Source organism: Lipophrys pholis (assembly GCF_963383615.2).
Source record: "Lipophrys pholis genome assembly, chromosome: 11".
Lineage (NCBI taxonomy): Eukaryota > Metazoa > Chordata > Actinopteri > Blenniiformes > Blenniidae > Lipophrys > Lipophrys pholis.
In genome coordinates this window covers 9,055,809-9,176,183 of record NC_137631.1, presented here as the reverse complement: position 1 = coordinate 9,176,183, position 120,375 = coordinate 9,055,809, and the positions used below count along the sequence as shown (strand labels likewise).

At 41.7% G+C, this 120,375-nt stretch overlaps 8 protein-coding genes across 16 annotated transcripts; 1 reads left to right on the top strand and 7 right to left on the bottom strand.

The window, feature by feature from the left end:
- Nucleotides 1-3,173: 3,173 nt before the first annotated feature.
- Nucleotides 3,174-9,614, bottom strand: hapln3 (hyaluronan and proteoglycan link protein 3). Of its 2 annotated transcripts, XM_080476016.1 has the most exons (6): nucleotides 9,559-9,614; nucleotides 9,396-9,460; nucleotides 8,230-8,384; nucleotides 6,530-6,943; nucleotides 4,297-4,599; nucleotides 3,174-4,219 (listed from the first exon to the last, which is right to left on the bottom strand). In XM_080476016.1, the coding sequence occupies exons 3-6, from the start codon at nucleotides 8,378-8,380 to the stop codon at nucleotides 3,942-3,944; spliced, it is 1,146 nt and encodes a 381-aa protein (XP_080332142.1). In that variant the 5' UTR covers nucleotides 8,381-8,384; nucleotides 9,396-9,460; nucleotides 9,559-9,614; the 3' UTR covers nucleotides 3,174-3,941. The 2 variants fall into 2 exon arrangements, with proteins under 2 accessions (XP_080332142.1, XP_080332143.1); XM_080476017.1 differs by lacking the exon at nucleotides 9,396-9,460 and having other exon boundaries at nucleotides 9,559-9,613.
- Nucleotides 9,615-19,146: 9,532 nt separating this feature from the next.
- On the bottom strand, nucleotides 19,147-44,494 carry mfge8b (milk fat globule EGF and factor V/VIII domain containing b). Of its 4 annotated transcripts, none has more exons than XM_080475782.1 (11): nucleotides 44,232-44,428; nucleotides 35,830-35,952; nucleotides 35,535-35,666; nucleotides 34,909-34,941; nucleotides 28,120-28,233; nucleotides 27,060-27,241; nucleotides 25,475-25,630; nucleotides 25,069-25,213; nucleotides 22,861-23,063; nucleotides 22,623-22,778; nucleotides 19,148-21,122 (listed from the first exon to the last, which is right to left on the bottom strand). In XM_080475782.1, the coding sequence occupies exons 1-11, from the start codon at nucleotides 44,299-44,301 to the stop codon at nucleotides 20,979-20,981; spliced, it is 1,458 nt and encodes a 485-aa protein (XP_080331908.1). In that variant the 5' UTR covers nucleotides 44,302-44,428; the 3' UTR covers nucleotides 19,148-20,978. The 4 variants fall into 4 exon arrangements, with proteins under 4 accessions (XP_080331911.1, XP_080331908.1, XP_080331909.1 ...); XM_080475783.1 differs by having other exon boundaries at nucleotides 22,861-23,045; XM_080475785.1 differs by lacking the exon at nucleotides 34,909-34,941 and having other exon boundaries at nucleotides 19,147-21,122; nucleotides 22,861-23,045.
- A 5,723-nt stretch (nucleotides 44,495-50,217) lies between these two features.
- Nucleotides 50,218-61,699, top strand: abhd2b (abhydrolase domain containing 2, acylglycerol lipase b). 2 transcript variants are annotated; one of them, XM_080476158.1, is made up of 11 exons: nucleotides 50,218-50,327; nucleotides 52,091-52,324; nucleotides 53,819-53,997; nucleotides 54,581-54,748; nucleotides 55,601-55,784; nucleotides 55,934-56,026; nucleotides 56,209-56,310; nucleotides 56,419-56,488; nucleotides 57,087-57,171; nucleotides 58,952-59,108; nucleotides 59,478-61,699. In XM_080476158.1, the coding sequence occupies exons 2-11, from the start codon at nucleotides 52,113-52,115 to the stop codon at nucleotides 59,485-59,487; spliced, it is 1,260 nt and encodes a 419-aa protein (XP_080332284.1). In that variant the 5' UTR covers nucleotides 50,218-50,327; nucleotides 52,091-52,112; the 3' UTR covers nucleotides 59,488-61,699. The 2 variants fall into 2 exon arrangements, with proteins under 2 accessions (XP_080332284.1, XP_080332283.1); XM_080476157.1 differs by lacking the exon at nucleotides 59,478-61,699 and having other exon boundaries at nucleotides 58,952-59,321.
- On the bottom strand, nucleotides 60,944-69,254 carry rlbp1b (retinaldehyde binding protein 1b). 4 transcript variants are annotated; one of them, XM_080476159.1, is made up of 10 exons: nucleotides 68,844-69,254; nucleotides 67,282-67,335; nucleotides 66,977-67,100; nucleotides 66,188-66,232; nucleotides 64,529-64,657; nucleotides 63,585-63,789; nucleotides 63,261-63,439; nucleotides 63,001-63,159; nucleotides 62,796-62,906; nucleotides 60,944-62,701 (listed from the first exon to the last, which is right to left on the bottom strand). In XM_080476159.1, the coding sequence occupies exons 3-10, from the start codon at nucleotides 67,091-67,093 to the stop codon at nucleotides 62,573-62,575; spliced, it is 1,074 nt and encodes a 357-aa protein (XP_080332285.1). In that variant the 5' UTR covers nucleotides 67,094-67,100; nucleotides 67,282-67,335; nucleotides 68,844-69,254; the 3' UTR covers nucleotides 60,944-62,572. The 4 variants fall into 4 exon arrangements, with proteins under 4 accessions (XP_080332285.1, XP_080332288.1, XP_080332286.1 ...); XM_080476162.1 differs by having other exon boundaries at nucleotides 66,977-67,045; nucleotides 68,844-68,955; XM_080476160.1 differs by lacking the exon at nucleotides 68,844-69,254 and adding an exon at nucleotides 68,514-68,600.
- A 945-nt stretch (nucleotides 69,255-70,199) lies between these two features.
- On the bottom strand, nucleotides 70,200-74,507 carry isg20 (interferon stimulated exonuclease gene). The gene is made up of 4 exons (XM_080475870.1): nucleotides 74,437-74,507; nucleotides 72,169-72,843; nucleotides 71,690-71,890; nucleotides 70,200-71,578 (listed from the first exon to the last, which is right to left on the bottom strand). The coding sequence occupies exons 2-4, from the start codon at nucleotides 72,808-72,810 to the stop codon at nucleotides 71,381-71,383; spliced, it is 1,041 nt and encodes a 346-aa protein (XP_080331996.1). The 5' UTR covers nucleotides 72,811-72,843; nucleotides 74,437-74,507; the 3' UTR covers nucleotides 70,200-71,380.
- Nucleotides 74,508-76,828: 2,321 nt separating this feature from the next.
- On the bottom strand, nucleotides 76,829-82,513 carry pdia3 (protein disulfide isomerase family A, member 3). Its single transcript, XM_080476084.1, has 13 exons — nucleotides 82,210-82,513; nucleotides 81,212-81,290; nucleotides 80,991-81,108; nucleotides 80,785-80,892; nucleotides 80,512-80,641; nucleotides 80,292-80,408; nucleotides 78,818-78,943; nucleotides 78,552-78,734; nucleotides 78,244-78,352; nucleotides 77,788-77,916; nucleotides 77,477-77,556; nucleotides 77,068-77,125; nucleotides 76,829-76,979 (listed from the first exon to the last, which is right to left on the bottom strand). The coding sequence occupies exons 1-13, from the start codon at nucleotides 82,341-82,343 to the stop codon at nucleotides 76,884-76,886; spliced, it is 1,467 nt and encodes a 488-aa protein (XP_080332210.1). The 5' UTR covers nucleotides 82,344-82,513; the 3' UTR covers nucleotides 76,829-76,883.
- Nucleotides 82,514-89,353: 6,840 nt separating this feature from the next.
- On the bottom strand, nucleotides 89,354-100,777 carry LOC308117336 (creatine kinase U-type, mitochondrial-like). The gene is made up of 9 exons (XM_080476150.1): nucleotides 100,520-100,777; nucleotides 97,910-98,108; nucleotides 96,568-96,663; nucleotides 96,192-96,413; nucleotides 95,788-95,873; nucleotides 93,259-93,382; nucleotides 92,467-92,601; nucleotides 92,033-92,158; nucleotides 89,354-90,201 (listed from the first exon to the last, which is right to left on the bottom strand). Exons 1-9 carry the CDS (start codon nucleotides 100,663-100,665, stop codon nucleotides 90,088-90,090), a joined length of 1,248 nt encoding a protein of 415 aa, XP_080332276.1. The 5' UTR covers nucleotides 100,666-100,777; the 3' UTR covers nucleotides 89,354-90,087.
- Nucleotides 100,778-106,050: 5,273 nt separating this feature from the next.
- Nucleotides 106,051-118,794, bottom strand: ticrr (TopBP1-interacting, checkpoint, and replication regulator). The gene is made up of 21 exons (XM_080474774.1): nucleotides 118,059-118,794; nucleotides 117,591-117,828; nucleotides 116,499-116,731; nucleotides 114,898-115,132; nucleotides 114,630-114,768; nucleotides 114,388-114,512; nucleotides 114,027-114,230; nucleotides 113,732-113,877; nucleotides 113,421-113,521; nucleotides 113,214-113,307; nucleotides 112,962-113,044; nucleotides 112,480-112,710; nucleotides 112,292-112,379; nucleotides 111,981-112,047; nucleotides 111,531-111,662; nucleotides 111,326-111,416; nucleotides 111,139-111,197; nucleotides 110,683-110,960; nucleotides 108,267-110,370; nucleotides 107,903-108,031; nucleotides 106,051-106,270 (listed from the first exon to the last, which is right to left on the bottom strand). The coding sequence occupies exons 1-21, from the start codon at nucleotides 118,731-118,733 to the stop codon at nucleotides 106,182-106,184; spliced, it is 5,541 nt and encodes a 1,846-aa protein (XP_080330900.1). The 5' UTR covers nucleotides 118,734-118,794; the 3' UTR covers nucleotides 106,051-106,181.
- Between the last annotated feature and the right edge of the window lie 1,581 nt (nucleotides 118,795-120,375).

The window sequence follows — 120,375 nt, the reverse complement described above, 5'->3', positions numbered from 1 at the left end:
TTTTACCTTCCTGTGGAACCCAACTGTGAAAAAAAAACACACAATAAATAGCTCCTTCATCAGCCTCCATGGCTACGGAGGCGGATGAAGTGACTGCAGTGACCTTCCCCACTGCGGCAAACAGAGTGGACAGTGTGTGTGTGTGTGTGTGTGTGTGTGTGTGTGTGTGTGTGTGTGTGTGTGTGTGTGTGTGTGTGTGTGTGTGTGTGTGTGTGTGTGTGTGTGTGCATTAGGTTGTGAGTGGCCCCGTGTTTCTTTGCATCTGTGTGCTGCATTTGGTGCACACGCGTCGCGTGTACATGCATGTGCAGCATTCTGAGGTGTACGTAGTCTTTGCAGGCACGTAATGTGCACGTGTGTCCACTCATGTTTGGCTTGCAGGTGTAAATAGGACGTGTTTATAAAAGCAGCGGCCCATAAGATCACTAGGACTCCTCTGTTCACACCCGCATGCAGGCGGGCGTAACGGCTAGTTCGACTGCACTCATCTAAATGTGCATCGTGTCCAGACAGAGTGGCGCGTGTATGTTTTACATACAGTGGCTGTTTTGTACGGGTCAGTAGCCCACTTCACCTCTCCAGGCTGATATTTCTGTTTGAACATAAACATGGCCAGCTCGCAAACATACCCACCACCAGCGGTTTACGGCCCACTGAAAATAAGGAATTTTACTTAAAAGGATCAGAGAAAGTACTTCAAGGGTGAAAATCCAGAAATTAGAAGGCACCGAGGAGGTTTCTTAACATGTCACTCAATGAACTGAGCGTCATTCATCCAAGTCTCCCGCCGTTTGAAATTAGTTTTGGTCAGTGCTGCCGCTCTCTACCGTTCACATGATGAATCTACTATAAAGCTTGACAATAAAATCCCCCTGTAATCATGATGAGTAATCTGATCCTGTTTCCAGAATCACTTTCATTCACAAATCATTAAAGAGGATCTTTAAGTTCCCCGGGGGGCTTCTACTCTGGATGGTCGCTCTCTGTTCAGTGTGTGAGGTGTGTTTTTGACTCCACATTAAGCTTGTTAAAAGTAGATGTCTGGTCTCACAAAAGCTTCATCTTCCTCCAGTGTGATTTTCTCTGGCAGGGTGTCGACGGCGAGTCCTCGGGGTGTCAGACAGAGGGAGAGGTTGAGTCCCGCTGACACCTTCACACATCAAACCCTGAAAAAGACTCAATCTGAGGAAAAGCAGTTCAGCTCCTTCAAACTGGATTGATTAAAAAAATTGTGTTTTGGTCCAGTGTTACTTCGCAACCCTTCAGAATGGTGTGCATTTTCAGAAGTTGACTAATTTTATTCATCCTCACCTGAAATCATGATTCATGACAACACATAAATCCATCCATCCATTTTCTTCCGTTTATCCGTTTCCGGGTAGCGGGCACCGATTCAAGAACCTTCCTGCAGGTGGTGAGCCCATGGGAAGGTGGGGCCCAGCGTGGGACACGACCCCACTACCTGAGATTGTGAGTCTCATGCTCTACCAACTGAGCGAGCCGGGGGTCAACACATAAATCCGGAAGTGAATTTCAGTCCAGGAAAACCTTTTAATCAATTTCCTTAAAGGTCCCATATTATGCAGTTTTTTAATCATTTCGGATAGATGTAAGAGGCCCAACAACATTCTATTCAAAGTGTATTGCACCAAATCCAGCCTTGGTCCTAAATTTCAACAAGTCTAAAAGTCCCTCTTGTGAGCTCTACTGAGAACAGGCTGCTACTTTCTGTAATGAGCTGTGTCTATCCATGTCTACTCCACACCACTCAGGGAGAAGATGGAGCTTTCCGGTAGTGTGGAGCAAGCAAGTGAAAGAGATGACAGACTTTTCTCACTCCTGCGGCCTCATACACAGCCTATGGGGACAAATATTACTGTTAGAAAACCATTATAATGTGAATTTTGCTCGATATGGGACCTTTAACTTAGTCCATAGTTTCATCGAGGGCTTAAAGATGCTTGTTCAAACGATGTCCTGCAGCAGGTGCTTCAGAGACTGTCCACTCATATTGTGGAGCTCTACAACCCTACAGAAGGTTTACTCCTGTTTGTGACGATAACGGAGTCCTGAGAAACAGCTGTGGGCTACAGAAGAGAGTGTGTGGAAGGTAGTAAGTGCACATGTTGTCCTTGTGGGGTCACAATGAGTACTTCCATCACGCACTGGAACAGATCGATTCAAAATATAAAGTTTGTTTCTGATCTCATAATTCATAATGAATGATGAGAGATCATGAAGTTAACCAGAGGCTGGAACAAGTTGTAGCTGTTATGTGGCGGATATATTAAAGCTTTTTTGTGGAAGAAGAAGCTCCCCTGCTGGGCATGACAAAGGGACACATGATGGAGGACGACTGTCAGTCAAAACACTCTTCAGACACACCGACACACAGAAACGGTCTCAGTCTCCTGAGAATCATTGAAGTGTCTCTGTTTTCACATGTTGGAGGAGCCACAGTGCTCAGCTCAGTCCTGCTCATCTAAAGGTTCAGTGCTGCATCGAGTTTTATTCCCAAAGGATCTAGAACGAAATATTGAAGGAAGAACCTGTTGATGGTCTAATACACAAAATAACACAACAATTTTTTTTAAGGGAACATTATTGTGCTCATGTATGTTTGCTGGTGATTATTTTATCTCCTTGTTTCTCTCATATGTAGATGAAATTAGGCAGACTTGTATTTAGAATCGAGACCCGAGGATTTCTGAAGTGTTTTTCCAAGAATTGTATCATGTGATGTTTGTTTTGTTTTTTTACAGAGGTGTTTTTATTAATTTGTAGGGGAAAAAAGTACAAAAGTGTAAGCATAATGAAAAACAAAAAAGGTACATGTGTGTAGCGCGACCCGGGATTGTTCTTCAAAAATGTTCATAAACAAGTTTAGAATATGAGCACAATGTAGAGCTTCTGCTTCCTCCAACACAGACCACTACTCTTAATCCTCCTCATACACATAAAAAGAGACACGTTACAATTTAAAAACAGGGGATACAAATTTCACATTATTAGAAGGAAATAATCTGCCAGGGTGTAATCTCAGACTGGAGCATCGTAAAGCGCACCCCAGCAACCCTCCTGGTGCCCTTCGGCTTTAGTATGAAGCTCTCAGATTCTATGTGAATGTTTCACTGCAGTGTTCATTGCAAGACGTGTGTTTTATTGAATAAATATGATTATGATTAGTTTTAGAGTCTCAACACCTTCCTCAGCTTAAAGCATGAGGACAAAGACATGTCCACATACTGTATAATCTCACTCACAACATCTTCCTGAATGAGTTTTTTTTTTCTTTAATCAAAAATCTTCTGTTTTGTCTTTACTTTACAACTGAGTGTGGTTGTTTCAAAATGTAGGTTTCCCCCTCTGATGAAGAAAACACTTTAATGCAACAGTGAAGACACTGTTCCACCAACTTCAGTGTTTGGTTCCAATTCCTGTTAAATGATCATAGAGATTGATTTTTTGGGAAAGTTTTCTTTCCTCGTGATTATTTCAACACAACCCGCGAGCAGACATACGGTATAGCCTGTAATATTGTTGTGAATGAATCGATAAGAGATCCTGCAGAAAGCTTCACAGAAGAGTGACGTTGCTCTTGAGCAGCATCATAATGCCCGCTGAATGAAACACTGAATTGGAAGTTCAATATTGACATATGGAGGAAATGTTCCAGTGTCCACATACTCCTGGGTGTGTGGTGTAGAGTGTTTGTCAAGTATTAGAAGTATCATAGCTTAGCAGTAGTTGACTGGTAGTTAACTTCAGAGATGTTGGTGTTAAAAAGGTGGAGAGAGCTCGACCCCCACAGCATCACTTTAAAATAGCTCAGAAAGGGACAAACTGGTCATTTGCATTCAGGCTACAGCTAATGCTAACCTCCCGAGCTGAGCTTATCAACCAGTTTGAAGAGTATTTGTCTCGAGCTCGAGGCAAATCATCTACCGATAGCAGTAGACGCCAAATTTCAGGTGCAGAGGGGGAAACCCGAAATTACGAACACCTGGTTCTGGTGGGCCGCAGTGAGCCCGGGACTTTGTGATTGGATAACGGACGCTCCCATCGGCGAGCCAGCCCGCGTCGCAGCGGTCCAATCCCATCAGCCTCCAGGCGGCGTGCAGCTGTCCCACTTTGGCCATCTGACTTCCGTCGCGTTCACACGCCCGGAGCGCCTCGGTGAAGTTGAGTTTGGTCGGGTGCTTCAGGAAGTACACAGAGCCTGAGGCAGGAGAGAGAAATCAATGAGGAGGGCGTGACGAACCGATACTTTCTCGTCCGACCAGCACTGGCACCGACCTTTGATGGAGGCCGAGAAGCAGAAAGCATCGTAGTGGTGGAGATGACGATGTCGCGGCCCATAACTGCGCAGGCCGGGAGCTAAGTCCTCCCCGCCGCAGCCGTCCCGTGGGACCGTGATGGGATACTGCACGGTGCCGTCAGCCAGCCAGCCGGCGTTACACCAGTCCAGCCCTTCTTCCCACGCCGTGAACAGCTGCTCGAAGGTGGCCAGAGTGGCGTCCTGATCCTGGCACGCTTCTTGGGCACCGAAGAAGTTATAACGATAACGTCCTTCTTTGGAGAAGTAGGGAAACACCACACCTAAACATCACAGAGGTAATTGAGAAACATGAGCCTCCAATATTGCAAGAAAATTGAGAACACACTGGATGTCATAACTAGAAAGACTGATTCAATTATCACTTCTTATGATCGTGACTAAATGGAGCTTTTTTTTGGGTAAGCATGCAGCTGTTTTGTTACGTAACAGCAAATGTTGATTCGGAGTTGTATTTCTAGTCCTGGTGCTGTATAATTCGGATATTATATTACTTCTTGGTGTGTTTTCGGCCTCACATTGTGCCTGATGATCCAGCTTTTCAAAGATAAATACGAGCAGACACAAACTCTGTCTGTTCCCTTTTTTTTAGTGATAAGTCAGGAATGTGCAGTGGGATTTATTCAAGGTTTTACGCAAAAACGACTGGGACGTGGCAGACCAAACTATGACTTTATGAGAGCGATGAGGTTAAACCAGGACACAAATGCAATCTGCAAAACATAACTAGACCCTCTGCAAACTGCACTCAGCCATGAAGAACTTTCTTTCACGTCGCTCATAAACGTCACCACCTTGTTGTGATTCAAAAATATTACTTTTACCAAAACATAATGAAAGCGAGTCAAAGTTTTGGATGAGATTTCAACCACTAAGGCTGCATTCTTTAGCTGCCTAGTGACAGTCTGGCTACAAGAGGGAGAACTCCAAAACAAAAGACGGGCCGATCCACACAAATACAGCTGGTCGATCAGGTCAAACTGCTGAAGTGGAAAAAGTTTTGAGGGTTTATTGTTGTTTTTTTTCGTATTTTATTGAAATATTTAAGCAGTAAATAATGTTAAATTTACCCTAAATAACCCTGCTAGTTGCAGTTGACATGCAAAGCAGATGCAGGTTGCACACAGATTATAATTGGATGCAGAATAAGAAAAAGCAGGATTGACTCACCAGCTATTTGACTTCCTGTTACAGGAAGATGATCTTTTGGCGCAGATCAAGAGAAAATTGTCTGATTCTTTAGTTCAGTTGTTCTAAATGTTTTCAGATGTGCCACCGCTCACAAACGTTTGAGCATTCGATCCTGCCTCCATCGGTCTGACGCCGGTGGATTTATACCTGATTGTTTGTTGCTCTCTGTCTCTGCCCCCTAATCCTAACTCCACCGTCTCTTATGCTGGCTCAAATTAAAGTTTAAGTTGAAAGGTTATTGTGTCTCTATTTTACTAGTTCGGCCCACACAAGATGAAATTGGGCAGCATTCTAAGATTATTTTATTTGTTTTTTAATTCGTTGACTGGTCTCGCCCTGCCTTCGCTCTCTGAGCTGCTTCACCTCTACACTCCGGCCTCAGGTCAGCTGTCCAGCTGCTCCTGGAGGTCCTGAGGTCCAAACAGAAGCTCTGAGGGGACGGAGCCTTTTCTGTCGCTGCGCCTACATTTTGGAGTTACCACTGCACATCAGACAAGCTCCTTCACGGTCTATTTTTAAACTTAATAATCTTAGAACCCATTTTTTATTCCTTGGCTGTTGATTCAGCTTGAAATCCTAATCCTGTTTTATTATCACTTTTTATTTTACTTTATTATTGGGTGTTTATTCCAATTTTGCAATGCAATTTGTTTCAGATGTGATTCTTTTTAAAGTGCTCTATAGATAAAGTTGAGTTGAGTTGAGTTGAGTTGAGTTGAGTCATACGTGACCCCTGAATTAAAATGAGCCCTGCTGTAAGGAGCTTGTTTTTGGGATTAATAATCTATTTGTAATCTATGCGCATGTACATTCCGAAGTTCTAATCCCAGACTTCTCGGCCTACGTCCAGGGCTGCAGCTGCACTCTGACTTACTCTGTTTCCAGAGCATTTGTCGTCACAAATGAAGGCAATTTCAGATTCCTGTGTGTCAGACACCTCAGACTCTTTCAAATCCATCACGACCATCTAGTCCGGCTCATGAATTTCCTCGCACGTCTCACCTCGCAGCTCCAGCTCCACCGTCACACTCTCATCCTCCAGCCCGTCGATCACCTCGCAGCGATATCTCCCCGTGTCGTTGAGCTGCAGCTCATTGATCACCAGCGACATGTCCCCGGGCGCCGAGCGTCGCAGGCGCACGCGGCCCCGGAAGGTGCCGTAGCTGCGGTGACGGTTCCCCATGGCGACCATGACCTCTGTTTCCCTGGCGAACCTTTGATGGGAAACGGGGGCTGGGGCGGTGGCGGGGGCGGCGGCGGCTGCGGGCAGCCAGGACCATTTGACTCGGGTCCGGCGAGGTGAGGTCAGCTCAGGCTCGTAGTGGAAGTGGCAGGGAAGAGTGACGCTGCTTCCTCTGGTGGCCGACACCGAGGGCTCGGGGGATTCCACGTGGAGACGAACTCCATTAAAATAGACTGGAAAAGGGAACAAAGCATCAGAAATGTTACGTCCTGAAGAACAAGATTAAAACATTGTTATCATCATTGAAAACTAATAAGATTTCCTAATATATTATCATATATTATTATTATTTCCATTTGGGTAAAGCAACAAATGTGACAAAACATTTGCAATGATCAAGAGTTAAACGTGTGCTTTCTTTACTATTGTGTTTAAGAATCTTTGAGAGGATGTCTGACTACATTTTCTGTATATTTACATATTTCCAGTGTATATTCCCAAGAAGAAAAGGCATATTGGTGATTTAAATAACATTTTCTATATCCAATGAATATTTGCTGCACATCGATGAGATGCTGCTGTTGGTGGAAATCCTGCATGAGTCTTTGTATTGATCTAGATTCAGGAAAAGCCCTCGAGTGCAGGGCGGATCAATACACATTTGACACTGTTTGGAAGAGAACTTGAGGGAATTTGATGTAAAAAAAAAAAAAAAAAAAAGAAGTATTTGCGACTAATTGTCAGAGATTGAGAGATCAATGAAGTCCAACACGGGATCAAACCTGTGGAATAATGTTATTGACCCCATGAGGGCTTTGACCAAGCTATTGGAATGATTCTGTCTTGATATTTTTTCTGCGGTGCCATAATTACAATATGAGTTTTGTTGTCTGATGATTCAATAAATATGTGTCACATGCCGTTCATTAAATCTGGCTGTTATAGATACGGAAACACAATTACTGTGCAACTTTACTTCTGATTGACCATCTAATCAGTCATAAATTAAACCAGTTTAATTCACTTCCAACTGTACATTCCCTCTTCCAATAAAAAATTTAAATAACACTTGTAATATGAAACATAACATTCCTGGAAGTCCTTTCATGGTGACTGTAAATTTTTAACCACAGCTGCAAAATCTACTCAAAAGAGTCACAGAAACACAGATCTGTTTACAGATGTGGAGGACAACACACACACACACACACACACACACACACACACACACACACACACACACACACACACACACACACATTACGTATAGCAGAAACCCACATCAGTCACTAGTGGAGTTTGTTTTGGTAACTGTGGCTGACAGCCGGAGCTCTGTGAATTATGGCTGTCTTCCCACTTCCAGGTCACGTCCAGCCAGCTGTGTTATGATGTACACACACACACACACACACACACACACACACGCGCACACACACACACACACACACACACACACACACACACACACACACACACGCGCGCAAAACCCCTTCCTTCTCACGCACACACACGCACATACTCTCTCCGTTGCCGTTCCCGTTGTTGATGTCCTGGTAATGAAAGCCGTTGTTGTAGCGGAGGATCCTGCAGAGAGCACCGGGCAGCGGCAGCAGCAGGTGCAGATACAGGCAGGCGGCCAGCAGGGGGCGCAGCAGACTGAGCATGGTCATGTATCTGACGTGCAAAGAAAAGAAAAAGAACTTCCAATATATTGAAATACTGGGAAATGGCAACCTCCTGAGGGTTGTGAAGACTATTTCAAGATTTATTTTAGGTTGTTCACACCCAAATAAACATTTTTCTATATAATGTATATACAATATTCCACCAGCTTTACCTTTTGGAATCTTTCACTGGATTTCTATTTAACACAATGTGTTTTATCAATAAAAGCAGGATGCAGACAAAGACAAAGAAAAGATGCATTAAAGTGAAACTAAATAACGCATATATACTATGACTTGCATTATTATTTGGTCATGGCAAAGAGGATAAAACATGAAGCAGAAATATTTCTTTCTCACGAATAAAAAAAAAAAATCACACAATAATGATACATAAAAAAGCACCTGTCCCACTTTGTAGCACAAATATTCAATAATGGCATTAATCTACTATTTATCATTTGAAAGAACAAGTCACTGAATATGGTCTCAAGCTAAATAAATGACGTGAAATACATAAACAATGGTGCCAGAATTAAATTATAACTTTGATTGACGCTGATAATCATTTGTCAACAATAAAGCAGCGGTTAAAAGTTAAACCCAATCATCGAAAGTGTTCAGAAAAAAACATATTAACACGTAGCTTTATAAAACATACTCGTGGCAGTCATGCAGTCCACTATTATATAATACTTAACTCAATGTTTTGTCTTTATGGCGAAAAGCATTATCCTCTGTGACGAATACAAGGAATTAACACATATTTCTGCTCAAATAAATAACCAATATTTACACACATGCTCCGAGTTACATCACAATACGTTTGACAGTCCAGTAAATATTCATTTCCCGCATAAAGAAAAACTTTTCTCACAGTTCAGTCGCTGGACAAATATTGAATTTGTCAACTGTATGTATCCCAGTGAACTTTACTAACTTAAATCATCTCAGCATTGTGCGAAAAGGCTTCTTTTTTCTTTTTTTAATCGATAATATCCACATTTATTGTATTCCATACCCAGAGAGAGCTGTAGTAGTATTTAATCCTCCACTTCACTGAAGTCAATCCACAGGAGCTCCCACCTTCATGTCAAACAGACAATAAGACAGAGGAATGTCTGCCGGGTTGGATGAATCGGATAAATAAGTCGGTAGAATGTGGAGAAGAAGCAGTCACTCACAGAGAGGCGGCTGTCCGTCCTTCGCCTGTCTTCAGCTCTTCTCCTCCTCATCCTCCGCAGCCTCGGGCTGGGACCGTCCTGCAGGAGCGCGCGCGCACGTCACGAGCCGCGCGGCATCCCATCTGAGGTGAACGCGTGTGACATCATCGCTCACGAGCCAGCAGCTCACACCGCGCGTGTATCGGTAACAACACAGCAATGTGAAGATCCTGCACATTAAACTTAACATGATTTCAAAATAAAAAACTAAGAATTCTCCATATCAGCAATAAATACCAAAACTAACTACAATTTAAGCCCTTTTTAATGGTAAATGGAGTTCACTTATATAATACTTTCCCACCGCTTGAGCAGAAGAAAGTGCTTTACATTGTTAATCACATTGACCCAATCATACACCAATGGAGGAGGCTGACCGGGGCTCTCCATCCACTCATTGGGAGCAATTTGGGGTTCAGTGTCTCACTTCCAGGGCACTTTGACAATGGACAGATAGGGAATCAAACCTGTGACCTCCTACTGAGAGACAACAGACCAGCCGAGCCACAGCCGCCTCACAAAATGTATATATTTTCACAAAAACAAATACGTACAAAAATTTGAACAATTTCAAGATAAAGCTCATCTTAATGAAACCTTCTGGTGCAAAATTTAGTGAAATGTCCAAAAATCTTCTCTTGTAGCTGTTGAATTATGCTTGTTTTTACCAACTCACCCTGACAACATGGCTTTGAGGCCATCGCCAGTTTGTTATCTTTCTTGGCAGCATCACTGATATCTCAGCTCGGGTCTCAGCGTTGTGTTGTGTCTGCTACACTTAAGAAATCTGTTTGGGGGGTTTTGTTAATCAATGTTTCCTCAGAAATACATGTGTTTGGTGGTTTGGTGGATTGGAGCATCTTGGCGACTGGTTTTGGCTCACAGGCCTCATGTTTGACACCCCTCCTCTATTTCATCTACATATGCAATACATTAAAAGGCTGAAAGGGGAAATGTGTTTTGAAAAATTGCGGCCATTGGTTTTACGTCTATAAATTTCACAGCAGTGCCACAGTGAGACGGTGACACTGGCACTATTGTTCCCAATGTGGGCTGTGAGCAGTGGAACATGAACTAATTGCAATTACTGTACTCAAGTATGTTTTGAAGGCTCTCCGCATGGTGTCTCCATTCATACTTTTTCATTTGCATCTCATCTTTATGTTTTTAATAGTTTTATCACGATTCTTTACAGACTGTAATAAGTAACATAGAATATGTGACCGATGAAAACTGACAGGAAAGTGTTAAACTGATACCATCCTGCATCCAGGTGAAGTCTGCTATTCAAATCACTTATTTTATCAGGTCAATGCAGGTGACCCCTGGCCTCGTATCCCTCCCAGTCTGTACAATCAAATCAAAGGAATGATCTTGTCAAAGGACAAAATGTTGTTGTACAACAATCCATCATAACTGCCCTGCTATAAGGTCACATTGCCACAGAGTGCAAGCAGGTCCAGTGTACTGTGGGTTGACGTTTACTTTAATCACAAACAATATGAGTCAATTTTACGAGGTTGAGGTCGGTTTAAAAGCAGAGGAAAATCCTCATTAATGGTTAACAATGCAGGTGTATTTTAGTGTCTTTTCCATAGCGGCTGCATCCCCGAACGATCTGACCTCAGAAAACAATTTTTTAAAAAACGCCTGAATTGTCCATTGGATTGTTTTATTCATGATTCATGTCGTTTGCAAAACACAAGCAAAAGTGCAATAACCTTCACTGTAAGCTTTTCCAAAGGCTGGCAGCTTCTGTCCTCCTGGTATGCGGAGGCTGACCGAGTTCATTCCTTGCCTCTGTTTTGACACGGCCTCAAGTAACACAGCAAATATTGCCACATGAACTCATATTTCAGTCGTTAACTGCAATAATAGCAGACACAGTGAAAAACAGGAGCAATTCCAGTTCTCCACTGGGGCCCCTTGAAAATGTGCCGCTGCTGTGGCGTCGCCTGAATATCTGAGCGGGGGCGGGTTATCACGGTGCAGATGGACGCTGCCCTCCTGACACGGGCACTGCGCTGCATGTTATTGGCACCACACAGCCGTCCTCCACAAGAGCCACTGCTCAGAGGCCTGAACACTAAAGTTTTGCACTCTTGCACGCAAAGTGTTCCTCTGTGGTCAGCCCTCTGCAGCCACCATGAGGTTTGGGTTTTTTTTTCTGTGACTTGACTGACACTCAACCAGCACAACAGAAATCCAAACCTACCACTAGTTCAGCCCAGGGGGTGTATTTCTGGATTTGGGAATGACAAAAGAAAAGGCAGCTCGCTTCCTTGGAAGACAATCAGGATGTTCAGGATTCCTTTAAAATCTCCTTTAGGTTTAAAAAGAAATACCATAGCACTTGTTTATATACCACATGTCCATGTTTTTGCTCCCGAGCTCAGAACTACTTATAATTTCTTTATCATGCTCCAGTTTAGAAAGAATATTGGTAACACAAGTTAAATTCACCAACTAGAATATCATGGGAGGAGTACAGGGAGACACGGGGGTGAACATGCAATGCCTGGTTGGAGGGAACAACAAAAAATAAAACTTTTTAAAAAGTGAATTTTGTAGCTTTTTTCATAATAACGGTTGAAATTAACTTGATCCAAACACTTTTATGCTGCAATAGTATGCATAAACATTGGCATAGCTTTTGTTTCTATTGATTTTTATGTTTATAATTATAGTTTCTTCACATTACATATAGATGAGGCATTCATCTGTTATTTCGGGGGGGGGGGGGGGGGTTACACTGTTTGGACTTTGTAATGAAACTGGAGTACCAGTAGAAAATGTGGCACTAATTACTACACCTCGACGTGATCCTCGTATTATTTACCATAGATAATGTTGGTTTATTGGCATTGACAGATTACCTTCAATCGTTTCAAAGAGATTTACTCAAACATGGATGGAGTTAGTTTACTTTAAACCATGCGGAGGTCAGGGGGATCATCCTGTTCCCCTCCGCACAAATGTTTATCTAGTGGGTCCTGAAGGAGCATAAATCTTCATCAAAGCAGAACAACACTTTGACTTTCTGATTGACTAAAGGGCTTTTGAGGTTAGGGAACTCTGCAAACAGTCAAGCTACATTAATGTCACAGTCACGGCTAAAAGGCAGTAATCATCTAATGGCATGAATCCCAGACCGAGATCATTGGCACTGTCACCCCGGCTGCGGTTTGCCCGGAGCTGAACTTCTCGTGCCAGGTTACCCTCAGTGTCTTCCTGTTGTGTTCCTCCTCCTCCTTTCATCCTTCCTCGCTGTTTTTTTTTTCTATCCACAAACCAAACTGCTACTTATCGTATTTCTGTCTACAAACCTACATGGTGTGGAAACTCAGCTGTTGTCTTGGGTCACACCAGACTCACATAGTTTGACAGTGACATGGAATAAAAACATTGTTTACACGTTCGCCACAGAAGGAACTACAGTTTTATGACACAAAACGTTTCTTGGCTCAGGCTCAGATAGAAGTTTTGTATATCTCTCCTACAATCATGGACACTGAATACAGTGTTTGGGTTTTCTTTGTGAGATCTTCTTGCTCCTTCTCTTTCTTTCCTCCACTTCTTCCCTGTGCCGTCTTCATCTCTACTAAAACGAGGTGCTTTGAAAGGAAATGTTTATGCTGGGTTCAAACAGGACTCACCCTTCAGGTTCCTCTCACCCCGAGCAACAGCGAGACTCGCAGCTCGTCCCGCCGTCAGGCTGCATTTGGAGACAGCTCTGCTGATGTTAAACAGGCTTTGTTGTTCACACTCACATGATACTGGTGTAACATAGTTTCAGATGTATAGAAAAACCATCAAAAGAAGAAAGTCACAGATACAAGAACCCATAAGAGACGGAGAGTTTCTCAGTCACTGACAGAGTGACAGGTTCAGCATCACAGGAGAGGTGGATGGATGGATGGATGGATGGATGGATGGATGGATGGATGGATGTTCCACATTGTCATGGTTAAATAAACCATTCAACTCACATAGTAAAATACAAAAACAAGGAATTCTAATCATCTTCTGTTCTGCTTTACATAAGGTATGGACTCAGGGGACTGGAGCCAACCCCAGCAGGGCAAACACAGAGAAACACTCACACACACTCACATTAATTAATTTAGAGCCTCCATTTAACACGTTTTTCTTTTTCTTTGTTTTTACTGTGGGAAGAAACCCATATTGCAGAAAGAGCATGCTCCCTAATTCAGACTAACCACAGTATCACCGCTAGACTTTTAATACAGCCTTAATATCATTGCAGTTCCATCTGTGGGACTGAATGAAGTCCAGGCCAAACATGCTGGTCATGCTCTCACCACCTGTTAGTTAAAAGCTGCAGCCCCTGCAGCAGGTGACGCGACTCCAGGCTTCCTCATCACGAGTTCTGGGCTGCACTCCTGGAACCAGGAGTTCCCTGCGCAGCCAAACTTCTTTTTTTTTTTTTTTTTTTTTTGAAAAGCTCTTGACCTGGTTCTGTGATGTGTACTGGAAGGACAGCTGCTAGACATCTGGCTTTATGAGAGGAAACCCCCTCTCTGCTATGATCCTTAACAATTCAGCCGGCTCCTTCAGTGCTGCTCAAGGAGGAACTTTTCTACTTCCGAACCATGGTCAATATTCAGTTCAGTCCAGTCCAGTTCAGTTGAATTCATATGTTTTAGTTTCTTTTCTTTTTTTTTTACCAACAAATGAAGCAGGATGTTTTTTCCTTGCCGACATGTTTCGGCTGCAGTCTTCCTCAGATCATCATCCGACGTGTGATGACGTGTCGGTCTTTACCAGGTTCACTTGTCGGTATAAAAAAAATAAAAATATATACATTGATAATTCGTCAATTTAATTCAGTTGAATTATATTTATATAGCCAAACACAACACAGTCATCTCAAGGCACCTTTACAGAGAAAGAGTCAACGATTCCACATGAGCAAACAAACTTGAGCCTCACCTTAAAAGTAGAGAGTGTGTCAGCCTCCCTTTAAGATATGATGGAGTCTTGTTAAGAGCTTTATAGGTTAAAAAACAAAAAAAATGCTGTTTTAGATTTAACAGGAAGCCAATGAAGGGGAGCTAATATTGGAGTGATGCGATCTCTCCTGCTGGTTCCTGTCAGGACTCTCGCTGCAGCATTTTGAATCAGTTGAAGACTTCTTAGGCAGTCATTGAGTCACCCTGATAATGGGAAGTTACAATTCTGGACCTAACCAATGCATTGTCAGTATCCTTGTCATCCACCCATCTTTGTAACATGATTCGCCTGCATAGGGTTTTTATTTTTATCTTTTAGGTACCCACTGTAAAAACAAAACCAACAGCAACCTGGGATCATCTCCTGAAAAGACGCTAAAATGGAAAAAGCAGTATATAAGATGGATGGATGGATGGCAAGTTGCCTTTGGCAACAGATCATATCACGTTTAGATTCATTCCAAATGTGGAGCTTCTAATGGAAATCAGACAAGGTCAAAGTATTTGTGAGAATTGCAGCGACGTTGTCGAGTAACAGATCTGTTCTTCGTATCAGCAGTTGGAAATACTTGTAGTCAGTGGATGAAAAAAATGGTATCAGCACATGCGTATTACTATTATCGATGTGTAACCCAATAGTTTCGTCTCACAATGGGCCTTAGACTAAAATCTGGCCCAAAGGATGTATAATTAAATCACCCGGTCTTAACCCGGACGTAAATTTACTATAAACCCCCCAAATTTTAGGAAGTGGCTTGATTACTCGTCAGTAAACCAGCTTTGGCCTGAAAGCATCCCACAGTGTCTGTGAGCGTCCACAGCCCCCCCCCCCCCCCCCCCCCCCCCCGCTCTCAGCCTTTTCCCCTCCCTGTGCGTCTCCAAAAGCCATTATCTCCCCAGTGTGTTTGAAAAGCGCTTGCTCTTCCCAAAGTCCCAGATGAAAGGTTTTAGCCCGGGGCCCCAAATACCAGCAGCTTCTGTGAACTGCTGGGCGACTGCGGCTTCAGAGGGGTGTAATTTCTGCAAGGCAGTCACATTCAAGGCCCCGAGAAGGTGGGCAGACCCTGGAACCGGAGAATGTGGTGAGGACACGAAAGAGGAGAAGGGATGACTCTTTGTGTGTGTTTGAGGAGGCGAGGAGGTGATCGTGTTAGTACGAGCAGCCGCACGCTGTCATTAGCGGAGACTTCTCACCAGGAAGGGCCGCTCAGTCGCACAAAGGTGTGCGAGTGCGGTTTCAGAAGGACTGCGGTGATTAGAGAGGAAGACGTCCATAAAAGAGGGACAGCAGACTGAAGTACTGGTCGGGGTGACAGTTCCCAGCTTGATTAAAAGATAGGGAGTCAAAATGAACTGTAATACCAAACAAACAAAATAACACCACAGTTCTGTTTTTATGACTCTCGAGTGCAAGTTTTGCACCAGCTGAAACTCACAAACGCCAAAGTAGGAGGTGTAGTTATGAACATCGCCCTGTAAGAGCCCCTCATCTCCCATCAAGTCAACACTCACAGAGAAATAACATATTTTTCCTCTGGTTTGGACGACGTCCCCGGAGAAGCCGTCTGTGTGCATACCTGACTTAAAATAGAGGCTGTTTTCCAGGAGAGGATCCTTCCTGTTCAGACCCGATCGCGGTGCCTCCAGTTTCCTGCCTGCTTTGCCCCGATGCCTCCGTCCATCCAGCTCACACCAGGAAACGAAAACAAGAGGGAGAAGCTGCACAGCGGAGATGGAAGTGCAGCCGCTCAGATTCAATTTCACTCCATTTCTGACACAACCTGAAGAAATATGGTGCAAACACCCTTATACCCCATTAGGAAAAGCACTTTGACAAATCTCAACATGTCTGATAAAACATTTTGGCACTATGTGTTACAATGGTCAAACTTTCACAGATGGCACTGAATGATGTGTCTAAGAGAGTATTTTTGAAAAAAAAAAAAATAGAAGAAAGAGACCGAGTGCACATGACTGGATTTTAGATGATTTAATCCACTGCAAAAAAAAACCATGAAAGTGGAGTTCTGTATGTTCACTCATGATTGTGTACACAGAGCATTTTTCCACACAAAGGTATACGATGTTACCACTCCAGACCTACTTGCGAATGACTCTGCCCCCTGGGGTCGGGTTTGCTGGGGCGGTCCACCCTGCGCAGATCAGCACATGTTTGAAATCTACACAGACTGAAGATAATGTTCCTGAAAGGGAATAATTTATTCAAAAGCATTTGAAGGTCTTTTTTTTTTATCCTAGGTGAGGCTCAAGGACATCCAGAGGCTTTCTTCTGAAGGTCCGAAGAAGCTCTTTAAATGTCTGTAGAAAGACAACAGCACAGTCTCCATGTGTTTTATTGCTCCTTTACTTTGAATTCTGGGTTATGTTTCTTTGAGTGATATTTTGTCATTTACTCGACAAGGTGTATTTTATTAAAGGCCGCCATTTCAAAAAGGATTGAATGTTTCATGATCCGAACAGCTACACAAACCCGCTTCATTTTCCTCGATTCACATTAGTTTTGCACATGGCTGGTTAATTCAGTATCCATCTTAAGATGAAGAGGTTTCACATTCCATCACCTTGTTAATACCCAGAGGAGCTCTATTGTCAATATGATCCAAATTAGTGTCCAACTTGGGAGGCCAACCCAGCCGCACGCGTGTGAAAAGCACGATACACCATCAGAGGACAAACACACACAAAGACAGACCATCTTACACACACACACACACACACACCTAAATGTAATTTAGAATTACCAAGTAATAGTAAAATGTTCCATTGACTTCATAACTTGCCTCAATACTTATTAGCTTTATCAAATAGTTTCAATTCATCCTTAACCTTTTATTTACTGTGTCAGTTTATATTCATAATGTTTTCTATGAGATTCTCATTTTATCGTCAATTCAGACAGAGCGACACGACATAATAACCAAACATGATGTAAAAATGAAGACTTCCACTCATAAAAGTAAGAATTCAGCCATTAAGCAGACCAGCAACTGTTCTGAAAGAAAAAGATATTTGGAGGATTTAAAAAATTAAAACCAGGAGTTGATGGCGTCGTGTCTTTAGGTGGGATAGTTTTCTGATGGTCGATTACCATTTTAGACATGTTTTGTATGTTTTTACATTATCTTGGGAATTTATCCTCCCATGGGGGGGGGGGGGGGGACAAAAGTCAGAAAGAAGAACTTCACAAAAGGCACCATCTTTTGTTAAATGAGAGCTTTTCTCTCTTTGGGGATTGTGTTGTTAGATAAACACACCAGATTTTTACCCTTCACAGTGTAATTGAATGTTTCTTTCTATTACTGAGCACCTTCAACCTTCCAGAGGGATTTCCCTGTTTGGTTGTGACCTTCACGGACTGCAGCGAGACGAGAAGATGGCATCTCGGGTGAAGGAACCTTTAAAAAGGCTGCAGAGTGCTACAAAGAGATTAGGCCCCTGGAGGGGGTTTAAATGCTAAACAGGCAAAACGACCCTCAGTACTCGGGGTCTTTTGATCTCCCACCTTTTTAAATGGAAAACAGCTCTAATTAATTCAGCTTTATGATTATTAATAAAGCCTCAATATATTTTATCCAGTAACACACACAGATTAGGTTATTCAAGCAAATCACACTCCAGTTTTGTTTTTTTCCAGGTTTATTTAGTAGTTTTCTTTTTCTTAAGATACAAAGGACAAACATGAGGTCCTCTCAGAAACACAATACTGGAATAAAAAAAAACCACAAAGCTTCAAAACCAGTCAAAAATTCTATGAACAGTCAGTATAGCAAGAAATGAATTTATAATACCATAAAAAAAACACATTTATTTTTGATCATAGAAAACCAGAACAGGAGGGGAACAACATACCCATATCAACCTAGAGAAGCTATGTCACCATTAAAGTCAAATTAGTTGATTTTAACAGACATTAGTTAATAAAACGCATGCGGACGTACGTGTAGAACGAGGACGGCCACTTCCTGAAACGCCTGCAACAATCATAAATATTGTACAGTGTTTGAGAGCGGCATCTAACTGCGACCTCTCAGCGGCACTGCTACACCCTCATGCATTTTTAAAGGATCTCAAATTATTATTCATTGTTATCAAAACTAAACACGGTATAATATTGCACAAGCCCATAATTCATAATTCATGGGGTGGGAAGGTTTGGAATACGGTGCCGGGGTGGAGCAGATGATACGGCAGGTCGTGTCACGTCGTGTCCAGTAGAAGCGTAAAAATCCATTTTAATTTGATTTCTCTCTTGCAGGCTTATCAGCCGGGCTGCAGCTTTCAACTGGAGGCATGGGACAACATTGGACCCCAGCAAAAAAAAAAAAAACAGATCTGCAGCAAACATTAAGAGCTACGAATGTGGACAAGCGTACTATGCATATGCAAGTCACATATTAATACAATTCCCCCAGACATTCAAAACTCTGTATAATCTAACAAAGACACCGAACTGCTAATCTGTTTTTCTCATTTTTCTATGACGTAAAATAATGATTATGCTTGTTCTTCACTGTACAATACATATTTGTTTTTTTTGTTTGGTTGGGTTTTTTTTGGGGGGGGGGGTATCAATAATTCAAATATCAAAACACAAAAACATCAAAGTGCCTTAAAAAAGTGAAACACTGTGTGAACACGACTAGAAGCAGAGGTGAGTGGCGTTCAGTAACATTTACTGTACATCAGGAGCAGATCTGCTCTGACCTGAGAAAACAACATCCATCGTTACAGTTCTTCTCTACATTTGGGAGGCGAACCAAGCATTTGCACAGACCATTCCTTAACTATTACTGATTTAATACTATCACCGTAGCAAAACACTGTTGAAAGGTATAATACATCAAAGGCTGTTAGCTATTCCAGGAATCCTGAAAGATTTTTTATTTATTTAATTTTTTTTAAAGGTTTGAAGTCATCGAGAAAAGCCAGGATCTTGAGTGGTTCTGAAACTCGGAGAAAAATCACACGACGTCCTATAAACATGCCACCTCATCTGTTGGCGATGAGATTACTGAACTATAAACTCACCACACACTATTTCTTCAAACACAGCATTTTGAGACATTTGATACACATGTGCTGTAGTAAATAACTGTCATATAGAGAAAAACATGTGGTGAAGTGACTCAAACAACCGCAGATTAAAAGAAAGATGTTTTTTTTGAAAACAGGAAAACTCCCAAACTCGAGAACAAATGCTTTTTTTTTTTTTTTTTTTTTTTAAATCTGAACACAGTAATTTGAAGGCAGCAGAGTATGTAAATCTCACTGGTTAGTTCCTGAAATGCTATAAAATGTTTCTTTTACTGCTCACACAACAGTGACCTTAGACTCTTTTAGTCCTTTGTTTATAACATCCTGTCCGTCAATGAAGGTGTTGCCTCTGGCCTTTAAGATCACATCTGTTTGGCTTCTAAGCTCACTAATTGTGACGGTTCATTGACTGATTATGTCCCACAAAGACTCAAGACTTAAGATGTTCGATTCCCCTTTTGTTCTCTCCGTGTCTGCGCCAGTGCACCACTTTCAGGATTTCGCCAAATAAACCCGCCGACACGACAACTGGAGGGTGTGTTGTCGGCAAATGACTTAAAAGTTCAAAACAAACAAATAGTCAATAAGCTCTTCCACGCAGGTCTTCTGAATGCTTTTGGCTGCTGTAAGTATGTGGTTGCACTTCAGATGTGAAATCTCTTAAAGTAGCTCAAATAAATGGACGCAAGAACAGAAAGTGAGGATTTTAAAGTGTAAATCACAGCAGAGAAACACTGGGAATACTGCATCACACTGTGAGACAACCTGAGATGTTTGGCATCCTAGTTTTGCTTCATGAGGAAGATTTTGCTTCCCTTGCATTTATTCTAGATTTTCCTTCAACCTAAATCCTAACCAACATGCGCAGATACGAGCTGATAAAGTTCAGATTGGTTGCTTTATGTAAAGTTAACAAAGAAAAATAATGAACCATCCATCTCAGTGTACCATCTAAAGATCATAACTCGTTGTGTGTATCGACAGGACATTAAGTGTTTAGTTAAAGGACGCGTGCAAGCCGTTTTGTGGAGAATATGTACATCACCAGCTGTGGGTCTTGGAGGTTGAATGTTCCAGGTAGAACTGATTGAAGATCAGAGTCCAGGCAGCACCGACTGATACAGCTGTAGTGTTGTTACCTCTGACCTCTGGCGCTGGAATGGCGGCGTCGCCGTCTTTAATCCGTCAAAGGTAACAGCACTCACTGCCCAGCCAGGGTTCTGGTGGTGGGAGTGCTACTCTGGTGTTTGCTGCCCCCTAGGGCTGAGAGCAAGGCAGTGCAGGTGTGGCTCAAGAGGAAGGGAGGGGGGGGGGGCGCGGGAGAGGAAGAGGAGGTAGCGGGAGATGGCTGCGTTACTCATCACAGCCCAGGAGCTCCATCCGCAGGGTGATGCGCTCGTGCCAGTCCCAGGGCAGGATGCGGAGGTATCGGCTGTAGAACGCCGGCTCGAAGATGTTCTTCTTGTGGACGTTGTTGTCACTGTTGCCAGCAAAGATCTAGACAGAAATGGAACAATTAGTTAGTATGATTTAGACGTCAGGACAACTCGATTGCAACTGAAAAATGATCTGCTCTACCCAACTGAGACAAAGTTTGAACGCTATTCTCCTCTTGAGCATATATTAAAGGGCAATATCTCAACTCTCCAGTAAACCTTTTTATTTTTTAACAGATAACATTATAAAGTCATACTGTAGTGCTCAATCACTTAAACGAGGCCATAACTTGTTAAAAAAGTTACATTTACACTTCAGTTAATTTAATCTATAATACTTCTAAAACTGAAAAAAGGGGCAAATATCTTTCAATATCCTGTTTGCTACAGAATATACTCCCAGGGATTTGTGTCTGTTGAATTTCACAATGTGAGCAAAAAGCAAGCTGTCCCAAATTGTGATTTTATCCTTGCAAATTTGTTTTCCTTAATATAACCATGACATTACATTTCTAAAATACTTGAATCAATTAGAAACCACTGAAGCTTCAAGATTATCACTTTTTTTATTCTGGGGAAGCCATTTTCCAGATTAAAAAAAAAAAAAAACTCTACCGAGTGGACACTAAAAGCAGACATGGAGAATTGCAAACCTCAACAAATAGCACAGCTTTATATCCCACTGCCAACATTACCACATCAAATATCGATTCAGGCCAAAAACTGATGTTCATTCAAATGTTTTTTGGTGCAAGTCAAAGCCACTGTCAACGCGCCATGTCCCTGATTAAATGACTTCATTTGGCTCTGTGCGACTCACATCTGGCACATAAATTGATCTGTGAATGTATTGTGGAGTAAAAACTAATCACTCCCAGGAAGCATGACTGGTTCCAGGTCTATGGATGAAGAGGAAAATTAAAAAAAAAAATAAAATACTACAACTTTATACAAGATACATGGGTTCTTTGTATTTAAAAAAAAATTCTGAATGCATTATTATTCTCATTATTTACATTTAATCTAGTGCGGTCAAACGCTTAACATTTTTAATCAGATTAATGGCAGGGTTGCTGTGGATCAATTTAGATAAATCACATTATAATATTGTGTTAGTCGACTGTTCTGGGTTGTGTTGTACTCAGATTTCCCCATCGAGAGGGACAACATACTGTTAAGCGTCTTCCATATCGACTTGGTTCTGTTGCTACTGGATCAACGGCCCATTTGGGCATGCATGGCGTCCGCGACTGCAAGTCTCCTTGGACAGACTGTCCGAAATGCGCTGGCAGAGACTTTTCAGGGATTTTGACTCATTCTGCGCTGTAGATGAGTCAACTGCATTCCAACTGCGTCCGATTAATCATGATGATGGATTTATCCACGTTGATGCATCAATTTTGACGACTCCAATTCAAACCATTGTATATACTGCAATTTCTTAAATTTCAGATGTGTTTTAATCATCTCATTAACCTATTGAACATTCTGTTGAATTGGAGGAGGAGATACTCCTCCATCTCGTCACAAGAAGAAAGAACTTTTTATTGTGCAGACTGACCTTGTCCGTCTTGGTGGTCTCATCCTTCACCACAGTCCAGGACTGTCCGTCATCACTGTGGGCCACTTTGAAGGAGGTGACAAACTGGATAGAACCGAAGTCCTTGGCCCCCTGTGTGATGATCCCTGTGATCCTCTTGGGAGACTGCAAGTCCACCTGAGGATGGAGAAGGAACTTTAGACAGGCCGCATGAAGCAGAAAAGCAGCATGCGGGCTTCGTCCGGTCCTCCTGGCCTACCTGCAACCACTCAGAGCGGTTGTTGGTGGCGGCTGTCCAGGCATTGGTCTTGCCCTGTTTGTCCAGCCTGGCGTAGTGGGGGTACCAGGTGAAGGCCTCAATGCCCCAGGTGCGGAAGGTGCTGGACGCCGTTATCTGACGGTCCGTCACCAATCGGGACTTCATACCCATCGGCTCTGAGCAACCTGAAGTGTTTGAATATACTGTGGAGGTGAGACGAGGCATAGAAGAAGAGACAGAAAAAGAAAAAAGGAGAGAGAGAGAGAGAAAGCATGATAGGCGGGGGACGAGCAGGAAGCAGCCAGTGATGTGAAGCAGCAAACACATGGAGGCGATGATGATGATGATAAGACGAAGGACACAACCAGCCAATGCAGCCGACAGAAATATGGCATGCAGGTGAAGAGCAGCTGGAAATGTGCAGGTTAGTTTCTCCTGAGGGATTCAAACCCTTTCCACCATCTGTGGCTCAAGCTTTACAGCAATTCAATACAAGTTTCCAGTTTTTTTCAGTCTCTGTTTCATTCCAGATGTTCTGTACGAAGAGAATGGGAACCCTGAAGCTGGTCAAATCCATATAACCCCTAAAAGCCATAAGTCTTTTATCGCGCTTGGGTTAGAGGAACAGTGGCGCATGGAGGCCACATAAAAGGCCAAAAATTATTCAGCTGTTTTAGTGTAGTCTGACACAATATTTGGACTGAGGGACTAAACATTACCTGTAAAATATCTAGAATAAGCTACATGACCAAAATCTTCTATTTAGATCCAGACTCCAAAGCACTCAACGACTTGTAAAATGTCTAAAAACAAACCACCTTTGTTGTGTTTTATTTATTAGCAATTGCTGCAAGCAAACAGTACTTCTGAAGCCATCACATCCTGACCTTTCTTCTGAGGAGCTTTAGTTTGAGCTCTATTCAGACTTTCATTGAACTACACTTGTGTTGATCCAGACGTTTACCGAACTGTGCTGTTTTGGTGCGTCACATTCATGCTTCCAGAAATGGATTACAAAAACACTGCACTCAATCCAGGAGCCACCTGATCGGACTAAACAGTAACACATTCTTAAGCCACGACAGCAGTGGATTTTGCAGTCTAAATTTCCCAGTTTTAAAAATACGATTACAGTCATTGTGCTTAAAAACCATGGGTGACCCACGTTCACTCCATCCACTGTAACTATGCTAAAGGACTACTTGTTGCAGCTCCTGTGCTAAACATACAGCTCACATTAAATTACACAGAAATTCTCTGCATGGAGGCCTCGCTTTTAGTTCAGTTAACTTTGGGATAGGGACCTTTACTAAATAAAACTGACTGTCCAGCCTATGTAGTGGAAAGAATGGAGCTTTTCCTAAACAGGAGAGACACCCACTGACGCCTAACCATGCAGTTTGAGAAAATCGGTTACAGTAACTTCTTTGAAAAATGCCTATAAAAAGGCAAATTTAATGAAGTCACAAATCCTTTGGCTCGTCCTTGAGGTGGTTTCAGCGAGTATCGCGATCCATCCTTACATATATACTTTTATGTGGTCAAGCTTTGTCACACCGCAGTGTGATCAGCCAAACGATGTTTGGTACAAATAGGGTCTTCAAATAAACCAGCGACAAATACAGCAATTTCGGGATGATGCATACACTGGAAAACACACTGAAGGAAGAACAAACAGATCTGATGAACGCGAGACAAACATCTGACGGCGTAATGAGGCCAGCGAGTTGGAGAAAACATGCTGGCTTAAGATGAAAAGAAAGCAACATGAAAAGAAATCCAATGCAATACAATAGACTTAAAAGACTTGAGTATTACATTTGCCTGGTGACTGAAGGTGTTTATTGTAAATATGGATAAATCATTTAAAGCCGTGACAAAATCTTGGAATCATTAGCATTTGAAGACTTGTAGTAAATAGAATCATACGATTTAAATACAGTCTGTGGGGATCGTCTTAGAAAAGTAATCAAACAGCACACAGCTGTGTTCAAAGACGGCGCGCAGCGTTATCCTCTGAGAAACATCTCTTTGAAATGTGATGAGCCACTGAGTTGAGGACTGAAAATAATTAGTGAGGTAACATAGCAGCTAAATATTGAAGAAAAAAAAAAAAGGTTCCTGGAAATACTTCTTCCCCACCTGCAATCTGAATACTGAAAACCGATTGTTTATGCGTGTACAATTGTGTTGCACGTTCATATTTACCGTTGAGTTCACAGCCAACCAGTTCCATGCGCATCGTGCAAGCCTTGCGACACACAACGGGAATAATACGGATGTACTGGGCAATGATCGGGGGGTCAAACAGGTTGGTCTTGGTGCCATCGTTGTCGACATTTCCTACAAACACCTAAGAAAAAACAAAGCAAAACTGCACTGTGATTTCTTTTTTAATAACCGATATAGTTTTCAAACGGAAGTGTTTGACAGGGAGTTTATATCTTTGTGCCCTATGTGTAGGAAAGTAATGCTCCCTCTCGTGGGTCATTCAAAGCTTAACACAATAATTTGAAATCCTAACTAAAACAAAAAAAACATCAAAAAAGACAGGAAACCAGCTTCGTGCATACTCCAAGACTAGAGCAGTGTGTTTGTGCTTGTGTCCCCTCACATTGTCCTTTCTCTGTCCGTCTGTTCTGTACATGGTGTACGTCTTGCCATCCAAGCTGGAGGCCACCTTGTAGGCCTTGATGAACTCAGCTGAGCCTATGCGGCTGGCGCCCTGTGTCACGATGCCTGTGAAGCGCATCTTTCTTTGCAGGTTGATCTGGAAATACATGAGAGGAATTGGTATTATATTTTTCAAGCAAAATTGTTTCATTTGTTTGCTAAACACCATAATGACTTACAGCTCACAGGCCTAAATAACTTAAAGGGGACATATCATGCTAAATCCACTTTTTTAGCCATTAAATGCATTTTGTTGTATATTTAGAGTGTTTAGAAGTACAGAAAAGTTCAAAGTAGTCTCTTCAGGTGCTCCGTTGATATCTTTATATTCTGTTTTGGTCATATTTTGCGATCGGTTTCGATTTTTCTATTCTCTATTACGTTTTTTGAACAATGACGTCACAGTATTCTCAGCGGAACTGCCAAATTAGGACATCGACATTTCGAGCAATCCGCCATTTTTGTTTCTCGCTGCGATTTTGTAGTCCAACCGAAGTTACGAGAGGATAAGTCGAAATGTTCGGTTGTTGGATGTAGTAACCCACAAGCTTCGTTACACCGTCTCCCAGCATCAGAACCTTTTCGAAGTGCCTGGTTGAGTTTTATTTTTCACAGAAATGTACCCACATCTGTGGGTAAGGTCATTTTTGTGTGCGCGAAGCACTTTAAGGACGACTGCTTCAGCAACCTCCGCCAGTATAAAGAAGGATTTGCCGAAAGACTTGGTCTGATTGAGCGGTCAGTTCCTTCTATCTATGGAGACGACGAACAGAGCACTTCGGTAAGCTGTATATAACGCTAAAAAGTGTGATGATAAGACGTCCCTGTCATTGTTTTGTTAGCATTAGCAGTTGCACCGTCTTCATATGTTAGCGCTGTGTGCTCGTTTTAGATTATAATGTAACTTCTGTGTTAAATAGTCGTTGTAATACAGGCAGTATTGTAGTAGTGGGCATGGATGGAGAAGTTAGTGTAAATATAGTAACACACCATTGCGTTACATCCATATGAAGACGTTGTTCTGTAGGTGCATCATCGTCATTTTCATCTCGCTCCGCCGGGTCCGACTCTGGCTCCAACATGTATGGCTGGATGGACAAATCTTCCGTTGTTGACATTTTGTAAATAATGTGTGAATATAAAGTTTCTGCGCCGCTAGATAATTGTATCTGTTCTATCAAACTACAAAGATGGCCGAACAGGGTGGCGTTGAACCGAGTATCACCTCTGCAACCTGGAGAGGAGGAGGGGTATGAAGTGTCTCATTTGCATTTGAAGAGACCGCCCCAAAACGAGTTGCTCTCAGAAGCACATCAGAAAAGGGGTTGAAAAGGGGCCTGTGGAGCTCTAATAATGAGGAATTCAGACCCAAGCATTGCAGTTCCGCGTTGTATAGACCACAACTGTATGATTTATATGTAAAAAGGAAGGATTTAAAAGCATGATATATCTCCTTTAATGTGTCCGCCTGTATAGCTTTAATTATTGTTCTTTTTTTCCCTCAAATACTATACGAGTGAACTGACCTCTATCCAGGGGTTCTTGTCGTGTGCAGCCGAGCTCCAGGCATTGACCAGACCTTTGTTGTTGAGGCGAGCGAGTTCAGGCCCCCAGCGCTGCAGGCCCAGCAGGCTATAGCGCACCGATGACGCCGAGATCTGGGATTCAGCAATGCCACCTCCCTCCATGCCGAGCAGCGAAATACAGCCTGCAAAGGACAGATAGTGGGGCACATCAGAGAGTGAGGTTCTCAAACTCACACTACAAATGTTCCCTAAAACAGCCCTTTCAAAATGGATTCAAAGTTTGTAGGTGTATTCAGATTTCTTCAATTAGTTTTTTAGCTGAATCTAAAATTCTGAGTGTGAATTGAGAAGCAGGAAAACCTTTTTACTATGTTTCAGTACAGTTTTCATTGACAGACATGATAAAAATTTAAATATGAAATCATAACCCCACAGGAACAACAGACAAAAAGGGATGAGGAAGTCACTTTTCACATTTGAAAGTGAACAAACAATCATCAGAGGAGAAAGTCTTACTCCACTGTTGATGTGCATTTCAGCAACAGTACTATTCAATACAAGCACTAACACTTCAACTCAAAGAATGTGTGTATGATTCTGAACTTGGGCAGTCTGGAACTTCACAAAGAGCATTGAAATAATACTCCCAAAAATAAGAATAGACATATGCACCATGAAACATAAAATAATACACGTTCAGCCAAAACCGTGTGTGTGTGTGTGTGTGTGTGTGTGTGTGTGTGTGTGTGTGTGTGTGTGTGTGTGTGTGGTCAAGGATGCAGAGGACTTAATCAGCTGAATTGAATGAAGTATTGATTCCTCATTTGGAACAGGCTATATCTGTGCTGCATATTGATCATCCTAAAACCCTAAAGCTTGGCTGCCATCCCAACACTATTGTTGGCAGTGACTTCCACCAATACTTCAAAAACAAAGCAGCAGTAATATATTATACCACATGCATATATTAGGAGAGACAAACTTTTGGTTCTCTATCACATTATGAATCATTTAGCTTGTATGAGAGCTTTTTGGGTTTAATGAAGCTTGTCACACTCACGCAGCTGGCATTTTTTGCCAACATAGGGTGAAGGGCAATGGCATTTGAAGTCTCCCTCCAGGTCTCTGCAGACGCCATTGTTCTCACATGGCTGGGCGGCACAGTCGTTCACATCTGCGGAGACACAAATCGCAATGTTACCCGGTGGAAGAAAGCATGAGGCAAAGGTCTGATCCAATCAGGGCCAGTTTGAAAGCCGATTCCAGTTAGAAGTGTGAGTGAATTACACGTCATGCAAACTGAGGCCAACAGGTCAGGAGCTGTGGCAGAGAGAGGGTTGGAAAGAGGAGCTCCTTTCTTGGTATTAGAGAGTTTATGTTACCTTGATCAATGTATGGATATATGTATGACAAGCACAAAAAAGAAAAGAAAAGATAGAACTACATCTGGTGTTCACATTGAATAGTCTGTAATTCTTCATACCACCTCTTGGTGGTGCTCTCACCAACACTGTCTGTCCCAATCTGTCCCAAAATGAGTCAGAGGAAAAGGAATCAGCAGAATGAAATGAGTATAAACTCCTTTTCATCGCTCACCCACATCAACTGTCAGGGTGACTAAACCAGCTTTGCATGTGCTCACTGGTGACCACATTTGCAAGGAACCAGGCAAAAATATAGCTGATTATACAGACGAATGTAGACCAAAAAGGCCATTTCAACCTATCTCTAAAGCTTTAACCCTCAGTGGTTATTATGGAAATAAATGCATGCAAAGCAACAAAATGTTTCTAAACCAACAAACACACAAATGGCAGTATCTCACTGCCCACATGCTCTACCTATAAATAGCAGCGTGTCCAAACGTTCATCTTCACACGTCACAGGAAGAATATAGTAATTCTGAAAAGCGTATCACACAAACACTAGAAAATCAGGTCATGACAACTCCAGCTTCGGGAGCCCATATCTGATGTCATTAAGCGAGCGATTTCAAGCCACAGCATATTTCAAACATCAAGCTTTCCAGAGGCACAAAAACCATTAGAATCAAGTTCACTGTTGTGGTGAAGCAGGTGTGAGACAGCAGCTACCTTCTGTACATGTTGAAATGGGTTCATAGATCTTAATGTCAGCACATCAAGCAGTCGTCTACCAAAATCTAACTTTGAAAGTATTAAACATGACCGAACCATGAAAAAGCAAGTGATGTAAAAACGTATTAAAATCTAATATATTTGTCTTGGATCGGGAGAAATAAGAGATATGACATAGCATGAAGTACTTTGAAGACTTGTGTAACAAAAAGAAAAATAGCATACAGTTACACTGCTTTAATGAATGCAATTCAGAATACGGTCATAGAGTGCTTGAATTATACAAGTTATAAATTCTCAGGCTTTATAAAGTATTTTTCTATCTCAATCCATTTATAATTTTAAAAAAAATGGAAAATACTTGTTAAAAGGAGGTTGTTGGACTAAAGAAAGGAGAAAGTATTGGATAAAGTCAATAGAATGTTTTCACGAACGTAGTCTTTCATGTAATTTTTGAGAATTGGTGGCAGTGCATGGATGGCAGAAAAAGTATTTACTTTACTTTCCAAAATAGGAGTACAAAGCAAAGGTGATGGGGCCAAATTATTTAAGTATCTTATAGGCAATACAGACAAACAAACAATTATTTTCATATTGGAAGCATAGCCTCACTTTTGATGGAAAATCCTTAAATTAGTCGAAACAGCTTATTTGATTGTTAAACACCAAATGTAGCCAATAACTGCAGATTTGTCTGAGAAAAGATGTTTGGCGTGGGAACATGAGTTTAAAAGGCAGATGCATGAATCTCACCCTCAATGTATCAGCAACTAAGAAGATAATTTGGGACTCTGCAAGATCACTTATCTTACGGATTACAGCAGCCTTGAAGGACTGTTGTTTCTACAAGGTTTCTGGCTATCTAATGGCTTCTACATCACATCATTGCATTCTTTTTGTAATCTTTTCATTTGGAAGGCTTTTGAAACCACATTTTAACAAACAATATCTGACTTCTACAGGAATGTGAGTTTTGTATGAATAGTTTTCTGCATAAATGAATGATATAGCATTTGGTTCCTACAATCTTAGAATTATAACCCTCAACGCAAGCCGAGCAGAAAATCAAAGTTAGAAAAGGTGACCTTCCAAACTAGTAGCACAACCTGCACACCACCCATCTCGTCCGCCCCAGACACCTATATCAGTAATTAATGTCAGTCTGAGCAAAAGCTGATCGACTTCTGGGATGCGTCAGCTGGTGGACGTCTCTAAGAGGATTGGGCGCAAAGAATACCACAAAGCCTGGTCCGCTCCCGGCTCTAATCCATTTATCTGAACAAGGGGGGAGCCCACGACATCACTGCACTGGTGGGGCAGGTTACAGATCAGGCGGACGTGCTACCTCCCTTATAGATAAACTGTGGACAGCACATTTCCTCTGGTCAACTACAAACACTGAATAGTCCTCACGATGAATCGCCCAGCGCTGTTCCCATTCGCACACTGTTTGCATACATGTATAGCTCCTGGGCAGCTCAGCATGTGCTAGTTAGACCGATGAGCAGTCCGTGGCCTGTGTCCAACAAACCTTATTGCTTTTGAAGGAAACTGCACACCACAACAATATTTACACTGTCAATATCTGCCTCAGCATGAAGAGAAAACCGATGGAATTCTCACGTGGCTTGTTTGAAACCAGACTCTGATCAATGTAAGGCCAAGGTCAGTGGGTAGTGCATGTGATCACAAAAGCTACGTACAACACAGATTTGTGCAGCAGCCAGCAGGATCTGGTGCCAGCCGGCGTTCGATGGCCCAACCCTGCTTTTCTGTTGAAGCCCAAGAAGAAAGAAACACTGTCTTGCTCTTTATTGTGTTTTTGCCAGCTCACAGTGTGAGAAGTAAACCCAAAAAGGCAATCAAAAATGTTTTGTTTTTTGTTTTTTTCTAAAGCAAACCATTCATTGTTATGTTTCAATAACAAAACTTTTAACAGTAACTTCTTAACGACTTTGTTCTTTGAATAAAAAAAAGTTGCTTGTGATATCCAAATGGTTAAATTCTCATCACACTTTCCAAATACATGTCCTGAACTGCAATTAATCTAGAATCCCAACCAATGACAACATGAACTAAGAAAAGGACAGATTCTTAATCACTATTATACAGTAATTACAAGGGCACCCTAAACCACGATATCATTACATAGAAGGGCTGAAAAGGTCCCCGCTTTTATTTCCTGTGGACTGGACTCGCGACAAAAACCCAGAATAACTGTTTTGGTTTTCTCTATTGGAGATATGCAGAGAGCTCACATGAAACGGCTGATGTCATGAAGTATATTTACCAAGCACAGCCTTTAAAGCTGCACATCTGAACACCAGCAGCCATCAACCTTTTAAACAGAGATAACTCAGATATACTGAATAATACGAGGGGTTACTTGATACAAAACTGATGAATATGTAGTCCCTGCAGGCAGCCAGGTGCATCTGGACATCGAGTTGGCTGGCCCTGCTCTAAATATACAATAGCACTTTAAGAGCAAGCCCCCGGCTCGCTCAGTTGGTAGAGCATGAGACTCACAATCTCAAGGTAGTGGGTTCATGTCCCAAGCCGGGCGCCACCTTCCCGTCGGGTCACCACCTACAGGAAGGTTCTTAATCGGTGCAATGTGATCTGGGTGACGGTGCTCAGGCTGCCACCCCTGCGACCCGGAAACGGATAAGCGGGAGAAAATGGATGGACTTTAACAGCATTTTTCAGAACTAGATTCTATTTTTTTTCCAGTTTCAGATGCATAGTTCTCAATAGCAACATCAGCTAATATGAACTCATAATGGGTCATTTTTTGTCTTTTTGAAAGCAATACTTTTCTGCTTCTCCTTAAAAAAAAAAAAAGTATATAGAAGAAACAACTGCCTCTTCAACTGACACGGTCATGACTTCATGCCGTCGTGGTTTAAAAGAAAAATAGGGCTTTTAGGTTTGATGGACTTCCCCTGCTGAACGTCAACACCACATTATGGTCACATATGCACACTAAAGTGGTGACGGGAGTTTCTGAGCCATCCTACACCAGACACTTAACTTGAAGCTTGTGTGGAGATAAAAATAAATGACCTCCAGATCAACAATGCCGCACGTCTGCACTATTATAAATCTGAGGATTTAAATGTATTTTTTATGATTTGGGATAAATCGTTAAGTTAAAACATCTAGAGAATTTGTTTCTTACATTTTTGTTACTTAGGCTATTTACTGTGATTTTCATGTATTAACTTTCTAATAAACTTTCCATTTAATCTCAGTTCATCTCGATCATATGAGCTATATTCTTTTTAAACAATGACATTCACAAAACTTACACACGGAATGCGATGATACCTGTGAGTAAACACCTGACAGCTGCTTTGTTTGTTGTGGGTGAGCTAAAGCTCATGTTGCGAGTCTCGATAAGCAGCTTTCGAGACTTGATGGGTCAACATTGCATGTTTAATGAGGCAAATACAAAAGAGGAAATGCACGTCAGGCAGGCTTAGTTGAGCAATGACAGAGGCATGCAAGGAGAACATATAGTGTAAACACCCTGTGTTCCACAGGGGACATAAAGCCCAGTCTGCCCACACAGCCACATCCTGGGAGGAGCTGTAAACTCTCCCAAAACAAATGAGCGGATCAGAACAGTCATACACATCCTTTTGGTGACTTCTAAGGAGTTACAATATCTACCTTAATCTGTTGTGCAAATTGAGGATTTAGAGACTATAAGCAAGAGAATGACTCCTTCCCCTGCTGTTTCTATCCATCTGCCTTGGCCTGAAATGAACCACGATTTCTCTCCCTCCCCACCTCCATATTGGAGCTCTACACACACACACACACACACACACACACACACACACACACACACACACACACACACACACACACACACACACACACACACACACACACACACACACACACACACACACACACACACACACACACACACACACACACACACACACACACACACACACACACACACACACACACACACACACACACACACACACACACACACACACACACACACACACACACACACACACACACACACACACACACACACACACACACACACACACACACACACACACACACACACACACACACACACACACACACACACACACACACACACACACACACACACACACACACACACACACACACACACACACACACACACACACACACACACACACACACACACACACACACACACACACACACACACACACACACACACACACACACAGAGCAAAGCTTTTAGACCAATTTGACAGGACAGTCAGAAGTGCTGCAGTTAGACCTGAGTAGTGAGTGTGACATTGTCGGGAGGGCAGACTTAATTCGCCGTTCCGCCTCCATGTTCACTTTTTCGCCTGGCAACAGTAGCAGCACTGACGTTGCTCGCGCTTTGCGTGGACTGCCACTTTCTGTTGGCTCGACCGGAGAGCTGGATACACTGTGTGTCTATGTGTATACCAAACAGTCTGCATATGAGATCATGAGCAGCGTGTGGTTGTTCATGTGGGATGTGCAGCGGACACGTGAATAAGCTTTTCCAGGAGAGCTTCTCCTACTGAACTGAACTGTTCTTCAAGGAGAACTCCATTGAGCAAGGAAATACACCAACCACACAAAAAGTGTTTGCCACTTTTTTTTTTTTTTTTTACAGCTAATAAAGGCTAACATGTTTTTACTATCAAAGCTTTCTGCAGCTAGTCTTTCATTCTTTATCCACTCTATGCTGTATTTTCTAGATTTCTTGCTTGGTGTGAACTCTCCCGCTACATCTGCTTTCAGTTTGTTCACACACACTTGTCAGAGTTTAGCCGTCGACTGACATCTGCAGTCACGTGCTTTCACACATTCCCACAGCTGCTGTGACATTTCTAAACATTTACTTTTTGTCATTTTCGCATTATCGCACATAAAGTGAGTATCAGAATAACATCTGAACACTTCCCCTCCCACTGTACACCATCATCACTGGCTTTCACCAGCGTGTCAACACAGAGGCTGGCTGCCGTGATGCTCATCCTTTGCCCCCACCCCCACCCCCACATACACAAATTAGAGAGTATTTAACCGTCCCAACAGTCATCAGTTAGCTGTAAATGAGGGGGACCTCCCTGACCCAGCAGTCCACAGGAGAGCTTTCTCAAACCAGCGTGGTGAAATAAACTCCCCTCTTCATTATCCTTGAGACATTATCTAATTAGTGTGAATGTCTGGCCTGCGGAGGGCTCCTATTCTGACAGTGAGGCTAACATTACCTGACAAATGAGTTGTGATGAGCTGTGATTTGTGGCCCTTCAGGGAAATGGACAAACACACACGGGAAGTCTAATAAACTCGAGAGTGCAAGTATCGTCTGGAGAGCATTGGCTAAACTGGGAGAGAACCTGGAGACAAATTAACCAGTTGAAATGGTAGAGTTTGACCATGCTGAAGGTGGAGGATGGATGACAACACGCCGATTAAAAGATGGTGCAGCCATTGCTGACCTATTCTCACGGTTGATTTTCTTCACTATCCTTGAATAAAAATTACTCTTCATTTCTCAGTCACAGATAACACTGAAGTCAGCAATCTGCCCTGCCTATAGGGGTGGGTGTGTGTGTGTGTGTGTGTATGTACTGAGTGCAAATAGTTGAATTCTTCAACCTCTGCATGCAACTAAGACAATGAAAAGAACCTGGACTCAGAAGGAAAACAGACAACGGGGTTGCAAACAGTCCCATTTGAAATGTTACCTTTTCTTGCACTTAAATCTGCCCCTTGGACACCTAGGATAAAAAGGCATACATAATCAAAGACAAAAAAAAAAAAAATGTTTCCAAAAAGTTGACACTTGCTGAAGTGGTTTGTGTACACTTGGCCACTGTTATTCTGCTGCCCTCTTGTGCAAACAGTAGCCATCTGTCTCTGTGGGCAGAGCCCAGAGGCTGTTTGAGGAGCGTGGCACTTGTTCCCACTGTTGCTTCGCTCTCTCAGACTGACCCTGATTGAACCAACCTGGCCTGAGTGACGTATGAATGGCGCTCCCATAAGGACGACAGCTGCCTGTCTGGTGGCCAGCACCCACAGCAGCTGCCTACATGGTTAGTGTGTCAAGTTAGCCATATATAGATTAAAACTGCAATTAGTTAAGACTTGCATGTCAGCAATAATGAGAGGATTTTTTTTCAATATTGTAGCTGGATGTCTTGTAGAAAATTGGAACTTTTATGTCTAATTACAGCAACTGTGGGCCATCATGTTGATTGAGGTTAACTTTTAGGGTATAATTTAAAGGCGAAACAGGACATAAGCAGTAAAACATGTTGCATTGTTGAATGTACACAATGTTAGGATGAGTGATGACAGAGCTCAGACTTACTGTTCTGGCAGTGAACGCCATCAAAGCCTGGTTGGCATTTGCAGACGTACTCGCTGAAGACGTCACCTCGGCGGGATTGACCAGTCACTTCGCAGATGGCATCATTCTTACAGGGATTGGGGTTGCATGGCCCTGTAGGATTAGGCATTATAGCCAAAAGGGAGGTGATTTTACCATAGAGTGAGCGTTCCTGGGAGGAACCTAACGCTTAATTTAAGTTGCATCAAAGCACATGTGTGAATACTTAGTTTTTATTATATAGCTTAACAAAGAATACAGACAAAGAGGTTTGTACCAGTCTCAGTCTCATTGCAGGTTTCTCCAGTGAAGCCATCGGGGCAGATGCAGATGAACGGAGCTCCTGCTCCAGTCACACAGGTCCCACCGTTGCTGCACATGTTCACCTCACAGTAATCTCCTGCAGAAAGAGGCCAGAGTTATAGAATACAGTGCAACACTTGACCTGTGTGCCGGACAGCCTCTAAACAGACATTAAAAAAACATCCTTCATTTGAATCTCTTTAACTAGAAGAAAAAAAATGTGCTTTCCAAGCAGGAAGGAATCTTTTTGAATAAAAACATCCCATGAAAATAACTATATCCTGTTTTAGCCAGCTGCGGTTTATATACTTCATTTCACATTCATAAATGCCTGGCAGCGCACCATTTCCTGTCTACAAGGATCTAATACTTTTGAAGCACATTTTTCAAGACAAGAAAAGAGCAATCCATTTCTGTAGCTATTGAGACTTGGTAGATTTACTACTCGCTCTAAGAATTCTTGTTGCAGCTCCTTGAGCAGTTTTCCGAAGGTTTTCAATAAGAGTTTAATATGTCCTCAGAGAGGAGTGCACTGACTACCATTATGTTGTCTCCCATTATTTATTTTTTTTCTACTCCATTCACATGTGTTGCTGAATGAAGAGCAAACCGCCTGCTGCTGGTCGGTTGTGATGGTCTGAACAGCTGAATAAGCCGGCACTACACTGGAAACACTAGATGCTTCTACTGGCATGCTGCTGCTGCCTGGCCAGGGCCTGAAAACATGTTTACTCATGCTGGGTGAATGCGCACATTAGGTTACAACTTAGTAATAAAGGACATTTTTACTGATGAAAAACCATGATAAAGCATCCAGAATAATGATGATCAGTTATAGAAAAAAAAAGTGCCATAACAACACAATGCTGACCAAAGAAAAACAGTTTTATAGTATGTGTAAAAACCCATCCCATGTAATTATAATTTTCTGCACATATACAGCATCTAATGACCATTTAATTATATACTGATCTGCTCATTTTAACGGTTACAATATTATGGAAGAAGCTAGAATTAAGACTGCTGGGGGTTTTTTATGTCCAGGAGAAAACTTGTCATTTAGATAATTGGCGAGGAAATTGAGGTTGTGTAAAAATGTTATTTTAAGAACGACCGAGTCTGACACACATACAGACACACAAAAAGGAGTTCTGGCCCAGTGTTTGGGTTTTTTTTTTTAAATGCTTTTTAGAACGTACTTCTCACCACCGCAGACAAAATAAGCCTCATGGATGTGGATAAACATATATTTTTCAGCTTTACACCATATAGAAAAGGGTGTTCTGGCTGTGCTAAATGTAAAATTTTGGAGCTTTGAGGTCACGACAAGTTTTATTGAGTCTTAAATCAATTCTAAGTCCCAGGGGGCACTTGTATATGTTTTCACACATACTTTTTCTGTCTCTCTAGGACAGAAATGTAAAACAATATTCAAAACATCAACCTCAACATGTATTGTTTTTTAGTTATATATTGCAATTCCATTTTTTAACTACAGTGCAAAACATGAAAACTCAATTAACAACCAGCCATCAGAGAAAGATGTGCAGTGCATTAGTGTCATATTTGCAGAGGAAGGAGTAAGAGATCCATTTTACAAACATCCTGTCAGGCTGTTTATTCATGAACTGCACTTCAAGGATGTCCAGTGTTATCAGTACTGTATCCAGTGTCAAGGCCTGCGAGTGCTTTCTGGTCTCGAGGGGATTCTGAGGCAACAGGCTCGCTGGGCACCGCAAACACATCCAAGTCATAAACCTACAGCCCATTTATCTTCAGGAAGGAACACAACCTCCCCTCCTACAACGACAGACAGCTGCACTCAGGACAACCTCGGTGCCAAAAGATAACAACCCTGAACAAATGACAATACATTCCTGAATTTACAGGAACAAGCAAAGAGATACATGCAGATATACTGTATAAGCCCTTGGTAAGAAGGTATTTTATTCAAATTGAGGAAATGAAATTAGTTATGCATCAGTCAAAGGTTGGTCAGCCAACAGACTGTGGTCAACTTTGTGAAAATCCCCAATTTCCCAAAATGGTTCTAGTTTTGGTTTTGTTTATTGAGAAATTGGTAATGGAATGTGGGATGCAATAAGTAAGTTTAACTGAGCCAAATAAGACGATTCATACAAGTGTGAAGACAAGAACAATTATTACCCACACTAATTACCAAAAAATTCAGAATTTGGGATGAAATGAATAAAAGTGTTGCGGCTGATGCCGTAAGGTACTCACCCAAGTTTCAACTATTGAATAACACAATAAATACAAGTACAGGTTGTCCACAAGTCTCAAGTCTGTAAATGCACTCATTATTCCTTAAACAGCATATAAGTTCTCCTCATCGGGAGGCAATAAAATCCGTTGTTTACCAAAATGGTGTAGATAACTAGTAAAGCTGTGACTCAGATGTCATTTTTTCTACAAGACTTACTGAGTAACATTTGTTAATATGCTACCACTACTGAAAGCCAATGCCAAACATGGTGCCCTGCTCCGTCCTAACCAGAATGACAGATTAGGAAGGTATGTGGAATTATGTTTGGCAGGAAAATACTTTTCTACAGGGCATTGTGTTCCCTCACTCCTTGTGAGTCATGGTCTGTGCCTTTCCCATCATGCCTCACCCCAAGAATGAGGTTCAAAAAACCAGAACAGAAATGCAGAGCATTTAAAGTCAGCCCCATACAGGGATTCCTCCTCAAATTGGCAACAGAAAAAAATGGCTCTGTGGAAAGATCAAGGGTTGGGCATCATGTTAGAGCACTTAGTTATATTAACTTTTATGTTAATTGGTAGATTTACATTAAAGTAAGTTAGTGTACGGTTTGACTTTCCACATAGACTGACCCCGTCTGGGCATTGAAAAAAATCGATTTTTTAAACAACTCATACAACGGTAGGCAAATGTCCAAACAAGAGAGCAACTCGTCTCTTGCTCTGAGGAATCTTAAGTGCTGTGTGCCCTCGCTAAAGACAAGGAGACGGGAGCCATTTCAGGACAGTGTCCTCAAAAAGGACAGATGAGGATACTTAATGCCATAATGCAGCTTGCATCAGAGAGGGAGTGCGATTGTTTCCCGGCGACAAGATAAATCTTGAAAAATATCTCTTTGACATCAACAAGCAGGGACAAGAAGGATTGTGATTTCTGTGTTTACTGAGCATGAAATCTGCTAGTTGAAGAAAATACTAACAACCATGGGTAGACTTCCCCTTCATCTGAATTACACAGATTTACTCAAAGGTTACATCAAATTTCATTACGTTTATAGATTTTATTTAGGCCTTGAAGGAGATGAAAAATAAAAAAATAAAAAATCTGTAACGAGGCAGAGAAGTATTGTTCTTGTCACTCCTGAATAGTTTCTCTCGAGAGAACTATTTCCCAAAGGTGCACACTTTTAAGCAATTGCAAGATAAGCAACTTGTGAAAAGTTATTGTTGCCCCTACATATATTTAGAGTTCTCACAAAACAATATAGGAAACCTCACTTTACCGAACAGTTAAGACTTGAACTCCTCGTTAAATGGATGTTCCATTAACTGGCAAGTTAATCAGAATATACGAGTGTGAAAAGCACAAGCACCACTGACTACAATTAATTTGACAAGGCTTTTGTAATTGTTCTAGTCTACCATGTAAAATGTATCTATGAATTGTAACTGAAGATTGATGTTTTTTGTCTCTAAAAGCATGACTTATTGCAGGGCGCTCAATAAGAATACGGATGCAGTCAGTAAAATGACAGAAAACAGTGATATGTTTGCCTCCATAGGCCCTTTCTGCCGATACCCTCTTGCTATATCAATGCAAACATTCAAACTTAAACGTATCACTTCGTGGTATTTGTTGGTACACTACCATCAAAATAACAGTAAATGAGTGCAGAGCAGATTAACTGATGAAGAAAAAGGTGTAAAATCATTCACTTACATTCATTACAAAGAAAATCTTCCACAACAATTCTAACAAGTTATGGCAAACTGCGCTGACTTTCTGTTTTGGAAACAAGACAGTGACCAACATCCACACTGACAAGCAATGACATGTCATACCTGCGGCAGAAGCCAAGAAACTACCACTAAAGCATGATCTTCTCAACTGTTGCCGTGAGCTGTGGTTAAGTACAAAACATGCGATGGTGCTGCTGTTGAGGTCTGGGGTAAGAAACCCAGTGATCGTGTCAAGTACTGTTGAACATATTTTTGTTGGATACAGAGAGCGCTGTGGAAATGCTGGGGGAACAATCCAGCATGCCGACTTGTCAGCCTCGGTTTTCCCACGATCGCTGCAGAGGATGAACACATTATTCAAGCGTGCACTTTAGTGCTCATAATATGTAATCTGTCCTGACGCCTGAAGAAACGTAAGCCCCGACCCCTCTGCTCTGTCATGCACACAGTTGCATGCTGAGGCCTATAGGCTTGCAGGCAAGTGTGGGAACTCACTGTTCCAGAAAGTCAAGGAGAGAAGCTTACGTCACACACAAACACACACACACATGGCCCTTGTTAAAACTGAAGTGTTCATCTCAGCTGATGACCTGCCAAACTCCACCACTGACTGTATGGACATGTGTGCAGATAAATACAAGTGTTCTGATAACACAGTTTGTTCAGCCTTAGGATCAGTGGGACTCCAGCTGCAGGCGAGATTTCTGTAATCTGTGATTGGAACTCGGAAACACAGCCATCTGCTGCAGCTTCCTAATAAAAAACAAGCGTGCACACACAATGATGGCCAGGCACTAAAAATACTTTAGAGTTACACACCATCAACAAAACAAGCTCCTGCGCTGAAGTACTGTGACTGGAATAGAGCTGGAAGGAGAACCACAGCAACAGCAGGCTGCATGGAGTGTACCTGCGTCAACACCGGCACTAATCTGCTCCTTTTTGCAGTCAAATGAAATCCAAGATCTCGTATAAAAACCATACCGACTTCATGCCAATTTCCGCCTCACTTCAGTATTTAAGCTCACAAGGGAGAGCGTGAAATATTTAACATAGCAGATTGGAAAGTGGGGCGGCTAATAAAGCGTCCCAAATTAGAAGAAACCCCATATTGCAATGAAACATTGATCAAGGAAAGCTATTTAAAATTCAGATGGAATTTAGAGTCTGTCCTGTCCTGAGGGATTTGGTGGGAAAAGTAATGATATAGTCAGCAGAAGACAGCAGCCTGAAGGAAGACTAAATATAGGCAGATGGTAAAAGCTTGATTTGACGAAGGACCACGCATCATTACCCTCACACAATCACAAATTTCTGCCACACAAACTCAAGGTGTTAATACTCAGACGGAAACATCCTAATTAAACACCACATCTTTCTTTGTTTTTGTCTGACAAGTAATGAGTCAGTACAGCGCTAATCCTCGCTTTGCTTTGAGTGTAAGATGGTGTTAGCATATATACAGTATCAAGTATGCAAAACCAGCTAATAAGTCACATTTTAAGGCCGAGTGGGCCTGTATGACAGTATTACGTGAAAAAGAAACTCTTGGATTCAAAGACTTGTATTTTTTTGAAACACTTCAAATAGAAACCGTGGCTGTTGTGGCAGAGTGAGTCACAGCACCAGTTCAGTTATAAGCAAAATTTAAAACAAAACTGAGTAAATCATCCATCAAAATACAGTAAAACAAAACTAAAAATAAAGACGGCGCGTGATTCAACTTTTTTCTGCAGGTATGAAGAAGAGTCCTTGTTGTTACTATTTGAAGGGAGTAACTGTACGTTTCAGAGTAACTCGGAGGCGGTAAAGGCCCCATTTCATTCCATTACTCAACATGGCAGTGATTTTGATGAATGCTAAGAAATGGAACGTTTTCATCATTTGTTTTTTTGCTCTTTAATTCATAATCATTATAATGATACTCTGTCTCACCGATTCGGTCAAACAGAAATTTGCGGAAGTCATTATAATTATGTGAAATGTTTCAATCAAGGCAGTACAACACTTAAAATGCTACGCTTCATGTTATCCCATTCTTGGTTGACATATGTAATAATGAGCTTTTATCTAAACTGCCAGCAGCATTCAAGTGACTCTGCAGGAGGCAGCCATGTGAAGTGTTTCTTATCGTCAAAATGAACGGTGTAGCAGGACCTTCCCAACTGATAACTATGTCCATTTCTAGCTGCATAAGTGCTGTAAGTACATGGTTAGCTTCTCATGTCTCAATTATGTAAGCGCTTGTTACACTTGCAATTCATATTAATTTAGGTGTTGGCATACACCCGCCCACAATGTATACAAACCCACATGTAGCCACCTCAATGGTCCAGCCGTTTGGCTGTTTTTAGCATCGGTTCACTTCACTAAACTTGTCTTGTACAAAAAAAAAAAAAAAAACGGACACAGAACACCATGTTTCAATTTTCTCCCCTCAGCATGAAACACAGATGACAAGTAAGCTCCAAACTGCTGAAACGAGCCAGATCAGGTAAAGCGGAGGAGAGAGGAAATGTCCTCTCAGCTCTTATTTTGCTGGATAAACATTTTGACATGACACAGCAGCAACAAGTCCCCCTCCCAACCGTCCCACCCACTAAATCTCTGGCCATGAGGAAAGGTCTCACTGGGCGCCGTTGTGGGTGGACGTTCACTGACATGTCTGTGTTGGCAGCTGCACCCAGAAACGTGACTCAACATTGTGGCCAGGTTAGCCACACCTATTCTCAGTGGCTGTCCCATCCCCATGCCGTGGTGAACAAAAAATTATTTAATTTAAATCATGAACTGCTAACGCATCACTTATTAAACGCCAATCTTGTGGACATAAGACTTAGTGGGGGCCTGTTGCAAACAGTACAGCTAAGGAAAACATTTGACCACAGAAAAAAAGGCTATACTTAATTTCAAATATTTAGTTCCTTCTTGCTTGCTCTCATTCAATTCTAATGCAGGAAATGCCCTCTGCTGTTGCTCACTCCAATCTGACTCCACTGGTAATTAACACACAATTTTACCAGGCACAAGACAGAAAGACAACTATCACTACTGCAACTTCCCTATCCTGCCAGGAAAAATTTAGTTTTTCGCTGAGTTCGTTTGTTGTAAGAGGACCATCAAAAAATGCTTTCTGACAGGAAGGCCACGTTGTGAAAATATTAAGAATTTAGGATACAATTTAATAGGTGCTCTGTTATATACATAGCGTATGTGCTGCTAGATTTGCATGTTTCACAAAAACAAGGATGTGTCACCCCGATTTACTATTGTCGTCATTATCTACTTATTTGACATTAAAATAAGTGATTTCCAATCCGAACAAACCTCATGTTGTCACTGACTGAAGCCACACACTTGCAGTGCAAACTGCAGTCACATTGTCAACACAGCCAATAAACATGAGCACTGGAAACCACAAACACATGAGTCTCACACATGAGTGTGTCAGGAAAAAACATTAAGGGTTCTGTCAACTAGATGGGGTTGATTCAAGGCATTTGAGTTTCCTGTCACATGCCAAGTCTGAGTAACTTTAAAAATATGCATAACAGTTTCAGGTGCATTGTGGAAAAACGTAGACTGTTGTACTGAGATCAAAAGAAAAACCTTTTTTTTTTTAACATACCTCTAGCCCAGGATTTTAATAGAACCATCCGTCAATATGCAAAGTGTGGAGCAGGAACATTTTAACATTTGGAAAATTCACCATCATACCAAGGAAAACATTTGGGACATGTGGTTTCTTTCCCTGTGTGCGAGCAGAAATGGGAGGCAGTGCAGTCGAGCCACTTGAGCTTTTGTCCGTCGTCCTAAATGTGTTTGATGCATGGAAATACAAACAAAGCAATGCGCCAATGGCATGAGGTTAACACTGGATAAGGATAATGCACATCCTGCATGTGTCGTGCTCCTTGAAATGGGTCACTCTGCACTAAAAGCCTGCAGGCATTGATTCTGCAGCCTTCAGACGACAATATCAGAGCAATCAAACATTTAAAAGACATGCAGATGTCATTTTTCAAAGATGGTTTTGAATAAAGTGCAGCGGGTTCTGCATTAAACCATGTCTCTTCGCCCACATTCCCACACGTCCATTTAGTTGAGGGTCAATTGAAGTCGTGCTGGAACAAAACGCCCTCCGCTCAGTTACTTTGGGGATGAATTGACGGCGCCACTCATCGTGGTTAAATCCTGATTAAATCACGACATACTATGAAAACAAGCCGAGGCGTCCTGGAAAACAAACAACCACTTTATTCGGAGTAAATGTGAGGACAGAGGGAAGGGAGTAACTCCAGAGATCACGCTTCCTTCTAAAAACTCAACTGAAACAACAGCGACGGGACGGGACGGGTAACGGCTGCGGTCGGCCGCTCTGACTGTAAACAAACGGAAAAAGACACTCACCGTTCACCGCAAACACCGCACACGCGGCGAAAAGTTGCAGGCAGAGGAAGAAACGCGTCTGGTCTGTCATGTCTGCTGTTTCGGTCGGCGGTTAAGGCGCCGTGTGTCGTTTCTTGAGCCGGACGGGACGGGTGCGGAGCGGGACAGCGGCGTTTCGGACGTTGCTTCGGCGGTGCCTCGCGCTGGTTGTGAGGCTCCAAACTCCCAAGCAGTGGGCGTAAAGAGGGAGCACGTGCGCCTCAGCTATCAGCCAATCCTATTATGCTTTCTAATTGTAGCTCCGCCCTCTCCTTCCCTCTGTTGTTCAAATTAGCCTGGAGACCAAAATACGCTCTCAGCATTAATGCGATACTAATTTTAATCACCTGATTACGATCTTTAATAATGAATCTCTGAGAAAAGAGTAATTGCTTCCTGGTTTTAGTCTATTTCGTCACAGATACCCTCTGACCCACTTTCATCTGAAGAAGTCCACTTTTTGGTTTGGGTGCTGCTCATATGAGCCTCAAGAAATTCTAAGGTTTACTACTCTCTTGTCCTCTTCTTTGCCAAAAATGTACAAAGTGGGGTTAAATCATAATTTTCTTATATAAATCACTGTGGCAAAATTGAAATCATCCAACCAGTTTCCAGATTTTAACCCTTTAAATGCCAGTTTGTGTATTTAGGAGTTAAATCAAGGGTGTCAAACAAAAGCCTAGTGAGCCATAAACCAGCCCACAAGATGCTCCAATCCGGTAAACCACCAAGCAAATGGTAAAAAATTGCAAAGAAAACAAATTTCATAAGAGCAGCAGAAGCAGCACAACACTGAGACCTGAGCTGAGATATCGGTGAGGCTGCCATTAAAAACAGTAAACTAGCGATAGTCTCAAAATCTTTTTTTTATTTTTAATTGTACCATTTCATTTTGAAGAATTGAAATGTGACATTCTTTTTATATTTCGTCATTTTCAACAATTTCTCTGTTGTCGGTAGATGCTGGCCACTTAGTGAAGCTCTTGCTTCATTGCAAAAAGTTGTGGGTTTGAATCCTGTCCTTTCTGTGAGGCGTTTGCATGTTCTCCTTGTGCATAGGTATTCTCAGGGTACTCTGGTTTCCTCCTACAGTCCAGAAACAGGCCTCTGGGATTGACTACCGATCTGTGCTATCCGAATGAAGTAGTGTAGAACGGTGTTGGAGACGTCAAGGAGAACACTATGTATCTGACACTGTTGTCATCAGACAAGTCTTGGGTGGTGGTGGTGTTACAGTGTAGGCAGGAGAGTACAATCTAAATTACATCATTTATCCAGCCAATGTGCCCGAAATGAACAACACAGGCCTAATTTCATTTTCATGCACGACAATGGTCCAGCTCATGGAGGTGGCATAATTAGAAGACGGCTGCTGGAGACTGTAGTACCTCAAATGGAGTAGTCTGCAATTTCTCCTGATCTGAATCCCATAGAAAACCTCTGAGATCAGCTGAGTGGCCATGTAGAGGCTCGTAACTCTGAACCCCAGAACCTCAATGGCCTGAGGACCGCCCCTCAAGAAGAGTTTGATGTCATGCCTCAGCAGACAATGAGTCGACTTCCGAGACCTCATTTTCAAGCTTTTACAAAGTCTGACCTGGCATTCACTGACCCAACGCTATAGACTGATGGCCTACTCTTTTCAAGTTCTTTGCGCATTTGACATCATAGCCTTCTTTGAAATGCTAATTAGGGGGAATGTTTTATTGTACCAGGAGAAAAGATTTTTCTGTGGGTGTTGCTTGAACTGAGATCAAGCACCGGGTCAGAGTTGATTTTTTGTGCCTTCAGAGGGAGTGGGTGTAAGGCGAAGAATTGTTTTAATGGGTGTGAGTCCAACACTGTCGGACCATTTCAGTCTCAATCCTTCACTCCATAAGCCTTGCAGGGATGAATATAATTCAAATGTATTTTTTCCATCCTGCTCCAAATTTGTGGGACAAACAGACTAAATATAAGCACAGTTACGTGACTGTCACCTTCACGAGACCCGATTCCTTTAATAGTCGTGAAAGTATTGTTCTTGTTCTAAATGTATTTCACAATAGCTCAACGATAGCAGCAAGAATAATCACAGATGAACTCTACACACTTTGACTGGCAGGGCGAAACTAACCCTGCTGTAGCCTAGTAACAAGCCTAAGTGTTTAAAATACAGCTTGATCTCACACATGGCTATTGACACAAGGAGAGTAGAAAAGCTGCTGTATGGTCCATTTTTATCACACTCTTCCACAGGGTTCCATCTTCTCGTTTCATGTTCATTTTAACTGAATACATTTCTAATCGCAATGACTAATCTGACTTCATATGGAGCTATAGCTCAAACAAAAAGAGGAAAAAAGAAGCTACATGACATCAAACCTTAATCTCAAACATCATGAAGCAACACTGACCTCCTCCTTTATTACTACTCATTAGTGTGATGGACAGTCGGTGAGACAAAGAGTTATTGTGTTATACAGTGGGGATTCAGAAATTTATGACTGCAAATAATTTTTGATGAGAAGAACAATACCCATTATGCAGTGAAACTGAAGATATTCTGAAGATGGTACTGAGTGTTGTTGGAAAAACATTTGCGGGCATCTTCCTACAGAGGTTAAACATTCTTGCAGAGAAGATCTATTCACAATCTGGGTATTGTAGTGGAAGTAGCGCAGTAGAAATGAAACCTCTATATAGCTTTTGTGGACTTCACAAAAGCCTTTGACACGGTCAACAGACAGCTCCTTTTTTAGACATCCTAGGGAAACTTGGCCGCCCTGAAAGGTTCGTCAGAGTCTTCAAGAAACTATACACTAATGTGAAAGCCAGGCTCATAGTAGATTTTAGAACTCACGAGTGCCTTTGATTACAACAGCAGATTAAAACAAGGATGCAAACTGGCACCTACCTTTTATGGAATCTATGCTCTAGTCCTTCTATGGCTTGCATATAAGAAAATACACCATAAACAAGTATACAAATCAGGTTCCGTTGTGATTGAGACCTTTTTGATTTAATAAAACTCAAAAGTAAGGAAAGTAGCTGTCTTCAGTGATACATTAAACAGACTTCAGACAATGCTCACAGCTTATAATGATCTTGCTAAAAGGACGGGACTCCGAATCAATACAACCAAGACACAAACCATCGGAACCTAAACTGATTTCCACATAGGCAATGTCAGACTCTCTAATGTCAATCGTTTCAAGTGCCTTGGTAATTATGTTGCTGATGATTATGGGATGAAAGAGGAAGTAACAGCATGCATACAGGCAGTACCTTGCGCCTGTGGAAGACTTCGGCAGTGGGTCTTTGACCCACATAATCTGACAACAACAAAAATTAAGGTCTATAATCAGTGCCTCATGCCCCTACTCCTCCATGGTATTTAAAGTTGGACTTTGTACCAACATCAAATTTGCAAATTGAGAACAGTGCTGCACCAGCATTTGAGGATAATCTTGAAGATCCAATGGGATCATTTCATCAGTCATGAAGAAGTCCTAACAAGAGCTGGAGTGAAAGACATAGAGCTTCTTCTCAACAGAATGGGCATGTCACAAGAATGGAAAGCAGCAGGCCAGAAAAGGCTCTCTAATTTTGGTGAGCTGGCAAATGGTACAGAAAGCCAAAACTACACCACAAGGTTACTTGCAAGAATACCCTTAAATGTGAAGGTGTCATCAATGAATGGAGAGGAAAAATTACCACCAGAGCGGAATGGAGAAAACTGGTGTGTGACTCTTCCACTAAAGTGGATGAGGAAATGAAATACGAATTCTAAAGGTTTGAAACTATTTATCCAGCCCAAGTTGTATGTTATTCATCCTTTCCCAGGATCTGAGACACCTGCAAAATTTAATATTTTACTGAAGCTTGAAAGTTCAGTAAAATAAAGCTGGTAATTACTTCTAAGATGGATTATTATTATTTTTTTTTTAAAGAAATCATAGAGAGTGTTCTGAACTTGTGAAGCAGCGTCTCAACTTGTGATTTTGTGACACCATAAGGACAGATTCATGTGCTTAGTTTTCAACAGCAGTTAGAAGTGGTGAGATTCTGCAGAGGCCGAATCCTCTGATGTCCGTCCTCTATCAGACAAAGCTTCTTCTCATGACCGACCTTCACAGTGTCTGAGCCATAGGATGAGGTTAATTATTACAAAATGATGGTTAAATAAAACTTAAATGAGGCATAAGTCTGTTTGATCGTAATCCTCAATGAAAGTGAAGTGTAATCCTATTAATTCAACATAAGGCACTCTTTAGGTGATATGAGATGCAATCTCTGTGTATCATTTGCGTAACAGCGAGGTTTCACTTCTGTCTCCCAAGGCTAAGTTGAATCGACCTTCTTTCACTTCTGTTTCCCATTTATAAACAGGTTTTGGGTTTTATTACTTAGGAACATCCTGGCAGATAAAGAAGTGAAAATGATTACGGGGGAGAGTACAGATTGCTCAGCTAAAGCCTCATGCAGGTGTGTCTTCACACTGAGGTTGTGCTTCGTAAGTGGGATCCCTGTCGCCCTGGAGCTGAATAAAAGATGCACTGCATGTAAACCAATGGTTACTGATTGGATTTGATGCCAAAAATAACGATGAAATGAATTCAGACTGTGTTATTGCATAGTCCTTTCATTTGTCAGATTACTGTTTTACGAATACATTATACAGCAAATTTGTTTCATTTAAACCAGGTATTCAATATCTGAGGATGCTGACTTCATTTGTCAAATAAATCTGAAATTGTAAAAAAGGGTTTAGCAGCTGCAGGAGGGGAAAAAAAACCCTCATAGAACTGGAAAAATATCTAAAAGTTAGGGTGTTTTGCCTCTCTTAACAAATCAATACATCAATTGATGTAGTGCTTGGTTTAATTTTTAAAAAATGAACAATTAGATTTGTTACAGAAAACATCTGGATTTCTTCACACAGTATGATCAAATAAGTACACAATTCTTTAATTGATGAATAAAGAGTAGCTCAATCATACACTAAATCAAATTAAGATTAGATATACAAACATTCCACATCGTACATGAGTAGTGCGAGGTCGACCATGAAAAATCTTGTTTGATAAAGCAGGATATAGTACAGTATATCCTGCCTGGACAGAAAGTCTGGAGCAGAAATGGATTTCTTACTATTTTAAGGTTGTGAAAACATCTGCTATTAGAATTTAGTTAATCTAAACCGATAAAAACCGATTTGGATCTTATGCATCTGCGTGTGGCCCCTGAACGAAAAGGTTTTTGACACAATGCACAAGTGGATGGCTCCCTCTAGTGGTTCAAATCCTCATTGCAAATATCCAACTGATCCTACGGACTAAACTGAGGTGCAACAATTACTCCAGCTAATCTGTTCGTCACATGTCATATGTCATACTTTTATAAATAAAATATGAATAGAATTATTTATGTGCTTTATTTAGCTCTACATGCAATATTTTATTATAGTCATGATAGTCACACTGGGATACAGCAATAAATCTCAAATTGTAAAGTTTATATCTCATGATTTTGATCGAAAAAGAAATTCAAACTTCACTGAACTTGAGTGACTATTAGCTTAGCTTTGAAGTATTGAGTGTTGACACTGTGTGGTAGTATTCCTGATGTGTGTGGCGTCCGTGGTGTCCGGTAAGCGGACGCTGCACCGACAATGACACCGTGTCAGCTTGTTACTGTAAATTACAAGATTCTGTTTCTCTCAATAGGAAGAACGCCTTACCGCAGTTCGTGGTGGTGCCTTCACGGCTGTCAAAATTAAGGGGTTGCGCTCAAGGCAGACCGCGTCTAGTTTTTAACGTAAACTATTTCTACAGATACATACAACAGTGCTAATTCATCACTTTTTTAAAAGTAAAGCAAAACAAAAACAACAAACTACGGACAAAACGAAATACTTTTCTGATTGTTGAAAGACTACGAGTTAACGGTGCGCGTGGTGAAACGTCGGAGCTGTGTGGGAGTACATGAACGCACCTTGAGCTCTCGGCTGGTCAGTGAGCTTCGCGGCTGTAAACACTGCGAACTAACTCCGGGTGGATCCGACCAGAACCCCGACCCAGGCCACAGTGCACCGCGGTAAGACTGCTTTTTAATATTGACACATGTACTTTGTGTAAAGTCCGTGTTGTTTTCTGTTGATGTGTTCACCTGAGCCGTCTCCAGAAACCGTTTTACCTGAGCGACTTGACAAAAGAGAGGAAGAAAGTGACACTTGGAGCGACTTGAAACTCGCTGAGGTTTTGCCGGATGTGTGTTTTTGGTTTGTTTGAGGTTTTATACATACCAATACATGTAAATGATGTGAAGGGATATGCCAGTTACTTTTCTGTTTGGTGGAGTGGTCTGCTTTGCCCTTTTGGTTATCCTGAGGCGCACCAGAAGTGAAACGTTTTTGTTGTTTTTTTCTCTGTCGCTTGTTTTGAAAACACAAAACTTAAAGCAACTTTCTGACTCCACTAGTGTAGTGAAAATGTTGCTTTAACTTTTGTATTCCAAACCCCCCCTCCCTCCAAAAAACACACACACACACACACACACAAGTTGACGCACCATTTTAACTCCACTATGACTATGCCTGTGGTCAGAGCTGGATTACTCTCATAAAGACTAAGACTAAAGTCAGATCCTCTGTTTTTTCCTCCAAGTTACATTGAGTAAGAAAAACACTGACATCAGGCCATTAGGAGAGGGCATTCTTCACTGTGACTTGTCTGAGCTTCTCTCCCCAAAAAGCCAGGATCATAAGTGTGCTGGCACTGTGATGATCTAATAAAACAAGAATGTGACTGGAACATTCATAACCATTCATACGGTCCTTATTCATGACTGGAGCGCACATTTGTTAAGGGGTTGTCAACAGTGCACCTAAATTCACCTCTTATTTTGTCTCTGAGGGATATAGATATAGTGGTACAATTAATGTAATGCTGGTATCTTGTGTGGACAGACCACACTATGCTGTTGTGATTTGCACTCTTGCCTTCCAAGGGAATTCCCCCCCCCCCATGTCTGTACAGAGGTTAAATGTTTGCCCTTCTTACTCTGGATTCTTTATTCAGTCGAAAAACATGATTTTGAGGTTAATTGGTGACTACAAACTGCCACTAGGAATGACTTTGTTTCTCGCTCTCTCTTTCTCTCTCTGTTTGCTCAGTGATGAACTGTTGACTTGTGCCACAATGTCGCTGTAGAAAATGGATGTCTGGCACAAACATCCGTTATACCAAAAGCTATTGTTACATTCTGATTGATTGATTACTCTTGTGCCTCTCTTAGTGGCAAGGCACAAAGATTACTATCCTTTCGGCTTTTTATTTTTATTATTAATATTACCAGTATTATTGTTATTTTTTTATTTTTTGTCTGCCTGTTTACCCCTGTCTACGGGTAACTTGTCCCGCACCGTTGTGAGCAAGGACACAAAAAACTCTGGAATATGCTTCTAAGACTTTTGTTAACAATTTGGCTAACCAAAAAACTGTGAAAAAATGTCCCATACCAAGTGGATGGGAGAGACACCTGACGGAGGAAATCAATGGAGATCAGCATCCCCTTGCGAGCACGGAGACAAAAAGCACATCAAAACGTGTGAAACGTTCCCTGATAGGTTGCTATGACTTTTGTTAATGGTTCGGCGAACCGTTTTCGGAGAAAGTTGCAAAAAACTATGAAAAAAATGTCCTCTGGAATTTTCTAGTTGTTCTTTAGAACCTCACCTTGTTAAAGGCAATTAAAGACCCAGTCATGGCCCGTCAAACACATGATCAAACAGCTCTCCGTTTCAGTCCGTTGAAGTTACTCTTTACAAATTTTTACATTACTTGTTTCCCCACATACAGCAGGTCTTCTCACACCTTCACGATGACCATCCTCGAAGACGGAGACTTGCACACCCTCCGTCAGGAGCTACCGGCCATGTTTGACGGCGTGAAGCTGGCGGCAGTCGCAACGATCCTCTACATCCTCGTCCGCTGTCTGAACCTGAAGAGTTCCACTGCGCCGCCAAAGATCATCAACCAGGACACGCCGCTCAGTCGATATTTACTGAAGTCCTGCCCCATGCTGACCAAAGAGTGAGAGCTTTTAATACTTGCTTTTCAGGAATGACAGATTTCATAGATCTTTTAATTTATGACTGGTAACTTACCTGAGATATACAGAAGGTAAAAGTAATGCTTAATGTCTAATATTCGTGGGGTTAAAAGTCTAGAAAAAAAGACAAGCCTGATGAACTAACAAACCTCCACTTATGTTCTTTAATAAGAGGTCTAGAGCCTCCAGCTGACACGGAGTGAAAGCATTGGTCAAGACACCGGTTTGGTTTTTGCCTGGGAAAACACAGGGAAAGATACAAACACACACGCATTTACTGCTACAAGCAACTTAGGGTAACCTTTGTGTTAAATACAGGAGGTTGAGCCAAATGTAGTAGAGATGAAGATACTGAGCTTTTCATTGGGTGTGTGGAAGGACAGGATTAAAAATTAACAAATCAGCAGTCAATAAAGCTAAAAACAAGGCCACGTAATGGTTTGTAAATGTGCTGGAGAGAGATAGTGGATGTATTTTAACAAAAGATGTTGGCGAAGGAGCTGCGATTCAGGAGGAGAACAAGGCCTCAGAGAAGGTTCATGGATGGAGTGAAGGAGGACAAGAAACTGGTTGATGTGACGGGAGAGGAAGGGGTAGAAGAAGAAGGAAGATGATCAGGACCATGGCGAACCCTGAAGAAAAGAAGAACTGCCCTCATAGAGGATCTCAGTTTCTTAGAGTAGATCCACTCAACATTTAAAAAGGCCCCTCAACCCTCTGAACCAGGGATGTTAATGCAGCGTGGCGAACCACTACACCGCCGTGCAATGACCATACAATCAGTAATGAAATACCAGACCAGTGGAGTCACAGTGCGGCGTGGACATGTTTTAAACAAGAGCCGAGAAAGTACCCGAATAACTATTCCACAGCGGTTAAAGTAGTGTGACCCAGGGACTTCTTTTTGCCATAGACCTCTCAGAAAAGCTAAAAATTCAAGTCTTCACAAGTACATGATTAACCCTGCAGCTACGCCCTGTATGCTTAGTCACAAATTCAGGCGTGTACTTACTTCTCCTTTTCTGTTTACACAGTGGGTTTGTCTGACGGCGTTTTAAATAGCTGCTCTGTACTGTGTTGGATTAGGATGATAAAATAGTAATGCAAGTGGTCAGTGTCTGCTATTTGAGCCAGATAAAGTGGTGTTCTTCCTCGTCATAAATAATGGCTCAGACTTATGTTGGGTTACACCTTCCTGCTGATGAATGAAAACAAAGGCCAGATATTCTTGGCACCCAATCGACTCTTTCCTGTCACGCCTCCAGCGACATCAGTATGTGATGTCACACTGGCGTTAAGTAATTTAGTGATATGAAAATACTATTTAACGGTCTTGCCTGTCAGTTAAGTGGGTGACACCGCTTTCATATTGTGCTTGAATTGTGCTTTGTACGGACTGATAATCTTTGCTAAACATCCTTCTGAAACATCTTCCGGGTAAAGTTAAACAATGCGAGTCTTGTCCTCCTCCCCAGATACATTCCTCCTTTGCTCTGGGGGAAGAGTGGTCATCTCCAGACGGCTCTCTACGGCAAGATGGGCCGTGTCAACACGCCGACGCCACACGGGGTTCGCAAGTTCCTCCCGATGCTGCAGGATGGGGCAACGGCAACATTCGACCTCTTCGAAGCCCTCCGAGACCACAGCACAGGAGGTGAGAGGAAAATACTGCTGTGGCTGAAAAGATCATTGTTTTTTTTGGGGGGGGGGGTTCATTCCCCACTGAGTTATCCCCCGATCACTGTTTTGTGAACATGTTTTTATTTTCACGTCTCACCTCCTGAGTTGTTTTGTTTTTGTGCGCTCCTGTTTGGATCGCGGACACACCAGCCTCAAGTAACAAGCAGCTCGTACTACATTATGCACGAGCAGCATGAACTCTAATGAACTCCCTCGAGGAAAGACACCCTGCTTTTCAGCTGCCAATTAAATCAGCTCACAGACATACACACACACGGCATCCACTTTTACACCCACTCATGACTCCTTTTTACATGTTTGTGTGTGTGTGTGTGTGTGTGTGTGTGTGTGTGTGTGTGTGTGTGTGTGTGTGTGTGTGTGTGTGTGTGTGTGTGTGTGTGTGTGTGTGTGTGTGTGTGTGTGTGTGTGTGTGTGTGTGTGTGTGTGTGTGTGTGTGTGTGTGTGTGTGTGTGTGTGTGTGTGTGTGTGTGTGTGTGTGTGTGTGTGTGTGTGTGTGTGTGTGTGTGTGTGTGTGTGTGTGTGTGTGTGTGTGTCAGATGACATTACCATGGTAATCTGCCCTGGGATTGGAAACCATAGCGAGAAAAACTACATCCGGACCTTTGTGGATTACTCCCAGCAGCAGGGTTACCGCTGCGCCGTCCTCAACCACCTGGGAGCCCTGCCGAACATGGAGCTCACCTCGCCTCGCATGTTTACCTGCGGTAAAAGCACACATTGATGCAGATCACCGTCTATTTTCACCATGAATTCGCTGAGCAATAATCGAGAGTTCGGAAGGTATCGTTACTAATAAAGCGTTAACCTGTGAAGCTTAAAGATTTAGCAAATCAAATCTAATTATTAGAAATAATATCAATATTTCCAACTCTACAATGAAATAAACATTGTTGGTAGATATTTTTAGGCTCCGTTTAGCTAAGTCAGTTTCAAAAGAGCCAAGAAATGAGAATTAACAGGAAACAAGAATGTAAAAACTTGACGATAAGAGAATTAGGGAGGAAAAAAAACCATAGAGACGTTAAACACTTTCATACTGATAACTAGAAATCCAGTGCTTCTAACTTTTTAAATAGATATTATTAGTGAGGGTCAATCTGTAAATGATTATAAGATACAGGAAAGTGAGAAAGAAAAAGTAGAGATGGTTTTGTCATGCATGTAGGAGAGAGGTGGCCGGCGTTCAGAGACAGAGGGGATTGGAAGGAGATCATTTGCTCGGGCAATACCGAATGAGAAAATGTTGAAAGGAGGAGGAGCAGCAAACATGACAGCTTGTCTTCTCTGTTCATTTTTAACTGTGATAACAATTACCTACAACTATCGAAAGAACAGAGGATGCTCTCTTTATTTTCAAATGAAAAATGTAAGATACATGTACATTAGATACATTTCGGTACGGATGGATTTGATAACAAATGTCTGAACAGGAGAGATTCACCTTTGACTAAATTGCACAATGATGATTACAACAGCCTGTTTGTGATTAATCTGAGCGACGTTTGACTACAGGTATACCTGGATGTCGTTTGTAAAAGTTTCTCTCTTGTATCCAGGATGTACGTGGGAGTTTTCCGCCATGGTGGACTACATCAAGCACACGTTTCCCCAGACGCTACTTGTGGTGGTGGGTTTCAGTCTGGGAGGGAACGTCGTCTGCAAGTTTCTGGGAGAAAACCGGTCGAACCAGGAGCGAGTGTTGTGCTGTGTCAGCGTCTGCCAGGGCTACAGCGCCATCGGGTTGGTGGACAAAAACAAACACCGCTGAGATTTGCCCATTCTTCACATTCATTCCCAGTGCTTTTGTCCGACGTAGAGATTCACAATGTTATCAGTGGTGGTCAAAGCTCTTGTGACATACCTGCGTTTATGTGCCGTTGTGTGTTCAGAGCTCAGGAGACATTCCTTCAGTGGGACCAGTGGCGGAGGCTCTACAACTTTGTGTTGGCGGGCAACATGAAGAAGCTCATCCTGTCACACAGGTGGAGAAACACAACGTTTCCAAGTACAGATTAACAGTTTATGTCAGTTCGATTCCTAAAATGTAAAGAGTTTTATCCTAATCTTTAGGTCATAAAGCAATAAGCTCGGCTTACTTGTACATGTGCAGACTTGTTTTGGTCGTTTGTCAGTGGATTAATCTAAACGTTGTCTCGGTCGACAGCGAGACTCTGCGGAGCTTAAACTCCAGCAACATCGCCGATGCAGACCTGAGCCAACTGTCTGCAGCGACGTCTCTGATGCAGATTGATGACAGCATCATGAGGTGACATATTTGAGGATTTTTGGGCCTGAGTCACTCGGCATTGGGCCGCTCTCTCTCTTTGCAGCTCTTATCTGTGTTACTGATGTTATCTCGCTGTTGTTACTGCAGAAAATTCCACGGCTACAGCTCGCTGAACGAGTACTATGAGAAGGAGAGCTGCGTGCACTACATTCACAAAGTGAGTGATATATCTCGTTCTCATTACAACAACGGTAATTCACCATTGTCAGTGCCATCATCAGTATTTTTGCTTTGAATAGCGTCACTGATGCCTTCAGTGGGATATGCTATTCATATGATGTATTACTATTTTATTAGGTAAAATATATATATATATATATATATATATATATATATGAGTGAACATGCTAAACAATACAAGAACCAGATCTCAGCTACTACAAAATTGTGACATTATTTAGATCTGCATTAGCTTCTACAACAGACTTTGCTTGTCTGACAAATATCTATTATTTATGGAGAAGGAGTGGGATTAATAAATTATACTTCTTCTCACTCCTTTTTGGACATGCAACCTGATTATATTGTTCTGCTCGACTTTGTCACTGTTCGTTTGTTTGTTCGTTTTTTTGTTGATTGGTGTGAATTGTTGATTTTGATATTTGATTTTGAGCATGTTCGAAATAAAAAAAATGAAATTAAATCCAACTTCAAATCACGAGAGAGAGCACTGATGCTTTTACTGCTAATTCTCCTTCAAACTGCATCTTCTAAAAGTCAGTCAAACATGAACTGACCCTCTCGTTTGTGTGCAGATCACTGTCCCATTACTCCTGGTCAACTCCTTAGATGACCCGCTGGTTCATCAGTCGCTGCTGGCTGTCCCGCGCACTCTCGCAGGTATGTTGTTTTCGCCAAAATTCAGTCGTCGGCTTAAGGTATTGGTGGTAGTTTAGAAGGAACGAGGCAATTATTTGCGGCTGTCGTCAGTCGTGTCACATTTCTGAGGTAATCGTGAAGTTATGTGCTGTGCGGAGTGCATTCCTGACAGAAAGTAACGCTTTATATAGTGTGTCGCGCAAACTGCATCTTTGTGCTGCAGCAACGGCTTCAGCTAACTCACAACAAACATGGAGCGAGCAAACAGCCTGCCGTTGTCCCCCCTCTGGAGCTGGACACTGGAGACGGTCTTAAGTGGTGATAAAGTCTTGTCACAGCGATCTGCTCAACACTGCCCAGCCCAGACGGTCTTGTTGAATTTTTCAGGGCCATGTGATCTGCCCATGCTGCCGGATTTTATATATATATACAGTGAGAGAGCGGAGTCCGTGCGCACGTGTGTGTTGCTGTGTGGAAGCCTCGTCTTGCCTCACTGGTTCACATTCAGTGGCCCCCTCTGTGTGTAAATCAGTGTGTGTAATTAGACCTTGGACCTTGACAAGTGAAATTCTAAACTTGTCCTCTACTTCAAGGAAACATGAACACATCACATTGCATTCCCCACGTTTTTACACAGTCCCCTCTCATTTATTCAAAGATCAGCTTGTAAAAATAATTTTTTTTTAAATGTCGCTCTACTGTAAAAGATAAAACTCATCGACATGTAGAAACTGTTGATTTTGGAGATTTTGCGACAGTGTTCAACATTCAACACCACTCTGAAGTAAAGAAGGAGAGACAGACACAGAGTGTTAGATAGGAGATAAAGTGCAAGTGGTGTAAAGTAACGCAAGGAGAAAGGGTGGTGCTGCTCAGCAGAAACAAAATGACTTGGCTGCTGCCTCTGCTGTCAGTCACCGAAGCATTGTAATGATCCCTCCACTTTCAGAGAAGGCAAGTTCAGTTAGTCACCTTTTGTCCAGACAAGTTCAGCAAACCTTTTCGATTTTCTAAAAAATATGGTTGTCAAAAAAACCCAACAACCGTTACAACTTCTGAATGGTGAATGAAAATAAAATATCACTATTATTGTATTTACTGTATGTTATATGTGTTTATCAGCAATGAGAAAATAAGAAATAAGCTTGAGCGTACAACAGTTGCAGACTATATATAAAGACTTACCAGAAGTACACAGAATGAATTAACTGAATTTGTGAGTATATTTAACCAAGTGGATACACAAATATGCTGGAGTGGCCGCGGTAGCCGGGCGTGCTGTAATGTTGTTGACCAATCATCGCTACTCTTTAATTCAGTAAACAGCATTACAGTACCTTGTTTCTGAAGTTCAGCTCTCAGTTTGAGCCCCATCAATACATTGTGATCCATATTTTGACTCTTTTGCTGGCCGTCAGTGCACATCACACATTGTTTAGATGGTTTAGTTGAGTGTTGTTGGTTTTTCTTAACTCCCTGGGGGCAGATATTTCTAACTATCAGGTTTCAGTCCTGTACATCATGGAGAAAATATTCAACTTGAAGAAATATGACTACAGCTTGATGTGCTTTAGGCACTTTGCTCACTTATCAGCTGACAGTAGAGTTTGTCTGGATTGTGGTAAAGGTAAACAGAAGTCCAAATGACATGGTAGAAAGTAACCAAACATTTGGATTATTGCCGATTTGAACAGTTTCTTTACAACATAAACCTCGGGTGTTTTGTATATAATTGGATGATATTGATGAAATACACTGATTTGAATAGGGTCCTGAGTTTTTTCATGATCTTCCTCTGCAGAGAAGAAGCCCAATGTAATATTCGCCCTGACCCAGCATGGAGGACACATGGGCTTCTTCGAAGGAGACGTGCTGTTCCCTGAGCCTCTCACCTGGATGGACAAGGTCATCATCGAGTACACTGACGCCATCTGCCACTGGGAGAAGAAGAAGAACTGGTCAGTTTGTCAGAGGAGCAACCACCGGGATACAAACTTCTCAGAGGCAACACACAGCGGATGACCCATACACACTGCACATGCGGGTGTCACACACACACACACAAACACACACACACACACACACAAAAACACAGCCTCCGTGTCTGCGCTGCTTTTGCACCACAGGGTTTCCTGTTAAGCAACACCGCAACATGTACGTGAGTTAGACCAGGCAGGCTGAGTGTGAGGGGATAAACCAAGGGGGAAGTGAAAACGCCACACCAGATACCAACAGAAGATTACCTCTGGGTGTAACACGACCTCATGCTGAACTGCTTCCTCCTCTTTTGTTTAGCTTCTAGTAAAACAACATCTCTCCCTCTGCAGGTTTTCATGAGTGCTGCAGTTCCCGTAGTTTTATCAGCAGGGTGATCAATGCTTGACGGGGGGTGTGAATATGCTCCACGAATTCAGTCAAGAAAGAAGAAGAGGGGAAACTTGTGTATCTAATTATCCATATAAAAATCACTTACAGCCTCACCAAGGTTTCAGTGCCTCGATATAAATGTTGGTAGTTTGGTTTTCTGATACCAGTACTCCATTTACATGGTTTACAGTGTTGGTATACCAGACTGCATATCGACTCATTGTGAACTGTGTCAACATTGTGTAAAACAGAAGTGGTGAATTTAGTCTTAATCCCACATATTTTGGGTTGCAGTGAAAATGTCACTGTTTGTGATGAAGAGCATTGCTTTATTGTACCAAATCTTGCGCTCGGATATGTAAACTTAACTTACTGAGTGCTTGACTATGTTTTTTGCTCTCGACTTTTACACCACATCAAATACAAATGAATTTAAAAAAAAATTTAATTCAATTGAACAACCAAAGGTGGTGGGATACCCTCCAGTCCAAGTAATTTCTTTGTGGAGTTTTGACATGTTCTTACAGGTACGCTGGAGTCCTGTCACCATCCAACAATTGGTATTGGAGTCTAACTTATAACAGTTGAAGTGAATTTAAGTCTGTGTTTGTCTGTTTCCCTGCCTCCGATGCCGTCATTTCTTTCTTGTAGTATCTGGGCAGACTCTACCTCGCATCAGGCCGGTGTGTTAATATGTGCTGCTCCTCATGTATTACCAGAAGTGTCCAATTGAGACAGTGCCACAACTTCCTGTTTCTTTTTATATGACAATTTAAATCCTCTTTCCAAAATGAAACTGTTAATTACAAGATGGAAGTTCGGACAGGTTAGGTTTTATCTCAGCTCGATGATTTTTTTAATTTCCTTTTGAATGACACAGCAAGTGTTGTCGGATGACATCGGCTCTCAAAACCATTTCATTTTCCATTTTATGCAGAAACCTTCATTTGAAACAAGGGCTTCTTTGTTGTTGTTGTTTTTGTTAAGGAAACAAGACATCACAGCATTCAGCAGAGCATTAATGTCCCTTGCCTGTTTAAGAACTTCTGTAATGTAAATGACCTCCACTGAGCAGCTTTGAAATGAGCTTTTTGTGACATTGTTAGGTTTTCACTGCAACTTTGCAACAAGGTTAAAAATGTTTTGCTTTTTTTAAAGGCGGTGGTCCATGTGAGTGCTGAACTGTGTCGGCTCTCTGTTCTGATCACAGATCAACGGCATTCACTCGCGTCACTAAAACATGAAATGAACATTTGAATAAGTGTGATGAGCGCACAGTTTTTGTGTTTATATCAGATATAGCAGCATTTCCAGTTTTCCCTTTCAATGCAGAGGACCATCAACCCTAGTTTATTCTACTCCGTAATCAAATGAATCCGGTCGAGAAAAACTTAGAGGTTTTAAAAACTGTAAAACTGAGCAAATCGAGCTATGAATTTTTTTATTGAACTGGAATATTGGTACTTTATTGTAGCCAGCTGTAACATTGTACTCCAAACACTGTAACATTCCTGAACTGCTCCACGATGCCTTAAAAATGCAAACAGTAGAGATGACATTGAAGCTGCTGTTTATACTGGTTATTGCTGCAGAACAGCGCTGATGTAATGCAGGGCCGGAGAAAATATATCATAACTGGGTCAAACTGTATTTTCACTTACTTTTAACTGGAAAATGATAAGACTCGTGAGGCACATACAGAAGGTTTGTTAAAATCTAACTTTCTTTTTGGAGTCTTCTTGGTTATTGCTCCAACTAGTACATGTGAGGAGAATCATGTTCACCTAGTGGTTTGTTTCACGAGCGTGTTGAGAACTGTCTTTGCATTACTCACCGTTTCCTCTGAGTCAGATCCTGTCAGGTGCTGCAAAATGCAGCAGACTCTTTCCACTCAAGTTTTTGCTGCTTTGCGCCTCAATCCAAACACATACTCGCAATCAACTCATAAACCCGCTGCAAAGTCAGATTAACCTCTGCTTTTGAGTCCAGTCCAGCCTTTAAAAGTGCCACTTTTGCAATAATTCCTCTTGCCTGACATTTTTTATGCACTTTACTGCGACCATGGTTTCCCTTGTGGTGCCATGGCACATTGAAATGAATTGTTTTTCATCTCATTGTTCTCAAACAGACATCGTGTTTCTTATCTGCAGAAAATTTCTAATAAATGTATGTCCTTTTGCACAAATATCTGTGTCTTCTTTGTTTTTTAATGGAAAATCAATGACTTCAGTTTTGTGTTTATATACAGTTTATTGTACATTTATTGACATTATCATTATTATTGGTGCACCGGGTAGCACATGTGGGTAAAACGTCATATATATATATTGAAGAACAAACTAAAAAAATAAAACACGCGTGAGACAGGCACTTGTACTATCAGCCTTCCAGAGGAGACGTAAACCAGAGGGGAGAAGCTAAATAGTGTGTGGGTGAACTTCAGGCCAAACAAAGCACAATTTAAAAGAGACGGGAGACACAAGATGCGTCTGTTGACAACAACTATAGTTTGAATAATCACTAAATCTTCTTTTTTTAATTCAAGGGGCAGATTTGACATTTTGCTCATTAATTTACACTTATTTCACGGCAGCACTCACTTGTTTCTGAAGCAGACATGTTTTCAGTTTCACCACCAGGGTAGCTAGTTTAGTTCAGATTGAAAACTGAACCACCTACTCAGTACATTTGCATCTGATTCAATCATGCAATTGTGATTAACCCCTGTTCTTTCATTCATATATTAACTCTTTTTAAGGACTCGGCAGGTTCATTTTAATGTTGTGCTGCTGTAAAACATAAAATTAATGGAAAGGAAAATGCTGTCTGCAGTTCAGGGTAAAAAAACAAAACAAAAACAAAAAACTGGAAATCTGCCACTGAGGTACTAATGGGCTGTTTATTTCAGAGTTACTCTAAACCATCTTTTGAACTTCTCACATTATGTCCCTACAACCACACAGCTCGGTTGGACTTTCACTCCCCACAGTCGTATGGCTTTAAATGCTTGTTACAGAACGGCTCTCAATTCTATTGGCAAAGGGATGGAAGATGTTCAGTCGAACAGTTTGCCAGAAATGGCTTTGCCGTCATATTTGGAGCCTTTCCCGTCAAACTCGGAGGGAAGGATGTCTGCGTCAAACTCCTTGTAGTAGTTTTCCAGCTCATCTCCGTGAACAAACACCTGAAACAAGGAACAGCAGCTTGTTACAGACATTTCACAGTGAGCCACAACCTTCCCAAGAACTGCAACCTCAGTATGCTTTGATGTGACGCACCCTCTCGAGCAGCTTGCTCTTCATGAGTGGTTTGACCACATTGTAGGTGGTGGTGAAGTACCAGGGCTGGTGGATGAAGTGCACAGCTTTGAAACGGGCGGGGAACGAGTCCTGGTGGAAGAGAAAGAACCAGGCACTTTGTTCAGAGAGACTTCACCTGGATCACCGTGTTTCAGAATTCTTCACATATGAACAGCTCCTCCACCTGCAACATGTCCACCATCTTCTTGAGCTCCGTGGGTTTGATTCCTGACGCCTGCTGCATGGTGAAGCCTTTGAAGTTCTCAATGATGCAGAACCCGTTGATCTGAGTCTCCTCGTTCTCCAGAAGCTTCTCCAGGATCACACAGTAGGCACGCAGGATCTGAGCACACAGACACATCCACACCCGCCGCGCTCAGTATTATCAATCCCTGATGAATTCACTTCAATAAGATGTGAACTATGAAAGCAGCATCATTATACCTCATCAAAGGTGATCTCCTCGTAGTCCCAGTTCTCGATGTTGAAGAGCAGAACCACACGGCCATATTTGTCCCTGCTCTGCAGGATGCCGGGGTATCCAGCCTCGATGGTGCTGCGAACAGCCTCTGGGGTCAGATTCTCAAACAGCTCGGGGTAGTCCTTCCTGAAGCGCACATAACCTGGGTAGAAACAAGGCAGGGTTATTTGAGGCTCCTTTCAATCTCCTCACATAGTATTCATCACTGGTTGTCTAATCATGCGCTCATGAGCACATAAGATAGACACTGTTAGTACATTGATGTTTTGACGCATGGTCCAACGTACCCTTCATGAGGTCGAAGGCCCTGGGGACGTCGTATTTCCTTGCACGGATGAATCGGACCAGCAAACTGTCTGGTTTCTCTCCGAAGGTGTCCTGCACCCCCTTGGCCAGATCATCGCCTCCATCAGCCTTCTCCTTAATCATCGCTCGCAGCTCCTTCGCCGCAGACACGCGCTTCTCATCTGTCTCATTCAGCTCGTCCTTGGCCTGCAGAGACCAGTCAGAGGGTTCACAGTTTACAATCATTTAGCTTACATTATATTATTATTTATTTTGATACGGCATAGAATGTGAACAAAGTCTTGAAAGTAAAGACACCTTTCTTCATAGAAGATCTGATTTTGCTAGTTTCTGAGAATCACTATGTGACTCAGTAATTAAGTGTCAGAGCAAAATTTGGAATTGTTTCTATTTAATTCACCATTTATAATAGAGAGACATTTCAGATAAAGTTTTGAAACCAATTGCAACTTTTTAATAACTTAAAGATTGAAAGAACTTGTATATATTATCTAATTTATTATTTTCTTTGCTTTAATTCCATATTTAAAATATTGGCAAGCTGTGTTAGTGAAATGGGAAACAAAGGCTGTTGTGTATGTGATTTGTTGATAGCAGCATTTACAGTGATAACTTTCAAAAGCAAAACCCATGAAGAGTTCAATATACCATATTTTACATTTTTCAGGCGCTTCTATTTGCAATACAGGTACACACTTAAATATTTTTATATGGATGTAAGATCATTTCAAGTACTTACATCCACAAACATGAGTTTTGATGGTTTCAGAGAATTTAAACAGCCCCCAGCTTTGTAACAGCAGAAAGGGGAACCCCCTCCTGCTACAATATGAAGATTTCTATTAATGGTTGAGCTGTTTGATATTCTGACAACATCCCTGCCCGCTATAGACCGATGTGTTGAAGTGGGAAGAGGAGTTGTTACCTTCTGCCTGGTGTGGTCCGGCAGGTTCGCACAGGGTCCAAACACTGGCCCGTGGTCCTTCACAGTGAGTCGCTCCAGCTTGGCCCTGAGAGCCTGCTCCTCCTCCGACACCATGCGGTAGGTTCCACTCTGAAGAGAGAGAGAGCGAGAGAGAGGAGGGCAAGACAGCTTGAAATACATGAAGGTACAGCCAGTGGCGTTTGAGTCCAAGAAAATATAAGCTGATAACATTAAATCAATTTGTGCTTGTGCCAACACTAATGCTGCATATTAATTCAGTCATGATTAGCACCTTCTCCTTGAAGTGACAGTATTGCTGGTTGGGGTCTGGGCTTGGAGTTTGCGTGCTCTACCTGTGCATGGATGCATTACGCATCTAGTTTCCTCCAACAGTCTTAAAACAAGTTTTTGAGGTGAGTTGGTGACTCTAAAATTGTCTCTGTGTCTATGTCGGTCCTCTGATGGATTGATGTATCCCCTGCTGCCATTGGCTCCGATGCTGTGCGATCTTTAACTCGAAATAATGGGGGATGTTTCTTGATTGGATCACAAACCTTTGTATATGGATGACAAATTGCAAAAACAAAACAACTGGTTCGACCTAAAATAGTGACACTGCATTGCAGTCTGGTTCAGGAAAGACGTCATACAAACGTCGAAATAGAAGACGAATAATCAAATCCTTTTGCTGAAGGAAGTTTTCTTTAAATGACTGCTATAATAGTTCTTAACAGTTAAACCGATTCATTATGAATTACCTGACACAGCAAAAACTTTGTTTCAACCCACAACATTGATGTTTTCTGTTCTTAGAAACTAACAATGAAATTATTCAAATGAATGTGGCGCAATTTAAGGTAGGGAAAACAAAAAGTAAAGACGGATACAGCTTGTGGGCTGCAGGGTGGTGCAGTGTTTCCCCTCAAATCAAGATAAGTGAGCACACACTCCTGTCAAACCTTCCCACTTGAAAAGCTCTAATTGATCGGTTCGTGAGCTCTTTAACCTTTATATTAGTACTTTGACTGCTGCATTGTGCTGCACCCGAATGACACCCACTCTTGCTCATTTCAGGTTATCTTGTCACACTCTATTTATCCTGCAATGCACAAGTCAAACTGTCTGAGGGCAACTGGAAAACAGCTGGCAGTTTATAACACTTAATTCCATTAGAAAAACCTTAAAATGGTTTAAATCACCCAGTATTTACTCCTTTCACAAGACTCGCCTGTCTTGTATGTGTTTTCAGACACACAATGAAATCTAATCCACGTGAGGCTGGCCGCCCGGTTTACCGGTGCTGCAGGATCAATAGGAGCCAGTGTTTGGTTAATCTCCTTCACATGAGTCGAGCAAAGCTTGTAAATACGCGGTAAAGACTGCGAGTGGACTTGAGGCGGGGATCAGAGATTAGCAGCTAAAGCTACTGTAGCTGTTGATGGAACTCGTAACAATAGGCTTTGGAGTTGGGAAATGTTGAGCTGCAACTGAATGCGAGTTACAAGGAGATGAATGGATGTTTGTCCTCACGGAGGCTGCACTGTGAGGGTGGTGACGCTTTTTAAACAGAAGTTCCTTCCCTTGTAAAACTGAAGAGGAATGTGAGAAACACCATCACCCATTGGGGGGATTAGTTCAATTTGAAGTGAGAATACTTACAACCACAGCCATGTCTTCTGCTTTTTGAATGAGCTCCGTGCAGTGCTGCGAGAAAACAAGAAGGATTGTTTGTTATTGTACATCCCATCATCAACAACAACAACAAAATATGGGTCCCGTGCACTCCAAAATAATCCTCTTCATCCCATCCTCTCTGCTCCATCAGTGTACCTTTTCTATATTTAGCTCTTTTCCACTCCTGGATGATTTATTGGAAGATTTAAGGAGGAGAGCCTTTCTGTTTCATAATCAACACCTCTAACCTGCACAGCAGCTGTGAGTGACTCAACTTCCCAGAAAGTGAAGATTTATACTGAATCTGTACAAATGAACACATTAAACATGTATTTGAACCTAATACAACCAGGTCTGAACAGAGGCTGGGCGTTTTCTTTTTTTTTTTTTCATTCAAGTTTAGTGGAGAATGAAAGATAACTTCTTGTCCTAATCACTTTATTCTCCAGCAGCTTTATAATAAATCATGACACCCTGCAAAGGAGCACTGCTGTGAGATTAAGAAGTTTCTTTGTATCAGAGCAACATGAGCTGTGAGAGTGCCTCTGTCCTCATGGTTCCCATGATGCACCGCCTGAGCAATGATCTTTCTTCTGAACGAATAAACAAGCGAGTCATTGATTGTGAGAATGTAAGGCAGCTGCACATTCATATTTTTCATTCTTCAGAAACAGATTGTTATAAAAAAAAAAAAAAAAAAAAAAAAGCTTAAAGAAGAGAGTCAGAGCGAAATGAAAGGGATTGAAAGCCACAGCGGAGGAGGCCGAGTCCTACCTGAGTGCCGATGTGGAGTAGCTGGCGGGGTGTCGCGGCGGTCTGTGCGGAGCGGGGTGGACGGGACCTCTGATTTGTAGCGGCGGGATCAGTGGCGTCACACCAGATTACACCCATTAGATTTCTTTCAATCAGCATATAAAGTGGCAGGGGAGGAGTGAGAGGGGAGGTCACTGAGAGGTGCTGACGGCCAATGGGGGAGGTTCTCGCGTGAGGAAAGAGGGGGACATTTGTGCATGATGTAATGTTGAGTGTACACTTTAGGTAAGAGGTGATTTACAGGGGGATGGAGGGATTTGACTTACATTCCACAAAGACTTGATTGGAGTGAAAAGTGACCATTGTGACGGCGCTGGTTTCTGCAACGTGAACACACTCAGGTGAGGGGGTGGGGGGGGTGGATCAAAATGCTCCATTTCACAAGTTTTAATACATCTCCAATTAGTTGTAGTTAGTCGATGCAGAAGGTGAAAATTCCAGATGAATATTAAAAAAGCAGCCCAGAACATCAGAGTGACCTTTGACCTTTGGCCTAGAAAGATTTGATCAGCTCCATCTTTGCCTGAGATTGAATTTTGTTTGACAACATCTTTCACCAGAGGCAGGGAGTCGCTCTGTGTGGCGTTTGTATGATTTCCCTGATTCTGCAAGAGCGTCCCTCTTTTCTCCAACTACCTCTTTACAACCAAACACCATATTTGTACTTTGGTGACTCTAAATTGGCCGAAGTAAAGTGTGTCTGTGTGTCTGTATGAAATATCAACCTAACCAGGATGTAGTCTACATTTTTTACTCCAGTCCACACGTCTCCGTGATTGGGTCATTTTATTTATTGTTTTATTTATTTTAATGAGTTCTACCCATTTTGGATTTTTGGGAAATGTCAATAGTGACTAGTCATGAATGTTCTGCTTTAAAGTGCTCATGAATGCACATAAATACATTTTTGCCTTAGAAAAGCACATCTGACACAAAGGCGACACAGTATTTGATCACAGCACTCACAAAACAAGTGATAATACACACTGTAGGCATATTTATCAGCCTTTAATTGTACAATAACTCAACAGATTGTAGGAGAGACGTACAGAATAATCTGTGAGGTACTTCTTCCACAAATCCACTGAGAAAAGTTTACTAATAAACACGTTTTGAAGCCACAAATGCGTTTGATTTTGGTTGGTTTTGCACATTTGCCAAATATTTTTTAATCAATAAGTAGCACCTAATGTTTTTTTTGCCAGATAAAAATTTACTCATAGAAACCTCTTTAGGAGGTCCATAGGATGTTTCACTTTCAAATATTATCATGGGTGTCTTATAAAGTTTATTTTTATGTAGCAACTCTGTCATATGGTTGCATGAAAATCTCAAAAAGAAAACACATTTTCAAATATGATGTAGATAAGTAAAATACATATTTGGATATTTTGAGAAAAAAAGAAGCAAATATTTTCTAGGCACTTTCAGAACAGTAAATATACATTTGAGCAACACACCGGCAAACTGAAGCAGGAGAAAAACACAAGGAACTCACCAAGCATGCACTAGTTAAAAAAACAACAATAGACAGACCAGCTTTGTCAAACGCCATCATCACCTGATCCATATGTACACTTTTGACACACACACACACACACACACACACACACACACACACACACACACACACACACACACACACACACACACACACACACACACACACACACACACACACACACACACACACACACACCTCAGTACACACTTGGATTTAGAGTGGTAGTCACAGCAGTAAACATGGACCAGCGGGCCTTCCAGCGATCAGATTATCTCGCAGACCTGAGCACCTTAAACATAATGACACAGCACATGTGACGCTCACCTGCAGAGTTGCGCTGTGGAGGTTGTGTTTCCACAATGTGATGGACTATTTGTCACATCCAGTTTTAGTCCAGTCACACATCGAGAAGGTTCAAGCTGCCTAATGTGCTGTGAGGGGGAAGTCTAAATTGTTGATTTTGTTGTTTGGGTTCATAATTATGTGAGTCAGTAGATGGAGGTGGTACCCTGGCATTACTGTCATCTCCATGCGAGACCAACAACCCTGATTTTATTCAAAAACTGTAAAAAAAACAACCTTTTAAAAGTCTTAGCTTTTCGCGAGATTTGAATTACCAGTGTAAAAAAGTGTTTTTCTCAATATCATCACTGTACATGTGTACAGTGATATGCCCTATGCGTTTATTGTAATGGTACTTTTTACCAATAACTGCCCAGCGTTCTGCCTCTCCATGCAGAGTCGCCCTGCAGCTGACACAGTTGTTATCGTGTGCTTCATGTTTGGAACTTGGCCATTTTCCTTTTCCAGACCCCCGGTAGCTCCAACGTCACCGACACACGTTTTCTCCCTGATACGATGACGAAGGAGAGGGTAGCTAACCAGTAATCTGCTAAACCAGGCCTGATCTGCTCAATAAAGCGATTTGAGGAACCAAATTAGACGGATTTGACCAACAATGCTATGTTGTGTTCTCTCGCTGTAGCCTGATCTGAAAGAGGCAGGTTCAGTCTTTTAAATGTATGACTGAGAGAACAAAAGACACTGAGGACTGAAGGAGGGGAAAAAAAAAAACAACGTCCACACAACTAAAACAAAATGTACAGCTCCACCTGCTGCTCAGTGCACTGCATGCCCAAATAGTGTCGCCATACACAAACAGATGAACGCATTGAAACTATAGTTTGAACTCTTTTTGTTCCTGCCACATCATATCTATTGAATAAGCCACCCTCATCTAAATCTACAATTTCAATATGTTGCCATCAGACAACACTAACAGGTCTTTAATATAAGGAGGACAAGACGACAGTGATGTTACAGAAACCTGCAAACGCTCACTGGGATTGTGGGAAATCATGTATTTGACACAATCAGGCCACAAGGAAACCCCAGTGTGCTCGTTAGTGCGTCTGCCCATTTATTAGAAAAATTGTATATTTATGGAGGGAAACTCTCTGGGATTGTGTGAAATGCAAGTAAGATAATTAGCAAATCCCAGAAACCCTTGATCCAACTTTTGAGTTTGAACTTTAAACCTTTTGGAGGCGCTACAGAATCCCCCGGGTACTTCTGGTTAACTTTTCAATGCAATCAATGCAGTTTGCACCAACACGTGTCATATTTAACAAATTCAATCTGTGTTTTGTTTGCCGAGACAAAGAAAAATTCCACACAGGTGGACAAAAAAACCATTTTAATCAAATTTCAAGCTTCACTGTCACGTAGTTTGTACCGTTCTTTGTTTTAAATCCAAGTTCAAAGTGAACAGTCAGTTTACTTGTAAAACTCACCCACAGTTACAAAAAAAGTCACATCTAAAGAGCTGAAAACCGTAAGAAAGTGTTGGTGATTCCCAGTTAAGTTCATGAAAACATGAAGTAGCTCCGTGTGTACTCGGAAATTTCTAACCAGTTTTTCTTAATTTTTACATATTCTCGGAGATTACAGCAGTGCTTGTTTGACATTCAAGTCTGATAAACTCATGTAATGGTCTGAGTTGTTTGCCTCAACATCTACGCTTACCTGCGATCTGCATTTCTATTGAGTCCGAGGACGGAACGTATGGCTGTCTTCAAACTGCGGACAAACACGACTGTGGGCAGAAGGGACTTTAATTGACCTCATTATAGATCTTCTGCTTCTTCTATAGATCTTTGACATTTCACCACAAACAACTAATGACAAGTGCAAACTGATTCACAATAACAGGCTTTTATTTAAACATTTAGGAGCAGCTTACAATGGCACACAATGAAGCACCACTCTCACAACCCAACACTTTAATAGCCGTTTAGTCCAATTAACCCATTAAATAAATTGCACAGTTTAAAATGTAATTGTTTCACAAACCGTCTTTGAGACAGTGAGACACTTTTTAAAAAGCTGCAACTTTGCAAACAGGTTAGAATCAGCAGCATTTCTGGTCTCAGGTCTTCCATTTATTTATTTTTGTTTACTTTTCAGGAACCATGTACAGAAAACAATCTTAAAGAAAAGATGCTTTGTACCAGAAGAGCAGATGCTGTTAGTGAACTGCAAACTGTCCACATTAAATGTTTCACCAACTCTTTAAATATCAAGATTGCGACGATGAACCTGATCTTTGACACGTCTGCAGGTAAACACCTGAACCTCAGCGAGAAAATGTGCGGACAGGGACAAACTTTAACAATGTATAAGTTATAAAGTGGATTTTAACACTGAAGTTTGTCTCTGAAATGAGAAAGGCCATCTTTTACGAGCCGAGGTTTGATGGACATTACTCTTCTTTCACATGACTTGTAGCCGCCTAATGACAGTTCACAGAACCATCTCACCTGGTGAGGTGTAACACACTGCATGTCACCAATGCTATTCCCTCATTGGCTTTCAGCGACGTCGTCTGGCCAGTACTCGTCATGCATGTAGTGGTTTGAGGAGGCGAAGCTGGGCTCGAGCGGAGCGTCGTCGTCCCTCAGCCTCGTCTGCAGCTCCTGCTCCCATTCGCCCTCCACCAGCTTGTAGAGGTCCAGGGAAGCTCGAGCGTCCTCCACGGAGCAGTGCCCGCTCCTCCCAGCCTGCGGCGCCGAGAGACAATGACGGTTATGAACAGACATCCTGTAACAGTGACCTCAGCATGTTCTGCCACTGCAAACATACCGACATCAGAACGTCTTCCTGACACTCACCTGGATGTATCTGTTCAGCAGCTTTCTGGACAGGATTTTGAGGGAGGCACAGCGTTCCTGGGGGAAACCGGCCAATCGGCCGAGGAGCCGCGCAGTGCTCGTGTCCCGGACCATGTGACCTGGGTGGAGCATGTCCAGCACCTCAAAGTCGTGGTAGATGGAGTGACCAACGACCACCTTGCCTTCAAGTATCTTGAGGATCTAACAGAAGAAAGACGAACACACACACACACACACACACACACACACACACACACACACACACACACACACACACACACACACACACACACACACACACACACACACACACACACACACACACACACACACACACACACACGTCAAATTTGGCCCAGCATATCATCACGAGGAGCTGAAGAACCGTTAAAAAGAGGAAATATTTGCAATTCCTATTATGATTAGGATTAAGCATCGATCAATTCCTGACTGTATGGAGAAAGGTCTGCAGGTCTCACCTGCTCCCTGGCCTCTGTGAAGGGCGTGGCGTTGTGCAGATGGTGCCTCCGGATGCCACTCCAGCGAGTCCTGAAGTTTGTGACGGGCTGATATGGCTTCACATACTTATCGAACAGGACGTGGCCATGGTAATCCAGGATGCTACAGCGGGCCAGTTCACTGCAGCGCCCACCAGGTCCTGTTCCCACCATCTCACAGTCCAAGGCCACCACCGTGGTCGGACACGTGCTGAGGCACGGGGAGCTCCGGCCGCTGGCTGGAGGACTGGCTTCAGAGCAGAAACCGCTGTCCACCTCCCAGCTGTCTGTGAGGGTCACTGTTGAACTGTGGCGGTCAGCCGCGTTGGCCGAAGTCAATCTGTGTTTACATTCTTCCTTAGTTTTATTCCCACGGTGCAAACTTTGGTTTACTTGGTCGGCATATTTTGATTTGCTTTCTATGATCTGTCCATGTGTATCCAAGTGATCATCAGTCTCTGGTGTATTCGGCTTCATGTTGGTGATCATGAACTTCTGCTGCTGTTTCTTCCTGGCTCTTGCAGCCTGCATTGCACAAAGCAGCATGGCTCTTTTTCTCAGATATCTGTAGTTGCTCAGAAGTCTCCGTGATGAGGCTTTACACCTTTTTGATGTTTCTGCCATTATTAAATAGATGAAGTGTTTTTCGAGTCATTTCTGAGGAGAGAGGAAAAGAAAAATAAACGTCAGTAAGCAAAAGCAGTAATATCTCATTTCAGTACAAAATATGTAACTTTGTGAAAAGACTGCAGATTATCAGCGACTTTTCAATATACAGTAGAACCTCTGACAAGCGGACCCGGTAAGAGCAGACACCCTGTACTGGGCGGGCACGTCACTGTGCACGGACATATATTTATGTTAACACACCTTAATGAGCGACAACCTGCCTGACAGGGACAACGGACAGGCTTTTCTGGCAAGTTTCAAGCTGAGCGACACTAAAACGGTCAAAATACCTGGGCTGGACCCAATTATAGGAATATTCAGACGTTGTGGTGGTGTCAGGAGATTAGTTTTGGAGATGTGAATTATCGCCGCTTCCCCGCAGCTACTCTGTAAAGCTCTTCTCCATCAGCCCCTCCATGCTTTCCTCATTGTGGGTCTGCAGACTGTGCCGGGCCGCAGGTGATGCACGACTGCATCCATACTCCACTCTGGGCTTACTTCCATGCGCGTTCCATAACGTAACGATTCCGAAACTATCTCCCCTTCTGCCCGGCGTTCTCCACCTTTCCTAAAGTAATTTATGTTTCACTTCAGGAGTTGTGAGCCGTCTCGTTCTTTATTTGCTTTTAAATTGTGATTGTTCAGAGACGGAGGATCTCCTCACATTCCTTTAACAGCAGAGAACATAAGGCCCATGGCCAAAATCAACCAAGAGGCTTCAATCTGGTCCAACCAAGCAAGTTAATTTTTTTTGCCATTTCATTGTATTTTGCACCAGAATGTTTCGTTAAAATTAACTTTATGCTGAGATTGTAATCATTTTCAGTACCGACTGTTTGATCTTGCAAAAATATAGACATTTTCTTCACATACACTGTGACCACAACAAAGATAAACTTTCAAGTGTAAATTTAGAGGTTATTATAGCAATATTTTACCAGTCTGGCCCACTCAAGATGGACTGTATGTGGTCCCTGAAATAAATGAAAACTTATTTAATTGTTTTATGGCAAATTTACTTCTATACCACCATTAGTACAGTTCACTGAATTCTACAATGAAATACATTAAAATCAAGCAATGAAAAAGCTTGATCTTAAGGGATTACAATAATTTATCAATTGCTTAATGGAAAGCCTGAGCAAATATTAAGTGCTTCAAGGACTGATTATAGTTTGTCAATAGATTACTGTAAATTCAAACCGTGTACATATTTGTCATTATCCATTTGACAGATATGAGCTTTTGAAGGCACCGAGACTTTACGTGTCTTCAAATTACACCCACATTAATGTTACTTTGGCTCTACAGATATAAATACAGTCTGAGGTCAATCCATCTCTAAGAATCGAGTGACTAAATAAACAAACTTTGGGATTAAACCATTTTTAAAGTTGTATCGAAGTAGCTGCTCGGTGAAGAAAGCCACATAGCATTAAGCTAACTCTTGAAATCCACGTTTAATTGAACAGCAGCCTCATTGTCATATCCCGCATTAGACAAACCTCACAAATTACGAGTTTGTTCCCTGCATTAAGGGTCAAAATAACAACATAATCACAGTAAAAGTATGAACTTTACCAGCTTTTGCAGCACGTGTCCCGTTGGAAAATGTCCTGACACGTTTCTTGCACTCTCCCATCTGATTGGCTGCTTTTCTTCTTCGTTTGATGTTTTGAGAACAATTCTATAGCATGTGTGGTGTCGCCATCTATCGGTCGGATGAAGGAATGCACTCAACAAACACCACCTCTCCGACCACTGACGATGCAGAACTGCAGTGTTTTCAAATCGAATATGAAACACAGAATCACAAATTTGTAGTATTGTTGAAGCGAGTGGCTCAGAATAAAAGTCAAATTATCAGACACGTTTTGGGCTGGAGGTGAAACAACTTTAAACTGGAAAATGATGCTTCAGATCACCATGAGTGTCATGTAATAATAAAAATTAAAAATTTCAGTTGAAAAGATTCCATCAAAAGGCTACTATTTGGTTTATCTTGACAAGTACTTTGTTTGATTAAAAAAAGTCCCTTCAGCAGATTGTGTGACATCAAAACTGACTGCAAAACAGGAAAGCGTTTCAAACTCCAAAATCTGCGTCGTCCTAAATCAGAAATACAACAAACATCAAAACAAAATGAAAAGCTTTGAAAACTCTGTTGGGACTAGATTTACAAGTCTGCATTCTCTCACAGATGTTGAGACGTGTGGTCTGCATAACTGCATTCATATGTACCGACATGACATTGTCAAACAGTTTTCTGCAGTTCCATTACAAAAGTTTTGTTTGATACTGAACTAGGATTGTTTTTTTGTTTGTTTGTTTTTTTTTCCAATGGAAGAGGTGACATGGAGGTAGATGATCTGGAGGAAGTGCCAAAAGAGGAATTCTTTTTAGTTCATTATGTACTGAAAGCTAGAGCTGCTGAACGTCTTCTAATTTCTAAATTAACTAAAATGGGCCTAGGTAGAGCGTATACCTTCACCAACACCAAGGCACAAGACGCTGATCTCCTTTAATCTCCATGAGGCGCCTCTCCAATCTGCTTTTTTGGGAAATTCTTTTTGCAGTTTTTGGGCATCTATTCAGAAACAGTTAGCCGTTAACATCTTAAAATCTAATTGATTAGTCCTTGGATGATGACAAAACCCCCTGAAGATTTTGTGCAATTGAGGTTAACAGTTTTTGCAAAAAGTTGGGAAAATACATACCTATACACCAATAAATAAATAGACAAAAACATAACCCTCCCCCAATGTTAGTTTGGCAAAGGTAATGATATTTCCTAATCTGATTGTCGCCTTGTAAGTTCCACCAATAAGTTTGGAAAATTATTTTGAGAACATTTTGCATCAACTGATAAAGACGTATATTTAAAAAAAGATCTATTTGATGATTGACCTTGTAACAACCAATAATGTAACTTTGGCCATTATGAATGTAGTAAAGGCAATAATTATTTGCCAATAAACAATAATCGATAATAAATGCTATAAATAATACGGTTCTCTATAAATGACTGTCCAAGTCAAAATAATTCTTTGATAAGCAAACGGCACAAAACCTGCAAAAAGCTTCATTTCCCACAAAATGCCATAGTATTCATGCATTATTACAAAATTTGAAGTAGTTACATATTGAAGAGTATTTCAATGCTACTTTGTTCATGTAACAACTTATTCCATTGTCTGAATGCTATGATCAAATGTCGTATGAGGCAATTGGCAAATCATTACATTGAAAAAGGCCAAAATCACTACATTATTGGTCATTAAACCGATTATTTAATCTCCACACTAAGTTAAATGAGTATACGCAGAGAAAGCTAAAGAATTAAATATCAAACACGTTTGTATTGTGTTTGGAATGAAATGGCCCTCGCATACATGAACGTGAGAATAGCAGCTTGGATTCACAAGATTCAGACTGAAAATTAAAAAACCATTTCAGCTTCATCAGTATCGTTTTTGCTCATGAATAAGATCGTACAGTTCATTTGTTTTGTGGGCCTTTTTTTTATTTCACAATCCTTCCAAATGTACAAAAACAAAGAAGTGTTACTGAGAAAAAAAAAAAAAAAAAAAAATAAGAAAAAAAAAAAAAAGAAATTCACCATTACCACGATCCCCTGTGATGATGACAATATAAAACCAAAGCGACAGATAGCGGGCAACTGGTATCGAACCAAAGTGCATCAGCTTGAGGTGTAGTAGACAGACAATGGGAAACAAAAATCTAAATTTTTCAAAAGCTGTCCCACACTTTCCCTAAAAATTGGTTTGGAAACATTGGGCAGACCCAGGCCCCCACCTCTCCGCAATATTCCCAGAGCATGAGGAGGACCTAAAGGGGGCGCCGCGTCTTCTCGACTCGGGCTTCAGAGCATTCGGTTGTTCACTAAGACAGTGGGGTACAATTTAGTTCTTGTTTGTCCCAAATCATCCTCCTGATCCTGTCATGTTGGGGGGGGGGGGGGGGGGGGGGGGGGGGGTGGGATGATGTTGAGTTCATGTGTGGCGCTTTTATAGATCCTCCTTGTCCTTCTTCTTCTTCACGACCAAGGGGTTGGCGGCCTCCTTCTTCAGGTAGGAGACGAAGTCGCTCACCTCGCGTCCTCCCTGCAACCAGAGCGGTGGGACAGGACGATGAGCAGGAGGGAGCACACCAGGTGTCACTGCGCTGACGTGTTCATGAGTCAATACTCACCTCGTATCTCTTTGGGTTCATCTTGCGTCCAGCTGGAGAGAAGTAGATTGTGGGGAAACTGCAGAAACAGAAAAGAAAAGAAAGGTGGGAGATTGATGAGAAATGTCAGAAAATAACCTCTATAGCATCACATGGATGTAAAGTTTATTTAAAACCTTTAATCACAACAATAACTAACTAAACGTGCGAGTTTAAATGAAAGCATATCCGAGTGATGAGTGTCAAAGGTCAATTAAGCTGCCGAAACTGATTCATTAAAACTGGGCCTAAAAGGCAGATTTTGTTTAAAAACTTTTGTAATGCCACTCATTTTGTTTCATCGCTGTGAATAAAAACAACGAACACCAAGACGTCATGTGACTTTAAGCACCACGAGTCTGAAAGTTGAATGAAGCACGTGTCGACTCACCCGCTGACTTCGTATGGAGGCGGCACATCGTTGGCTGTGGCGTCCATCTTGGCGATCACAACGTTTGGATCGTCGGCCAGCTTCAGAAGCAGAAGAGGAAAAACTTCAGTCGTTTTGTATTTTGCCTCTAACATCAGTAAAGTCTTCATTTATTCTACAGTAGACAAAAATACAATTGTTCGTGATCTGATGACTCTTGGAATGAGTGAACCGAACCGAGCCAGAAACCATTCAGGGGCACAACAGAAAATTCTCCCACTGATCACAGCCGGCAAAAGATGTTCAATATCCAATTGAAGGCCTCCGCTCACCTTCTCTCCAAGCTCTTTGTATTTGGGCTCCAGGCTCTTGCAGTGTCCGCACCACGGAGCGTAGAACTCGATCAGCACGTCTTTACTGTCGTCGTTGACGATGGAGTCAAAGTTCTCGGCCACGAGGACCTGCAGACAACCAGCACACAGGAAAACATTCCGGTTACGACGACTGGTTATGGATGAGTCATTCCTCTGATCCCTGTCAAACGTAAACCGCAGCTCAAGGAGAGATTGAGAAACGGCTCCGAAGATGTGCTGCTTTGTGTCTCGTCATTTTTAAATCCCCTGCACATCCTGAATGAGTAACACAGTATTCTGTGCATCGAACAATGATAAAATTGTAAACTCCTCTGCCAGGCCTGTACATTTAACACAGTAGGACTGTAAATTACAACAAAAATATGGACGATGTGTGAGGAAAAAACAAAACACAAATCTTCAAAATGCTCTCACCTTCACAGGGCCGTCGTTGTCCTCGGGGATGGGCTCTGATTTGAGGTAACGCTTCACCTTTCCATCAAAATAGTCCTGCAGGAAACGCTCCAAAGCCTTTCCATCGCGCCTGTTTCAAAACACAAAGACACTCAAGAAGTCAGTGACTAAACAAATTTCTCATGAAACACAGGTTTAGCAACAAAAAAAAGGTCGTCCAATTCTGAGGACTGTGTGACGCCTCTATGGTCGAAAAAGCTAAAGCAGTCCTTGGCTCAAGAGAGGATGGGTTTAGGTAAATCAAATATATAAAGTCAGTCAGGACTTACGAGAACTCCTCCGACATGACGAATTTGTCTCCCTTGGCGCTGCGGATGGCCACCAGGGGCAGTTCTCCCGAGCTGCCGGACATTCCGTACTCCGACAAGTCTTGGCTGAAGGTGTTCTTGTTGGCTACAGCGAAGTTGAGCTTCTTTCCCTGGTCCAGGAAGCTTTTGGCCACTTTCATCACTCTGAAGAATGAGATTTGGTGTAAGCCGGTGTATTGAAACACCAAAGATCAAAAGAGCACCTGCAAGAGGCGAGTCGATCCTACCTGTTCCTCCAGTAGTTGGATCCTTTGGGGTTTTTCACATAGTCAACATCGTAGTAAGCCACCAGCAGGTCTTTCCCCTTCAGCTGATCCTTGTTGTCGGCCGTCATGTGGGGACAAATCCCAAAGCTGAGATCGAGAGAGAAAGTAACACGTCAGCTCAAAGAGAAACCGAAACCGACACTCTTCAACGGCCGCGTTGAGACAAACAGTTTACTGGCTATCTGTTCAAAAGCTTTCTTACCGAGATCAGATCCTGTTCACATGAACTCGGCTTTCACTAAGAGTATCAAGTTGAATATCTGAGCCGTCCGCCTCAAGCAATAAGTGACGCCACACAGCAGTATAGTCGACCACTCTATACAACCTCTATTAGTGTGTCAAACTTGATGCGTGTCATTTTTTTGCTTGTTGCTCAGGTTCAGGAACTCCGTGTACGGGCGGCTGGTCGAGCAAATGGCCGATAGTGACGTTTAAAGGCAAAGTGAAACTAAAAGCTGTCGTTTGTATCAGACACATGTGGAAGGAGAAAAGTGCTGAGCAGACTCACATTTACTGACTAAAATACATTCGACAAATGAAAGGCTGAGATACTCCAAACAGACTGATGTGCATCTTGATGTGATCCAGGTTTGTGACTCTGGGGAGTCTTTGTGCACATTGGGAGCAGGCATACGACCAACAAATTGTTAAAACAATCACAAAATCAGTCCTTTGTTCAGTAATGGATTAAAAGCAGTAATGTTCTGCGGTAAGTGCAGCAATCCTGTCATCTCGATCACCTTGTGGGACAGTTTTGTCACTGGTTTTGGGGCAGCAATTATCTCATCTTGATGTTTTTTGTTCATGCATTATAATAATCACAAGGATTTTAGTCTTTGCTCACATAACATTTGAGCTCCCTTCATCACTAAATGAAAGAGAGCTGATCGGAGGCTTTTTTGTGAAACATTTGTCCATTTCAGCATCAACATGAAGGACAACCAGGAGAGGTTTTGTCTTCGACGCTTTCTGCAGCAGTCGGATAATAAACTTTTGAATAAAGTGCGTTAGATGCATTTAAATGAAAAAGCAGAGAGGGACTTCTAGACCACCTGTGAGAGAAAATGATCTTGTCTAATGACACCTGCCTCAGCTGGTGGCATTTTGAAGACAAGCCCCATGACTAATCTGATGAAGCAACTCATCTTTTCAACCTCAAAACAGGTTGATTGTATTCCCCATACTGCCCGAACAGAGTGAGGTTCAGCGGGTTTGCACCGAGGACACCTCGCCTGCCACACGAGGTCATGTTGGCACTGTGCCCCCGCATGTAAACGTGCACCTCTATTATTGACAGTGTGTCCAACCACAGCCAGAAATTAACTGCAATGTACTTTGCCCATAAAACATTTACAGCTGCATGACCAAAAACAACAAACAAAAACCACCACGCCTGTGTGCTGAAGAACTGCCTCTACCGAGGATCAACACTCACATGTTGTCCTGAATGAATTTTTTGACTTTGCTGCTGGTGAATTTGTCCTCGATGAATTTCACCGAGCTGTCTTCAAACTTGCTGTTGAGCCGCGGAGGACGGAACAGGACGACTCCCCTGTGGGACAAACAAAGTGCAAAATGTCAGACTTCCTCCAGCACCAACAGAAGCTGCACTGCAAGATCTGTCCGCTCTGTGTAGCAAAAATGAGTGTACTCACTCTCCATCAATGCCCTGACTCTGGAGGAGAGCCTCAGTGTTGGTGTGGGCAAATCGGTAGTTGTCCCTCAATGCACTGGCTGCCTTCAGGAACTCTGCCTGCGATGTACTCTTGTCATCAGCAAAGAACCCTGGGAGGAAAACATCAATGTCCATCAGAGTAGGAAGCAGTACAACCTTACTACCAACAAGCATCTGAAATGAGAGAGCTAGTGTAGGTCCTGAAACTGAGTGCTAGAAGGACGACGTCACCAGCATTGGAAGGTTAACTCACCGATTACACTTGCATCGGGATCTGTGATAAACTTCCCAAAATCAGCTTCAGTCTTGAGCTCCACAGAAGCTGGACCAGCCTGCTTCTTCAAGAAGCTGACAATCCCATCTACACAGAGCAAGAGAAAGATTCAGAAACCAGTGAGAAGATGGAGCAAGGTGGAAAATAAATGTTAACCATAGCAGGGATAAGAGGTGAAATTATACCTGCAGATCGAGGACCCTCATAGGGACCAGTCTCATCTCCATCCCTGAAGATCTTCAGGGTGGGATAGCCACTGACTCCATACTTGGTGCAGACATTGCTGTTGGCAGTGCAGTCAACCTTGGGAGAAATAAAAACAACTTGCTCTTCAAACGTCCTGTCGTTTGGAGTACAAAAAGCACAGCGAAGTGGACAGAGTCGAGCGACTTGTGTTGTGCAATACCTTGGCCAGAGCGACGATCCCCTTCAGACGTGTGGCTGCTGCCTCGTACTCAGGTGCTAACCGTTTACAATGGCCACACCTTGAGGATATGAAACAGGAGATACACATCAGCTTTTAGCCCCATTAAGATCCTGAGAGATTTTACTGTGTGGAATTTGATAATGCAGACAAGGATGCTTTGCTTTTTATTTTTTTTTTAATCAAAAATAGCTCAAATTAGTTCATTTACATCACATTTAAAGCAAAAAAGGACTTCTAAGAAATGATTTTTTTCATCTGATCACATAGTCACATTTATCTGACAACACTGACAATTGAATAACATAATTCAAAGTTTGGATTGATTTTTTTTAAACGTCAGCCCACAACCACAACATCATGGGATTGTTTTCTTGTTTGTTTAATTTCACAATTACTGCAGTTACTCCAAATTACTTCTGTCAATTAAAACCTGCAAAGTATTGTCTTCCAAGAAAAAAAAACATTGTCACCCATCATGGACAAGTAAGTTCTCAAAAGGGTTTTAACAAGCAATACTTAACTTATTAGTAAAAAAAAAAGATTTAATAAACAAACTTTCGTGAATAAAAACGTCTTATTCAAGTTTGGCACAGTGTTACACGTCACAGTCCTCTGGACTAATCAGACGTGGACACCAAAACTTGGCTGGCCAATCAGATTGTTACAACAGTGAAAGGCCACGCCCCCAACTTCCTTGTAGCCTTATTAGCACGTAGCTCCCAATGGAAACGCTTTACTATTATAAAAACACGCTGAAATAAATTGTATGTTTAAAAGTAATTATACTACCCCACACTAGAAGCCCTCGTCCCACTCCGTTTGGCCTCTAAACAGAAACATGATTGCTGCTTCAGCAGCCACCTTTCCGCTCCTTGCTAACATGCTAACATTTGGTCCACAGCCAGTAAGAAAGAGAATTTAACAAAAACACATTATTGAGTAAAGACATAAATCTAGAAAAAATAAAAACTCCTCACCAAGGAGCGAAAAACTCCACTAGGACCATTTCGTGGTCTCCAATCCTGGATTCAAAGTCGTCATCGGTGTACTCGAGCACATCACTGGCCCGCGAGAAGCCGGCGAGAGCGGCCACCAGGATCAGCTTCCACATCGTGCGGCTGAAAATCTCTCTTTACGCTGGAGGACGACGAGAAAAAGACGCGAACGAGCTCCGTGGCGGCCCCCTTCTTCTGCTCTTCAGGCTGCAGCTCCTCAGACAGGCCGAGAACAGACTGGGCGATACAGAAAGAGAAAGACAGCAAGGGAGAAGAGGAGGAGGAGGAGGAAGAGGCTTCTGCAGGCGGCGGAACCTCTCCTAACCACACTGTGGCAGCTTCTCATTGGTCCGGTCCGCACGCCAGTCACACTCCACCAGCCAATCAGAAGTGGGCAAACACGCAAAGGCTCTGAGAGCCAATCAGAAGGCTGCAGAATCAGAACGTCTTTCCTGCACAAGAGTGACAACGAGGTCTATAGCACGGGCAAAACCCTTCCTCTACACTCAGAGTTTGTCTAACATCAAGGAGCAATGTTTGACTCAATATTGGAACTTAGAATGCTCCTCACACTCACATACTAAGGTAAATAAATGTTAGCAACCGTTGAGGTTCATTGACAACGAAAAGCACAACTCTTCTCGTAATTCTGAATATGATTGTATGAAAATCACATGTGGGGTTCCTCAAGGCTCCATCCTCGTGCCTCTTGTATTTATCATCTACATTCTCCCTCTGGGTCAGATCATGAAATATCACAACATCTCTTTTCATAGTTATGCAGAGGATACACAGCTCTATATATCAGTGTCAATGAATGACCACAGCCCCTTATACCTGAGTAAGTGCATAAATGAAAAATAATGAGTGGATGCGTCACAAGTGTTTACAACTTAACCCAGAGAAAACTGAGGTCATTGTTTGGGCCCCAAAGAAGACACCTTAAAGGTCAGTGCTCATCTGGACTCCATGTCACTCTGGACAAGAGATCTGGGTGTAATTCTGGATTCAGACCTGAAATTAAACAACCACATTAAGACAATGACAATCAGCTTACCTGCCATCTGACAAATGTTCAAAGTATTTAATCCTTGCAATTTCGAGACTTAACAAGATTTAAAGAAATTTCTTCATACATTTATTTTCAGTAGGATGGAGTATTGTAACGGTGTGTTTACTGTTACCGTTTACTCTTTGTGTCTAGTCTTCACCAACACAAAGAGGGACAGGAGCACATTATACCTGAGCTTTAATCTCTGCTCTGGCTGCCTGTGTGTCAAAGGATCCACTTCAATTTCTTGCTTCTTGTCTATAAAGAACTGGCCTCAGGCCTAAATACACTTCAGATTTACTTGTAGAATATGAACCATGCAAACCTCTGAGGTCCTCAGGAACTTCCTGACATGAAGAGGTTGACTATTTTCCCCAGAGTCAGAAGAAAACAAGGTGAAGCAGCTTTTAGTTACGATGCTCCTGACCTGTGTCACACAAACTTCCTGGACACCTGAGGGTTGCTGACACATTCACCGCTTTTAACTCAGAACTTATTATTTGCTCAGGCTTTCCAATAAATAAGACATTTTACTTGTCTTATTACCTTTGTATTAATAAAGGTTTAACTATTTATTGTACCTTTCTTAATTGCTATGTTTAAATGCATTTCCCCTGTTTCCTTGTAAAGTGAACTGTCTTGTGTCTGAATGGAGTCACAGAAATACAGTTGCCCTGCCTGAAAAATTAAAAGCAAAGACTTCTGGGAAAAGTCATCCCTGTGATCCCTGCATTTTTCCTGCTGCCACCACAAAAACATCCTAGTTTCAGTGCAAAAATGTACAAATATATTTCAAAAATTATGCATTTCATTTAATACTTCAAGAAAAATGGAGCAGTTTCAACACAATGCTATTATTATTGAAGCTATCTTCCATTCGTAATAGTTTGCACATTTCCACAAGCATAATTTTAATATATTGAATTAAACAGCATGCTTCTGAAGCTGATGTGTCTTCATCATTAAAGGTTCACTGTACAAGGTCATCCTTTGGGCTGGATTGAATCGTTTTGTGAGTCAATTTTGACACCGAACTGTATATATGACCGCTGAAGCTGCTTATTTTCCCTGAGAGCCTGACTTATTCTATCCCCCAGCTACAACGCTTGCGTTTGAAACTAATCACTATTCTAGATGTGGAGGGCAGACACTCTGGGGAGCTGATTGGGGTCAAGGCTATTGCTCAGTGGTCACTTGTCCACTCTTGGAATCAAACCTGCAAACTCTCGACCTCAAATCTGCTTCTCCAACCACCAGGCCATTACTGCTCGCTACTACTGGCTAATAACAGTATATGAACAAATTTAACATTATTTATGCATATTGTCATGTGGCTTAGCACTGCGTTTCCCAATTCAGGTCTTCACAGACCTACTGTATGATTTAGATATCTCCCTGCTGAAACACAGTTCCTTCAAATCAATTGGCCACCCCCACGCTCTGCAGATTGATGATTAAAAAAAAACCTCATACTAAGTTAGGGTTTTAGACTAAGACGACAAACAAAAAGGAACAAAGTTGAGAACCGCTGGATTAAAATGTGATGTTTCTCTAAGTCAAATAAAGGTATTAGATGGCAGAAAGAAAATATTATTTAAATTCTTGACACCACTCAGTCAGAAGAAGGACCCCTTTTCCCCCCTAAATTAGAAAATAGATCACAAATGAAGCAAATCTATTGTATTAGTCAGACAAGTTTAAGTTTTAATGAGCCATTTTTCCTTCTGATAAATTGCCTTGTTGTGGTCAAGTTGTCGTGATCGCTGTCCCCACAGCCTGCACCAGTACAAGTCTTATAAGCTGGAGCTCTTCCCCCGGTGGACTGCTGGTCATGATCACCTCCATCAGCTCATGCTTGCGTCAGAGTCCCACAGAGTTCCTACAGGAAGTGCAGCTTCGGACCAGATGTCAGAAGAAAGGTCAGGCACTGATAATCTTGCTCATGTTTTTTTCACCTGTGGAAAAACCAAAGCGCTCAGGATTAAATGTGCTGGGATCGTATAACTGATAAAACAAGCCTATTTTTTCCACCGCAAAAAAGATAAAAAGAATGGTGATTATATCAGTTTGTTTATAATTGGGGAAGCATCAGTCCACTCTTCTTGATTAATTTGCAGTCTGCTGTGACTGATGTTTGAAACAACAGTTATTGGTGTCATTACATTTATCTCTGCATTTATTAAACCAGTAAAGAAACCTGGTTTTAGTAACATGGTTTACATTTTTGTGATTTGCTTTTTACCATTTAAGTACATTTTAACACACCCTGAAAACCTCAGTCTAATTAAAAGAAAACATAGAGGTACAGAGGGACTTTCTTCTTCTTCTGACTTTTTAACTTAAACTTTAAAACACAGAATTCAAAGTTTTTAAACTCCATCTGGATTGTTTAGACTCTTCGAAGCATACCTGTTGTCTTTACACGCAGGCCTCTACTCTCCCAATGAGACTTTGGTTGTTTAACCTGGATTATTTTTCTACTCTGTAAATTGCCACTAATTCCTTCCTTCAGGCCTGGACTCATATAAAGAGAACCAAACATGTTCTATTGGTCTTAGACTGTTTAAATAACACCTGGACTTATTAGGAATGATCTTTCAATCAGAACTGGATTATTAAAAAAAAAAAAAAGTTGTTATGGATTCTTTAAACAAGACTCACACTCCTAAAACGAGACTTGTATCACTTGACATATACCCAACAACAATATAGCTAAGCCTAGACTTTCTGTACGTTGTGTTCTTTAAACTACACAGGACTCTTCAAAGTAGTCCCAGGCTCTTCAGTCTGAACCTACAACCTTCAAACTCACTCGATTAGCCTGGACTTTTTGAATCAGACTCTTCATAAAGGTCGATTTATATAGTTTTTGTAAAAAACAGCAACAGAAAATGTGATATGCAGTGTGTGTTACTTGGTGCTAGTTCTGTGCACTAGGTGGCAGCAGTGGGTCACTTTCTTAACGAACTTGGGATAGAGTACATGCGGTATTTATTTTGGTATCTATCTGGTGGTGTTCACACACTAACAGCTGTTCAGCTGCATTTGTTTGACTCACATTACAAAGCTCGATGTTCTTTATTGAAAACAAATTGGGATCTTTGTCAATGACAGAAGTGAACGTCACCAATTGGTAAAACATTTTCCCTCTGTAAAGCTGCAGTGACATCAAAAGGCCAGCAGGGGGAGCGCTCCGACAGGAGTTTTATCCATCATTTAACTCCACACCTGCTATAATATGCTGCAGTAATATGTAGTGTCACATTCTGGGTTTCTCTGTTAAAAGCACCTAGAAATGACTGCGTTTTATGTGGTGCTATATAAATAAAGTTAACTTTGTGGTTTGTCTAAATGTATGAGAAATCAAGAGGTTTGAAGATTTCAACAATTCAGGTGATTTTTATTGCACTAAGTGGACTGAAAACCTGTTCAGGGTGTCCCGCCTGGGATCTGCTACATACACGTGAAGCACATGTCGGTGTGTCTCAACCCGCTAGACGTCTCTTTTCGTCTCCATGGGTCACACTTGCAGCTTGAGGGAGTCTTGGTGATAATCCCAGCCAGGCTGGCGTTTACTGTAAACTTAAGCCCGAGAGATGGCAAAACAGAAGAATCAGACCAAAATAATTCAGGGACAGAATGAGGTCGGAGCACCCAGTCAAGTTTTGTTGTTTCTCGTCTGCACAAGACAGCTTGAAGAGTGTCAGTGTATCACACCATGAACAACAGCTGATTTTAGATCAAGTGAATTACAAGCTGTTAATTATTGGGCCTTTGAAGACAGTGACGATGATTCGTCAGTGTGCTGGGATGTGTTTGGCCGTGCAACGTGCAGCACCGTACTGCTGTAGAGATTTGCTTTCAGTTCCCCAAAAGGGCTCCTTCCCTCCCCCCATCCGAGCCCCCATTGCTTCCATGAAGAGGTTGCCTAGGCAACCTGCTTGCTCCTCATCCATATCTGGAGCGAGGAGGAGAAGAGGAGAGGAGGCGCCTGCTGCATTATGCCACTGACATGCTCTGACTGCTGCGAGAGACAGAAAAGGAGAGGAGTGTGTGTTTATTCAGGAGACTTAGACCGTCCTCCAAATCCTTAACGAGAGAGCAAGAGAAGCCGTTTTCAGAGGAACACCTACACTTGACGTCTCGACCGTGGTTCCTCAGAACACTGAAGTCCTTCTTGTCTTCGTCCAGCTTCTGAAACAAGACACTGGAAAAAACGGTTTCACCGCCAGACACAATGGACCGTCATTCATTCCCAATAAGACAAAGCACTTGTTACAGACTTGGTGCAGAGGACACTCTGACGTCTTCACATTCTGCTTCAGCTATGAAAACACAAACACAGATTCAAGGAGGACGTCCTCCCACTGCCGCTGTGCCCTGAATGTTAATGTCATACCGCACGTGATGGAAGTCTGAGGGAACACGGAACCTAAAGGATAAGACCAGTGAAGACGCAAATATAGTAGATTAAATAAGTGTAAGAAAAAAGCCCTTTTGTAGCTATGGACTAATTGGAGTTAGACATTTGTGCACTGTTATGTTAATCCTTTACAGTGCTGAAAAGAGGTCCTGGTAACCTTAATTCTCAATAATAACTTCATGAGACTTTTCAAAACATTCTTTTAGTGCTTCATAACGTTGATACAATGAGAGTAAGTATTGTAATCAAAGTGTGACACTATGATAAAATAAAATAGTTCAGACAAGAGATAATAAGCTTATAACATCCCAAGGACGATGGAAATAACTGCTTTTGTTTTGCTGCAAGGACTTGATTCACTGACCCGATGTAAGAGTTCACAAAACCTTCAAACCCACCTTTTTCTCTTTGGCACCATGTGAGCTGTTGACCTTTTATTCTATACGTTTTTTTAATCATTTTTTTAATTTCTTTTTTACATTACCCATGGTTTCACCCTTTTTAATTTTGTTTTAACCACGTATGTTTTATTGTCTGTATCTTTTATCTAGTTTATGTAAACGCGTGAACTGTGCATTTGTTTTACATCTTATCTATTCTTTGTACAGCACTTTGGTCCACTGCAGCGTCTTAAAATTGGCTTTATAAATAAAGTTGGATTGGATTGGAAAACAAATTGGAAACGCAAACGGAAACAGTTATTACTGGCTTTATTACATCTGAAGTGGTCACATTTTTCACATTGTTGGTAGATATTATTGTACTATTGGTTATGTCGAGCACCTTGAGCAATAGTTACCTGAGAAAATTGACGTATCACAGTGGGGGAAAAAAACATGGTAAATTACAGAATATAGGTTTTTATTGATTTATTTACTGAAAATGCATCAGATGCACACATTGAAGAATGAACTGGCATCTAGTTACATGTCCTGAATGTTGTTAATAATCTCAAACGCTCTGGGTGGCAGTGAGGATGCAAAATATAATCATAATTTCCAGACTGGGATTGACATTCTACAAGCATGGATCCCAGTGACTTTAAAGAGCTGGTATTTGGTGAAAGTGACTGTGAGTAGGATTAATCTATTGCTCATTTTGGCTTTTAATTACATTCCTTAAGAAGAAAATCATAAATATTTACAAGCCTCATCCTTTAACTGATACGAGCTGCCGCAGCTTGAGACTGAATATGACAGGACGCTCTGAGGGTTTCTGGATTACCATGTCTCTACGCCATTTAAAAGCGAAACGCAGCCAGAAACCTATCAAGCATAAAACAGTTTCAGACTTAAGTGTTGTCACATGGCAGTATTCAACTGTGTTTACAGCAATCATGACCTGCAGACTTAGTTGCCATGGTTACTTGAGGCTTGGGTGTCACGTTGATGCAGAAAACTCTCATCTGACAGTAAGAAGACCCTCGATCACGTCCTGGCTGAAGGTTCTGCTCTGCACACAGAGCTTGAAAGTTCTCCCTGTGTGTCAGTTTTCCATTTAATCTGGTTTTCCTCCTACAGTTCAAAAACACAATTTGAATCTCACTAGTGACTCTGGTTCTCTGGAATCGGTACCAGCAACCAGGACCGAGGTAAACCCGACGTAGAAGGTGGAACACTCGGTGGAGAAGTAAGAGAAAAACAGGAGCAGGTACTGTTAAATAGATGTTTTCTTTAATAAAAGACATTACAGTGTGACATTCAGTAATGAGCTTCATAGCGTACAGTACAGAACTCGACATGACTACTGTGAGTCATTACCTCTGAAATCCAGTGTGTCATCAATCATTCAAACCAGCGACAGAGCAACATGTCTCATCATTCATCTACATTCAAATCCAATCAATACGGTGAAGAGAAACTATGTACACACAATCAAGAATGGACCAATGGATGGACGACACAAGCACCAGATAATAGACCAATCAACACACAGGAATGGAGGGAGAGGTGGGGCCTGAGTATAGTACATGCGACAGGAGTGAAGCCTTGTTTGGTGGGCCGAGGCGTGTGTTTGGGAGCAGAGCCGTAGATAGTATTTGGTCATGCAGCCAAGCATCTTCACTCCATTGCAACAAGCCGCAGTTTGCACATCTTTACTGATCTGTACTGCCATATTAGAACAGGGCTTCAACGTTCGCTGAACTGTGCAAAGCCGAATGCAGTATCGTAGGACTTACACTGGGTTTAGCCAGAAAAGCCACTTGTAAATAGGTAGGTTATAGTAGAGTAAGGTACATGGTGGGGCGGGGAGGGGCGGTTAGATAAAGAGGAGTAATAAATGACATAGATATTTGTAATATCTATGGGCACAGGATGATGTGTTTGTGCATGAGTGTGTGCCCAGAGCTGTGTTTGTGTGTGCAGATAAAGAATCAGATCAGAATCTACTTGAACAGCTTGATGGGAGCGGGAACCTTGATGTCCTGGCCCTTCTCCAGCCTCTTCTCACACTCAATTAGGTAGTTGACGCCATCAATCACGGTCTGCACCAGCTGGACCTGAGGGAGGGACACTTCATGTTTTACTGCTGTCATCGCTAATGGGACATTGAAAAGCACACAATCGTCATTGAGTCTCTGACTAAATGTTCACATTTAAATTAAATATCTCTTTACAAAACCATCATATGACGTTTTACAACACAGAATTCGGTGAAATTCCAGATAACATGTGGCCCACACAAATGTTTTATTAATTAAAGTGATTTTAAAATAAATAAATGTGTTGATTTTCTAATTTAGTCTTCAGAAATATCCTGCAAGAAGATTTATGATATTTGTACTTAATTTGCAATGGATAATGACACAAAATAAGATTTTGCGTAACTATTAGCAATTACATGAAACACATTTTTAAAACAATTTGTTTTAGTTGTGAGGAAGATTAATTAAAGTGGTGAAATAAGCTCTAGTGCAAAATCATGTCTGTACAGTTGTAACCGTTACAGACTACATATGAAGATCTACTAAATCTTTCAAGTCTAAAGCATCTATTTAGCACAAGAACAGTAATACTTATATTGCCTATATCGATCCAATGGCTGTTATGAATACCATATTAAATTGTGAAAAACAACAGGAAGTGTGGCATTCAAAAATAAGGTGTGGTGAGACAAAGTATGTATGTGAGAGTTGAGGAGTGATACGATATGTGTCAAGGTCCCTGAAAGAATCATTTGAGGAAATTCGGGAAACTACACATAGAATGACTAACGGCCATTACAAAGAAACTGCTGTAACAGTGGAAACATTTGCAGATCATTACAATGACAATGGTTTAGTTACTGCAAGATGGCACAATAGATTGAATTGAATTTTTTTGCAATCTATTCTCTGGTACTGTACATGTATCGTGACTTTATCTCCTGAGACTTGCTGAAACAGAGTCGTTATCTTTTTCCCACTTCACTCCTGTTTCTTGACTCAGTGGCCCCACATTGAAGTTCCTCCTCGCTCAAATGATCACCAGTGTGGGTGACAGAGCACCAAAGAGCAGGCCGGGGGCCACACACTCTTTTAATTGATAAGCGATATTGTATATACAATGTGATGAACATCTGCACTGAACTGAGTGGTAATTTGTGCTGCAGATACTCCACTCCCCCGTTTGATGCGAGTAATATATGCAACCACACTCACTCACGACAATAGAGAACTGCTCCATTGTCGTGGACGTGTGTGAATCGAACACACAATCATGACAGCAGAACTGAGGACATGATGGACCAGAGACACACTGCAAGTACACTCTGTCCAAGGATCTCTATTGCTCTTTGTGTACTCAATGTGTACCCCAGTAATGTAGTTATTCATTGTTACTGTATATAATTCAACAAAACGTGAACTGCGGTGCAGTGGAGCTCAGAGCAATGACTTTGTTGATTAAGGTTGATCATTAGTCACTTAACATGCAAAATCCCTGGTCTGTCATCAGAATAGGCTGATGAAAATATAAAAACAATAGAGGCCATTTCCAGAAATGTACATTTAAATAACAGGAACACCGACCCGTTGGTGCTTTCATTACCACTCTTGTGAATCAGTGGCATCATGGTGATTTACCAACATGTAAGTGTGATCTGTGCTACCAAGGTTCAACCTCAGTTATTCTCCATGTTGTGTGATTATCCACCCATCACACTCCACAGACTCTACTTCCATTCACCCTTTCTTTATCTCAGTTTGGAACCGTTTGTAAACAGTGTTGACTGTTAGCCAAAGTGTTTACATGGATCTCAGCCAATATATCAACACCATGCCTCTCTAAAGTCAGCAACATCTCCATATCCAGCCGATTCCCAGCTCTGTGTTTATAGCGAGGTCTTCCTACCTCAGACTGCCCCAGGCGATCCAGGTTGGAGATGTCGAAGGTACCGCCCACGGCAGCGGTGTCCACACCGCCTGTTCCTCGTTTCTGCAGACGCAGGTTGTCCAGGATCTTACTGAAGCGGGCATCCTGAGAGGTAAGTGAGAGGAGTTTAGTGAAACTAACTTTTAGATTTATACAAGATATCAGCAATTATTCCCCAGCAGGTACACCTATACCAAAACAAATAACAAAAGACATCTTTAATTAACAGCTTAGTCCCGTGTCAACATGATAATTAAAGCTCAAAGAAATTGCAGTAAAACATCACTTTCAAACGTCTTTTTCTTTTTTTTGGTTTTTGCCTCTTTCACCGTCAAAATTCTAGATGATTTGAAACAAATAAGAATGAAAGAGTTTTTAGTCTTCACTTTCTACCATTTCCAGTGCTGCGTTACCTTGCCGAGCAGGGGCAGTTTGACGTGGACTCCAGCCCGGAGTCCTGTGCCCAGGTTGGAGGGGCAGGTGAGGATGTAACCAAGCCTCTCGTTCCACATGAACTCCCATCCCCTCTCCTGGATCAGATGCTCCACCTGAGCGGAAGACAAACAGATCAAAATAAATACAATCTGAGGCACCGTTAACAAGCCTCTAAAAGTTCTTCTTTTTAGTCATAATGGACTGTTAGCAGCTCTGGACACTGGGGAGTTGTTTATGTGTAGGACTGTTAATTGAACTCGGGTGCACTGTGGTGACTGTGGTGGTGACTGCGCTGTGGAGCGTTTCAGCTTTGCTCGTTCTCAAATGGGATACTTGGACAACTTCAATAAAAAAAATGAATGTTTGCATGCTCATATTTGTAAATTGTGCTGTGGTATGTCAAGTGGGCTGAACATTGGTGCAAGCTGCTTATTTACTTATGGAAACAATAGCTGCAGACGTGTGTTTAGTCAGGATTATGGTCCTCTACTTTAGTTTATTAGGTCCGTGCAGCCGTCTAAATGCAACCACCCAACAGTCCTCCGTTCTCCACTACAAGACTCACGATCTATATCAAATCAGCCAATATGAGGCCGTGCATCAGATTAGTTGCTGTGACTTTTTTTTATGCTGCACTGGACACTCATTTTACAATGAGGGGAAAATCTGATTAGACTTAAACATGTTTTACTCTACTCTCCTAAGCTTTATAAATCTGACCATTTTAAAACTCCCTAATTAACCCTTTTGCTTACAAAACACAGTCTTACCTCCTTCAGGCCTCTGCAGAACCTTTCAAAGACCCTCTTCATGTTGCCTCCCTTCTCCATGGAGATGACCCTGGTGTGGTCCTCTTCATTGACCCAAATCAGGAAAGTCTTCTCGTTGTTGTGCCTGCACAAACACTAAGTTATTACAGTTCTAATGGGCTCCAAAGTACTGCTCCTTCTGGGCGATGGTTGTCTGGCCGTGTTTTTAAACCATCGCCACTATCAAGAACACCAGGAAGGAAGAATTGATCCTGCTGCACAGTAAAGATGATATTCTTTATATAGATCTTCACTTTATCTTTAAATTATAACACATTGGTGACTTATGCTTTACGAGAGGAAAAAAAACTTCCATTTACTTCTGCAGATGCCTAAAACGAGTTGAATGTTGGCTGGAAATCTGGATTATGTCAGCCACAGAGAAAACAGATGCATATTTGCATTCTTATACTTTTTACTGTAGAAGTGAGAACTGCTCTGTCCAGAGCGTATCCTGCCTCTGGCCCACTGTTCGCTCTGATAGGCGCAGTTAGCTGTTAGCAGTAGCTTCGAGCTTTGCGACCTTCGTTGGGACACAGCAGGTAAAGATGATGGATGGACACACAGAGATGATTGAATAGATTCCCCAGCCTGCTCGTGCTCGCTCATCTAGGGGCTGATTCCTCAATGAAGAAATATCCGAGTTGTTAATCTATATTTCACAATGACAGCATCTTTGTCGACATTTCAATTCAGCCCTTTATTATTAGCAGTTCTGACCTTTATCCAAACCTTCCCTTTGTGCGAATTCCCTGTCTTAGATCATCTATAACCTAAAATACAGAGAAGAGTGATACTGGAAGAATGCAATGATGCTATCCATACAGTGTTGTCCAATTCCTTCCTGCTGTGAATCTCAATGTGAAGTATTGACGAGTCTACTGTACATTTCTAATCACAAAATGAGACACATGAGGCACCTCTGAGCCAATAAAGAGGCTTTGTCTTCCCACTGACCTTCTTAAGATTGTTGGACATTTGAATGAAGGTGAAAGCTTGAGGGCAAACAGAAGGAAAAGCCAGGACAGCAGCAACACACAATGTTCATGAAGAGTGAGTCAAATAAAAAATAGTAAGGTAGACTAACTGAGAGAGGGAAAATGAAGCAGAAAAGAAGGAAAGTAGAACAGAACCTAAGGGGAGGGCAGAAAAAAAGAAAGGAGAATGAGAAAAGTGAGAGGCAGAAACAAAGAAAGCTGCCAGTACACCTGAAAGAAGAGATGATGGAGTAATGAAGGGAAGGTGAATTATTAAGGAGAGGACAGGCTGGCAGGGGGAACAAAAAGGGAGGCTGCTGATTGATTTTGGCTGGCCGAGGAGCTGCATTTGGCTATTCCTGGGTACACTCGGAAACTCAATGCTGAGGAAGCAACGTCGGCAAAGCCAATACACCTCCACCACAGCCCAGCAATGCAGCGAGGCCTGACGTAAGTAATACAACTAAAGGCTGAGATGCACTCAACACAAACAATTTCAGAGAAAGGCTTTTATGATCTCGAACATTTGTTTACAAAACTCTAAACTCTTAAAAACCAAGCAAAGAAGAAGAGCCTCATTTACAACAAAGGGACAAATTAAGTTGAGTAATTATACGTAGAACCTTTTTAGTAGGTTCAGTGGAGGAAATGATTATTTCAAACCCTGGAGGTTCTTACTATTCATTCCTCTGGCAAAATTCCAAGAAAGAGAGAATCTAAGATCAGAATAATTGAAAAAAGAAGCAAAAATGTCCTAAAATATTTACTCAAAACAGTTATTGGTGCACAAACAGCAACTTGGGAAAATGAAGATTAATTCTCAAGAATAAATGGTAAAAAAAAAACCAACAACTCATAAGTTTACTTTAGAATAGAAATAAAATCCTCTATACAGTCATTCATCCATCCATTTATCCTCTATACCTCCTCTCCCCCCTCTCACAAGAGGACCGGCCGTCACAGGACTTATACATGGTTAACAATGAACTGATGAACTGATTAATCTAATTATACTTTCTCCTCTAATAAGTCCATTTGTGTAATTAAAGCAATAATAACAATAAGTACCAGCTTTAGAAATGGATTGAAAAAAGATACTGTTGTGGTAGATTTGAACGGATTCTCGCTAATTATAGGCCAAGACAGGCCGTCTTGTTCCCACAGCTCAAACACAGAGAAACAGTCACAAACCCTCACGTTCACAGGTTTAGCCTCAAAAGCAGGATTTTACACCGAAGGAGGAAATTGGAGGAGGCTGCTGACAAAACCTACGCACAAGAGACAACATGCAAACTCCAAGCAGGACAGTCTCTGTCCCTAACTGTGCAAATCTATTTGTGACAAGCTCTGACCAAGAAAATCTTTGGTTCTCTTGTGACGCCTGACACACTTGTCAAGGAGCCCCCTGACCCCCTGGTTAGAAACAGGCCCAGCCGGTGGCTCCACTGGGCCATGGACAGAAATAGACGATGCGATGCAGTTCGATAAGACGTTATCATATCCATCCACTTACCAAATGCCCCGGGCATCGGGCCAGTCACGAGCCATGCCCGCACAGGTCAGGAGTGGGGACACAGGCTTGTCAAAGAGGAAGTGGTCCTATTGTGCGCAGAGAAAACACTTGTGTTAAGACTTTTTTTCAAACGTTTCTTTTGCAAAATCAGTGATAAGAAATCCTAAATACAAACAGCAAAGAGTTAAGTTATTATTTCCTCAAAACAAGCATTACTGTCAGAGGCACACGCTCATGTCTGCCACCTTACATTGACTTCTATTTGTTTCTGGGAAATTGACCAAAAACCACAGCGATGGTTTTGCCTAATCTAAATGTTGAAATATTAAAATACATTTGGAAAAAAGACTATATATTACTGATGCCAGAGAGCAGACACGTAACAGTGTTTCTAAAGAACTTACATCAATGAGCTGTTGCTGCTCCTTATCTGTCATTTGGGTGAGACTGTAGTACTTTCCAGTCAAGTCGCCCTTCAGACCGCTCAGGGCGTCCACCACCACTCTCTCCACCTCCCTGCGTTCTGCCCGGGTGCAGGCGGGGGGGAGGCTCAGCCCGCGGATACTGCGGCCCGTCCTCACTCTGGACGACAGCACGTAGCGCTCATCGAACAGGCCGGAATGAATCTGAAATATAGACATGCAGAGAAAAAAAGTATGAATTGAATATTCAAATATCCCAAGATTTAAGTTAAAGAAGTCAAATATAATGAAGCGATACAAAAGATCTGCATATCCATCTCGGAGGTACATATGTATATGTTGTAAGCGAGAGCGTTACCTTGCTGGCCTCCAGGTCAGTCGGGTGCTTCATGTTGTGGGGGTCGTAGCCATTGTGTCTCTCTCTGATGATTGGGTCCAGCAAATCACCGAATACCTGCACAAAATACCCAGATTCTAAATAAAGATGAAAGATTGTAATATAAATACACAAGTTTAGAAGATTGTCCCAGTTAAACTGTAGGGTGACCACCAACTGCTGGTCATAACTATAACTATCATTATTCAAATGAATAATTAAGTGACTCTTTCCTTGAGGTGGCCATCGCTACCCGAGGAACCATCAAGGTGGACGTAAAGAACAACTCAGAAGACTGATAACGCTTCACAACCGCACTATGTGATTTATTCCTTCATGACAATTCATCTCATTTTCAAATGAACTGCTGATTACTACGTTAATGCCGTTCCTAAAGAAAGCATGGTGGTGGCATCAATCATGCCATAGGAGTGCTTTATAAGCAGCATGGACAGCAAGGCTGTTTAAAATCGAAGTGGGCCGAGTATAAAGAAGCACAAAAACATATTCAAACAATTGCAGTCTGTGCACTTCTGATTTTTGAAGGTTCCTGAACAGAATGCAGACATTTCACATGTAAACTGGCCAAACTCAAGAGGGTCTGGCAGACGAGTAGGACAATTTTAGCAAAACTGGAGTATGAAGACCTTGTGACGTTGAGTGAAGAACATTCAAAACTGTGTTGTTTCCAAAGAGAACTACAACCACGTCCGAGATAAAGGTTCTAGTTTAGATTTGAACGGCAAACGAAAAGTATGTTTGCAGCTTTTCATTTTAAGTTACTGAGTGAGAAACTGATCAGCATAAATATCAACATGAGTGTTTTGAATGAGCTCGATGATATAAACTCTGCCTTTGTTTCACGACATGCAGTTGTTTTGTAAGTGACTGGATGTGAAGGTTCACTAACATCATCATCACAGCCCTGTGGGGAGGGGCTTACTGACTGTGACGAAGAACTGGCTAACCCTTTCAATGTCACAATAAAAGAAATTCAGTCTTCAATCAGAAGTCGGGCATAACAGTGTGTGCTCTCAATGTAATCCTGAAGTAAAAATTGGAATGTAGCAGGCCACTTATTATAGCTGGATTATGAGCAATCCCAAAAGAAGTGGCCCTGCTCTGACTCTGCCTCTGCAGCTGTAATGCTCCTTCTTCTGAAACAGGACAGGGAGGGAAGTTTAGAAAGGCTGATGTGGGAGTACGACTGCATAAGTGATTCATTTCTCAGTAAATGTTGATGAGTTTTTTTCTTTTTTCTTTTTGGTTTATTGTTTATGTTGAACACTTGCACAAAAGAAAACCTAAAGTACGACCACCTCACCTCGTAGGACTCCTCATCTCCTGCCACCATGCCCACAGTCTTAATGAAGGGGTGTCCGGGGTTGTCCACGCCCGTCTGGATGGCTGCGTCCAGCGTATAACCATTGGGAGTGACTTTATCACACAGCTTGGCATAGATGGCAGGTGTCAGGTTACTGGCCATGCAGTTGTTGTGTTTGCGCAGGTCAGGGTACTCCGCGCTGGACAAATACACGGGATAGAGAACATTAATCTTTGAGAGGACATATTTGAAGCAGGCTGCACAGAAGCAGGCTGCACACAGGTCATGACTGGACCGACTTCTTCGAGGAAGTTCACGCGAGCCATTTACCTTAGAGTGCTTATTAACGCAAACAAATTAATTAGCAGGCAGCACAGCTACTGTACTGTGTTCAGCATTTGAATCTTCACAAAATGCACCTTTATTCACTTTGGCACCATATATTATTAGTACATTAATCCTGCTTAAAACTACCCCAATCGTTTAAATGAGTGTTTGGGCTTTGGGGCAGGCCATATCCAAACACAAATAACTGCTGTCAGGAACGTTATCAAGCTGAGGACCGAGGGAAGCTCTGTTTGACGTGACAAAAGCTAAAACTGCAGAAGCAGCACCGGCTAAGTGGCTTATGTGTTCCCATTTTCTGTTGTCTGTCAAAAGATAAGTCAGGAAAAGACATTTTAACCAAGAAGTAACAGCGACGATATGGGAATGCAAACTCAAACAAACTCGTTTGCGTTCAGTTGAGTAAAATGACCACTATAACCGAGAGATGCCGACAACTTAACATTCAACCCCGAGTTCAGTGCAAGAAAAACTAAAGCTGAAATGTTCACATTGAATGACTGTCGAACAGAATTCCTCATTAAATGTCATTATTTTAAGTGCAACCTGAAATCTTCTTTGCTGCAGTGATTTATCTTTAGAGTAAAGTTGAAAACATCCTGTCACTACTCATGATTTCTGCAGCCTTTACTTATATTATTTTGGCTAATCTTACAATAATTAAGAAAAAAAAATGAAAAAAAAGTGCAGCCCCAGTGAAAAAATTGTGAACAGCAGTTACCCCCCCCCCCCCCCCCCCCCTTAAAAAAAAAAAAAAAAGTAGTTCATAATATTTAGACTTGCAGATGAGCGATCTCCTGTGTGTATTCAACCTTTTGGGGATGTTTGTTGACACCTCAGTCTAACTGGTACAAACAGGAAATGTGTCTAAAAGTAAAAGGATCAAAGGGATAATAGAAAATTCCTGCATTTTAAAGGCCATCTATTAAAAACACTGAGTTGCACTGCGACAAGGTGTGCCTGGCAGAATCACATAATGATCACAATGTTTGAGATTTTTGTTTGTGTCTTCAACAGATTCAGAGGATGACGACGCGCCACCTTCAAGTTCCACATTTGCCCAACAGGAAGGATGAATGGACGTACGTTAGTGATGAAATATGCAAGAATAAAGCAGACGTCTACAGATAATGCAAATTTACACTCAAGTACAGCTGTTCTCATTGCTTAGAATGTACTGAAGTATAAGTAAAAGTACACTGCTACTCAGCACTTTACACCCCTGATGATCAGCAACTATTAAGATTAGAGGAAGAGGATTTATGTCAATTAAGACAGTGACAGTGAGCAGTTGACATTATGTTAAAATCAATGTGGACTCTATTTGAAAGTCAGTATCGTTTGCAACAGGTAACCGTGCTGAGAGTGAAATCTCTGGAACTCGTCAACGTTTGTATGACCGGCTGATAACATGGGGCAACGTTTTATATCTGAGCAAACAGATAAGGTTTTACTAATCTCCAAGAGCTGCTCTATAAGGCAGGCAGGCGTGTGGTGGGGCACGTAGGCAGCTCCTCGCTTCTTTTAATCCGTCAGACTGAAGCAGTTTGGTCATACATTACAGTGGTTTATATATCTGTATGGTGTGGACACACATTTATTAGCTCTCTCTCTAAAACACACACACACACACACACACACACACACACACACACACACACACACACACACACACACACACACACACACACACAAGAGGTGCGTTATGGGTCTTTTTAGCTCTCTCTCTCTCTCTCTATGTGTGTGTGTGTGTGTGTGTGTGTGTGTGTGTGTGTGTGTGTGTGTGTGTGTGAGACACGTTTCTAGCTCTTTCTCTCTCAAGCACATTCAGATAATTAGTATGACCGTGACACTAATGTGTGATGTTCGCTTTCGTTTTTTATTCTTTTTATGTTTTTTTAAATGACGTCTATCTCATTTTAATATCATTGCTCTATAAATTAATAAAATATTGCTCGAACCATGTCATTTTTATAAAGGGTGTCTTATTATCAGTAATACGCATTGTTAGATATGTTCTTTCTTTTTTTTTCTTTTTCTTTTTTTTTACAAATAAAAACGTTATAAAAACCGTTATGAGGTTAACAAGCTTAATTAGCTGATTTGCAAACAAGACGTGACAGATATTTTGTTGAGTTTTCGTGGGGATTACATGACAATAATAGTAATAAAACGACAATAAACTTTCATGTGACTGAGAGGAGCGGTGTTATGAAGGTGTGTGACGGTGCCTGTCCGGACGGAGCAGCGGGGTGGAGCGGTTACCTGGCGGGGTAGCTGCGGCGGACCGGGGCCCCGGCGCTGACATGCTCCCGGTGGAGGAGAAGCCCGGCGGTCAGGGAGCCTCCAACCACCGACAGGATCCCGAGGTTCCGTTTGGAGGACAAAATCCTGGAGAAGCTGCTTGCCATTTTTTATTTTTTATTTTTTTGGTTCAACCTTCTCTGCAGGTGTCGGATGGAGACGTCCGGTTTGGAGAGGATGAAGTACGAGAGCTGGAGCCTGCTGAGCCTCTGGAGGAATGATGATGAAGAGTAGCTGCTCGAGCAAGGAGGGGAGCGGAAGTCATGTCCAGCCTTCACAATAAAACCGCCTCCTGTTGGACCTGTCTGTGACTAAACACACCTAAAAGGAAGAGAATTAAACTCCATCTGTAACCTGTGATATTTTACTAAGACGTGACTCTCTAGTGTCATTCCTATGCAGGTTATATTTTAAATTTGATCTCTGTTCCCCTCAAGAATAAATAAAAATAATCTATATTATATTTATTTTTCTAGATACGGGTCAATCCAGATCGTAGTGTCCAACATTTTATTTCAGGGACCACATACAACCCAATTTAATCTTGAAATAGTGCCGGACAAACCTTTAAATTCATTTTTTTTTCTTTTTGTGGCAGATTATACATGATGAAACTGTCTATGTTGTCACAAAACCAAACATTTTATCTCAACATAAGACCAATTGTGGTACAACATACAGTAAAATTAAATTATGCATGCTCTTCAAACTCACTCTGACAGCATGGCTAGTTTGATAGCAGCGAGGTAGCGATCATTCATGGCAGCATAACAGATACAGTAGAACCCAGAATCCATAGATATATAAAAACACAATGAGCTCTGACTTCCGGTAGTGGCAAAAGACCATTAAGGAGCATGACAAGATAGTGAAATCGGCTGTACAAATCTCTTTAATAAGGGTTCATCCAACACGTTCCATGCGTAAGTACATGAAAAATAATAAGTATAACATTCCTGTTTGAACCCATGATAACATCTATTAATTTTAAGGTTTTATATTGAAGTATATTGAAGCTATTGTCATATCGTTGGCAAATCAAAAACACAGCCTTTTTCATAAACGTATCCTTTTATTTTGATTTATTTGTGTTTCTTTATGTAAAGCGTCTTTGAGTGCCCAAAAAAGTGCTATACTAGTTTGATGTATTATTAATAAAATTAAAGCTGCAAGCAGCATTTAACGGGTCCAACTCCGACTGAGAGTGTTTCCTGAATAGTGGACGGATTTAAAGAGGTATAGGCTGAAGAATTTTAAAAACGTTCCTCATCCGTTTACATGGGGGAAAAATACAGGAAAGTTCAAATATTCTAAAAATGTCTAAAAGATAATAAAAGGTTACAACATAGCAAGAATGACTGAAAAAGCTGCATATTTTGATACTTTGATGGTTCTAAGTGGTTCGAATGCAGGAGCCGAAACTAGTCAAAAAATGCAAAGAATTCCCAGAATCAGCATTCACTCAAATGTCAATAATTGCCTGAGTGAAAATCACCCAACTTTAGTGTTTTAGGGTTTAACATACTGACCTTGTCGCTTCTGTAACAACAGGTGCTACATCCTTGGAGTAGTCACAATATCTGCACAGTAGAGATATTTGTGTACAGAATTGTCAGAAGAAAGCTGATCCAACATGTACAGTTGATGTGAAATTGATTTGAGGTTATTTTTGTCAATTACACCACGCCCCCAGCCAGATTGGAAAAACAAACTACTCACCTCCTTTTTAGTCTCTTTACAGACATAGAATTGTGTGACTGCTGGAAGAAATTTACTTTCCAGTTTTCTGTGTGTGTTTTTGCCTCATTTCTCCTCCTACAGGTTTTATCCCATTTTGACCATTCTGGTATGCGAACAGGCCACAGAGTGCATTTCTGCATAATTTCAAGCTGTGTCAATAAGATGATTGGATTTGCTGTGTTGTTAAAGTTCCACAGTAATGTTTTAAAACCTGCTTATCAGGAAGGTTTTGCATGAACTCAAATATTGATGTCACCTGCCGGAGTCCTTGTAATGTGTCAGCCAACTGAATGATGCCCACCTCGGATGGTTCATTATTGTCCAGATTAAATCTTCTCGTATTCTGAGACACATTTTAGTGTGTCCTGATGTGCTTCATATCCCTACCATTCTCAAGGACGATATCACAAAGTTTGGGGCCATGGTACATATGTGAAAATATAATTCCTTAAACTTCCTCTTATCAATAGGTGGCGCTATGGCTATGAATGGACATTAGCATATGGATGTGTTTCGTGGGCCAGATCAGAAACCTCTTGCAGGTTGATTTTAGCCCACAGGCTTTATGTTTGACACTCCTGATCTCCATAAATCAGATGGATAGAACCTTACTGTCCCCCTTGGTCTTGAGCATAAATGCTCAACAGAACAAATTAAACACACTCGCACAGGATTAAAAGAGAAAAGTCATTAAGTTTAAAAAACAAGCAAGAGTGTGTGGTGCACAAGGGTTCACTGTATGTTGCTCTGTTGCACATTTGATAGAAGCTGCATCAAATTATGTTTACAGTTCATTATTGTCAGTTAATCTATTCTGTTTTCATTGAAAACTAAATGTTGAAAGCATTTCCATTTCTTAATAGTATTACAATTGGTATTTAAGGACTTAATGATTTAATGATTTAACTGGAAAGGTGGCTGGGTGTATGAAATATAAAGCATTGAGAAACTGCTTTTGTTTTTCGTGATTCATATAAACAAAGGTTGAAATATTTAAAGTTTCAGGGTTTTAATAAAACAGTGGTAAACTTGTTTTATTCTTTTTTCAAATCAAAACATGGTTTATTTATAAAGCATAAAAGTTTAAATTCACTCGTGTAGAGTTTCCATGTATTGTCTGGTTGTGTGCAGGTGTGGCCTCAGTGCTCCAGCTGCCTCCCACAATTAGAAAAGAAATCCCTGAGTTCGTTTGTCATAGTTTTAAGTTGTGCATTGGCAATTTAACCAGGGATGAAATATAGCTATTTGTGTCCAGTATAATATTATGTCATCTCCAATTAACTTTTGCATGAAGCTCCTGATCATGAAAGAAAAGGCAAAAGGTATGCTGACAAAGGTCGTCCAACACCATCATCTTTGTATAAAAGCTTCAAATTTGAATAACAGACCAAAAATCTTGACTGAAGCTTGTTTATAAAGCACAACACTGTACAGCCGAGCTGAATTGTAGTTGGATGGCATAATTGATAAATACCAACACTGAAAGTATAAATTTGATATGCATCTGGAATATTGTTTTGTTTTATAACTAAACAAGCATGAATTCAAACTATTCCAAAGGGTTTCATTTCAACACCACAATGCACAAAAAAAAAGGAGCTCAATAGGCACAAATGATTTGTACAGGAAGTCAAATTAGGGTTTATTTTGGGGACCTTGACGGTGGTGGAGAGGTGCATGGTGGGAATACTCAAGGGCGTCATTGAACAGAGCTGCAGGACTGAAAAGGTTCACATCACACTGCCGAGCAACTGCACACAGGTTCCTGCAGCGCAGCTCATCTCGCCGTTCAACACAGACCCGAACTATCAGTAAACCCTATTTTCACCATAAACACACGAGGCTGCGTCTTCTTCACAGCGATGAGTCACAGCTGATTCAGCATCCTCTCATATACTGCACAAAAACTATGTCGGTCAAGAACACTTCCAGTTACTTTTGAGGACTAAACACTTGCTGAGTCTGACTGATCTTTCACATTGGGAATCACTTCAAGTTGAGCATCTGGGGCATTTTAATCCTCAATTGCTTTAATTTGTCAATTCTGTAATCTATATTCAAGATCACTATGAAATCCTGGCATCAAACAATTTGACTCGAGGACATATGGTAGGAATATGGGCCATACTGTTTTATATCCAGTTTGAGCTCCTTATATGGGGAAAAAAAAATAATCTGTGGATTAGACACATAACTGTTGCTGCACTGGGCTGAGATCAAAGTTCACATTACTTTCCAGCAAGAAATGGGATGGGTTTACAAAGTACAAAGCCATCGATTGAAAGGAAGCATTGTAGTGCCACGGCTGCTGCATACAAGATAATAAAAGTACACAGAATAAATCCACACTGTTAAACATGGTGCCTATAAAATATTCACCCGAGTGTGTCCTTATTTTATGGTTTTATTACAGCGGAACAAAGTGGATCTCGCTTTAATGTGAAGCCACATGTGTGCAGGTTGCTTAGACGAACTCAAAACACAACCCGGCGGCTTACATATTGTAACATCAGGAAATCACTTGTATAATAAAGTGAACAGGCACTTTCCTCAGACCGAGAGCATTCATGGGATTAAAGCAGCTGGAACTCCACCAGGACTTTATGCCAAAGGGGAAGTGGCTCTAGCAGGTTCATGCTCCTGGGGAATGGTCACTGAAGGCCTCTGGGAGTAGAGGCCAACATGAAGGCACTTAAGGGGCAAACATGTGGGGAAATTGAGTCAGGGTCCACACCTCAGAACAATTAATCATTTGTGGCAGGATCAGAAAGCTGCAGTTTAGTCACAGCCCACTACACATCAGAAGATTGGTGCAGCTTTATCTGAGACTATGTGAACCTTTTGTTTTTTGAGTTTTCAGATCTGCAGAGTTGATAGAGACTACATCAATAAAGGCTGCAGTTGCTGGCAAACAACGGACTTGTGTAATACAGATTTTATGAAAGAAGCATTTAGCCTTGATGTAGTAATGAAGGTCCAGGAGTTAATGATTAACAACCTCTTAGCAGGTCCAAACAGTTTCAACCTGTTCATGCAGCTTCAGGACACAAAAACCAACGGAGATTAAAGAAATTCAGATTTGTGGTTTTAGCCGCTGCTTGAGTCCACATTTCTAACTCCAGCTTAGAGTGAACAACCACACCTAAAGGAAACACTTCTGGGTCAATCAGTATCAATCCTTGATCGAATCATAAACTGATTTATGAAATGTGGCAGCTATAAAACAGATAATGAAGACACGAGATGCCAATGGAGCAGAAGAGCATTGAGTTTTTCACAGTTTTGGCACCCCGAGTCCCGACCTTTGGTCAAAGGCCCAATTCCAGAGTAAAAAGTGTCAGTAACAACAAAAGTCCAGTTTAGATTTGAAGGGTGAGAAGAGAAATTAATCAGTTTGGGTGATTATGGAGTAATTAAGAACATTAATATTTATTCACAAAACCTCAGCAAATTACAACATATTTACAAAATGAATCACTTATCAGGCATTCCCTTTTACTCAAAAGCAATAAATGACAAGGACAAACTAATATATACATAATAATTGTATGTGAATATAAAAATAGTTCAACTCCACTTTGAAAAGAGATGACAATTTCACAGTTTTCTGACATTTGATCTTCAGCAAGGCAAACAAGACAAATCTTAAATGCCACAATGAGATTCTGATCCGTTCAATTTAAATATCTTGGTGAAACTCAGTAACTCAGTGTTAAAGTCTAAAACAAAGTCCTGAATAAAATCAAGCTGCAGGTCAGAACAGGAAGTCATGGCCTCACAGGCTAAAAAAAGACATTCATTCATCTGTTTGAAAGATAAGCCGTCAAAAGACTCACAGCTTCACAGCAAAACACAGAAAAAAACGTTCTCGACTGTTCTTGACTCAGTGCAGCAACCTCTTTCTGCTGTAGGTCCTCTCTGTGTTTGAGTGTTTGACTGGCTGGCTGAAGGGAGAGAGATCCACTCCGGCATCTGAAACAGAAAGGGGGAAAAAATTAATGGATCGTTACGCAAAAACTATGTCAGCTCCATCACATGTATACTGCTGTTTTCAGACTGTTGTTGTCAAGCCAGCAAAAAGAAGGAAAAGCTCCCTGATTCCCTTTGACAACTTCTGAACAACGATGTGACACGGGTCAGTGCTGCAAACATGTATGTGTCTGTTGTGTTGATGCTCCTTTTCCCCAAGCTGATTTGGTGTCTCTGACAAATTGTCATTGTTCCTTATATATTTCCCTTTAAAAGACCACATATGCACGGACGGTGATCTAATATAGAATAGATCAATACTGGGTATTTTAATTAGTAGCGTTGGTCCACACAGAGTCAAAATCTTACATTACATTAGAATAAAGTATTAAATAAGCCAGTGCATTATATCCACGTGACATTATACAGTAATTAAATATAATCTGTACACATCTCCACCCCCACATCGACAGGCTTTTTTTTTTTTTTAATGAGGGTGTTAGTGTTGAGCGCCCTCTGCCTGCGGCCCCAGAATACTACAAGACATCAGTCATACTGAATATAGGACAAAGTGCAGTAAAAAGTCTTTCCTGCAAACCGACATTTGACTATATATTGCCTATATTCATTTAATATTTTGGCTGATCTGCACTCCCTTGCACAAAACATGCTAGTGTTTTATACATTTAAATACTTTTGCAGTCTTGTAAACATTTCAGCATTTATTGAAACAGCTTTTCATATTTTACTTTGCTGCTCAAGAATGTCTTACCATGTCCTTGTTTTGTTTCCTGTGCTAACAATACAATTTCCCACGAGGATCAATTAAATATCATTTCTATTTTAAACCTGGCATGCGCCTTCAGTCTGGAGTTTGTGCTGAAATAGCTCAACGTTTGCAAGAAAACACAATCATCTAAGCAGAATTCTAATCCAGATGTTAGCTGGATTAAAAAAAAATAAGGAAAGGCCAAAAAAATCAAGTGTGTTGCTTTCATCTTCATCTTTTTACAAGTTTGGTGGAAAAAAACGGTTCATGAACTAATGGAGCAAGCAAGCTACTGTCACTGGTATGACCTTGACAACCCTGACTGAGGACACTGAACTCTCATCTTAGGTTTTATCTTCTGAAAGCTGGTTTCCTGCTCGAAGCAGGTAAAGGTGGCGATAATGTCTTCCTGCCGATAGTAACAGAATTTTTGGTCACAATTGTATCTACCTGGGGGCATTTATAGTAACAAGGGGCTGGTTTCTTTTCCTCCTAATGGGCTGAGCGCTTACTCACTCCACCCTGTGGTATGAAGTGGTATTACATCGGCCAAAGTTTGGGAGCTGCGTGAACTTAGATTGACCCCTTTTTAAAAGCATCACTTAGGTCTTGGGACTGTCATCTTCAGTTGTAGCAGTTGATTCTGCAGCGCACACTTATGATCAAGTGAATTTGACTGAAACAAGACAAACAGACATTTTGAAGCGTTGGTGGATATTTTACACCAAAGGCCTCAAAATATATCTCAGTAAAGAAGAACTGTTTGAGCAAGGACTTTCTATTACACACACAAAAGAAAGATTATTAATGCCAGTGATTCAGAAGCATAAATCAAAACATTCATCTTGAAATAATGCGTCGCTTACCTCTATAATTGTGTGTTCTCTTTTTGGAGGAGCCAGCTTTGCTCTTGAACAACAAAGGGGACTGAGTCAGGGCCAAAATACCACTTGCTGTCACTGGCTTTCTCTTGGTGGAGCTGGGAGGAGTTGCTGCTGTCAAAAAGCATGAAACAGACTGGCGTCACCTACTGACACTTGTTCATGTGATTTTAAAACAATAAGAGACTGATATGAAGTATGCGTTTAAAAATGTATCATTTACCCTACATAACTGCTCATTTCAGTTATTTTTGTATGTGTTTGCCTTTTTGGAAGATTGAAGCACTTTTGCTTTGTTTTGTAACCCTAAGTATGTGATTTTACATCAGAATTTCAAGTCACATCTTACTTGATTTGTCATCTCCATTTTCTTCAGCTTTGTGCAGATCAGTGTCGGCCTGTTGAGTCAGCTGTTGAATCCAGTACAGATCTTCCAGAGGACTAAGAGGAGATGCATCTGATCCAGCTGGAGGTGATCGTTCATCAGTGTCCTCGATGTCCTGCAACCTGCTCACTCCCAGTTCAGCTTCCTCCATCAACTCGTCCAGCTGGGGCTCCCCCTTAAGGCCTCGATCTTTGCCCCCAAATACCCCTATCTGGGCCCTCTTTCTGCGAGGCCAGCTATTAAGGTTGTCTGGTGTCAGTTTCCCCACACTCTGAGGTGAAGGGGTCAGAGGAATGATATCGGCATAGGCCACTGGAGACACTGTCCCCGCTGCATGCCGTGTCGGAGTGTACGACTGGCAGATGTAAGTCTGGACACTTCCACCTTTCGCCGGTGTGGTTTTGGCTGGGGTGACGTGAGTGCAGACAGATGGTGAGATGCATCCCGGGTCTCTGTGTTTTGAGAACATCGTCAAGGGGCTTTCCGTGAGAGGTTTCATCCCCACTAAATTACTTTGAGCTCCCGTTCCGAACCCATCTGCAGCAAAGTCCGCTGAATTCATTGAGTCTGTGCATTTGATTTTGAGCTTTGGAAGTCCTGATGATTGCATTTCCATTTCCACTTGGTAGCTGAGCGGATTTGGTGTACCGATTTGCTTTCGTCGGCTCAGTTTTCCCGGGCCTCTGGGCGTTGAAAACCGAGGGGAATCATTTGCATACCCTAAACGAGCAGCAGCTTCCCTTTGTTGGCGGTCGGGAGTTTGCCGGAAGCCATAGCTCCGGGTCGGAGTGCCCTCGAGCAGAACACTTGCTCTCGAAGCCGCAGTGCTCAACACCATGTCTTCTCCGGCCTCTGAAGGCTTCCTTGAAAAGCTAATGTTCATCTTAAGGCCTCCACAAAACTGTGTCTTTACAATTGTGGCATCAACAATGTCCATACTATCACTGTCCGTAGTACCAGAGGTCGCGTTTGAGACTTCAAACTGCTGGGAATCCGTTTGAGAAGTGGATTCTGTTTCAGGTGACCGAGATGATTCCATTAGCGACTCTTCCTCTGTGTGTGAGGACGTGCGCCTCTCCTCAGCCGAGTGCTCAGCACTTGACTGGAACCCTAAGTTCCGTTTGGTGGTTCTATCTGCTTGGGAGGGTCTTCTTCGTGTCTTAAGCTTGACTGGATCGTCCAACGCTTCAGAAACAGGAGAACCTCTCGGTGGTGTGAAATCGGATTTCTGTTGGGATGCACCGCTTGAATTTTTACATGGTGTTCTGCCAGACCGAGTAATCATTTGGTGAGTAGGACTAGGAGACTTACTTAGACCTGCACTGTTGGGCTGGGGTGAGGGGTGCCCGCCAACAAGTGGTTTGTATTGAGGAGGAGGCGTTTGGTCTTTGTCAGGTGTTTTGCACATGCCAAGTCTTTCAGAAGATCTTTGATTCGTTTCTCCAGTCAAAGCAACATTACCCGTTTTATCCGGTAACCTCAAAAGACTGACATGACAAGTTTTTTGTGGCGTTTTGAAAAGATCTCTTTTGGCACCCGGACTCCTCGCGGGGTTGTGGGTATTGGGTGTCTTGAAGACTGTCAAAGAACTGCAAGATGCAAGACCAGGTGACTCTGGTACTTTAAAAGTAGTGTTATTTGCCGCTTTGGCATATTTTTGGGGAGATGGAGACCAAGTCACACTCTTCCTGGGAGTTCTAGACATTGGGCTGTTGAGCTGGTGAAGTCCAGTGGAGGAGCTGCTCTCAAGTAGAGCCTTGACCGGAGTCCTGAGGATGCCCTTCAGGGGGCTTCTGCGAGGACTCCATTTAGGAGGAGTCTCTAAAACAAGACGCTTACTGGCCGGAGATCTGAATGGGCTGCCCCTTAGCGACATGCCAAGTCCATGAGAAGGCCCGGCCACAGGACTCACTGATGAGGGGAATGCACTTTTCCTGGACGAAGGTGGAGTTTTAGGGGTGACTGGGATTTTGGGAGTCTGGGCAGTTCTGGGTGTCTTGGGTGTTCTCGGAGTCCCAGAGTTTCTTTCATGTTTGTTGGCTGATTTTGTTGGTGTTTTGTTTGGACTCTGATTGGGAGAAGGAAAAAAAAAAAAAAAAGGGAATAAGAAAAACTTTTAATACAATGAATGTTTACTAATGGTTTAACCTGTATAGTATATCATAACAAACTCAGAATAAATGGTTAACGCCATGTTAGTAAATTAATGAAGTTGTTATTAGTTGCAGCACGAGTTCTTCAGAAAAATTTATTTTAGAATATAACAAAATGACATTCTCTACAATCTTTAATCAAAGAAGACAAAAGCTATACGCACACTCACTCTATACAAGTAAGATTCTAAAAACAAAAAAAACATTTTAATGAATTGCAGAGTTACCTCAAAGACACTTGAGTCTGTGGATAGCCGTGACCTGGTGGCCCTGGAAGTCCCCGACGGATCAAAAAGACGACGAGGGGACTCAACTGCTCCAAAAAGAAGCCGCATGGGAGAGCGGACTGTTTTTGCGTTGATGCCACCGATTTTACTGTCGCTGAGACTGAGCTGGGAACCAGAAAGGACACGTTCCAGGTTGCGAGAGCGAGGCTGAGAACTTGAATAGAAGGTGGTCGAGTGCCTTCGAGCAAACTTCTGTAGTCTTGGACTTCTTCTCAGTGCTGACAAACAAGAACAAAGGAGAGAGAAACACTAGATTATGGGCTCTTAACTGAGCAAGGAAAAAAAAAAAAAAAAAAAGTAAAGTTCACATTTTTTTAACAAAAACACACACCCACAAAACATATTTATGATATGAATATTTGAATTCCATATGGAAAACGTCTATGAAGTAAATACCTTCTGCAGGTTTTACAGGTGACTCTTCCACGATGCACTCCTCAGTCGGGACAGATTTCCTGAAAATAAATAGTTACCACTTCCTGTCAGCATTTTTTTAACACATACAGTTTTTGTGCTTATTTAAAAACAGATCCTGGTATTATAATTTAGTTACTGTGCAATGAAAACAACAATGAAGGAATACCTTCCTATCTTCTGCCGGTGTAGGAGGCGGCCGGACACTTGCTTGTGGAGCGGCGTCTCACACACTTTCCTCGTAATGAGCCTGTGCCTCTCTGAAAATGAGACGAATGCGAGTCACCCAAACCCTCGCAAACAACTGAACTGCTCCAGGCAGAGCACATCCAAACAAAATGAAAAGTTATCAAGACATTCGTTTATCCTTTCACCTTCAGATTCCTGAGATCGAGTACGTTTGAGTCCTTCCACGGCAGAGACAGACTGGCTCCTTGGCAGCCTGGCTTTCTTTGAGGGGGAAACGGACTCTTGGTTGAACAGGTTTCTTCTCACCCTGGTCACTTCTGCAGATCAGTACAAAGCATGTGCTTAGGGCTTTTATGGACAAACACAACAAGAATGAATATTTATTAAGTTTTGATCAGCAACGTTATGGAATAAAAGGGTTTTGCTCGGATACTTTTGTGACACAGGAGTCACACATTCAGAGATCATCCTTCTTACTAGTCAAGTTGCAGCTCTATAAGGGTTTGATTTTTTTCAGGAATATTTTGGTTCAACAAACTATTATATTTCAGTAGCCACTTGAAAGGATTTCACAGGTTTAGTACTATGAGGAAGAGAAATCAGATTTCGGGTGGAGCAGGTAAAATGCAACATACCCTGTGTTTGTTTCTGAACTTGTGGTTCTGCAGCTGTTTCCACAGCGGCACAGATGTTGGATTTGGACTGGTAGAAATGCAATAAACAGATACCCAGATTATACAAGAACAGCAACAAAACAAAAGACAATCATATAACATGTAGAAATGCCCTGCTCACAAAAAGCACAAAACACAAAAATTACAAGATGTTAAAGTTCACAGTTCTTTAGACTATAAAACAAAAATCACAACAGATGGGAGGATTATTAAACAACATCAAGGCTCGTTATCGACTCAGCCAAGGTAATAGAAGGGATTCATTATCTTACAGTTCTTGTAGTCTTTTTGGGAATCTCAATTTGGCGAAGACTTTGTGACGACTCAGTCATACTGCGATGACGAGTCAGCATCCCACCTCTAAGAGAAAAGATGACAATGATTCATCTTCACTCGACTGTCCATACTACATATAGCCACATTTTCCTGATTTGCAGGCAGATGTACTGCCTCTTCTCACCTCCTCTTGGCAGCAGAGCGATTTCTTAGGTCCTGCAGTCCATCGTTACCATCAGAAACCAGGCTCTTTGTGGAGAGAGAAGGGGAGGAGTCTGAGGGACAAACACTTTCCTTTGCAACCGAGTCGTCACTGAAAAAGTCAGCGGGCAGAACGGCCACTAAAGCCTCGGGGAGCTGGGTGCCCAGACTGTGGTAGACTTCTGCAAGCACTCGGGGAACAGCAACCAGAAACCTGCAGAGACACAGAAAGGTGACTGACTGACTCTTGCAATTGCTGATGAAAACATAAACAGCTGGTTGAAGATCAAAGTTTAACCTTAATATTCAACAATTGCTGCAGATGCACCAGATTATAAAGATCCATCGTAAAAGTTGATCACTCATTGAGCAGTAATTCGATTGGGAACCTTCGCCAAAGTACTGCTTTTAGCACAAACTAAAAAAAAATGTTAACGTCTTAAAGCCTAAAATAATCTCACGTACAGAGGAAGGACCTTATCTTCAAGGAACCTCGTAAGAAAAACTGGGTCTTTCGTCAGTGAGATGATCCTGAGCATTTCAGCCACCTGAGAAAGGCAGAAAGTTAGATAATACCTTCATATTACTCCATTGTGTAGTTTGTGTTTTATACAAAGCCTTCATTACACAAGTTTTAGGACAGTTCCAAACTTAGCAACAGTTGTCTTCTGTGTATTAACATTTAATTAAAAATAAAAAAATCTGAGAACATCCCACCTCCTCTGTAATCTGCTCAAGATCCAACACGTTAGACTCTTCTGAAGAGAAAACCTTGCACATCTCCAGCCTCAACACCACCTGCAACTGGCACCTGACAAAACACAATACGTTACAGACATGAACATATTCCTGATGTGACATTCAGAATTCTTTATTATATAGGGGAAGGACCAAATACTACAATGAGCGGTCACAATCACTCACTCTCTCACTTTGCCGTCAACATCGCCAGAGTTTCCATAGAGTTGTCTGATGGATTTGCCCGTCTTGAGGAGGTGCTGTTGGACAAACAGACTCGTCTTTGCCTGAAAAAAAGGCATAAAGTTAAAGACGTGTAAATACATTTTAACCCTGTGATGGGGCTTCGATGAGGCAGCGTGCCAAAGTTAACATTGGTTAGAATTTCAATAACAAGGTCAGATGTATGCCGTATAAACATGCTTTTTTACTCCATCAAATATTGATAATCAAAAAACTAAACTCAGTCAGTTGCAAAGATGCTTGTCATTTCTCACCTCCCAATCTGATGCTGCAATGAAGAAGGTTTTTACAGCAGCCACAAGCTGCTGGACTTCGGTACCAAGAGATGCATCTCTGTCTACAAGAGTCCTCTCACAGACTGACTTCAGGTGGGACAGCAACTCCTCCTCGCTGGTGAAACCTGAGAAAAGTTGACAATAGTTGAGCTCCTTGGATGTAAAAACATTTCAAGTCAATTTGGGGAATGATCACCAACTTGCAAAAAGCTCATTACAGGTTTCATTGCCATGTGCCCTCACTGTATTGTAAAACCGAAGGAGGTGCACTCACTGATACGGTTCACTTGTCCAGATTTGAGTCTGTCACTGGACCGTCTCTTCCCTGGTCTGTCTGCTCCTTTACCCTCAGAACCGAGCTGCTCAGGCTCAGCCTGGTTCTTTTGGGCTTTGACATTTAGGCGGGCCACATTCAGCATCTGCAAGGAGCGACTCATGGTCTTCATCTTCTGTTTCACTGGTGTGCGCTGGGCACCACCTATAGATAAAAACAGGAAATGATGCTGGAATGGTCAAATTACGCCTTCAAAAACAGACTTTATCATCAAGTGAAATGATATTTGACTTTCTCTTTCTTTCAGAACCTTGACTCCAGTTAAAGATATTCAATTGAAAATTGAAATGACATCACTCACGTTTCTTGCCCCTCTTGTTTTCTGAATTCTGGGATGTCTGGTACAGTTCAGCCAGCCCACCCATCAGTTCCTGCTGCTGCACAGATGTTTCCTCTTCGCTCTGCTCCGGCACTGCATGCAACAACCTGTTCAAAAACACGTCAAAGATATGAGGACTGTGGGCTTCTGTTTTGTTAGATACCAATAGAATAATCAAAAACTCAGCAGTAAGAGGAAGAAATGCTAAGTTTTGATGATTGCACCTCATTGACTCCATTAAATGAGAGCTGACTCCGGACTGGTCCGACTGAGGGAACCATGTTTGAAGAGTGTTTGTTGTCAGAGGCGTACGGCTGAATTCCTGCAGAGCCCACTCAGGAACTGGGTCATCTTTTAGATTGTCTGGAAAGTAAAGGAATGGAGTAAAGATGTTTTAATGCACAATAAGTCACAACTTCTTCAGTCTGTTTGACCTGAAGTTTCACATCACTTGTCATCCAACAGACACACCGGAATTCCCCTGAGACCTACCATTGATGCCGTCACCATCCTCCTCCATGATGTTATACACCACTCCCAAAACGCTGCTCACTACATCTGGCAGGTCAGCAGAGGTTTCCGCTGTGGCGGGGGCAATGATTTCAGTCGTCAGGAGCTGGTCCGGTTGTGTTACTGCAGGCTGGACAATGGTTAGCCGGGCGGTGAAGTGCGAGAGTGGCGATAGAACGGCTGAGCGTACCAGTCCATTGTCATTCACCTCTGCAAGCTAAGGGAACGAGCGCAAGAAAGAAATACCGTATAAATGGATGAAAACATATTCCAAGAAAAAAAAGATTGCACCTATCTGAAGGTGTGCTCATAACCCAAACTCAGGTTATGTTTGCAAAAGATTTTGGGCATCGACAAACGAATATAAAAGTTTGAATTCTGTCACTAAACATACAACATGATATTGATAGGTTTGTAACTTTCAGTTTATTGAAAGTTATCACGGAACAATGCAAGTGTAATAGATTATTTTTGTGAACAACAGGTGTCTCAGTTGGTTTTGTTTAGTTCACCAGCCAGCTGACATCTCTCAGTGGAATGTCTATGTATACATGTTCTTTCACACCGACCAAAATATTAAGTATGCCATGCTAGTAAGCTGCATGGACGACTTTCACCATTAAGTCTCTTCATTCTTGCTGACATGGATGCAACAAGGTGGTCAAAACGTTCGTGGGCGATTTAGATTTATAATGATGTTCCATATTCACTGGTTGAACCTACATGATGTGAATATTGCGTTACATCCTCAAAAACGTTGGACTAAAATCTGGTGCTTGGAGGACTTTTGTTTCCAGTGAAATGATTGTCATGTTCAAAAAATTATTGGAGAGATATTTTGCTGTAACCAGCCATCAATAGACGGTAAAGTACAGTCATAAAGGAATGAACATGGTCAGCAGCAATATTTAGGTAGGCTGTGGGATTATGGATGGATCTATGTTTTCATGTGTTTGATTCTATAATCTGACCCTGCCATCTAAGAGTTGCAGCAGATATAAAGAACAATCTTCTATTTTCTATTTTAGTGAATCACTCACCAATTTAACCCAGAGAACTGCTGATGGTGCATTCAAATCACAGTAAAGCCACAGTTTCTGAATTACACAGAGCAATCCGTCTGGCACAAACAATCCAGGTACATTCAAAGTCACTCAGGCTTCGTTCACAATGCACCAATTCTGTTTTTTTCACTAAATGTTTGCAATGTGATTGGCTGATTAGCTATTTGGATCCACAAATATTTGAAATTATACAAAAGAAAGTATCCAGTGATAGTGAGTGTATGTATATATACAGATAGATTCTTTTTTTTATACATATATAAAAATAATTATCCAAGCAAAATTGCTGAGACCAACATGAAAACTTCATATGTAGCTCTGATATGTTGACAGTGACCTATAAAACAATGATTAGTTACATTCCCATTAAAAGCAAACCACATTAATTTTAGAATGGAAAACGCAGCGCAATGACATGTTACAGTAAAATTGTGTTTTTCATCAAGTAATTCAAACACACACAATGAACACATGAGCATCTCTTGTGTAAAACAGAGCTGTTGTGTTTGCATGTCTCACCATGTGCACAGCGTGAGCAGACAGCTCCATTAAGAGAAGTTGGAAGGCAGCGACTGTCTGATTGCTGCTACCGGAGGTCCGAAGAACCCATGACTCTGTCGCGATGTGTGCGAGCAATGCAGTATCCAAACCCTGCAGCACTCCTTTAAGGCACACATCAGCTGACTCCGAAAGAAGTCTCTGTCGGTAAGACAATGGCTCCATCATGACACCACAGCTCTGAGTCACCTCCCCTGGTTTGGAGAGAAACAACAACAAAAAGAAGGTCACTCTCAGGTGTCTCCATTGCATGACATTTAGTCACCCTACTTCAAGTGCACTGGTGTGTTTAGCAATGCTTCATAGTGTGTGACAACTCTTAAATTTGTTTCTTCAGATGACAAAGACATTGATTTCTTATCATTGGTACGTTTACTATTGTACCATCATACCGACACAGCTCATGATTCTTGAATAAGCCAAAAACAAATCACAAATAAGTTAATTTGGAAATCATTCACTTCTCGATAATAATACCAAAAAAGTTCAAATATGTTATATCTTGTATTTTGAATCCTGAAAATCTGGGGTTGGTCTTAACATTAGATAGTTTTTGCCAAAGAGCAAGTAATATGTATACCAGGTCTGGCAAACATAAGACCCATGAGCCAAAACACATTTCTTAAGCGCAGCAGACAAAACAGAGACCGGAGCTGAGACATTGGTGATGCTGCCATGAAAGATGGCTACCTCATTAACCTTAAAGCCATGTTGTCAGGGCGAGTTTGTAAAAAAAAACCCAAAAAAAACAAAGAAGCTGTCGGAGACGTTTTCTGGACATTTCACTGTATTTTGCACCAGAAGTCATCATTAAATGGCTCCATGATAAGATTGTGGTAATTTTCCATAAGAATTGTTTGAGCTTGTGAAAATATAGACATTTTCATATCCAAGAAAAACAAACATTTATCTTTAGTTCTGATATAGTTCAGGATAGTCACATGACCCTGGCATCTTCAGTTTATCAAGAAATTGCATCTATGAGTGTAAAAGATGACGCACACTGATATCAGCTCTGCGTTTGTTGAAGAGATATGAACACCAGCTGCAAACCTTGAGTCCATCGCAGAACGCCACCTACGACAGGAAAAGCCAGGCGGTGGAGTTTTTCGGACGACAGCAGGTATCCAATGCTTGATTTGTACCCGAAAGCCTCGCTCATCCATCCTGAGGCTGTCTGGTGATCAGAGCAGAGGTGCAACAGAGCAACCGCAGGGATCACTCTGCCACCCAGCCGAGCCAAGACCTCAGAAAGCTTTTCACAGCCGAGGCGGTCTTCACACTTCGCAACCTGCCATAAGACAAATGGTCAAAGCTGTTTTCATCCGTGTAGCAGGAATTCTGCCAGATGTTTTATCGAGTGCAACTCTTCTCAAAATGCAGAACTGTCTTGTTTTTGCAACTATATGAAATGGAACTGTCACGTTCCTCAATATACATTTTCCACAACATTACAACTACTTTGCAATGAAAATTCTAGAGGTATTGAAGTGACATAAATACAGTATTTGCTGTTCTCACCTGGATATGTGATCTATTGTCAATCCAGTGGAGGACTACCTTTCGTTGAACCAGCATTTGGTTCAGTCCCTTGCAAATAACTGTCTCTGTCACATCTGTAGCCAAGTCATTTGTCTTCAAAGAAAGGTAGTCCAATAGTTGTGAGCTTGATTGAGGACACTGTGAGACAACAAACACCACATTCCTCCCGTTGCTTGAAGTGTCCTCTTCATGTGACCCGCTGGCCTTCCCAGCACGGCTGGACTTTCTGGGCCTCAGGGACAGTTTGGTGGGAGAGGTGATGTCTGGTCTGTCCCACTGGAAGTCCAGCAGGGTTTCCTTCAGGGCGTTTTGTACCGAGGTGGACCTATTGTGCTGCAGCTTCTGTCGAGAGGGGCACATCTTCTCTCTCTCGTCGAACTTGGCTTCAAACTCCAGTTCAAAATCCTCAAATGACTTGTGGCAGAGCTCCTTGAAGTCTGATACTCTTGATATGAGGCTGGCATTGTGACCTGCCCGGGACTGAAAGAATTTATAACCCCAGCGCACTTTCTCAAATCCAAATTTATAGCCGAAATGCAATAAAATATGTAATATTCCTCTTTTCGTGAAGTTATTTCTGACTTCCAGTTCATTATCCGGGTTCTGATCTCCATAATCAACATCAATAACAAACACTAAGTTGTGTAAAGCCATAACGAAATAACCGCAGTGTCCACAAAGTAGAAGGGCAGCTTCAGAAACTTATTCCATGAAAACAAGCGTATCTTCATTCAAAGTAATGAAGCAGGCTGCCATTGTCCTAACGGAAACAATACAGCTGTTTACTCACTGTACGAGGAGCTGGACGCAGCACCGCCATGGACAGTAAGTCGGTAACTAACCGCAATGACGAGCTACAGCAACTCCAAAGGTAAAACAATTTGATACCTATGGTGGAAAAACATCGACTTTCGCTTTGGTCAAATCATTTTAAGAGAATCCACTGTGTACGTAAGCGTTCAATCCCAGAAATAAACTCATCAGACGCCATCTTGTCGGAGCCGTCTGCTCTTTGCTGTTCGCGCTTCTTGAATAAGGCTCCGCCCCTTCATTCTGATTGGGTATGCCCACGAACCCGCGATTATCATTGGTTCAAAATCAGAGCATAGCTCGCTGACGATACGACACAAATCTGATACTAACTTTTCATTGGATCAAAGTTCCATCAATCAAATGTCAAACGGATTCGTTTCTATGACGCAAAAAGAGAAGGAAGATGATGATTGGGATTGGCTGGCTGCATTTAACTTTTAAAACGGCCTTTAATTACAACGCAAACACATTTAGACGTGTTACATTCTTGGAATTTTAAGATTTAAATGAAAGGTTACATGTACATAGAAAAACGAAATTTTTTTTACACTATTTTGAATCTCTCTATCTCTCTCTCTCTCTCTCTCTAGATAGATAGATAGATAGACAGACAGACAGACAGACAGACAGACAGACAGACAGACACACACACACACACACACACACACACACACACACACACACACACACACACACACACACACACACACACACACACACACACACACACGTTAAGTTATTACCCATTTCTTGTTCTTGGCTTTTATAATCTCTGGCAGATCATCACTTAGATGTTTGGACTTGAATGTCCCGGGAGGCCGAGCTGCTGTTTTTAACGGTCTTAATGACATTAACCTCAAAATCTTCTCTAACTAAATCATTTCAAATCCAAAATCATTCTCTTCAACCCTTCAAACCCACACAATAGTCTGTCTGCCAAAAGCCTTGGTCCATTATCCTCCAACATAAAGGCCATTGCCAGAAATCTTGGAGTTTTATTCGATCCTGACCTCAGTTTTGCTCCCAACATCAAAAAGGTTATCCAGTCCTGTTCCTTCAAATCCAACTGCTCTCCAAATTTAAGCCAATGCTCTCTCGCCCTGACTTGGAAAAGCTAATTCATTCTCTCATCTTCACCTGCCTCGACCACTGCAACTTTTATCTGGTCTCCCTTCAAAGCTCCTTTATCGCCTTGTCCAAAATGCAGCAGCGAGGCTTCTTACTGATTTTAACAGGCGACAACACATCACTCCTATCCTGGCTTGCCTCCACTGGCTCCCTGTTCATTTTAGAATTGATTTTAAGATTTTTGCTGATTACTTTTAAAGCTCATCACAGTCTCTCCCCCAGTTATATTACTGATCTGTTGACCCCATACAAGCCTGCTTGCAGCCTTAGATCCTCGGGTGGATCCCTTCTGGTCATCCCAAAGTCAAAACTTAAATCTGTGTGACGGTGCGTTCTCCACCAGAGCCCCTCGTTG

What these genes read in the sequence shown, in the direction of transcription:
- LOC308117336 (XM_080476150.1), bottom strand. Translation starts at nt 100,665, where the DNA reads ATGGCAAGCAGCTTCTCCAGGATTTTGTCCTCCAAACGGAACCTCGGG. An exon ending in AGCAGCAACAGCTCATTGAT is followed by an intron (nt 95,874 to 96,191) that starts GTAAGTTCTTTA and finishes TGCGCACAATAG; the next exon opens with GACCACTTCCTCTTTGACAA. An exon ending in TCTGCAGAGGCCTGAAGGAG is followed by an intron (nt 92,602 to 93,258) that starts GTAAGACTGTGT and finishes TCTTCCGCTCAG; the next exon opens with GTGGAGCATCTGATCCAGGA.
- rlbp1b (XM_080476159.1), bottom strand. Translation starts at nt 67,093, where the DNA reads ATGGGTGTAATCTGGTGTGACGCCACTGATCCCGCCGCTACAAATCAG. An exon ending in CAGAAGACATGGCTGTGGTT is followed by an intron (nt 64,658 to 66,187) that starts GTAAGTATTCTC and finishes CTCTCTCTTCAG; the next exon opens with AGTGGAACCTACCGCATGGT. An exon ending in GGCCTTCGACCTCATGAAGG is followed by an intron (nt 63,440 to 63,584) that starts GTACGTTGGACC and finishes GTTTCTACCCAG; the next exon opens with GTTATGTGCGCTTCAGGAAG.
- mfge8b (XM_080475782.1), bottom strand. Translation starts at nt 44,301, where the DNA reads ATGACAGACCAGACGCGTTTCTTCCTCTGCCTGCAACTTTTCGCCGCG. An exon ending in CTGCAATGAGACTGAGACTG is followed by an intron (nt 35,667 to 35,829) that starts GTACAAACCTCT and finishes CTAATCCTACAG; the next exon opens with GGCCATGCAACCCCAATCCC. An exon ending in ACAAGAACCCCTGGATAGAG is followed by an intron (nt 25,631 to 27,059) that starts GTCAGTTCACTC and finishes ATGTATTTCCAG; the next exon opens with ATCAACCTGCAAAGAAAGAT.
- pdia3 (XM_080476084.1), bottom strand. Translation starts at nt 82,343, where the DNA reads ATGTGGAAGCTGATCCTGGTGGCCGCTCTCGCCGGCTTCTCGCGGGCC. An exon ending in TCCAACTACTGGAGGAACAG is followed by an intron (nt 78,735 to 78,817) that starts GTAGGATCGACT and finishes CTCATTCTTCAG; the next exon opens with AGTGATGAAAGTGGCCAAAA. An exon ending in ACAAAGAGCTTGGAGAGAAG is followed by an intron (nt 77,557 to 77,787) that starts GTGAGCGGAGGC and finishes CTGCTTCTGAAG; the next exon opens with CTGGCCGACGATCCAAACGT.
- abhd2b (XM_080476157.1), top strand. Translation starts at nt 52,113, where the DNA reads ATGACCATCCTCGAAGACGGAGACTTGCACACCCTCCGTCAGGAGCTA. An exon ending in CAGGGCTACAGCGCCATCGG is followed by an intron (nt 55,785 to 55,933) that starts GTTGGTGGACAA and finishes TTGTGTGTTCAG; the next exon opens with AGCTCAGGAGACATTCCTTC. An exon ending in GCGTGCACTACATTCACAAA is followed by an intron (nt 56,489 to 57,086) that starts GTGAGTGATATA and finishes GTTTGTGTGCAG; the next exon opens with ATCACTGTCCCATTACTCCT.
- hapln3 (XM_080476016.1), bottom strand. Translation starts at nt 8,380, where the DNA reads ATGACCATGCTCAGTCTGCTGCGCCCCCTGCTGGCCGCCTGCCTGTAT. An exon ending in CGGGAACGGCAACGGAGAGA is followed by an intron (nt 6,944 to 8,229) that starts GTATGTGCGTGT and finishes TCCCTTTTCCAG; the next exon opens with TCTATTTTAATGGAGTTCGT. An exon ending in CTTCTCGGCCTCCATCAAAG is followed by an intron (nt 4,220 to 4,296) that starts GTCGGTGCCAGT and finishes CTCCTGCCTCAG; the next exon opens with GCTCTGTGTACTTCCTGAAG.
- isg20 (XM_080475870.1), bottom strand. Translation starts at nt 72,810, where the DNA reads ATGGCAGAAACATCAAAAAGGTGTAAAGCCTCATCACGGAGACTTCTG. An exon ending in TCACAGAGGCCAGGGAGCAG is followed by an intron (nt 71,891 to 72,168) that starts GTGAGACCTGCA and finishes TTCTTCTGTTAG; the next exon opens with ATCCTCAAGATACTTGAAGG. An exon ending in TGCTGAACAGATACATCCAG is followed by an intron (nt 71,579 to 71,689) that starts GTGAGTGTCAGG and finishes TCGGCGCCGCAG; the next exon opens with GCTGGGAGGAGCGGGCACTG.
- ticrr (XM_080474774.1), bottom strand. Translation starts at nt 118,733, where the DNA reads ATGGCTTTACACAACTTAGTGTTTGTTATTGATGTTGATTATGGAGAT. An exon ending in GAAGATAAGGTCCTTCCTCT is followed by an intron (nt 112,711 to 112,961) that starts GTACGTGAGATT and finishes GTGTCTCTGCAG; the next exon opens with GTTTCTGGTTGCTGTTCCCC. An exon ending in CACCGGCAGAAGATAGGAAG is followed by an intron (nt 111,198 to 111,325) that starts GTATTCCTTCAT and finishes ATTTATTTTCAG; the next exon opens with GAAATCTGTCCCGACTGAGG.